This window comes from Callospermophilus lateralis, chromosome 7 (assembly GCF_048772815.1).
Source record: "Callospermophilus lateralis isolate mCalLat2 chromosome 7, mCalLat2.hap1, whole genome shotgun sequence".
Taxonomy (NCBI): Eukaryota; Metazoa; Chordata; class Mammalia; order Rodentia; family Sciuridae; genus Callospermophilus; species Callospermophilus lateralis.
Window position 1 is genome coordinate 45,104,589 of NC_135311.1, and position 144,179 is coordinate 45,248,767.

At 36.1% G+C, this 144,179-nt stretch overlaps 1 pseudogene; it reads left to right on the forward strand.

Annotated features, from left to right (window-relative positions):
* The first annotated feature begins 46,059 nt into the window (after positions 1–46,059).
* On the forward strand, positions 46,060–85,120 carry LOC143404235 (vomeronasal type-1 receptor 90-like; annotated as a pseudogene).
* Positions 85,121–144,179: the final 59,059 nt, after the last annotated feature.

Genomic DNA, 144,179 nt, shown 5'->3' on the forward strand with positions numbered 1-144,179 from the left:
TTTTTCCCACTTCTAAGAAGCAGACCTCTAAGGTAGTTGACTCACATAATCTCCCGTTTCGGGATGTCCCCTTCTATCCAGACAATCACCCAGAATTCACCTTGCAGATAACTTAGGGACTGGCTCACTCACTATCACTCCCTTGGCATTTCCATTTCCCTTACAGCCCCCAGGCTTCTGGAAAGGTTGAAAGGACCAATCAGTCCCTTAAAGAGACCCTCCCCAAGCTCACCATGGAATTAAGCCTGGACTGGGTAAAGGTGCTCCCTTTGGCTTTATTGCACATTAGAGCCTTGCCAAAGAAGCCTTCTAATCTCTCACCTTATGAAGTCTGGTATGGCCATCCCCTCATTCCTCCCAGACTGCCTAACCCCTACCCATCTCCAAAACCTATGCCCTGCCCCTCCTCTTCCATCTACGCTCTGAACTCTGGCTCTATCAAGCCTGGCTCCTTCCTGACCCCAGTCTCTCTCAAAACCCTACCTCCTTAACACCTGGTCAACTTGTTTACTATTGCCCACTGGGGAAAATCCCCCTCTAAATCCAAAATGGGAGAGTTCTGCTCAGGTGATTATGTGCACTCCCTTGGTGGCCAAACTCAAGCTATCTAATAACCAACTTACCCCATGGATTCATATTTCCAGGTTTAAGCCCAGTACTCCTACACCTTCATCAGAAGAGCCAACAGCCATCACCTGTCATTAAGTACTCTTGTCATCCCTCCCCACAAGATCCACTCAAGCTCCGCCTCTCTCGTGTCTCCATTCTTAGCCCAATGCCTAATGCTCCCCATCATTTCTGGCCCCTCTTGGTTCCTCCCTTCACCCTATGTCTAGAGATTCAAAGCAAGTGACCCTAAGGGTCCCCTCCAGCCAGACTCCCTTCTCCTCCTTACAGACCCCCTACTTGCTTGGATTTGGCCCGTAGTGGGATCGTTGTGTGTTGTCCTTCTGACAAACCACTTAGGTGTCCAGAGCATGGTGACCCTGAATAAGTGTGAACTCCTTTTATCATAAGAGAGCCCTTTACCAGTTGCCTTCTGGGCCTAAGGAGGAACATGTCTGTTTTTTTTACCCTCCCAGTTTACTAAGAATTTCAAGTATCAGTATTTAATGTTGAGGTGTTTCACATAAAACCTGGAGAGATCTGACTGCTCTCAAAGGGAAATATGGTAAAAATAGGCCACCATCCTTCCTTAGCTGCCTTTAAGAAAGGCAAAGAGAGAAGCAAGTTGGTACACCCAGGTAGGAGAAAGTTTTAAGAGCAGCCTTAATAGAGAGGAGAGGGAGCTAGATTGGACTAGGAATAAAGAGTGGAATTGAGGGTGTTATGTGCAGGACAGGCTGGTCTGCAGGGCATGGCAAACAAAGTTAGCTGCAGAATGACCTGGCTTCTCAAACCCTCATTCTGGTTCTTTATCACCTGTTTGCTTCAAGCCCAAATGCCCAAGTCCCCATTCAAGGCTGAGCACTCAATCCCCACTCAAGGTTGAACACTTAATCCCCTTTGTGCCAACAAAGCAGCTTGCAGACCCAGACATTAGATTTGGGCTATAAAAACTCCCTGTGCCTGTTCCTTCCCCCATCATAAAGTTCATTAAGATTCAGGTGGGTAAAATTTCTAATCAAGCTTTTAACCAGCTTCTCCTCAGGAATTACCAACTCCTGGCTACTGATGATACCTCCAGTTGAGACCTTAGCTGAATGGACTGACATCATCATGGATCTGTGGTGGCAAGGAACCTTCATTGATACTGCTCTTCTCTGCCCTTCTGTGGGGGCTCCTTACTTCCCTCCTCTCTTTCTCCCACACTGTGCCATCTCAGCAGGAAGCAGCCAGAATGAGTCAATGCCCACTCTTATTTAATAACAAAGAGGGGGCAATGTTGGGAGTCGCCCCAGCTCCAAAGACTAACCTCCCCATCCCCTGAGAAAAGTCATCCAATGGTGAGTCCTGCTGACTCACATGATTCTTACCCACCAATCAGAAAGCACCCCATGCCAGCTGCCATAACTGTTAAACTGTTAAACTGTTTCAACCTTCAGATCATCCCCAGCTCTATTAATATGCAGAGCTGCCTCAATAAACCCGAATTTTCTCCGACAACAAGCCTTGATCATTCTTTCATTTTGGCTCCATAGTTTTGTTATTGTGAATTGTGTTGCTATAAACATTAATGTGGCTGTGTCCCTGTAGTATGCTGTTTTTAAGTCTTTGGGTATACATCAAGGAGAGGATATATGCATCAAGTGGTGTTTCCATTCCCAGATTATCAAGGAATCTCCATACTGCTTTGCATATTGGCTGCACCAATTTGCAGTCCCACCAGCAATGTATGAGTGTACATTTTTCCCCACATCCTCAACAACATAAACATGGTAATTTATTATGGCATCAAATACTGAGTAACAGGTATTACAAACTCACAGAGAAGGGCATGATATGCACATTTCCATGAGGTGAATAGGAGATATTTAAAAAACCATGACTCAGACCCAAAAGTGATGCATGGGTTAAAATTTTTTAAAAAAGAAAACAAACAAAACTTAATGTCTTATCTCAGGGTTACCACTGGAATCCAGTGCTTCATGAAGGATAGGTAAGCACTCTACCACTGTGCTACACTCCCTGCTTTTAGATTGAAATTTAAATGGGGACTAAGAACCCCATTTAAACTATTTTGGTGAAACAATAATTCTAGAGATTGTAAAGGGTGACATAACTAGAAACATCTCAATAGAAATGCTACAGCTACAGTTTCCTTTCCAGAAACTTTATTTGCTTCAACATCAACATGAAGATGAATCAACATGTCAATGATATTGATGTAAAAAAAGACCTTTTTCCCCCAGGCTGGCATTGAGGTCTCAGCAAACACCTTTCTGTTTTTGCCTCCACACTGCTGCTGTCCTTGTGGGCACCAAGCCCAAGCTCACCGACCTCCCTGTCATCCACTTGGCTGTAACACACATCCTCATGCTTCTCCACAAAGGACTTCTAATATCATCAAATATTTAGGAAATGCAGGATATTCAAAGTGACTTCAAATGCATGGTACTTATCTTTCCGTAAAAGCTAATGAGGGGATCCTCCAACTGCACCACCTGCATCCTGAGTGTGCTTCAGGAAGTCACCATCAGCCCCAGTGGCTGTGGGAAGGTCAATTTTACATTTCAACACACAAATCCCATCCTAGGGTTATTCCTCATCATATGGATCCTCACCATGTCCACTTACAGCAACCAGTTTTTTGTGCTGTGGCCACAACAAATAAGACCCAGCCTGGCCATCTCTTCATCACTGAGCACTGTTCTTTCTGCCCACTAGTTACATCCATAGGGGAATCTTGTTCACCCTTATGGCATGTAGAGATATCTTCTTTGTGTGCCTCATGGTTCTTTCAAGTGGGTACATGGTGATTTTCTTGTATAGAAATAAACAGTGGTCCATGTCTCTTCATAGTTTAAGATTCTCCCCAAACAGCTCCCCAGAACAAAAGGCCACTCACATAATTCTGCAGCTGATCTGCTGCTTTGCTGTTCTTTACTTTGTAGACTTTATGCTTTTACTGGCCATAGACATGACTTGGAGAAATTACTCCATCCTGGTGTGTCTCCAGATGCTTTTGGTCAAGGGCTATGCCACAGTCAGTCTTTTTGTGATAATTAGCGATGACTCTAAAAAAATTATTTAAACAATATGGGGCAAGAAATATCAGTTTGTGAGAAAACTTACCTAAAGCATTTTTTCACTCTAATTAGGAACCATTCTACCTACTTTGAAAAGTTTGATCTTTGAAAAATATTGTTAGTTGGAGGGGTTCTGTGATTGGGATTAGGGTCTCTGATGGACTTCATTATTGTGCCAGGTTTGGTGGCTAGAAAGTTTCTGTGTAAAGGCACAGAGTGCCTGGTTGCTAGAAAGTTTCTGTTCAAAGATGCAGAATGCTTGGATGCTGGGAAACTTCTGTGTAAAGACATGAGGTGCCTGGCCACTGTAGCAATGTCCTTCATGAGGAAGCTCTGGGTGAGTCTTCTCAGCCTTGACCTTGATCTTAGATACATAACTCCTGGGAATAAATGAACTTGCTTGCTACATAACTACAATGGTTTACCAAGCTTCAGTGCTCCTGGATGTGCCTGCTGAAAAGTAACTTTAGTCAATGGACTTTCTGAAGAGCTTCACAAATTTCCTGATATTGCATATTGTAACTAAATGTAACTGCTGAATAGCAACCTTACTGATACTATAAACAGTAATGTAGTTTTAGTGCTAATGACTAATGGAACCTATTAGTATAAATAAACATGGCCACTTGGACCAGTAGACACTTTTTTTTCTGTCTCTGCATCTTGTCTCTATGTCTCCTTTATTTATTTTTCTTACAATTACTTTGAAAATATTCTGTCCTAACAAAGTAACTATTGGGCTCACAAGAACCTTCTGGATAATTTTGTCTTACATTTATGTCAAGGTCTTTATTTGCAAGTTTATGAATAATTCACTTTTTTGTGTTTTTTAATCTCACATTTTGATTCTAAGATGAGATTCTTCCTTTGTGCATTATACTTCTTGACAATAGTTTCACTGAAGTTCTATTACAGGTAGATTGTCCTTTTTGTCTAAAATTGTTATTATTGTACTCTTTGTTTTTAAAAAAAAATTATTATGGCAGTTATACATGGTGTGGATCACATGCAGTCCACAATGCTTGGGACTCTATGGTAAGTTTATGGCAACTTTGTGGCCAAACAAAGCAGTTTAGTGAGACCCTAAATAATAATAATAATAATAATAATAATAATAATAAAACAAACAACAAAAGCTAAACTGGGTTAGGGGATCAAGCTTAGTGGTAGATGCCTGAGTTCAACTCACTGTACCAAAAATAAACAAAAATGTAAACTCAAAACTCCATGTAATAGCCACTAGGGTGAAATAAACAGGGAAAATAATAATTATACAAGATATAAATTGAAATCCTCAGAAGTGTCTGGGAAGCTAGAAGTTTTTATTGACAGATGTGGGATTTCTTCTTTGAGACTTTGTAGCCAGTTTTACACAGAAGAGTGAGACCCAATTGTGTCCCTTTTATGGAGTCTTCAGTTTGCTCCAGCTAGCAGCAGATACCTACATGTTGGAGCAATGTGTATCAACATCAGAGGCCAGCATCCACATCATTTTGTAGAAAAGGCTCTTAAATCAAAAGCCAGCACAGTTCTGAAGATGGTTGGTGAGTTTTTGAAGCTCTGTGGCAGCCTGGTTCAGGTCAACTGGAGTTCAGTTGGGGCCATTCATACTTCCAGTGGTCCTCTTGTGGGTAGTAGGCATACTGACTTAGTCTCAGTCTTGTCCCTGGATAAGGTGTTTCTTCCATTTACATACATTCCTTTGGTTTTGCATCAGGCCCCAATTTTGATATTTGTTTTGATTTTGCCCTGGTGGGAACACCCTTTTGGTGGCTTACATGTTGGTGGCAAGGGGAGCTGCAAGAAGACCCATTCTCTTCTTCATTGTTTTGGTCTGCCTCTAACTGAGCCTCTTGGTTTCTGTTGATAAAAAAAAATGTGGTGGCCACTTCAATTAGCTAACTGGCATTCATTTCAGCAAAGTTCAGCAAAGTTTTTGTAGTTTTAGGTCAATGTCTCTCCTGGATTGTTTCACCCTCTGGTTTTCTGGTGCTTCAGGCTTAAAGGAAAGTGAAGAATTGGAAGATCTGACATAGTCATTCATAACTGGGGCTTTAGTGCAGCTTTTGATATATTCTTCATATTAAAAGCTCTCCTTCCCCTTTCTTTTAGGCCACATATGAGAGCCTCTTGATATCTGTCTTTAGAAGGTCTTCCTTTTCCTTGGGGGGTCCCACCTTGAGTCTGTGTTGGGGAACTGGGTCTGAGCATAGGCTTCAATGTTGCTTGGTGCATATGAAGCATGTTCTTCTAGTCATTTTCAAGCTGCATTGGTCATTTTTCTACATTCCTCCATCAAGCCAAGTGGGTTGGAGGGTCTGGATTATGTATGACATCAGATCAGTCCCAGCCTGGGTTTTCTCCATGTAGGAGGGAGTATGATTTTTTCCAGTTCAAGAGATCAGTGGTGGTTAAAGGCTGGTGAAAAAAAAAAACTATTGTTATGATGGGATGTTTCCACCTTGTTAATATAAGCAGGTTCTCTAGTCTCTTATAGGGGCACTGGAGAACTCTCCTCTGGGTAATGGCTCTCATCTTGGGACAAGTTCCTGCCTTGGTCTCAGGGGGATGGGTAGAAGGGTCTTTGGCTCTGTGGAAGACTCTGGCACTGATGACATCTAGGAAGAAGGAGAAACTAATGCAGAGGGGCCACCATTTGCTAGCTCTCAGTGGTCCTGGCCATGTTAGGTAGAGTGGCACAGAAGGTGGTGGGTTTTTTCCTGGCATACAGGGAAACAGTGGTTTGTGTTCTTTGACAGGATTTTCTCTCCTTAGTTCCTTTTGTTGGGTCTTAGAGGCCACTACAGTAGAAGCTAACATCACTTGAACTGTCCTTCTAGACAGGCTCTCAACAAAGGGGGCTCTTTCTGTACTATCTCTTATCAGCAATCAATGTAAATAAATTGGTCTGGGGAGCAGGGGTTCTCAAAACTATAAAAAGGACCTCACTAATGACACTTTTGTCTAAAGATCTTCCTGGTGGCCATCCCACATCAAGGCTTCACCATTGTAATTGGCAGAGAGGATATAACTTTTGTGAAGTTAGTTTCACCCCAGTTACAATTAACATCACTCTTAAGTTCTCTAACATACATTTTAAAGAATTCAGTTTACTCTGTGTGCCTTCCAAGGTCCACTGTGCATCAATGTCACATGCTTAGGATGAGACTATCTTCATCCATATTCATCTGTTCCCCTCTTTGTGACTTAGATCCTCTTAGCCTTGTGCATTGGTATAACCCACCCACCCCACAAGGAGTTCCACCTAGATCTTAGACTGTATTAGGTACCATGGAATCATGGACTGTCACTTCAAACTTGATTCAGTCCTTTTGTTGGGTTAGATCCCTTCCTTGGTCTGTCTCATTCATGCACTTTCACACAGACATGATCAAAACAAAATGTCTATATTTCCTCAATTCCAACAATTTCAAAACCAAGCAAGGAGTCATGGTTTTCCCTCTGCTCACTGACCTAGAACAGAGATGCTTTGGGTAACTCCCTGGATCCTTTTAAGCTCTAATTCATTTTGGAGATTACTCAGGGACACTTAGAGGTGGATCAAGCTTTTCTTCTACCTGCTTAGAAGTCTAAGGGGAAGTCAAGGAGGACAGCATTAATGGACCTGGTTTCTACCTGTTCAGTTGGGCAATGCTCCAAGTTGAATATTCCACATTCTTGCACCACGTGGTTTCTGTTGTGCTTCATAGAAGTCATTGTGGAGCGCTGGGTGAGTCACCACAGATACAAGCAAAGAGTTCAAGATCAGGCTGAATAATTTCAAAATTAATGAAAAAACAATTTAAGGATTTGGATATATAGTCCCATGGTTGAGCATTTGCTATCATGTGTGAAACCTTGGGTTCAACCCCAGTATGATACACCAAGAAGTGGCATACCAAGAAGAAATATCCTTCAATGTCCCAGAGAAGCCAGACTCTGAAGATAAGAAAGACAATAAACCATCTGAACCTCCACTGTCCCATCCAGGTTGCCAAATTATGTAAGAAGAGAAGAGGCTTGAAAGCTGAGAAGTTGGCCGGAAGCCAGTTTATTAGCTTCAGTGGTACAGATTGACTATTGCCTAAAAATTTCTGGACCATGAGTTTGGAAATTCTTCGAACTTTATACCCAGTGGGAGGGAGGAGAGGTTTGAAGGATTAAACTTCTGCTTTCTGTTTCTTACTTTTAGACTAGACAAAGGTTTTACAAGATTCTTGTTTTCTGCAAATTTGGCATTTATAATAAAAGAGGAAACTACAAACCACAATCCCCTCTGCATATGTTTTTATGATGACCTGTGTAAAAGCCTTTTGGACAAAAAGAGAAACAAAAATTATGGTGGATGGTTTGTCATCTCCTGAAGCTTATATGTTAGAAATATGGTAGGGGATCCCTTTGGTGGGGTACATGGTATGGTAAAATATGACCTACCAATTACACTCATAGCTATACATCCACATGAATTGAAAACAAACACTCAAACATTTGTACCCAAATGTTCATAGCAGCACCATTCATGTTAGCAAAATGGTGAAAACAACTCAAATATTCATCATCAGATAAATGGGTAAACAAAATATGGTTTTGTGTATAAATATAGCAGAATACATCTCTGCGCTCCCCCACACACAAAAGGGATAAAATGTTGATTGAATATATATATATATATATATATATATATATATATATATATATATATATTTAAAAATATTCAGCTAAGTAAACAAAATCAGATATACAAAAATCACATATGGTATGTTTATATATGGTCACGTCAAATATTCAGAATATATAATCCCATAGAAAGGAAATGGTGGTAGTCATGACTCGGGAGGGCATGAAAGGTAGGGGTTGCTTAAATTAAATATTAATTTTGTGTTGATTAAAAGGTCTAAAACAAGATAAAGGCATTTGTAACTTTGTAATTATTACTAGTGTGCACTTTTAAAATGGTCACTATTATGAGAATTTCACCTAAAACACAGACAATGAAAACTCTGAGGTCTACTCAATAGCAGGAGATACCAACTCTAGGTTATAAGAAAGCCATGTTGAACTTTAGAGCCACTTATGTTCCATAGATCATCAACTAAACCTGTGGTTGGTAATACTGGATTCCAGGAACTGAAAACATATATGTGTTATGGGCTTTTCTAGGGTCTTTATGTACTTTTATGTACAATACATAAAAAGCATTTGTTTCCTTTTCTTTGACTAGTCTTTTTTCTTTTGCTCATTTTTCCAATTTGGCTCTTTGTAGTTTTATTATTAGGATTCCGTTAAATATTCTATATATTAATCATTTGTTATTAGAGCTATAAACATCTTCTTCCAACATGAAACTTGTATTTTGTTCTCACGTATGTTATATTTTTCTAATTCTTAAACTCTTTGTTATCGAAGAATTTTAAATATAAACAAAAACAGAATGCCCAATATGATATCAGATACATACCCATAATTCTACTTTGGATAACATCAAGGTTTTTCTTCTATACTCACTCCTCCTCCTATCATATATTAAAAAAAATGTCATTAATATCACTTCATTAGTAAAAAGTCAGTATGTTTCTATCACACGTAGCGTCTTCCCTGGTAGTGAAGTTTGTGATCCCAGTTATGTGACCCCAGCAGGAGGACCAGAGTTAAAGAACAGGCTGAACAATTTCAAAATTAATGAAAAAACAATATAAGGCTTTGGATATATAGCCCCATCTAGAGCATTTGCTAAGCATGTGTGAAACCCTGGGTTCAACCCATAAATAAATAATACATATAATATAAATATATATATAATTTATCACACCTAAATATTTAATAATATTAGATATATCAAGTATCAAATGTTCATATCATCACTTCCCAATGACTATATGTATGTGCATGAAATGAATATATATATATATATATATATATATATATATATATATATATATATATATATATATATATATATTTCTAATTCAAATAAAAAACACACATTATAATTGATATACCCTTCAAAAGGGTGTCCATACATCCCAAGTTCCTGATGTCGGGACAGTTCTGATTTTATGTACCACTTTGTTTACAGAGTAATGTTTATTTTTATTTTTTTGTATCATTATGAACTTACAGGTTTAAACATATTTGATGTGTTTGATGTGTTTGATGTGTTTCAATAAATTCCAACATATTGTAATTATTCACAGCAAATTTCAAACTGTCCTATCTTTGGAAAATAGAAGTCTATTTGTTCTGACTCCTTGTAGTGTTTGACACAACCCTTGTAGTGTTTGACAACACAGTATCTATACTTCCTTGTATAAGAGAAAATTAATTAATTAATTAATCTCCTACATTTCCTACCACATGCTGGAAGTCAGTCCTGTCTCCAAGAAGGCTCAGGACCATTTTCACAATTTTTTTTTTTTTAGATCATAATGCTAGCAAAATTCATTACTGCTGGTCAATTGATCATGGGTGGAAATCTCAAAAACTATGAGCCAAAGTAAACCTTTTATCTTTATAAGTCAATGATCTCAGGCATTTGCAATAGTGACAGAGAGCTGAGAAACACCATTTATTTCTGGGCTTTCTCTATAGAAAAATTAACAAGTAATCTGAAGAGAAACATGAATTTAAATTATAATTGGAATTTAGACTGAGGGTTTTATTACATTTGGTTTATTATTCATCTTTCTTTATTTCACAAAATTCTGTTTCAAAACATGCTAATAGTCTCATTTGAATTATCCCATATAACACTATAACATTCTTCATTCTTTTTTTTTTTTTTTTGTACCAGGAATTGAACCTATTGTTATTGTTCTACCACTGAGCCACATCAACAGCTTTATTATTGTTGTTGTTTCTGTTGTTGTTCTGTTATTATTATTATTATTATTATTATTGTTATTATTATTATTATTATTTTGAGACAGGGTCTCAGTAAGTTGCTTAGGGTCTTGTTAAGTTTCAGTAGCTGACCTAAATTTGTGATTTTCCTGCCTCAGCCTCCCAAGTCGCTGTGATTTCAGGCATGTCCAACAATATTATCTGATAACAATATGACCATGTACTAGTTATTTCATGAGTTACAAGGTGGGGGAGAAATTCCCTAATTTTCTGAGTTCAGTATGACAATCTAAGCCAAAAGTTTAGCTGTAAGCTCCTCATTTGTGCCCAAGAACTTCTGAGCCACATCACTATGCTCTGGATTTGCTCTGGGTCTTGTGGTTTGATCTGTGTTTCTGAAGTTTGCAAAACTTGATAAGTCATCTATCCTTCTATACTTTTTCCTTATTCATTCTAGATACCCATCATTTTATTCTTTCATATTTTTATGTATATATTTATCTAAAGAAACATTCTTGAGTCATTAATGTGTGCTAACTCCTAGGTAAGGCTTTCAAGGATAAATTTGGGACTAAACTGACTCAAGTCACTGGCATCATAAAGTCTGCAGACTAAAAGGGTGCCAAACATTATTAAAGCATTTACACAAATAAATGTAAATTTTAATATGGTGGGTTAGGGAGGAAGATCAGTGGTAAAGCACTTGTCAAGCATGTGCAAGGACATGAGTTCCATCCATAGCATGTGTGCACGCACACACACACCCAGACACACACACACGAATTAAAATTGTAAATGTCATAAAGAAATGTGTAGGACTGAAGGGACATCATATATCGTGAGTGATAGGGAGATTTGGGGGGATGGCCTGAGAAGATTAGTAATGTATATGAAAGTTAAGATCACATCTTTGCACATAGAGGTTGTGTGAACCTCACATAGACACAGAGCCTAGAAAAAGTTGATCTCAACATTCACAGGCAATGCCATTTTTCAGAAATTAAAAACGAATTGGAGAGTAGATTCCACTAGGTAAAATGTCCCTCAGTTTCCCAATGAAAAGCCATACTAGGGCTGGGGTTGTGGCTCAGCGGTAGTGTGCTAGCCTAGCATGTTTGAGGCCCTGGGCTCAATTCTCAGCACCACATAAAAATAAGTAAACAAAATAGAGGTATTTTGTCATATATATATAAAAATATATATATATATATATATATATATAAAAATATATATATATATATATATTTATCTAAAGAAACATTCATATATATATATATATATATATATATATATATATATATATATATATTTAAAGCCATACTACCCCATGTCTTACTCCCATCCCCAACTGGCAACCTTAGTGATTACCTAGCAATGGATCAACACTACATGTTTTAAAATGGAATATACTGCCTCCAAAATTTCACAAGGTCCATCAAGACTGACAATGCCCCTGAACTATTATGGGATGTATGTCTTAGGATATTCCTAAAGCATTTAGAACAGTTCTGATATGCTGTGTTCACTAAACCCAATTAGCCTGGTGTCATGGGGGTATATTATATCAAGGGGGACATGAGTATTTTTGAAACTTTACTATTATGAAGAGGAAGAGTGGCCATATAGCACTTGGGCAAGATGATCAAAGCAATTACAGCCCCTGTCATATAATACAAACTAGTTTTCATCTGATTACCAAAGGGAACAGAAAAGTCTTTGAGATGTCAGTAAGTGACATGCCAGGTGCATGAAATTTTTGCTACAAATTGCATCACCACATGATTATAGTCACAATTATCTGACATTATCTATTAGTCCCTAAGCTGCAATATGGTGGCTGATAGGAAAACAAAGATCACAACTGCAGGTGCCTCACTTCCATGGAGCATACAACAAGCCCAAATGGATTCCCAAAGTTTATTATCAACATGAGCAGCAAGAGAAGCATGATGTCAGCACCCAAGACATCTAATCCCACCTAGTAGCCACAGGGATGGATTGCTCTGCCACCGAGAGGCAAGCTATACACCACAGCCAAGTAGTTTAATTAGCTTATACAAAAGGTGAAAAGATATTTGTGATAGAATTTTCTTTTTGTTGGAAAAAAATTCTTAAAATTTATATTTTTAATTTTCACTGTGGCTCTGTTATTGGCAACATTTCATATTATTTATGTATTTGTAAATAGTCTGTGCTTCCCTTCTCCCAGAGTTCTGTTACATATATAGTCTATTGGGAACTACCAAATGCATTCCTACAACTTGCAGGTATTACTCAATATGTGTGCTGTAACTCCTCAACATGTGGCAGAGCCCTCTTTGGCTCTCCCAAAGGAGTGGTCTGTATTTTGTTCCCTCTTTGGTGTCCTTGGCTAAAGCCATAAAGTGGTTGCTGATGGTTTGAATATCCATCGACCCCAAAGGTTTCTGTGGTCAAGGTCTGGTCTCCATGATGGAGCTATTGGGAGGTAGGGAAACATGTAAGAGGTGAGACCCAGGAGCTGAGGACATGGCTCAGTGGAAGGGCACTTGCCTCTCAAATGCAAAGGCCTGCGATTCATTATTAGAACTATAGAATGAAAAAATAGAGAGATATATAGAGATAGATAGAGATAGATAGATACATAGATAGATAGATAGATAGAGGACCAGTAGGTCATGTGGAACATACCCTAGTATAATTGTAAAAGCCCAGCCCCTTGCTCTCTATCACTCTCTGAAATTCTGTTCCACTACACACTCCCACCATGATGTGGTCCCTCTTCTCAACCCCAAAACAACATGATCAACCAATGATGAACTGAAACCTCCAAATCTGTGAACCAAAAGGAACCTTGAATCACCATAAGTTGATCATCTCCTTTATTTGTTAGAGTGACACAAAATTGACCAACAGGATGCATTTAGTTTTTAGTCACTTGCTAAATATACCTTTGGTTAGGCAGGCATAATGGCACACACCTGTAGTCCTAGATTCTCAGAAGGTTGAGGTGGGAGACTGAGTTGAGCCCAAGGAAACTGATAAAAACCCTATCTAAAACATGCACCTTAATTTGTTTTAAAATCTTGGTTTATATTTAATAAAAAAAATTAATTAACTTAAGCTGAAATGATTTCTGATCCTTGTGTGCTTTCATTCTTGGTGACATCACTTGCTGGGGATAATTTAAAATTCCCCCTTAATCGCTTTAGGTAAATAAATATAATAAAATAAAATAAAAGCAACTAAGTGGAATTATCAGAGTTCTTGCTGCCACAGGAAGAGACTGAAAGAAAACTTCTTGCAACCCTGTTTACCCTAGAGGAACCCAGAAAGTTACTACTGTCCCTGCTTTTAGGAGATCTCTATCTTTCTTGTAGAGCCCCAGGAGTTTGAAGTGGATTTCTCTCAGGTCTGAAGCTCTACTAATTTGCTTTGACCTTCCTGATCCCTTTGGTTTTGAGACACCATGGGATATTTTATGCTGTGAAGAGACACCTCTTCTCCAGGCTTATTAAGGTTGTCAAGTCACTAGCAAGAGAAGAAGTTTTTTAAAGTAACTCACAGAGGCTGGAGAGATAGAGGTCCGTTGATTAAAGAAATGCAAATAAATAGAGAGGGGGAGATGGAAATAGGAAATGGAACTTTCTCATGTTTTCCAGTGAAACTCCACATCATGTTCAACCACAAGAATGGGAAGTCATACTCCGTATATGTATGCCAAAATATGCTCTACTGTCATGTATTTCTAAAAAGATCAAATAAAAAAGAAAAGGAAAACTAATAGCAGTTACAAAAATGGTCATGACTGTAGGGGGCAAACTCTGATTTCTTATCCTGTTTCTTTTTCCAGTTTGTTAAGACAAATATCAGATGTCTACTCAGATCAAACAGGCAGTAAAAGGCAATATGTTGCCACAATGGCCAACAAAAGTTGGCTAGGTGGCTCAGGGGGATCCAGGGTGTGGTGTCTTGGTGACCTGGGTATTGGGAAGCTATTGGTGCTCACGTCACTGAGGACAGAGGTCTTATGGGGTTTAGGCAGATACAAGAGTAGACCGGTTAGCAATGTGTTGCCCATCCATCTGGAGTAGCCATAGATATCCTCACAATAAGGTGCACCAGGGAAATACTGGGTCACTCATTTGCATGGTATTTCCCTTTTGGGCTTTTGCCTCAGTTCTAGGGGAAGAGGGGCAGGATTAAGCACAGCAATAAAAAAAAGGAATGGACTGGGGCTGGGGTTGTGGCTCAGTGGTAGAGTGCTCACCTAGCATGCATGAGACACTGGGTTCAATCCTCAGCACCACGTAAATGTAAAATAAAGATATTTTGTCCACCTAACACCAAAAAATAAATATTAAAGAAAGTAACAGATTCATAAACATGTTGTACGTAAACATATAACTAATGGAAACAGCATTACTATGAGTCCAACTATATAACTCCAGGAAAAATACAAAACAGACCATGGAAATATTAAATGTTCCTAGAAATTCAGGGAAAATGGAAAGATTGGATATCTGAAGAAAGGAACTGTTGGGTTGGTGAACATAATCTGTAAGCAAGCAAGAAGGTGGATACTCAACACTATGATTGTGTGAATATTTATATAGCTATGCAACAAGGAGTTAAATTCACAATGATATATCAATATCAATATTATTATATTGATTCAATAATTGTAACAAATATCACAGTAATTCGGAAATAAATAATAACAAAACTACAGTGTGTTCAGAGCCACGGCCAAGTCAAGATGGTGCCTGGCATTTTGCCAGAGGAGCGGTTCCTGCTGCCTTGGTGCCGCTCTTTTTGAGCTCTAGCGGAGTTCCTAGAGAGTTCGCGTGGGTGGAGTTCGCAGGTTGAGTTCTGGTTGAGAGCTCAGGAAGTTCCCGAATGAGGATGGAGCTCTCCAGGAGTTCCTGGAGAGTTCACGTGGGCGGCGTGTGGCGTGAGTTCTAAAAATAAAGCTTGTTCCTGCTTGAATCTTCAAGCGGCTAGGTGATTTGTGCCCAGCCAGACTGCTGGCACCTGAAGGAGAAGTTTCTTTCCCTTCCCTTATTCTTGTTGTATGAAAACTCCTGGTTGCTTTGGGAACAGGTGTGCGCTGTGTTGCTGGTATACTGACTGTGGTGGGCTTCTGAGCTGTCGGTAAAGGCTTGGAACCCGAGGATTTTCCTTACCACTGAGCAGCACTTAACAGCACTTGAATGACCCTAAATCTGTCCTTTTGAAGTGCTAGCAATACATTTTTTTTTTTTAAGTTTAAAAGTCCCATGGAACAAATTAAGGTTGTTTGGAGTTTTGACTTTAAAAAAATATATATTTTTCCCACATGTAAGTTTTCATCATATTGGTCAATCAGTTGAGCTGGGCTGGCTGTGTAGTAGAGCCAGTACAGGGTCTGAGAGGGGCATGACTGGGTGGGCAACCAGTAAGGATAGACCCAGGATTGTGATTGGAATGGTGACCAGAATATTCAATAAATGAATCCTCCCCACTTTCCCCAGAACTGAGGCAAAAACCCCCAAAGAAAGACCAAGGAAATGAACTGCCCAGTGTTCCCATGATGCACCTCATTGCGGGGATATATATGGCCACCCCAGATTGCTGGAGAACTCATCACTAATCAGCCCACTCTGATACCTGCCTGTCCCCCATGAGATCTCTGTCCTCAGTGACTAGATCTCCTATACCATAGCCCCACATCCCAGATCACCCTGAACGACCTAGCCAACATTTTTTGGAAAAAATTGCTGTTTATTTTCTGTTTGATCTGAACAGACATCTGAAATTTTTTTTAACAAATCATGAAAATAAACCGGATAAAAAGTCCTAGTTTTCCCAAGAGGTAATGACTATTTATTGTAACTAAACTGCTGTTAGTTACTTTCCATTTTTATGTTTTTGCTTGTTTTTTTTCTAGAATTACATGGCAGTGGAATATATTTTGGCTTATTATATATTTATGGAGTATAACTTTGGATTACTGTGGAGTTTCACTGGTTGTGTGTTCATAGATGAACATAGGAAAATGATGTCCCATTCATTCCATTGTCTTTTCTATTCCCATACCACCTCTATTTCCATTATTTTTTCTTTCTCTAATCTAATAGACATCTATCTCCCCTCCCCTGTTAGTTACTTTAAAAATTCTTAGCTACTTTAAAAAATATAACTCTTGCTATACACTTGACAATGTCTGTTGAGAGCCACAGCCAAGTCGGGATGGTGCCTGGCATTTTGCCAGAAGGAGTGGTTGGGAGGTGACGCCAGCAAGCCATTGGGATGATGGTGATTAAGTTAAGCTGTGTATAATTATTGGGATGGTGACTGATTGCTGTAACTGGATGATGCTGCATTGGGGCAAGCTGTATATTCCGTTGTGTATGTGGACCTCTGCTGTCCGGCAGTGGGGTGGCTCCTGTTGCCTTGGGTGCCCGCTACTTTTGAGTTCTCTCAGAGTTCCCGTTGGCTCTCTCAGAGTTTCCATGGAGTTCTGGAGAGTACCCATTCGGTTCGGGCAATAAAGTAGTTCCTGTTTGAACCTACAAGTGGCTTGTGACCTCCAGGTTACTTTTGTGCCCAGCCAGACTGCGGTAAACTTCAACAAGCCTAGAGGTGAAATGTCTCTTCATAGCATAGAGTAAGCTATGGTGCTTCAAAATCCAAAGAGATCACAGAGTTCAAAGCAAAAGAGTAGAGCTTCAGACCTGAGAAGAACCACCCTGGACTCCCAGGGCTCTTCAAGGACGACAAAGGACCCCACCAGAAGATGGGGGAGTAGTGCCTTTTTGTGTACCTTCAGGTGTCCAGAATTGCTAAACGTTTTTTTTAGGTATCTTGCTGTGGCAGCCAGAACTCTGATAGTTTCTGTTAGTTACTTCTTATTTACAGATATCAAGGGCTTGAGAGAGAATTTTTGATTATCATCAGTAAGTGATGTCACCAAGAAAGGAAGTAGACAGGGATCAGGTATCATTATAGCATAACTTAAATTAATAAAATTTTCTATTAAATATAAAATTAATATTTTAAGTCAAAGTAGGGCATGGGTGCATGTGTGTGTGTGTGTGTGTGTGTATGTGTGTGTGTGTATGTGTGTGTGTATGTGTGTGTGTGTGTGTGTGTGTGTTTCAAATGTGGTTTTGGTAACTTTTCTTGGGCTCAGGTGAATCTTCCCCCTCATCCTCCTGAGAAAATGAGACTACAGGTATGTGCCATTGTGCCTACTTAACCAAAAGTATAATTAGCGAGTGATTGAAGACTAAATAAGTCCTATTATTCAGTTTCAGGTCACTATAACAAATAGATTTCTTTGGTTCACAGGTTTGGAAGTTTCAGTTATTGTTGGTTGATCATGTTGTCTTGAGTTTACAGAGAGGGAGCACATCATGGTGGGGGCTCTATTGGAACATTTCAGAGAGTGATAGAGAGGAGGGGACTGGAGTCCCATGATCTCACTAGGGCATGCTTCCAATGACCTACTGGGTCCCATTTCTCCCCCCCCCCTCTCTCTCTCTCCTTCCATTGTAATTGAGAGGAAACCCAAGCCTTTGCACATACTAGGCAAGTGCTCTACCACTGAGCCACGATCCACAGCTCCTAGATCTCACATCTTGCAATTTCCCCCACTGCCCAATTGCTCCATTTTGGAGATCAAGTCTTGACTATGTGGATCCTTAGGGCTCATGGATATTCAAACCACCAACAGAATCTTTATGGCTTTAGAGCAAGACACCAAAGAGGGAACACAAACACCCACAATCCAGAGCCCTCACAAAGGATAGCCAAAGAGGGATCTGCCATGTTTTCAGAAATTACAGGAAATGAACTGAATAATACTTGCAAACCCATAGGAGCATATTTGGTAGTTTCCAATAGAATGTCTATGCAACAGAACCATGGGAGAAATAAAGAACCGACAGTTTGTAAATATACAAATAATATAAAATTTTGACATTTGCAGAGCTGCTTTGAAAATTAAAAATATAAATTCCAAAGGAATTTTTTTCAACAATATCACAAACATCTTTTCAGTTCTCAGGTAAGTTAAAAAAAAAAACACTTGGATGCAGTGCAGAATTAGCTTGTCAGTGGTAGAGCAAACCACTAACTATGACCCTTAAGAGACATCATCCTGGGGGACTAGGTATCTGGCAAGCTGACATAATGCTTCTCTTTGCTGCTTATGATGGTAGTAGACTGGTAGAATACATTTGGACATTTTGTATTCTCCATGGAAGTGTGGCAGCTGCAGCTGTGATCTTTGTGTCCCTGTCACCTACCATACTCCAACTTCAGACTGCTTGACAGCAGCTAATAGGCAATGGCGGATAATTATGAATGTAATCATGTAGTGATGCAATTTAGAGTGACAATTTTATGCATCCAAATTTTGACTTACTCATATTGCAAATACTTTTTCATTCCCATTGACAATCAGATAAATACTAATTTGTATTCTATGACAGGGTCTGTAATTACTTTGACCATCTTGCCCTAATGCTATACCATTCTCTTCCTCTCTATAATGATAATGTCTCTCAGTAGACTGGTAATCTTGGTATTGCATCTGATGTCTGACAGTACCCATCCTGCAGTTGGCAGAGAGGGTGTCCCAAGTGGAAAAGAGGAAAAAAATCCATTCTCAGACAATAATAAAATAAAGTGTAATAAGAAAAACATTTAATGTTTATGAATCCATATACATTTAGAAGATATATGTCTGAACTCTGTTTACTGAAATTAGATCAAATTAATGCCAAACATTATCAATTTATGTAGCTCATAGTGAATTTTGATTTCTAAATTCCTTGGTTGTGAGAAGAAAATATGAACACTGAACTGAGAAATCTAGGCCTGGTATAAAAAAAAAAAAAGAAGAGAGTGCATAAGAATGGGAGAAAATACAGATGGAGGAAAGGAAAGTAAATAGGAAGGAAGAAATTTATGACTAATTCTGATATTGTAATTTGGCATAAACACTGATTAAAGAGTCTTCCTTCTTGAGAAAGCCAATGTTCTCTGCATTCAATGCAAACTTCCCCCAGTAACTATGGATCCTCAGTTAATCACCCATTTTAGTCTATTCCTTTTCTTTTCTCATTCAAGCCAAGCTTGAATTTGCAGATCTGTTCTAATTATGAACACTAATCCACCAAAGAAGGTACATGGGTCACTGCTCTTCTTGGAGGTAATTTCTGCAGCTTCGGTAGATTGTAGCTTAGCCAAAAGCAGGTGCTGTAAGAACCATGAATGTCAATTCCCAAATACTCTCTTCTTTCCCCTTCAGTACCTGCAAAAGAGAACATGTTTGCTGTGACCTTTGGCTAAGTAATGTAGGGTATGCTCATGACTAGCCCTGGTTGGGTCTTCCTATAGTGAGGGAACAGAGGAACTGAGCTGGCTAGAATGGACTCACAGGTCCTGATCCATGCTTCTGGTAGATAATGTCAGTCTCCACCAAAGTCCAGAAATAGATCACTCACTGGGGAAAGATTATGTTATTAGAAATATAGAGAAACAATGTAAGGATGCCTCAAAAGTCAAATCTGTTTTTTCTTTAATCAACAATTCTGTTGATTCTGTAATAACATCAGCCACAATTTATTTGTTTTTAATGTGCACCAGCACACCTCTTTACATCAATTTTCCTGATGAATTTTCATGCAAGCTCCTTCAGGTGTACAAAAGTATTGTATTTTTATTTTGCATGTTACATGGTGGTAGTGAGAAGGACTTTAAAAATATATTCCATATCATTTTCTCTTAAGCATTAATATAGTAAAGTGATGTTCAAACAAATCTTCCTCAGTAAGGAAGGACTATCAGAATTACAGGGAGCTAACTCACTACTCATGTTTGGGTAAAAGTTGAGTCAACTTCCTTGAATATGTATGTTACTGGTTTTCTCCATACAATTTTTTGTTCACTCTTCTATATAAAGTGAGTGAAAATTTTAAACATAGACTTGATATGACACCCTTCTGTTAGGAATGTATTACCAAAAATTCAAAGAGAAGGCAGTGTTGTTGTGCATCATTCATTTTCAGCACAAAGGCATATGTGCCCAGTGGGTAAGGTCTGCTCATTGCTTAGGCTAGCAAACCTCTGAGCATGTTTTGTCTATTCTAATTAACTCACTTATTTTATTAGGGCAGTTTTACACTTATAGAAAAATTGAGCAGATAGTCTAAGTTTTCATATGCATTTCCTCTGCCCCTTTTCCTTATTTTTTAAGTTGTAGTTTGACACAATACCTTATTTATTTATTTTTATGTAGTGCTTAGGATTGAACCCAGGTCCTCGCAGGTGCTAGGCATGCACTCTACTACTGAGTCACACCCCCAGCCCTCCCCTATTTTTTATGTTTTGCATTACTGTGGTACAGTTGTCACTCTTCCCGAACTAATATCATGTTACCAATATTGACATATCATTTTTAGTTGCGTGCTGAGCAATTGTATATGTATAAAGAAATACAGAGTTGTAAGTATCCACATTAGAGTAGCTGACAGAATAGGCTGGGAATCCTAAGGACCTCATAATTTAACTCTTCACGCTCTCCCATATTCCATGAATCACTGACAGGAATTAATCATTTTTGCTGTCTCTTGCTTTGGCTTTTCCAGAAGGTCATATTGTTGTCTCCGAAAGATGAGGAAATTCAGACCAGTTGTTACCCTAGTAACATAGGTTTATGTCTTTTCGTGTTCCCCTATTTCTTTTGTATTGCTGAGTGAGACTTTGAGGTTTGGATTTGTCACAAGCTTTTAAAATTAATAATAGATAATAGCTTCTGGAGGATATCTTGGTTACTTTTTGTTCTTAGCAATCATTAATAAAGTAGTTTAAACATTTTTCTGCAGGTTTTAAAACCTTCAATTCCATTGGTTATTAGCTGGGACTATGATTGCTGAATCATATGGAAGACTAATTTTCACTTTTAAGAAGCTGCCAGATTGTCTTCAGGGTTGCTGTGCAATTTTATGATCCCACCAGGAGTGTAGGAGACATCGAATTTCTCCTCATACTGCTCAGCAATTAGTGATTTCAGGTTTTTCAGATTTTGTCCATTGTTACAGTTTGGTTTCATTTACTATTCTGTAATGATGCATGAAGTTCAGCATCTTATGCTTATTTACCATCCAAATATCTTCTTAGGAGAAGTGTGTTCAGTCTTAACTCTCTTATAAAAAGAACTTTATTCAGGTAAAGCTAATCTGCAATAAACTACATATATTTTTAGTAAATCATTTGCTGTTTTGTTATACACACACACACACACACACACACACACACACACACACACACTGCACATACTGGTGAAACCATCACCACAATCAAGATAGCAAATATTGATATGACACCCAAAAGTTCTGATGTCCCTAATTCCTCATTCCAGTTCAAGCCATGAACCACCACTGACTGGATTTTTATCTTTGTAGACTAAACTGTATTTTGTACTTCAGAGAAATCTGTACTCGGAGCCCTAGGCTGTATGGTAGGTGATCTTGGGACATTATGTCACCCAGCCCTAGTTTTTTCAACTATACAATGAGCATTTCTCCAACCAGATCTGAAGACCATGGGGAAGATCACCAACAAAGTAAATAAAAATCTTGAATAGCTGCAGACACATAGTAGGCTCTCAGTTCCTGGAGTGTTACCAGCTACACTTTGGGTAGGTTTTCCAGGGGCTTTGGGGGAGTCTATAGCTACACAGTGCATTTTGATCACCCTTAGCTTCTATGCCTTCAGGGGAATACAATTCATTGTTTTCATTGTTTAATAGATATTTTATTTGAGGTTAAATTCTCACATAAGTGACCATTTCAAATGTGTAATTTAGGTACATTTACAATGTGGTGTTGGAATTACCACATTTTCTTGTTTCCAATCTCATTTTTTTATTTGTTCTACCTAGTTGTACATGAAAACAGAATGCTTTTCAATTTATTATATACAATATGGGGTGCAACTTAAATTCTCTGATTATACATGATATAGACACACACCATTTATGCAACCATACATTTACCTAGGGTAATGATGTCCATTTCATTCCACCATCTTTCCTACCCCAGTAAACCCTCCCCTTTGCCCAATCCAGAGTTTTTCTATTCTTCCCATGCTCCTCTATCACAGATCAGCATTCACCAATCAGAGAAAACATTTGGCCTTTAGGTTTTTGAGGTTGTCTTATTTTGCTTAAAATGATATTCTCTAATTCCATCAATTTACCTGCAAATGCCATGATTTTATTTTCTTTTAATGCTGAGTAGTATTTCATTATATATATCAAAGTTTCTTAACCATTTGTCTGTTGATGAACATGTAGGTTAGTTCCACAGTGTAGGTATTGTGAATTCAGCTGCTGTAAACATTGGTGTGGCTACTACTATTGTATGTTGATTTTTAAGTCCTTTAGGTGTCGAACAAGGAGTGAGATAGCCAGATCAAATGCTGGTTCCATTCCAAGTTTTCTTTTTGAGGAATCTCCACACTGCTTTCCAAAGTGGTTGCACCAATTTTCAATCTCACCAGAAACATAGGATGCATGTTTTCCACAAAATCTTCTCCAAAACTTGCTATTGCTTGTATTCTTGATAACTGCCATTCTGACTAGGGTGAGATGAAATCCTACAGTAGTTTTGATTTGCATTTTTCTAATTACTAAAGTTGTTGAAAACATTTTTATATTTTTGTTGGTCACTTGTATATCTTCTTCTGAAAAATGTTCAATTTATTAGTCCATTTGTTAATTGAGTTTGTTTTTTTGGTACTAAGTTTTTTGAGTTCTTTATATATATCATGGAGATTAACACACTTGATCTGATGTGCATATGATAGAAATTTGCTTGCATACAGTAGCCTCACTGTACACCTCAATGATTGTTTCCTTTTCTGAGAAGCTGTTTAGTTTGAATCCATCTCATTTATTGATTCTTGATTTTATTTCTTGCACTTTAGTAGTGGTGTTGAAAATATTGGGGCCTAATCTGACATTATAAAGATTTGGGCCTACCTTTTATTTAATTAAGTATAGGGTCTCTGGTCTAATTCTTAGGTCCTTGATCCATCTGAGTTGAGTTTTTTGCATGGTAAGAGATAGAGACTTAATTTCATTTTGGTACATATGGACATCCAGTTTTCCCAGTATCATTTGTTGAAAAGGTTATATTTTCTCCAATGTATGTGTTTGGCACCTTTGTCTAGTATAACATAAGTGCATTAATATGTCTTTGTCTTTGTGTTTTCTCTTCTATACAATTGATCTACATGTCTATTTTTGTGCCAGTACCATGATATTTTTGTTACTATTCCTTATAGTTTAAGTTCTGGTATTGTGATGCCTCCTGCTTCACTTTACTTACTAAGGAATGCTTTGGGTACTCTAGGTCTCTTATTTTTCAAAATAAGTTTTGTGAAAAATTTTGTTGAGATTTTAATAAGAATTGCATTAATCTGTATGACAGTTTTGGTAGTATGGCCATTTTGGCAATATTAACTCTGCCTATCCAAGAGCAGGGGAGAACTTCCCATCTTCTAAGGTTTTAAATTTTATTCTTTAGTATTCTATACTTTTCATTGTAGAGAATTTTCACCTCTTTTGTTATATTGACTCCCAAGTATTTTTTTTATTGTTTCTTGAGGCTATTTTGAATGAAATAGTTTTTGATTTCTCTTGCAGTGGGTTCCTAACTGATGTAGAGAAATGAATTTGATTTATGGGTATTAATTTTATGTCCTGCTACTTTTCTGGTGATTAGTTTATTAGTTCTAGAAGTTTTCTTGTGGAATTCTTTGAGTAATGTAAGTGTAGAATCATGTCATCAAAAAATTATAGGTTGAGTTTTTATTTTCCTATGCATACCCATTTACTAGTACTTTCCTTGTTTGTATAGAGTGATATATATATATATATATATATATATATATATATATATATTTGTCCTTATAATTTGGTGCAGGGAAAAAGCCAATAAAAGGTCTACCATGAGCTGCATCCACAGACTTGATTTTTTTTCTTTTTGTTGTTGTTTTTGAGTCCATTTCTCTATGTTGCCAAGTGTGGCCTCACAGTAAAAAATTCTCCTGCTTCAATCTACTAAATAGCTTGAATTACATTATGTGCCATCATGCCTGATTGCTAGAATATTTTTAAAAGAGTGCAACATAGCTATTTTTGGAGGAAAAATGTTCACAACTTCTAATAGAATTTTAGTAAAATATTTTTTAAGAAATTAAAAAAACTGAATAAATATTTGAGATAAAAAAGAAAAAGAAACTAAAAATTTGCTCAGTAATATATAGGGTAAAATTATACATAAAGTTCTTGCTTAGCCATATGTATGATGTTTTTCTGAGAAAAAAAATGATCTATTACATTACTCAATTTATTTTGAAGAACATTTTTCATATCATAAAGAAATGTTTTTAACAAGAGTAATAAAGTTAATTTAGATCAGTTTTCCTTCAGCTGACCTGTCTCCCCCCATATGATTTGAATAACTTTAATTATGAGCATTGGCACTGATCAGTGCCAAAGAACTCACTGTAACATAGCCATTGGCCACAAGCATGTGAACACATACCAGGATGGGATCCATGGTCTGTTTTATGCCTATGGAAAAGGAAATGATGGAGTCTGCACAGCATGGGATTGTAGAGCAACTGATGATCACCAGAAAGGTCTGAGTGGCTCCTTTTTCTGGGGTGTTGCTTAGAGATAATTGGGAATTGTTAAGATGCTGGGACCACTGTGTGTTTCTGTAGAAGTACCCTTTATTCACTGGAAAGAACCATAAGCCCCACAAAGAAGACATCACTGTATGCCATCTGACTTATAAAGAAGACCCTGTGGATGTAGATCATTGGCAGAAAGAAACAGTGGCCTGTGACTAATAGAAACCCAGGTTGTGTATTACTGGGCATGGCCACAAGACCAATAAGTTGTTAACTAGAGATGAACATAGATAAGGCCCATAAAAAGAGAAATAGTCACAGAATGGGATTCATGGATTTAAATTTGAAGTTGGCCAGTCAGGAGCCATGAGGGCTGATGGGGATGGCCTGAAGCACACTCAGGACACAGGTGGTGCAGATGGAGAGTCCCCTCATAACGTTGTGCAGGAAGACAAACACTTTGCACTTGAACTCACCTGGAATGTACTGAGTTTCCCAAATGTCTGCAGATACCAAAAGGCACATGGTGAGTAGCATGAGGATGTATATTAGAGCCCAGTGGGTCATGGGGATGTTGGTGAGTCTGTACTTGGGGCCCACAAGGACAGCAAGAATGTGGAGGCAAAGTGGAACTGTATTTTCTGAGATCCCAATGCCAGCCTGAATATAGAAAACATTTCTTATGGCAATATAACTGAAATTTTGGTTCATCTTCATGTAATATTGAACAAATAATGTGTTTCTGGAAAGAAAAACAGAAGTGTTTGAAAGCAGCTGCATTTTAATTCAAGTCATTCAATTGCTGTTTTTTTTAATAGTCCTTATAATCTTTGGAATCATTGTGTCATTAAACTAATTCTTTGTAAGTATAACAGTATCTTATGCTATTTGTAAATTTTAAGTCATGGGTGTATGTGTGTCTCAGTGGCAGAACATTGGCATGGAGCTCTTATCCATCTCAGTACTCATAAAAAGATTCCAGCAGCTCAGGAGGCTGAAGCAGGAGGATTGGAAATTCAAAACCAGCCTCAGCAAAAGCAAGGCACTAAGAAACACAGTGAGGATTTATCTCTAAATAAAATACAAAATAGGGCTGTGGATGTGGCTCCATGACCAAGAGCCCTTGCGTTCCATCCCCAGTACACACACACACATGCATACATAAAAATTTCAATTGAAGAATCTCTCATTCTTCCAAGAAATAATTTTGTATGTCTTCTGTTTAACTCATGGTGATTCTCATGGCTTACCCTTGTTTGTGAACCTGTAGTGCATAAGTTATTTCTCTGTATAGAATAAACTATATTATGTTGTGATCATTTGCTTGTTATTCTTTTCTCCAGATTTCTTAGGGGGTAACAATCTAGTTTTAATTGGCTTTGGAACAATAGTATTCAAAATATTGCTATGTACATAGAAATCTCTCTCTCTCTCTCTCTCTCTCTCTCTCTCTCTCTCTCTCTCTCCCATCATGTCCATTCTAACAGGTGCTTTATAGATGTGAAAAATTATGAATGACATAGTAATATAGTAATATATGTCTTGCATGCACATAGATTTATTTAACTCAGGTCTCATCACCTACTATCTTGTTGAGCAATGTTATCTCATGTAACTACATGTGTCTCAGTTTACATGATGACTAAAAGAGGGACATGGATAGCATTCTTCTAGTATTGTTAGAGTATCAAGTAAATATATGCTTAACATATATGATGCACTATGGAAGTATTATCATTGATTATTCATCTCAATCTAACATTCTCAATCTAACATTCTTTGGAGAATCAATGCAGTAGATTAAGGATTTTCTGGTTTAGAGAAGGAAAGACTACCATAAGATTGATATTCTTTGGCAAACTTCTATCCTTAGATGTTGATACTAGTATAGCTCATTTTCTTTTTTCTCTTATTTTATTATTTCTCTGGGAAAATATTCAGATTTTTCCACACTAACAACACTTTCAAAGGGAACATAAAGACAATTGGTAGGAATCCTTCTCCATTTTTATCTGTAATAAGGAATACCACAATTTATGCTTTCATTCTGTGTCAAACGTGTATTGGAGAAAATACTGCCGCCATTTCCATGGTCCTGGAGGCATTCCTTACATATAATGTCCCATGCTAGTTTTAAGTCAAGTCCTGAAAGATGTTTAGTTGTTCAGCAGTACAAAATGACACCAAGTGTCCTTCAATTAGTCTTTCATATAGGATCAAGAGTTCTGCATGTTACATGATAATTATCCCATGGAATATGTGGTCCATGGCTCCAGTTCAGGACCTTTACTTCATGTTTTAAACCCAGTTCTTAAAGTTTTTTTGTTCAATGCAACACTATGAAGTGATTTTAAGTTATTTCTGAGACTTTTATAGATAACGTGGAAGAGGCATATAATATTTAATTGTTTTTCATACTCTTCACTCTTATCAAACTCCCTTTCTAATGGAAGGTAGCATTATTGAGAGTCTATGCCCTTGATATAATGCTTATGAAATAAAGACAAAAAGCATAGAAATTGGTACATAGAATCACAGGGGGCTCAGTGAAGCCACAGAGGCCCTGTGGGGAATGTATAAGTCCCACATGAGCAGAAGGACACCCAGGAGGTACTTTTCATTAAAAAGCTGAATCACTAGGCCCCAACTTCCTTAATAAGACTTCTAGAGCACAAGAATTAAAAACAAGAATGAATAAATGGGATGGAATCAAACTAAAAAAGTTTTTTTCTCAGCAAAAGAAACAATCTGTGAGGTGAACAGAGAGCCTATGTTCTAGGAGCAAAATTTTACCCTTCACACATCACATAAACCACTAATCTCTAGGGTATATAAAGAGCTCAAAAAGCTAAACACCAAAAATAATCAAACAACCCAATCAATAAATGAGCCAAGGACATAAAATGACACTTCTCAGAAGAGAATATACAATCAGTCAACAAATATACAAAAAAAATGTTCATCATCTCTAGCAATTAGAAAAGTGCAAATCAAAATTACTCTAAGATATCATCTCACTCCAGTCAGAATGGCAGCTATTATGAAGCCAAACAACAATAAGTGTTGGTGAGGCTGTGCGGAAAAAGGCACATTCATACATTGCTGGTGGGACCGCAAATTGGTACAGCCAATATGGAAAGCAGTATGGAGATTCCTTGGAAATCTGGGAATGGAACCACAATTTGGCCCAGCTATTCTTCTCCTCAGCCTATACCCCAAAGACTTAAAAACAGCATACTACAGGGACACAGCCACATCAATATTTGTAGCAGCACCATTCACAATAACTAAACTGTGGAGCCAACCTAGATGCCCTTCAGTGGATGAATGGATACAAAAAAAATGTGGCATATATACACAATGGAATTTTACTCAGCAATAAAAGACAATAAAATCATGGCATTTGCAGGTAAATGGATGGTGTTGGAGAAGATAATGCTAAGTGAAGTTACCCAATCCCCAAAATAAAAATGTCAAATATTTTCTCTGATATAAGGAGGCTGACTCATATTGGGCTGGGAGGGGAGCATGGGAGGATTAGATGAATTCTTGATAGGGCAGTGGGATGGGAGGTAAAGGGAGGAGGCAGGGGTTTAGCAATGATGGTGGAATGTGATGGATATCATCATCCAAAGTATATGTATGAAGACAAGAATTGGTGTCAACATACTTTGTGTACAACCAGAGATAAAAAATTGTGCTGTTTATGTGTAATAAGAATTGTAATTCACTTCACTGTCATTTATTTTTTTAAAAAAAACAATTAAAAAATCTGAATCACATGAAAGGAAAGGTGCTGTTATCAGAATTTTTCATTGTTATAGGATGATACTAACACAATGCATTTTTATATTTTGTGAAGTAGAAGAGTATCCAAATCTGCAGGATTAGGAGATGGTAAAACAATATGAGCACTGTAATAAAAGCCATGCTAAAATTTGTTGAAAACTCAAATATGAAGCTGAGGAATGTTTTGTATAAAGCAAAAATAAATGTTTTGTATAAAGCTACATAATTGGGCCTATAGTTTTCTATAATAGCACTCTGTTAATTTATGGGAAATAGTATTTGATAAGAAATAATGTTTATTTCATAATTTTTATGTTTTCTTGCTTTTCTTGTATTTTTTTAAATCACAAAATTCTGTAAATCTACTTCACAAAAATGATTAATTATGAAAATTCTGGTGTTATGTTCTATTATTTTTATTAATAATTATGCCTTAGTAAAGAGACTTTTGTTGTGTGTGTTACTGGATGTTGAACCCTGGAGCTGTATCACCATCTATCTACACATCTATCTCATCTATCTATCTATGTGTGTGTGTGTGTGTGTGTGTGTGTGCGTGTATTTATATTTATATATAAATTTTGAGACATTAGTTTTTCTGAAAACCTTGCTAATTGTCTGAGGCTGGCCTTGAACTTCAGACCCTACTTTCTCACCCTCCTGAGTTTCTAGAATCATGGTCTGAGTATTCTGGAAAAAGTTGGACTTCAATTGACCAGGCTATCAGTCCTCTTTCTTAGGAGATATCAAAATGGAAGACTTTACATATACTCTGAATAAGTGCAATGAAACCTTCTTTGGAAATCAAGTATTTAAAACCAAATACCTAGCCATTGGTATCAGGACCAGTTCAATCCAACCTGTCACATTGTAGTTGACATATCTATAACAAAAGAAAAAAAAAGAACTGTCCCCCATGAATAAGTTTAAGTAGAACTATTAGTCTTCTGAATAAGTATCTACTCTTTCAAAGATTCTTGAACATTCCTTAGTTAAGAAATCTCTATCAGTATACTCATTCAGATCCTGAAAGACACCTGAGTGCTGAGAAATAGATGCCTCAAACCCTGAGTCTTCTTCAGGATATCTTCTCATGTTTTTAAGCTTCTGTCATCTTGTTTACAATGCCCATGTGTAGATATCTGGGAACCAGATGGAAAACATCTCCACTATTTTGGTCTAGTTATTGAAAGAATGACCGGCTCAGGCTCAAGGATCATCAAGGCTCATCTTTGGAGACGTGCTCCTTTATTGAGGAATAGCTCTGCATATTTATAGAGCCCAGGGGGTGGTTTGACAGTTATGACAGTTTAATGGTTGAAGGGTTTGACAGTTGGCATGGGGTGCCTTCTGATTGGTGGGTAAGGATCATGTGAGTCAGCAGAGTTAGTCTGATTGGTGGGCAAGGATCATGTGAGCCAGCAGGGCTCACCATTGGATGGCTCTTCTTGGGGGATGGGGAAGTTAGTCTTTGGAGCCAGGGTGATTCCCAACAGTTACTATTTATTTTCCTTTAAAATCATCTAATTTCTGGGGATTATACTTATGTTGCCTTAATGAACATACAAATGTAAAATCTGTCATCAATGACTATATTGAGATTGCAGTTGAATAACATTTAATGTAAAGGACGTTTTTAATTCATAATACCATCAATGTTTGGGTAGAAAAATTGGCCCAAAGTACTTTAGAAGATAAAATACTTCTTATAAAAAGAAAAAAATTACATTATTTCTAAATTATTGCCAACTGCTTTTCTTTACCACAGAAAATACTGTGAAATTACAACAAAAAAAGAAATTTATCATTTTAGTTCTAGAGGCATTTATATATTTAATATAAGAAAATATATTTTTATACTTCTGCAAATTTCTTGCTTTAATATTCTATTTGTTTTTCCAATGATTGTGAATTGATAAAAAAATAACTGTAAAGTGAACAGATCATCTATGAAAAAATGACAATTCTAGAAAATTTCAGGTATAATGCCCAGGGGAGTGGAACACCACTAGGAGCCCAAATCTAGACCTGACCTAGAGGCACAGTCTCGCAGGCTTTTGCTCCCTGTGCCCGGAAGCAGTTTGAGTCTGGGACTCTCCCCAGGGCCATCTGGGGCTGCCCGGGATGCTACAGCTGGCAGAAGACACTACTGGTGTCCCTGAAGTTTGATCATTTCCAAGGCCAGTAACTACAATGGGTCTCCCACACCTGGAGGCTGATGAGTAATGAGTACTATTAAGGCTTATTTCAAATGGAAAAACCTTGAGATAATGTACTAAATTGTTCAGAAGGTTGTTTTATTAGTGGAATGCTACAGGATTTTCTTTCGCCATCCGGAGTTCCTGCCTTCGTCCCAGTGCCAATGAAAACAAAAGTGAAAGAATTTACAATGTTGCTGAGAACCGGAGGAAACTTCAGCTGAGAACCCAACGAGATAGTGGGCTAAGATCTGTTTCCTATGAAACATCCCCCAATCCAGGTTCACATGCTTTAAAAAATAAGAGCGATACACACAAAAAAATTCATCCACATGAGGCTTATTTACCATTGTCTGAGCATGAAAGTACTATTCTTTTCCTTTGAGGACACCTTCTATAACAGATGCAAGACAAGTACTGTCAGACTTCAGATACAACACCATGATTACCAGTTACTGAGAGATGAGCTAGAGCAGTCTGTCCTATACAACTTTATCTTGGAAGCCTCAACCCAAACTCCCAGATAAGAGGTGCTAGAGGAAGATCCTAGGTAGGCCCTGGAGGAAGAAATTTTGAAGTCTTTTACTCCATCATATCCAAGATACAGTTATTTATTCCTAATGTGCTACAGGGCTTTTAAATTTTAATAGAATAGGTATTTGCATGAAACATAAATGATTTTTATTTTATTATCAAAATTTATAACATTACAAGTGTTATTATCTTATCTAAGTGATTTGAAAGTATAAAGACTTATGAGGAATAATAATTCAAACTTGTAATTTCTTTCTCTACATAAATTTGTGGAACTGAAAGTGTTTCACATTCTCATTTGGCAATTCATTATCTCAATAATGTGTGGTTCCCAAATATCTAAATCCAGACTTTAGTGGCAGAATGACTTAAGCTTGGGAAACAGGAACAGTTTCCCTGAAGGAGACTCAATGACTGTGTGGCTATTCCTGAACACTCATGTGTCTTTCAGCAACTACTACGTCTTAAAAGGTGTCTGAGGTAGTGAATATTGTAACATTATCCAAAGAGTAGCCACAAGTCTGAGATGACTTCCAGTTGTTCTAAATCTTAATCGAGGTGGACAGCCCCTTTTCATCCTTGGTCATGGATGTGCCAACTGCAGTGTTACAGGTTTAAACATGACAGGTCCATCTACCAAAGCCTGAATTATAATTTTTTCTTTAAATCAAATGCTTCATTGCATTTACAGAATGTGTGCAGAAACTATTTCTTCAGTTATCTACTCAGAGGCAGATGAACCAGTGAGTTGTTTGGTTAAAGTCCCACTTTGTTGTTTTGTATAAAAACATCCCCAGATTCCACACTTGGGTTCTTAGCTTGTTCCACCTAGTATTTATATCAGTGATCCTTGTGATTTTTCATTTCCTAAACCTGTGATTCTCTGTTATTTCCTACTATACAAAACACACAAATGCCCTGCAATGATAATTAGCTCAGCACCCTCTATCCCCCCAAAAGTTATCTCACTTCTCATAGGATTCTGCTTCTTATCCAACACTGAAATGTTGTATCAAAACACTGAGCTGACACTCAACTGAAAGATCAATGTCTCATGCTCTTCATTCTGCTAATAGAGTCTTTGAAACTTCTACACAGGTGCTCTGGGTATTCCCTGGCCTGAGATAACTGTGTGTCTCTGAATATCTTTCTAAGGTTTTTTTCCTGCTTTCCTGAGCATTTTTTTTCAAGGAAATAGACTCTTAATAACTCTTCTTTCCATTAGAAATATGTTTGGGCAAAATCAAAGATTTAAATCATAAAAATCATTTATTCTTCAGTCCTTATTTTTCATGTAGACACTTTTCAAGGAGTTAAAACTAATTTTACAGTATTATAAATATAAAAAATTTAGGGCACATGTTATGGAGATTAAAAAAATGCCAGAGTTGTAGTTATTTCCCTGTTATTTTCACCACATAGATGCAGAACTGTGAGTTCATATAAAATATTAACTAAAGGAGACCCTGAACATATAAGTTCTGACCTCTGAGCAGCAGTGTGAGAAAAACTAAAAACATAAAGTAATTGATTTTAAAGTACTAATAATGGAGAAGAAGGCCATACCATCTGTCTGTCTGTTTCCCTGGAATGTGTTGAAAACATTTGAGGCTATGTTCCGAGGCCAATAGAGTATTAGATTAAAAAAAGGAAAAAGAAAATCTATAATAGTACTAGCATGTGAGGATCCAGTTTGCCAAAGTACCTCAATATTAGCCTAGGCATTTTTTATCTAAGTTATAACATCTTTAATATACTATATTATTTGTCCCAAGACAAATGTAGGTACTAATAAATAATAAACAAATAATTAACATTTCTATAGTGTTTCATACATGTCAAGCATTTTTCTCAATGGTTTTAGGTTTATTATCAATTCCAAAATGCTATGAGAAACGTATTAATCATATTCCCTTTAACACATCAACGTTAAGTGACATGAACATTAGTTAAATGAATTGACAATGCTCACCTAGGTAGTAATGGGTAGGACCTTGTAAAACAAAAGCAACCATGGAGGAGGATACATACTACAAAATCTCCATGACTCTGTACTTCCACAAATAAATTATGAAAACTGGGTCTTTTTGGATGATTGACGTAGAAGATAATATTTCCAGATGCCAAAATAGACACCAGCTATCTTGCTGACCAACATTTATTTAAGCAGCAATGTTTGGCAAGCTGTAGATCCAAAAAATAAAATAGCACAGTATCTCCATCCTTAAGAAGTCTAGAGGAAAGACAGAAAAAGGAAAGAAATAAATATAAAACCTCCATTAAATAAGGTAATTTATGATATAAAATAAAGTAGAGACAGTACTGCAGGCTTATTAAGAAATGTGTGATATGGATCCCTCAGGGAAGATATGCAAAATCATTTCATTTGGTGGATGTAGGCAATTGGCAGAGTGCTTGCCTAGAATGTGCAAAGGTTCAATCTTCCACACTTGCAAAACATAAAATAAGATTTAAAAAATTATAAATTCATGATTTGAAATAATGAATGATGCTGAGTGAAATTTTTTAAAATCATCTATTTAATTACACACTTACTAGAGCACTGGCATGGCACCCAGGGCTTCATGCATGATGTCCAGCGTTCAAACACAGAGTTTCACTCCCAGCCCTCAACTGACATTGAAATGAGGAATCAAGAGTCAATCTTATTACACAGAATTATTTTGATAAAAGGATTATGATAAAGGTTGAAAATTGTGAGACAAAGATTAGATGCATGTCAATTAGGGCACATGTTATGGAGATTCTGCTGTCAAACATTGGTGGTTCTCTTTCCAGAATCATTACTTACTTCAACTCTCCAGGATGATGAACGAACATTCCAGAAATATTGCCTTATTTTTTTTATCCCCAGGCTGGCATAGGGATCTCAGAAAACACCTTTCTGCTTTGTTTCCACATTACTGCTATCCTTGTGGGTCCTAATCCCAGGTTTACTAACCTCGCTCAGTAATATCCTGGCAAACTGTATACAAAACCATATTACAAATAGAATGCACATGATCAAGTGGGGTTTATCTCAGGGATGCAAGGTTGGTTCAATATATTAAAATCAATAAATAAGGTACATCATATAAACAGACACAAAGACAAGAATCATTATCTCAATAGATGCAGGAAAATCAGGTGACAAAATACAGCACCTCTTTATGTTCAAAATACTAGAAAAGCTAGGAATACTAGAAACATACCTCAACATTTTAAAAGCTATCTATGTTAAGCCAAAGGCCAACATCATTCTAAATGTAGAAAAATAGAAAGCATTCCCTCCCTCAACTGGAACAAGACAGGAAAGCCCTCTTTCACCATTTTTATTCAACAAACCCTTGAAACTCTAGTCAAAACAATCACATAGACAAAAGAAATTAAAGCATACAAATAGTAAAAGAAGAACTCAAGATATGACTATTTGCCAGCTACAAAATTATACATTTAGAAGATGCAAATTTACCATAAAACTTCTAGAACTAATAAATGAATTCAGCAATGTAGCAATACAAATTTAACACCCTTAAATCAAGTGTTTTTCTTTTTTTATTGGTTGCTCAAAACATTACAATGATCTTGACATATCATAATTCATAGATTTGATTCAAGTGGATTATGAACTCCCATTTTTACCACGTGTACAGATTGCAGGATCGCTTTGGTTACACATCCACGTTTATACATACTGCCATACTAGTGCCTGTTGTATTCTGCTGCCTTTCCTATCCCCTTCCCATACCTCCTCTCCTCCCCTCCCATCATCTCTCTCTACCCCATCTACTGTAATTCATTTCTTTTTTCCCCTTTCCCCTCATATCCTCTTCTATGTAATTTTGTATAACAATGAGGGTCTTCTTCCATCTTCCATGCAATTCCCCTTCTCTCTCCCATTTTCTCCCACCTCTTATCCCTGCTTAATGATAATCTTCTTCTCATGCTCTTCCTCCCTGCTCTGGTTTGAGTCACCCTCCTTATATCAAAGAAGACATTTGGCCTTTGTTTTTAGAGATTGGCTAACTTCACTTAGCATAATCTTCTCTAATGCCATCCATTTCCCTGCAAATGCCATGATTTTGTTATTTTGTAGTGCTGAGTAATATTCCATTGTGTACAAATGCCACATTTTTTTTTATCCATTCGTCTATTGATGGGCATCTAGGTTGGTTCCACATTCTAGCTATTGTAAATTGTACTTCTATGAACATTGATGTAGCTGTATCCCTATAGTATGCTCTTTTTAGGTCTTTGGGGAATAGTCCAAGAAGGGGAATAGCTGGGTCAAATGGTGGTTCCATTCCCAGCTTTCCAAGGAATCTCCATACTGCTTTCCAAATTGGCCACCCCAATTTGCAGTCCCACCAGCAATGTACAAGTGTACCCTTTTCCCCACATCCTCACCAGCAAGTGTTTTTCTATATATAAGCTATGAATCCATTGCAAGATAAATTTAAAAAATTACACTAATCATGTTAGCCTCAAAAATATTTGAGAAATCAGTTTAGCAAAATCGGTGAAAGGCCTCAACAATGAAAACTAAAGGAAGAAATCGAAGAAGACCTTAGAATATAGAAAGGTCTATCATGCTCTTGGATAGGTAGAATTAATATAGTAAAAACTGCCATGTTACCAAAACTGTTATACATATTTAATGCAATGCATATTAAAATCCCAATGAAATTTTTTATAAAACAAGGAAAAAAATCATGAAATTTATTTGGAAAAATAAGAGAGCCAGAATAGCCAAAGCAATCCTTATCAAGAAGAATGAAGCAGAATGCATAGCAACATCAAAAATTAAAGTATACTAAAGAGCAATAGTAACAAAAATGTCATGATATTGTCACCAAAAAGACTTGTATTTGAAGGGTATAAAGTACATGACCCAGAGAAAAACCCACATAAATATGGCTATCTCATTCTAGACAAAGGTGCCAAAAATATACATTGGAGAAAAGAGAGCCTTTTCAAAAACTAGTGCTAGGAAGACTGGAAAATTAAGTTATACCTTTATCTCACTCTGTATAAAAATAAACTCAAAGTGGACCTGAGACTTAGGCATTAGAAAAGAGACCATGTAGTTAATAGAGGTAAACATAGGACCAAATCCTCATCATGTTGGCTTAGGACCTGCTTTCCTTAAGAAGGCTCCTTAAGCACACAAAGTAAAATTTTTTAAAAAAGGTAATAAAATAAAACTAAAAACTTCATGTCAGCAAAGAAAAAAAAATCAATAATATGAACAGACAGCCTACAGAATGGGCAATAATCTTTACCTCATGCACCTCAGACAGAGCACAAATTTTCAGGATATATAAAGGACTAAAAAAATGCAAACATCAAATAAATGATTAATAAATGGACTAAGGAAATGAACATATATTTTACAGACGTGTCTTCACAAATATTTTTTAAAAATGTCCATCATCTCTAGCAATTAGAGAAATGAAAATAAACCTACTCTTAAGATTTCATCTCATTCCAGTCAGAATGGCAATTTTCAAGAATACAAGCAACAATAACTTTTGGCAAGGATGTAGAGAAAATGCACATGCATACATTGCTGTTGGGACTGCAAAATGGAGCAACCATTCAGGAAAGCAGTATAAAGATTCCTTAAAAAAAAAAAAACAAAACAAAACATCTTGGAATGGAACTCCTATTTGAGCCAGCTATCCAATTCTTTTATTTGTACACAAAGAACCTAAAATCAGAATATTATGGTGATGAAGCCATATCAATATCTATAGCAACTCAATTCACAATAGCTAAACTATGGAACAAATCTAGAAGCCCTTACCAGATGACTTGATAAAGAAAATAGGGTTTATATACATAAGGGAATATTAACAAAGAATGAAATTATGGCATTTGCTGGTAAATAAATGAAATTGGAGGATGAAACTAAATAAAATAAGCCATTCCCAAAACACCAAAGGCCAGATGTTTGCTCTGATAAATGGATGATGATTCATGATGGGAGGACTAGGGAAGAATGAAGAACTTTGAATTGTGCAGACACAAGTTAGAGGAAAGGTGGGGCTGAGGAGATGGGAAGCTCAGTAGAATGTGACAGACCTTATTATCCTTTGTACATATGCATTTACACTACTGGTGTAACTCTGCAACATGAGCAGCCAGAGGAAAGAGAAGTTGTGTTTCATTTGTGTACAATTTGTCAGAATGCATTCTACTGTCATCTATAACTAAATACAACAAATTTTAAATAAATTAAATGGTTAAAAATAAAATAAAAATATATAAAAAATTAAATTTCCCTCTCATGTGGCTCTGGATAACTTACGCTTTGGCATTTTTTGTAACTGTCTTCTGCAATTTTCAAACCTCCCTAGGCCTATTCATGGGGAAATTTAGCCTATAGCAATGCAGTGGTCATTGTATATATTTGCAATTGGTTCATTTTAATTTTCTAGTAATCTAGAAATAACTATTTTTTCATTTGTTATCACACCTGTATTGCCCCTTCATGTATTCATAAAGAATATTTTCTGATTGCAACATCTAGAACATAACTAGGTCTGCCAATAATGATTGTACATTCTTTTCACTTCAGGTCACAGGGCTTTATTTGGTCTCTAATTCTTTATATAACTTCATATAAAGTACACAGGAGACTGTTTCTAACTTTGCATCTTTATCTCAGAGAAAATACAGGGCTCCCCTCTACCTCCATTAGTGAGGAAGGGGACTGATCATTGAGATTCTTTGAGCAAACTCCCAGGTTGTGCTCTGTCTCAGCTCTGCTATGTCCAATCTGCCTGTTATCTCCTCAACCTGTGACCTCAGCTCTATCTCTGCATTTTTATTATCCATTTTTAGATTGATTTTATATTTTACTCACAGCTTGAAACAAAGGAATACAAGTTTTGAAATGATGGTGCACAGAGCTGACTCTACTTAGAAACAAGGTTCTCTGCATAAGAACAAACTGGAGAAGTGGGGTCCATGAGACACTGTATCAAGGTGACTCTCAGAGCCACTGGAGAACCATAGATGGTGCCAGGAATTCCTCACGAAAATAGAGAGATCATAAACTGTGGAAGGGATTAGGACTAATTTAATCTTAGGATCCAAATTAAAGTAACTGGAATTTTCAACCTGATTAGGACATGATCTCTGTCAAGATCCCTCTCCAGATGCATCCAGGGAACTTAGAAAACACTTTGGAGCTCAGCTCTCCCAGGACTGCTGTTATTCACCAGAGAAGAAAGTAAAATTTGATGTGATTCTGCAATTTGTATACGGGGTAAAAATGGGAGTTCATAACCCACTTGAATCAAAATGTGAAATATGATATATCAAGAACTATGTAATGTTTTGAACAAACAACAATAAAAAAATTAAAAAAAATTAAAAAAAAGACCCTAAACATATGAAAACCTAATTTTATACTTAAAAACCCTGAATTTAAGGACACTAAATATATGAAAACACATTGTAAAATTCAGCCAATAAAATATCATAGTTTTTGTTCAAGAATCAAAAGTGGCAGACTCATATAATGAATTAGTAGATCTAAGGTAGATCATGGTATATACAGGAGTTGAATTATGAAAAATAATCTTGAGAAATGTAGGGGATTATTTAATAATGTCTGTAGGATATAACTTCAAGTGAAGTAATAGAATGCATTAAAATTCCAATCGCATTAGGTGTGTGTGTGTGTGTGTGTAATATGGTATAAAATAAAGGACAAACAACATTCATGATCCCTGAACATCATAGGACTTTCTAAATTTGAAAAAGTTATCACAAGTGTGATTTAGAGATTTGAATTTATAATCCTGAAAGTTAAAGTATTTTTATATTATAAAACCATAGAAACAAAACAAGCAAGGAAACATTATTTAAATTTGATGGATAAGAGGCATATAACTTTAGTGTATTGAGTGCAGATGAATTATATAGTAAAACCTAACTGTTCAGTATAAAAGTATTACAAAGACCCTCATGGAAAACTGAAAGAAGAGTGCAAATATCAGTTAAACCCATGAAAATGTACTGAAGCTTCCTATTTGTTATGATAATTAAAATTATTACAATAATTAAAAAAAAAAGAAACAGGGGACACGTTCCACTGGGGACACCACAGTTCTGTGTTCTCCAGTGGGATCTATGCATTTTTCTACAGTTATTAAAATGACAGGCCTGCAGAGGCAGGATTTAAAGACATCTTCTCCTTAACACTTACAACTCTTTGGCTCTTCTCAGCTATATGGAGTCCTCCCCTGCCTCAGCCATCTGAGTAAGTGCCTCTGTTTTTTTTTTTTTAAATGTTGATGGACCTTTATTTTTTATTCATTTATTTATATGCAGTGCTGAGAATCGAATCCAGTGCCTCACACATGCTGGGCAAGTACCCTACCACTGAACCACAATCCTAGTGACAGTACCTCTGTTTTCTCAGATGCCAAATTAGTGTTTCAATGGTCATAGAAAGACTGTGTAAGAAAGGAAGTTGAGCCTGTTAGTGAGGTTTCCAGAAGCTGCAGAGGAGATATCAGCACCAACACTCTAACACAGCCAGGAGGAATGTGTTCTGTTTGGTGTGATGAGGATATTTTCTTCTAAGAAAGTTTGTTTGTTTAATTTAGATCCTCCTGAAGTTAGTCTATTTTTCAGAGGGACTATCAATTAATTTTAGTTTTTTTTATTTATTTTTAATTTAATGACTTCCAGTGAAAAAAACTTACATATGGTATCAATTTTAGAAACTTTATACTAATCACTTATATGTGTATATATATTATCAAAGATCCATGTTTTAATTGAACATTCTTATTACTTATAATTTTGCTTCTATCATCTTGATAAATCAAATAGATCTCTCATTGATATAAGTGACTTTCATAGTTTGAAGAACTAAGTTTTGAAGCCTTTAGAAGAAAATGAGGGAGTATGTTTAGGTTCTAATTTCATTGAGGGAAAACCCACACTAGTATAAAATATCTACTTGAATTTTCTCATGAAGCCTAGGCATTCAATGCAATTTAACAAATTAAAATTGTCCTAATTCTGTATTCTATCAGTTAGGAAATGTCACATGAGAGAACTATGATAACAAGATTTTGAAGTTCATTAAACATTTAAAAAAATCAAATGAATATGCTGGTAGTTTCCCTTTCCTGGCTCCAAAACACCCAGGAATATAATTCACAATAGTTTGGAGAAAATATATGTATGTGTGTGTGTCTCTGTGTGTGTATATGTGTGTGTGTGTGTGTGTGTGTGTGTGTGTATTTCAATTTCTGCACTATTGAAAATGTTTCAATTTGATTTTGTTTAGAGAAACTTTTAGGTCACTTAAATCCCATCCTACCCTGGTAGCAGTACCTAACTTTCAGATTTTTTTCCTAAATTCAATTTTTATGTTTTTTGCATGAATAGGAAAATGTGAATCTATCTCATTTTCCTGTCACTAAGGCACAAAGAACAAGAAGAGAAAGGAAAGCCAAAACTTTTGATCTGGAAAGCAGGACTGAAAACTCCCATCACTACATCAATCAGGGAGAAGGACTCTTCTGCAGGACTTCTGATTTTTTTTTCCACTAATGTTACCTTAGGATCTGTGAAGAAGCACCTCTGGGGCTTCCTGTTTATTTACTTTAAAAATACACTTTGTCTTATAGTGGCTTTTATCTGCAGAAAATTTAAATATTGGAAATATAAATATCATAGCTGTAAGTGTGAACCCTGAATTTTACAACCCCGACAATTTACAAAAGCAACTGATAATTCTCACCTCTATTTTTCACAAATAGCTGCAAATCATTTGCCAACATATTGCACAGGCTTTTTCTAATCATATTGCTGGTGTTTGTGAACTTTACATCAGATGTGCCCATAGGACTAACATCTGCTGGGTGATGGTTTTTGCATTCCCTGAGATGCCTATCATCTCGCCCTAGTGCTTTTCATAGATTTCCTGCACAAGTAGTGCCACAATATAGAAAGTTCTGCATACATTTACCTCAGTCCCAAACCCACTTGCTTGAAGTAGCACTAATCTCACCTGCCTCATCCCTTTTGCCCAATTTTACCTTAAGTGAATAGTAGATGGAGATGGGGAAGGATTGGCAACAGTGGTGAAGCTGTGCTCTGTGGTAATGATGATCCAAAACATGTGGGTCTGCACATGCATAGCTAAGTGCTGAGTAAGTAATAGGATTCTTTTGTCATCTCATCCCTAAGAGAGAGGCAGGGAGATGCTCACACTGCAGATGAGAGAACAGATGTGGGCTCCCTTCACTCTTTCACCCTGGAATCTGCACACCCAGAAGGTTCCAAGAGCCCCAAAGTTGCAGTGGAATCTGCAGAGGGTCATCCTCCTCCTTTAATTCTCTCTACTTCTGTCTTGATCTTTAGATCATGTCCATTGGCTGAGGAGTTCTCACTAGTTTGGGGGTAGATGTATGATGATGCATGTATCATAAGCCACCCATGATTTGGTGATTGCACGTTTGCACACTCTCTAACATGACAGCTTTCTTGATCTAGATATTAAAGGAAATCTTAACCATGAGGGACCCCCAGTCTTCAATATCACCTCAAACAAATGAAAGTTCTGAAGGTTTTAGACATTTTTTTTTCCATGTGTGATCTCTTTTTCTCATCTACTCATTTAGCCTTTCCTTTCTCTTACCAGATGTGGATGTTTCAAATGTGACCTATTTCAGAAATTCATGTTAGATTCACTGTGATTTACACATGCTTACATACAGGATGTCAAGACAGGGCATCTTGATTTCTCCAGTGCATAAAGCACAATATTAACACCTGTTAAAAGAGGGCATCTAGTTACCAAGCTGTCAGCATCACTCCTAAAACCATTATTGAGGACTATTTTTCAGATCACCCCACTGATGTCAGAAAGATTGTGCTCTGCCCTGCAATCTCCTAGTCTGTGCTGTTCCAGGCATGAGTGTGGTGAATCACAGAAGGAAAGTTGTGCTGAAGGATTTCTGTTAACTTCTCCCTAAGAATGGTCCCTGTTCCTCAGGATGCTTTCTAACAACAATGGTACGTCAGCATGGGCATCACTATAGAACTTTTGTTACAATACCACTATGATTTATTTATATAATTTTAATCATACATATATTTTATATGCAGCATTTACTGATGTGATTTTGGTTCAAAACTGGAGATATCAGGATAATTAGAAAAGTATTTTTCTGGGGTTTCTCTGGGCATTACATGGAGATAGCATAGTTGTGCTTAGGATCACATCAAATTGAGTCCCTTTCTTTCATGCATATATTAGGAAACAGTCTAAATTTTTCCTGTTACTAATACAGAAATTCACTTTCAGAAAACAATTTTTCACTGTTTTCAAGACAATGAACTAAAAAAAAAATCCATACATTCTGGAGTGTTATTGTAAATTCATGGCTCTGTTCACACCTGGTTTTCATTACTGCTGTTCGCAGGCCTGCAGATTCCTCAGTCACACTGAACTTAATGTCATCCAATGACTTGAGACACAGGTGATTCAAAAGTTTTAATCAATCAGTATTTTAATGCTTGTTTTTATAAGGCTCAAATGTTTAAAATGAGGTAAAGCAGATCCTGTATGTCACAGAAATGATATGAGAGAAAGGAATTTTGTTTTTATAATACAATTTTTTTCCTATTGAGGGAAGAAATTTCAAGACTTTTTTTTGTTACTAGAGATTGTACCCAGGATTAGGGTTAATAACTCAGCAACATACCCAATTCTTTCTACTTTTTATTTTGAGTCAGGCTCTCACTAAGTGACTTGGGGCCCTGGTAATTTATTGAGGATGATTTTTAATTTGGTATCCTCCTGTCTCAGACTCCTGTGAGTGGCCTAAAACAATTTTTAAAAGTTATTTAAATGTGAATCTCTTTGTACTTACAGTGTAAAATACCCATAAATATTTGATTTGTGTAAAATAATTGATAAGAATAGGCATATGGCATTTACATGTATGCTGATGTTAAAAAAATAAGAGAACCCAGTACTAGTGATCAAATGTAATCCATAAAAGCTTGGATACATATGGACATATGATGTATATCTTTCTAATTTTTTTTCCTGGAATTATAATGGAAAACAACTGCAAAACACTAAATGAGTGAATGGATCAAATTTTGTAAATTTTCCTGATAATTGCTTGGGGAAAAATTGTCCTTTGCTCATGGTGGTAGACAGTTTTCATTTTCCACAAATATTGCACATTGGTACTCATACATTGAACCTGAAAATTTCATCATACAGAAACTGAGAAGAGAAAAGTGTCCTATATCTCTTATTAGAAATAGAATGAGATAGATGGTGGACAAGGAATGCCAAAAAAAGTTAAGAGTGAAAAGTAACTCAGGATTTAAAGTACAATAGGGTGGTTGCCATCAATGATAATTGCTTATAAAATTCAAAATAACCAGAAAAGCGTTTACAGGTTTCCAACATAAAAATGAGAACTTTAAAAAAAATGGAAATTGACCTAATTTGATCACAACACAATATTTACACATGTTGTGATTATAATTCTGGATCCCAGATCCAAGTAAATTACTAGATTCCAAATAAAATAAACAAAAATCAACATTTCAATGTTTTAACCAAATATCTACATAAACTCAAATTTTTCATGGTATTCCATATTCATGAGTATTTAGCTTTTCTTAGTTTCTCTTGGTATCTTTTTAAAAATTAATTAATTTATTTATTTATTTATTTTGGTACTGGGTATTGAACTCAGGGGAACTCAAATACTGAATGAACCACATCTCCAGCCTTATTTTGTATTTTATTTAGAGACAGGATCACACTCAGTTACTTAGCACCTCATTTTTTTTCTAAGGCTGGCTTTGAACTTGCAATTCTCCTCTTTCAGCCTCCAGAGTCACTGGGATTAGAGTCTTGCACCACTGCACCCAGCCTTAGTATCTTGACTGATAGATTTACATGTTGTAAAGAGCCATGAAACGATTTAGCCTTACATGCAGGATTTTATGATGTCATTTATTTTTTTAATATATGGCTGGAAATGATTTAGAAGACATACTTACTATTTCAGGCACTTGAATTAAAGCACAACATGTTTATATAGGAAATATCTCATTGGTAGTTTAACATCAAATTTTCTATATCAAATTCATTTTTGGGCCTCTGAACTGAAAAGTTGCTTGTTTCCTGGAAGAGGTAATGAGACTCTTTTGAAGACTCATCTTTCAGGCTTGGGTAAAATTATTTTTTAATAAAATTCTTACAATTGAACTGAGTATGTATTTTTATCCATGACATTAATTATGACCCTGATTTCAGATGACTGAGTAGAAAAGATTAGAATATGTTCTTACTAGTATTTGAAACTGGACTTGGATCACTTAGGATACTAGTATTTGAAACTGGACTTGGATCACTTAGGATAGCTATTCTGGTGATGATACTAACATGCATATAAGATAGATGGCTACACTGTGGATTCAAACACAGTCCTAAAATATGACCGAAAATCTTAGTTCAGATAGTGATAACATGCTCCAAAATTATAAAACATTTTCAGGCAGCAAGAGAAGTAGTTATTAAAATAACTGAATTAAGTTTTCCATGTAACATGCATGAGAAACTGCAGAATTAAAAAATACTGGCCAATATTTTTCAAGGTCATTATATGTTACAAACACTTCATATTTGGAACTTCATCTTCTGCACAAATAACAGCTCTAGAATTAAAGTAATATTACTGCCCAAATTTTGTAGATGAGATGATCAGTGTTCAGTATCAAAGACTGCTTAAGATTACACTTGAAAGTAATGGAAGATCTCAGGTGAAATTTCAAACAATGTGTTAGAGTATGTAATTCTTAATATTGGCTCAGTTGATATATTGAAGATATTAGGTCTGGTAATAAACCAAAATAAAGATGGCACTGAAATAATATACCCATGTATAAAACCCAAAATTTGTAGAACTTTCAAGGTGTACTTAAAGCTTAACTAAGAAGAGAAAGATAAAAAAACAAGTCAAGATCTATACCAGAAAACCTCAAGATAGGATTATAATCTAAAATTATTTTCAATAGCACATGGTAATTCTGAATGGATAAAAAAGTTAATACACAGTTGGAGCCACAGTATTATTGCATAATTCAGGAAAATGATACCTGAAGAGCATCAGAGAGACTTGAGTGCTGAAGTGAGAAAGGTGTGTTGGGGTGAATCCACACATTTTCTGATGGTAATAGAACAGGGTGAGATTCAAGGGGTGACAGCATTTGGAATTAAGTCTTTTTTTTCATTTTCTCCTTAGAAATATACTACATGATTCTTTCCCCAAAAGATGGAAAAGAACTACCAACTATATAATTATATTGGTATAAAAAGTGCATTTTTCTCTGAAGTTGGCCTTGGGATCTCAGGCAACACCATTCTTCTTCTCTTCCACATCTTCACATTTCTTGTCCAGCACAGGCTTAAGCCTATTGACCTGATCATTGGTCTCTTGGCCCTAATCCACCTGGGGATGATGATAATTGTGGTGTACACAGCTACAAATATTTTTGTGTCTCAGGACTTTTGGGATGACATCAGATGTAAATCCATAATCTACTGGCATAGGTTTTTCAGGGGCTTCTCTATTAGTGCCACCTGCCTGATTAGTGTCCTACAGACCATCACCCTCAGCCCCAGAAGCTCCTGCTTGGCAAAATTTAAACATAAATCCCCACAGCAGACCCTTTGTTTTCTTGTTTTCTTGTGGGCCTTCTACATGTCCTTGAATACCCACTTCTCATTGTCTTCTACTGCCATTCCAAATGTGACCTCAAATGTCATTGTGTTTATTACTGAACCCTGCAAAATTGTACAAATGAGTTATTTCCTCAGGTATTTATTTTCTGTATTTGGTATATTCCGGATGTATTTCTTATAGGACTTATGGCTCTCTCGAGTGGATATATGGTAGTTCTCTTGTGCAGGCATAAGAGGCACTTTCAGCACCTTCACAACACCAGCCTTTCTCTAAAAGCATCCCCTGTACAGAGGGCCACCTGGACCATCCTATTGCTTATGAGCTTCTTTGGGCTCATGTACTGTTTGGACAGCATCTTCTCCTCCTCAAGAACTATGTGGAGCAATGATCCTGTCTGTTATTATATCCATTTGATGGTGGGCAATGGCTATGCCACAACATGCCCTTGGCTGCTAATCTGTACTGAAAACGCATTATTAACCTCTGGAAATCTTTCTTGGTGAAGATAGAACATATTTAACTACTGATGATAGATAAGTTTCCCTAGCCTGCCAATACACTGGCTTTTGAAAAATAAATCACAGCATAGAATATATGCTCTCTGGATTAAGAGACTATGAACATATGCATGTTGGGTTAAATCTATTACTTTGAGACATGTGAGTAACAAATATATTATAGAAATGTCAATGTTTTACCTTTTTGAGTTTAACATAAGGACCCAACTTATTTGCTTGGTGTAAGCAAGAAATTCTTATGAGTCTCACCTTCATGATCTGAGTTATCTATTATAAACACATTAAGAGTTTATATCACTTTTTAATAAGTGCTTAAAGGAGCTATATTGTTCCTAACAAAAATGTCAATAATTTGTGCCAAGAATTAATGCCTTTTCTGTTAACTTTTATTTTATTGTCTGTTAAAAATAATTGAATGTACATTATCATATGTACACCAGAGCTCAGAGTAGACTTATTAATGACAAATCCTGGTGGAAACATCAATGCCCCAAATCATAGGAATGTATAAGTAAAACATGGCCTGGACATACTATGGAATATAATTTAGCCTGGAACAAAAAAAAGCCCGAAGTAGTAATTAGTGAACTTTGAAGACATTATTGCAAGTGACCTATCAGTCACAAATTATCCAATGCTGTCTTATTTTAATGTAGAAAGTGGAACTGAGAGTAGAAACCTATATAGACAGAAAATAGAATGATAGTTACCAGGGTCTGAGAAAGTGAGTCAGTGGGGTGCTCTAATTGGACAGCAACACAATAGTTTGAGAAGAAAAAGTGCTAGAGATGGATTATGAATATTTTCACAACAGTATGAATGTGCTTGCTGAGTCTGACCTGCACTTTTAGAGAGCAATACAAAGTTCAATCACAAGAATGGGTCCCAAATTTAAATGGGTGGCACCTCATATATGTATAATATAATATATACTTATTGCCATGCATATCTAAAACAACAAATAAAACAAAGCTTTTGGAATAAAAAAAGGATCAAAATGGTAAATTTTCTGTCATGTGCACTTTACCATAAAAAAAGTTGCCCAAAGACCTTCTTTATATTAAGTGAAATATACCCATTACAGAAGGACAGACACCACATGTTCTCATTCATTTGTAGGAAACAATAAGTAGTTCTAGTAGAGCAGAATGGAATGGTGGTCACCAGAAAATTGGAGAGCAAGTAGAGGACAAGTGGAAAGAGTTCATGGAGGGGTATAAAAACAGAATGGAGAAATCACTTTGTGTCAATAACTTTGGCACAGTAGGGGGACTATTGGTTAAAACAACTTAAAATTAAATTGAAAAACGTAAAATTAAATTAAAATTCCAAAAACAAAAAAAGAATAACAGCTGAAGAGATTAAAATACTTATTCCTATTGTCTGATTTTACAGCTTATATACATGTACTGAGTTATCATAATGTACCCTCAAAAAATTCAAATATAAAAATATACCCTTAAAGAGAGTTTCTATTCCACATAGTTCTTGAAATTCTAGACAGAGAAATTAGATAGACAAAGGAAATTAAAGAACTACAAATAGGAAAAGAAGAACTCAAACTACCATTATTTACCAATAACAAGATTCTATACTAAGAGGATCCAAACAAATCCACCAGAAAATTTCTAGACTTAATAAATAAATTCAGCAAAGTAGCAGAATATAAAATAAATACCCATTAACCAAATGCATATGTACACATCAATGATAAATCCTCTGAAAGAGAAATTAGGAAAATGTATCCCATTCACAAGAGCCTCAAAAAAAAAAAGTATCCCATGCTCTTCGATAAGCTAAGTCAAAATTGTCAAAATGCCCATACAACCCAAAGTTCTATACAGATTCAATGTAATTCCAATTACAATCCAAATATTATTTCTTATAGAAATACAAAAAGCAGTCATGAAATTCATTTGGAAAATTAAGAGACCCAGGAGAGCCAAAGCAATTCTTAGGAAGAAGAGTGAAACAAGGGGTATCACAATACATAACTTAATCTATACTGCAAAGATATAGTAACAAAAAAGCATGGTATTTTCACCAAAAATATACATGTGGATCAATGGCACAGAATAGAAGACAGAAAGACAAACTTAGATAAATACAGGTATTTCATATTTGACAAAGTGACAAAGAACATACATTGGCAAAAAGACAGCCTCTTCAACAAATGGTGTTGGGAAAACTGGAAATCCATAGGAGCAAAATAAAATTAAACCCCTATCTCTAACCATGTACAATAAATAACAAAGTTTATCAAGGACCTAGTAAATAGACCAGTGACTCCACACCTAATAGGAAAAAAGTAGTCCCAAATCATTTTCATGTCAAATTAGGCTTGACTTTCTTAACAAGACTCCTAAAGAGCAAGAAATAAAATTAAGAATCAATAAATGGGATGGATTCAAAGTACAAATGTTCCTTTCAGTAAAAGAAAAAAAATAAATAAGGTGAAGAGACAGCTTACATTTTGGGAGCAAATTTTTGCCACAGGCATGTCAGATAGAGCACCAAGAGATAAAGAACATAAAATTCTTAAAACCAAATAACAAACAACTCAATCAATAAATGTGATAAGGGGCTGAACAGACACTTCTCAGAAGAAGATACACAATTTATCAACAAATATATGAAAAATATTCAACATCCCTAGCAATTAGAAAAATGCTAAGCAAAAGTACTTCAGTCAGAATGGCAGCTATTAAGAATAAAAATAAGGACTGGGGTTGTGGTTCAGTGGTAGAGAGCTTGTTTAGCATGTACAAGGCACTGGGTTGGTTCTCATCAGCACATATAAATAAGTAAATAAAATAAAGGTCTATGAACAACTAATAAAAATATTTAAAAAGAATAAAAACAACAATAAGTGTTGACAAGAATGTGTGGAAAACTGAATATTCAAACATTGCTGTTGGGACTGCAAATTGGTGCAGCTAATATGGAAAGCAGTAGGGAGATTCCATGGAAAACTGGGAATGAAATTACCATTTGACCCAGCTATCTCATTCTTTGGTCTATACCTAATGGGCTTAAAAACATTATACTATAGGAACACAGCCACACCAATATTTATAAAAGCACAATTTACAATAGATAAATTGTGAGACGAACTCAGATGTCCTTTAGGACATGAATGGATATACACAATGGAATATTACTTAGCATTAAAAGAGAATAAAATTATGGCATTTGCAGGTAAATGAATGGAGAATATAATGCTAAGTGAATTAAGCCAATCACAAATAAGCAAATGCTGGATGTTTTCTATGATATAAGGATGCTGATTTATAACGGGGATGGTGGGGAACATGGGAGAAATAGACAAACTTTAGATAGAGCAAAGGAGAGGAATGGTAAGGTAGGGGGGATTGTGGCAGGAAAAGTGGTAAAATGATATGGACATCATTACCCTAAGTACAAGTATGAAGACATGAATGGTGTTATGCTACATTGTGTATAGCCAGAGACATGAAAAATCGTGCTCTATATGTGTAATATGAATTGAATTGCATTCTGCTATTATGTATAACCAATTCAAATAAATAAAAATAGATGAATAGATAAAGAAAATGTGGCTCATATACACAAAGAAACATTACTTAGCATTAAAGGAAAATAAAATTATGGCACTTGCAGGTAAATGGATGGAGATGGATAATACCATGGTAAGCAAAATTACACAATCTTAAAAAAAGGGGGGACTGAAAGTTTTCTCTGATAAGTGTATGCTAATCCACAATGGGGTGGGGAGTCATGAGATGAGTGAAGAAATTTGGAGGGAATAGAAAAAATGGTGAAATGAGATGGACATCATTACCCTAGGTACGTGTAGGATTGCAAGAATGATGTGAATCTATTTCATGTACAACCAGGGAAGTAAAAAATACTGCTTTATTTGTGTACAATGAATTGAAGATCTATCTACTCTCATGTACAACTGATTAAAACTAATAAAAATGCATTTTAAAAAAGAATGAGAATTGCACTGGGGATGTGGCTCAGTGGTAAAGTGCTTGCCTGGCATGCATGAGGCCCTGGGTTCAAATACCCAAGCACCAAAAAAAAAAAGAGAGAGAATTATATATATATAAAAAATGTTTTCAGTAACCTTATAAGCATCTGTGAAAAAACTCTTAAATAAAAATTATTTTACATGTCATGATCCAAAGTATTCCAAAAAAATAATTTTTAGAATCTCCTAACAGTTTTAAGGCTTTTTAATGAATTGGGTTCAAGTAACATTTTTGGTTTTTTGATTGGCCAGGGATTGAACCTAGCAGTGATTGAACCCAGCTCCGATTAACCACTGAGCCACATCCCAGGCCCTTTGCATTTTTTTATTTTGATACAGGGTCTCAATAAGATGCTTAGGGCCTTGCTACATTATTTGTGACTCTCTTTAAACTTCAATCATCTTGCCTGAATGTCTCAAGTAGCTGGGATTACAGGTGTGTGCCACCTTGTAATTTATCTGGAGAAGGAGGAGGGCTTTTTTTTAAGCAGATGTCTGTGCTTCTCAGTCTTATAAGGGTACACTGCCTCATGTATTGACAGGTTCTTCATTTTCTTGGTAACATATTTTACGTGAGGTCAAAATGTCAAATTAAAATTGTAGAGGACTAGATGGAAAATTATTGGCCTTAATAATTCATTCTATGAAAATTATGTATTTGTAGTATTGTTTTAATCAGAAAAAGTAAAAAAGACAACAGAGTTACTTTTCTAAATAGAAGTCAATATTTTATGGCATTGAATATTTCAAATGATAACTCTGTGAAATGCTGTAATGTCATAATCTACTGCCTCCTAATATCATTGCTCCTCTCTGGTAATTATTGCCTTTAAAGTTTTGACCTAAGAAACAACTAAAACTTAAGGACTGGTTCGGGTAACTTGTAAAAAGTTTGCACATATATACCTTCTAAATAACAAAATCATCAAAATACACAATAGCACTGCTTTAATTAATGATCATGTCCAACTACTGGAAATGATGGGATGCTGAGCCACAGGAGTTGCAGAGAAGGAGAAGTGGAGGAGAAGAGAAGAATATGTGGAAAGGATATCCTTCATCAAATAAGCTCTAGACACAGCATCAAGATGTCTGAAAAGATGCTCAACAGCACATGTCACTGAGGGAAGAAATTCAAAAGTACTAGAAGATGCCAATAATCACACATAAATAACATACACTCACACAAAGCTCAATAGCAAAGAATACTGGTTGGTTGCAGAGCTCAGGATGGACCCTTGATTGTTACTGAGATGCCATGTACAGTCTTCTGGGGAAAGAGCACTGCAGATTTTATTCTTAATAAAGCTACCATATGATCTAGCAATCACACTTTCAGATTTTACACACATTATTTGTAAACTAAAGCCCACAGAAATGGTTACTGAAGGTTTAATTCTTATCCCTAAGACCAATTTAATAATGAAGACATGGATCTTAAAATAAGGAAAAGCAGGTATACTATTGCTTCGCTAACAAAGGAGAGCACAGGGAACTCCAGTCATAGAGGCTGTGATTCTACTCATCACAGAAAACAAGGTTTTGTTTTGATTTGGGGTACTGGAGAGTGAACTCAGGGGCACACAACCACTTAGCCACATCTCCAGCCCTATTATGTATTTTTATTTACAGACAGGGTCTCACTGAGCTGCTTAGCACTTCCCTAGGTTTGAACTCATGATCCTCCTGCATCAGTCTCCTGAACTTCTGGGATTAGAGGCATACCCACCACCTGAATGGCAGAATAAACATTATTTTTAAAAAAAGTATTTAAAGGCTGCCTGCTAGATACTTCTTCTATGAGAATTATGATTCATTTCTTAATTTGGGAAATGCCATTTCTTAGATATTCTGGTGGCATCCCTAAAGCATGAATTCCTTGGTTCCTGTAGTGGATGTGTGCTCAAAGTTGTCTGGCTCCAGTATGGGAAAACTTAATCTTGTTCGCTACACTCAGGAAAAGAAGTGGGAGTGGGGGAAAGACAAAAGGAAGCCATGTCTATCTCAAAAGAAGTCTCAGTGGCACTGTGGTATGGGTTATAATCAAAGCATGAGGTGGACCACTGCTACATATGCAAGTGATGACAGCAGCTTCATTATTGAACACTGTAAACTGGAAGAAATACAAACACTATTTTTCAAATTAATGGAGAAGTAAATGTACTTCCAAAAAAAATTCCATTGAAAACCCCAAAAATATAGCCTGTTTATTTGTTCAAAAATGAAACTTAAAAGCATTTCACTAAGTGACAGAAGCCAGGATTAAAAGGATACTTCTTTTATTTCACTTATACAACATTATTGAGGAGACAATATTAAGTAGACATAAGACTACTGTTTTTCTGAATTAAACAAAATAGCAACCCTTGGATTAAAATTGGATGTGGCCTGGAATCCTGTGCCTGCAGTCCCAGATGTTCAAGAAGCTGAGCATAAACTCACCAGTGTGAGACCAGACTGGGCATCACAGCAAGACTCTGTCTCAAAAACAAACAAATAAAAAACCCCAGAAACAACAATAACAACAACAACAACAACAAAATACCAAGTTCACTTTTAAAGTGAAGGATATTTTTTGTACTGTGCTGGGATGACACATAAATGAATACCTTCCATGTTTCAAAACAATGAAATTCATTTTACAAAGCCTGAACTCTAATGTAAGTAAATGAAAATAAGAACTTAAAAAGAAAGTGAGGTAAGGAACTTTTACCACTGTTTGAAATGGAAATTATGAGACTCTAGATAAGATCTGAGTTAATGTGTATCAACACTGTACTCTAATAGGTAAGGAAGTACTTTATATACAACCAGAGATATGGAAAATTGTGTTGTATATATGTGTAATAAGAATTGTAATGCATTCTTCTGTCATTTTTAAAAAATCAATAAAAAGAAGCATTGAAGAGAATTTATGAACTGCTACTAAAATGAAACAAATATGCATATGGTGGCTAGTTGGAACTAGGCTGTGTGCTGTTGGACAGCAAATTAAGGTGAAAGGAGACCCTCATCATTATACAAAATACATGTATGAAGGTGTGAATTTGGTGTCAACATACCTTATTTATAATCAGAGATATGATAAAATATGGTATAATGGTGTATTAAGAATTGTAATGCAAAAATAAAGAAATAAAATCTATGAGATCAAAAAAATCAAAGAAACAAAAAGAGTCAAAATGGAAATCTAGACTGAGCCTGCTACAGTTCATCATGGTCAGAGACAATGATGTGAACTTGCATAGCTTGATAATGGTACACATGGAGAAATCTAGAAAGAAAGAAGCAAGTGTCTAACTACCACAGTTAGTATATATACAAATATAGCAACCAGTTCTGTGAAGATGGTCCAGAGCAGCGACACCTAGTGCTTGTGTGTTCCTGTATTATATTTCTTTAGAGTTCTTTTAGTGAAATTATATTTCATATAAATTTTCCCTTTTATTTTCAAAAAAATTGCTACATAATGCTTTGTTTTTCACAAATAGTTTAGCAGCCAGAAACACACCCATAACCCCATCTTCTTGAGAGGCCAGGACAAGAAAATTTCAAGTTGGAAGCCAAACTTCTCAATTTTGACAGACTGCCTTAAGTTAAAAGAAAGAAAGAAAGAAAGAAAGAAAGAAAGAAAGAAAGAAAGAAAGAAAGAAAGATAGGAAGGAAGGAGAAAGAAAGAAAGAAAGAGAGAGAGAGAGAGAAAGAAAGAAAGAAAGAAAGAAAGAAAGAAAGAAAGAAAGAAAGAAAGAAAGAAAGAAAGAAAGAAAGAAAAGATATGGATTAACTCAGTAAGAGAGTGCCCCTGGGTTCACATCCCTGTGATTTATTTTTTGTGTGTGTAGTATTGGGACTCAAAGGACCAGGAGCAGACTAAGCTAGTGTTTTGCCACAGAGTTACATCTTCAACTCCCCATGTAGCCAAGACTTTTTTAAAAAGATAAAAAAAAAATGAGATACCAGTTTAAACCCAGCAGGCCAGCTCAATTTAATAAAGAACTGAAAATGCAGGAAACATAACAGCAGTTGGTGACAAAGTCAAGAAATTGCCATTCCCATAAATTTCTGCTATAATTGTGAAATGACATACACTATGGACAGAAAGCAGTTTGATGATTCATACATAAAATTGTCACATAACTCACCAACTCTACTCCCAGCTCTATACTCAAATGACCTGGAAAACAGACACTCAAACACTTGTATATGAATGTTTCTAAAAGCATCATTCTCACCAACTCTAATAGGTAAGTAAGTTTCTTACAAATTATGGATGAAGAATTCATAAACTCACAAAAAGGTGAAAACAATCCAAATGTCTATCAACAAATAAGTGGATAATGAAAATGTGCACTGTGCATGTGCCCATGACTATATAAACCAAAGCAATGCTGATATATGCTACTACATATATGAATCTCAGAAATATTAAACTAAGTAAATAAAACCAAAATAAAAATATATAGAGAGAGTATAATTTCATTCATGTGAAATACCTAGGATGTGTACCTTTGCAGACTGAAAATGCAGTTGTCTGGGCCTGGGAGGGCAGATGGGAGAGTTTTTGCTTAATGGAAACATGGTTTTCTTTTGTAGTGACTAAAAGGCTAGAAAGAAGTTGAATATGGTGATTACACAGCAATATTGTCAATGTCACTAGATTGCATATTTAAAATGTTCACTGTTATCAGGACTTAATTTCAAAAAAAATCAAACATATAACCCCAAACAACACTAGAATTCTACTGAATTGCAGCAAATACAAGTTTCTCACAAATGACAGGCACTGGGGAGCCATAGAGTCTCCCATGTACTCTGATCCAAAACCCAAAGCTTGATGGTAAATCTAGCTTCCAGGGGTTTCTATCCTACTATGTATCAAGCCCTATTCCCACTTCTTTATATACATTAGTCCTTACATTTCCCCCAAAATTTACAGCCTGTGTGGAGGAATAATGATGTTTTAAAATCTTATTTTGGTTCTAGGAGTTGACTGAAGGGAGCTTAAACATGGAGCCACATCCCAAGCCATTTTAATTTTTTTATTTTGAGACAGGCCTTGCTAAGTTGCTTAGCACCTCACTATGTTGAGGAGACTGGCCTCAAACTTACTTTCTCCTGCCTCAGACTCCTGCACCACTAGGATGACAGACCTGTGCCAATGTACCTGATGGAACCTGATTTTACAAATGACTGAATTAAGGCTCAGAGACAAGCTGATTGTTTCAGGTTCACCCACATGTAGACCAGTTATCAATACTCTCCTGAATTCCAAATTACTCTTTTATCTAGAGGACAAAAAAAACCTGTTAATGATTATTTCTAAATGGAGGAGAAGGCATGAAGCAAGTATTTCAAAGGGGCACCAGGAACCTGTTGGGTGTGCCTTGATTGTTGTGATGGTTTTATGGAGATATGAATATATCAAAACACAATAAATTGTTGATTGAATGTGTGCAATTTATTTTAACTGAATAAAATTGATTTTATTAAAGTTAATAAATGATCAACCAAGGGGATTAATAAATGGCAATAAAAGACAGAAAAAGACATTCAACATCATAGACCATAGTGAATTGTGATTAATGTATCCATTAGCATGGCTAAAATCCAAAAATCTGCCAGTGTCAACTGCTGGTACAGGAAGAGAAACAACAGCAACTGTCATTCATGGTTAGTGGGATCACAAAATTATGCAGCCCACTTGGGAAGAGAGTTTGGCATTATTAAGCTGTATTCTTACCATATTTCCACCAAACATCGTAGGTGTTTATCTTATGGAGTTTAGAACTGATCTACACATAAAATCCTCATGCAAATGTTGATAACCCCTTGGACTGGGGATGTATCTCGGTGGTAGACCACCTGCCTAGCAAACATGAGGCTTCATGTTCAATTCCCAGAATCACACACACACAAAAATCTTTCTAGATTCTTTATTCACAATTACCAAGAACAGAAAACAACCAAGATATCCTACAATAAGTGTTTGCATTTTATTAAAAAAAACATGGACACATCCATAAAACAGAGAGTCCTTCAGCCATAAAGGAGTTATGGGCTAACAAATATAAAAAATAAGAAGGCATCTTAAATGCATCTTGCTTAGGGAAACAGCTAGCATAAAAGGTCACATCTGTGTAATTCCAAGTATAGGACACTCTGGATAAGGCTAAACAACAAAACAAGATTAAGGAGTTCCAGGGATTCAGAGGAAATAGAAAAAGATGAAGAGGTAAAGATTTGGGATCTTTGGGTGCTGAACATATTCTTTTAGATATCATAATGGTAGCTTTTCATGACTGTGTTTTCCCAGTACTTAAAAGCCCAGCAGAGCCAAACATTGTGGTGCACACACATATTCCTAGAGGCTCAGGAGGCAGAGGCAAGAGGTTTACAAGTTCAATGCTGGTCTCAACAATTCATTGAGGCCCTAAGTAACCAAGTGATACCCTGTTTTATAAAATTAAAAGGCTGAGGATGTGGATCAGTGGTTTTTCATCACTGGGTTCAATCCCTGGGACCAAAAAACAAAACAAAACAAAACAAACACACTAAAAAAGAACCAAAGAAGAAACACCTACACAACAAGTAGGCTAATAAATACTGATGCATCTATATTGGTATAATTATATTGCTTTGATAATTACATCAAATGCACTATATAAATGCAAGATATAAACACTAGGAGTAGAGCTGTGGTTGTGGCTCAGTGGTAGAGTGCTTGCCTCCCACACGTAGGCACTGGGTTCAATCCTCAACACCACATAAAAAAAGTAAAGATATTGTGCTTGTGTGTGTGTGTGTGTGTGTGTGTGTGTGTGTGTGTGTATGAAATAAAAAGACAAACTAGGAGTAACTCTGTGGGAAGCAGGCATTCATTCACATGCTACAGTCAGCTTCATTACTCTGAAAACCTAAGACTGTTGTGAAAAATCAAGTCCATTAATTATGACAAACATTACAGGCTTATTGTTTTCCTATCTCAACCAAACCATACTCTAGAACTGGCCCCCGACAATCAATGAATTTTTTTGTACTGAGAATTAATGGTCAACAAAAATCTTTTCTTCATTTTATTTTATTTCCCAATTAGATTTGGCTGGTTCTTTCCTATCAGTTGTTCGGCCAAATCCATTTTTACAACTTCTATTTTCTTTCTTTCTTTTGAGAGAGAAGAGAGAGAGAGAGAGAGAGAGAGAGAGAGAGAGAGAGAGAGAGAGAGAGAAATTTTTTTTAGTGTTGTGACTTCTTTTTTTTATTAGTTGCTCAAGACAATACAATGATCTTGACATATCATACATTTGATTCAAATGGGGTATGTATGAATTCTCATTTTTCCACGTGTACAGGTTGCAGAATCACATTGGTTATACAGCCATGTATATACATATAGCAATACTAGTGTCTGTCGTATTCTGCTGCACTTCCTATACCCCCCTCTCCTTCCCTCCCCTCCCGTCTTCTCTCTCTACCCAATCTACTCTGACACATTTCTCTCTCTTTTTTTATTCCCCCTCACACCATCATATATGTATTTTGTATAACAATGAGGGTCTCCTTCCATCTTCCATGAAATTCCCCTTCTCCCTCTCATTGCCTCCCACCTCTCTTCCCTGTTTAGTGGTAATCTTCTTCTCATGCTCTTCCTCCCTACTCTGTTTTGAGTCCCCCACCCCCTTATATCAAAGAACACATTTGGCATTTGTTTTCTAGGGATTGGCTAGTTTCACTTAGCATAATCTGCTCTAATGCCATCCATTTACATGCAAATGCCATGATCTTGTTATTTTTTAGTGTTGAGTAATATTCCATTGTGTATAAATGCCACTTTTTTATCCATTCATTTTTTGAAGGGCATCTAGGTTGGTTCCACAGTCTAGCTATTGTGAATTGTGCTGCTATGAACATTGATGTAGCTGTGTCCCTGTAGTATGCTCTTTTTAGGTCTTTTGGGTAGAATCTGAGAAGGGGAATAGCTGGATCAAATGGTGGTTCCATTCCAACCTTTCCAAGGAATCTCCATACTGCTTTCCAAGTTGGTTGCACCAATTTGCAATCCCACCAACAATGTACAAGTGTACCTTTTTCCCCATATCCTCGCCAGCACTTGTTATTGTTTGATTTCATAATGGCTGCCATTCTGACTGGAGTGACATGGTATCTTAGAGTGGTTTTAATTTAATTTCTCTGACTGCTAGAGATGGTGAGCATTTTTTCATGTAATTGTTGATTGATTGTGTATATCCTCTTCTGAGAAGTGTCTGTTCAAATCCTTGGCCCATTTGTTGATTGGGTTATTTGTTGTTTTTTTTTTTGTTGTTGTTGTTGTTGTTTAATTTTTTGAGTTCTTTGTATACTCTGGAGATTAGAGCTCTATCTGAAGTGTGAGGGGTAAAAATTTATTCCCAAGTTATAGGCTCCATATTTACCTCACTTATTATTTGTCTTGCTGAGAAAAAACTTTTTAGTTTGAATACACTCCATTTGTTGATTCTTGGTTTCAACTCTTGTGCTATAGGTGTCCTATTAAGGAATTTGGAGCCCTACCCCATGAGATGGATATTAGCACCAACTCTTTCTTCTGTTAGACACAGAGTCTCTGGTTTGATTTCTAGCTCCTTGATCCATTCACTCATTTAAATATTCATATGAATATACAGGTTATGTGAAAAGTCACATTGCTATTTATACCTATTCATCCTTATATTCATATTTATATCTATATGCATACTCATATTAATATATTCATACTTATATACACATTTATGGCATGATTATATATATTCATATACATATATACTCATGTGTATATTCATATATATATTTGTTTTGCACAGCGTTTTCACTGCTATGACTAAAAGACCTAACAGGAACAATTTTAGGAGACAAAAGGTTTATTTGGATCTGCACAGTTTTAGAGGTCTCAATCCATAGAGAGCTGGCGCTATTTCTTGGAGTTCAAGATGAGGAAGAAAGTCATGTCAGATAGAAGTGGCTCATGTGATGATCATGAGGCAGAGAGAATCTCCACTCACCAGGTACAAAATAAAACCCCAAAGTATCTCTGGTAGAATGTATAAATAAATCTATAGATGAACCTAGAGATGATGAAATGGAACCCAGTGCCTTCTGCTCAACCTGGGTAATGGATCACCATGCCCTCTCCTAAGTGCTGGAAGTGGATCTCCACATCTTCCAGCAAGTGAGGGGAGTGTTTCCCTTGTGGGGAGTAGGTGCCTCTGCTCATCACATCTGAGGTCCCAGATTTACAGACCCTCTCCTTGGTAAGGTGTGGTGAACCATGCATGCTCCACCTGATCATAGGAGTTAATCTCTGTTTCCACCATCTAATGGTTTCTAGTTCCAGAAAATTCCAGATCTACTCGCATAAATATGTATATGAATATGTATATGATCATAAATGAGTCTATAAATATGGTATGTAAATAAATGTATGTAAATATATATATACATATGAGTATATATATAAATATAAATATTTATATATGAGTATGTATATAAATATAAATGTTTAGATTAATATGAATATATGTATAAGTCTATGCATATGAGTATGAACATTTGGATGCATATGAATATGAACATGTGTATGAATATGAATATTTGTATACATAATTATGAATATGTACAGGAATATAAATGTGAAGACTAATATTTATGAGTATAAATATGAATATGTGTTCTGATATAAATATGAAAGTTAATATATATGTCAACATGTACATGAATGTGTATATGCATATGAATAAGATATATATGTACATGGGTATGTATACGAATGTGTTTCCATGAATATAAATATAAATATCTACATAAAATATATGATATGAATATGACTATGTAAATGATATGAATATTAATAAAAACATGAATAATACATAAATGTATATATAGATATGTTTAAAATAGGAACATATGAATGAACATACATATACATATATGAATAGGTATGTAATATATATATGAATATGTATATGAGATATATATGAATAGATCCCAGTACCTCTGCATAGTGTGCAAAATGGATCACCATTTTTTTCAGATGAATTGAATAGATATTTACACCCTCCAGACCATGAAGGTTGTTGATCCTTATGGAAATAATGGGTCCCCTGTGTCCTTCAACCTGCAAGGAGAGTAGATTCCAATGCCCTCTACCTGATGAGTGAATTAAAATTACACATCCTTGACCTGAACAGGAAGTTAATCCCTGTAGTCTCTATCTGATGAGTTCTTTTTCTAGAATATGCCACTTCAATCATGATTACTGTGCTCTGTGCTAGATGAGAAGAGGAGATCTGTAGGTCATTGCCCCTTGAGAGGAGTACTTGGTTAGGATCACTAAATGAATATGAATGTGTACATGTATGTGAATATGGATATCAATGTGTGTTTAAATATCAGTGTGTATATGTACATAAAGTTGAATGTTTACATGTACACAAACATAAATATGAGGATGTTTATGAGTTTGCATATATATGTACATGTTTTCAACTATAAATCTGTATGAATATGAATATGTACATGTATTTGAATATGAAATACATGTGTACATGTGTAGAAATGTAGATATCAGTGTGTATAAATATGGGTATGTATGTGTGCATGAAAAGTAGAGAAATATAAATATATACATAAGCACACATATGAATATGACCATGTACCTGAATATTCATATTTTCATAAATATGTACATCAAATTGTATATATACAAAAATATTATATGTGTATCAATATGAATATGTGTGAATACATAAATATTTTCATTAATATGAATATGATGATTTTGATATGTTTATAAATATACATATGAATATGTATGTAAAATGGTACACCAATGTGCATATAAATATACAAATGAGTATGCATATGTATATGGAGGCATATATATATGAATTAGAACCTATTTCCTTTTGCTCCTATGGGGAATGGATCACCATGCTCTGTGCTACATGACATGACTACATCTCCACACCCTGCACACCATGCTGGCTCTTGGTTCCCAGCAAAAATGGATCCCAGTGTTCTTTACCTGGTGAAAGGCGAATATTCTTATGCCCTACACCTGGTGAGTGCCTTTGAATCATTTAACTTTTATCTGATCAGGGGAGTTGATCAATAAATACTCCATCTGATGAGATCCCACTCCAGAATGTTCTAGTCAAACCCTAAAAGTATGAAACTGGGCCAGATGCTACAGATGCCAGATGCTATTGATGGGTGGATGAATATATATAAAAGAATCTATAGGTAATAGGTGAAATACACCCCAATGCCACCCACTCAGTATGGGAAATGGAACACCTTTTTCTCCTCTAGACAGGGGAGTACATCTCTTGCCCTTCCACAAGATAGTAGTTCTTTGTAGGGAGACTTAGGACCTGGATCTTTCACACCTTGAGGAGCCCAGTTTCCCATGGCTTTCATTGAGAGAGGGTTGTAGAAACATATATAATGCACTGGATCAGAGGAGTCAATCTCTGTAAAGTCCTTTTTATGATTTTTTAACCCAGATCATTCCAGCTGTTGCCTCAAAGTATGAACTGGAGAAGTCATGAATATGTATATGCATATAAGGGAATATGGTCATTCACATAAAATATGAATTTGCATATGCATGTGATATGCATGAAAATGGATATAAATACACATGTTAATACATACATTAATATGAACATGAATATTTACATGAATATAATAAGGATTTATATAAATATGAGCATATGTATATGTGAATATGTAATAAGATAAAAATATGTATTAATGTGAATATAAATAAAATACAAATGTGTATTAATGTGAATATAAATATGGATACAATATGTGTATGAATATGAAGTTGTATTTGTACATGTACATGGAGTTCATGTATATGAGTATAACTATAAGGATGCATATGAGAATGAATATGTACACCTACATTATTATACATGCATGTAAATGTATGTGTGAATAAGAATATGGACATACATAAATATGACTATGAATATGGGCACTTGTACATTTATATCAATAAAATACCAATGATTATTAATATATGCACATGTGCATGAACATGTACAGGTATCAAATGTGTACATATATGTACATGAATATGAATATGTAGAAGAATATGTATATGAGTATTAATATAAATATGTGTGAATATTTAATATGTGCATGAATATAAATGTGAGTGTGATATGTGTATAAATATGTATGTGAATATGTAAGTGAAGGTGTACGTGGATGTGCATATGAATATACAAGTGAGTATGTATATGTATATGGAAGCACAAGCATATGAATTAGAACTATGGGTCTTCTGCTCATATGGGGCTGGATTACCATGTTCTATGCTTGATGAGGTGAGAAGATTTCTATGCCCTCCACACCATGGGGACTGTTCATTTCCAAGGAGAATAAAACCATGTGTTCTTTACTCCATGAGAGTAAAAGATCCTTATGCCACACACCTGGTGAGGGCATTAGAGTTATTTATGTTTGAATTCATCAGGAGATGAATCTTTAATCAGAGAGAGAGAGAGAGAGAGCATCAAGTCTTCTGATTAGATTTCTCCTGTTTCAAAGATACTGAAAATCTTCTTACCTCCATGTCCCTAACAGTATCCCAGTATCCTGACTTGGGAAGTGCAAGACTCCTCAGTGCTGCTGCCCACATTCCCTGAGCTTCTGTCTTCTGCTTCCGGTGCCTAAATTCAGACATTTGGGAATAAGGATGGCAAACATTTCCATTATTATGATATAGTTACCATAAGTTTTCCTTCAAGATCACATGAATTTTTGGAAATGTTTTTTTATTCACCTTAACCTACCAATGTAATGTCTCTGATCATTCAGTGACTGAATTGAATCTGTAGTTACAAAATCGTTTTGGGAAGAAATTTTTCAATGAGACCATCATCAGTCTAGATTCACATTGAAGGACTGGCAAAAAATGTTAGAAAAGAAAATACTTCTTATGAAAATAGGAAATATTTTTCTCTATATTATTGTGAATTACTCTTCTTTACAACAGAAAATTTAGTGAAACTAAAAGAAATTTTTTGTTTTACTTCTAAAGATGTTAATTTACTCAATATAGGCAAATTTTTATTTACAGATTAAGAAATTCATGCTAAATCATGTTTTAAATTCCATGTGCTTTCCCAATGATTGTGCAGAAGTGAAGAATAAAGCTCATACATAGATCATCTTGGAGAAGATGACAATTTTAGAAATTTTCAAGTATTGAAGAACAAGTTTTTGTTTGTTGTTTGTTTGTTAACATGGTGGGATTTAAGACCTAGTTAGATAAATGGGCCTCTCATTGTCTACAACAAGCCATGAGAAAGAAGTATTTTTTATTTGATCATGAATTTAAATTTATTCTACTCTTTTAGTGTGTTCTTTCATGTCGGGAATTTTTTTTTTTAATCAGAAAATTTAGTGATCTACATCAAAAATGACTAAATATGGAAAATTCTGGTGTTAAGTTTCTGGTATTTCTCAATGGTTTATCTTAGTAAAGAAGAACTTTAAAGCTTATAGAACACCTGGGAACAGATGGAAATTGAAGAAATACATCAGGCCTTAAATAACAATGTTTTGTGACCAACAAGATGTCAACTGTCATCAGATAAATGGACCTTTGGTTATGTATATGAATATCATTTTTCCAAGCTATGAAAATACAATATGTTGTCTTTTATTACAAATTTAAGTTTGTTCCATATTCCTATCTTCCTTCATCTCTTGAATAGTTTTAAATCCACAATGGTGCCTCAATTTAAAAGGATTATCTATGCTGTAGTGAAAAGGAAGACAAAGTCATTCAGATGTAATGAATCTAGGAAGATTTTTTAAAAGATAATGTCTTTAGTTGGATGTAAATATGCACCATACATTTTATTTGAAGTCACATTTTAAAGCATTCTTATATAGAAATTTTAAGTAGGTCTCTCTTGGAGCTTATGGATTGGTAGAATTGGATATGAAATATTTTGAGTTCTAGAAAGTAATGTGAAGCGAAATACTGCCAAACTTTTGACTACAGGCTGGAAAATCACTCATTTAAGATAATAACAATTGTGATATTATAAATTATAATAAATACTATCCAACAAAAAAGTATAGTATGAAAATTAATGCAAATAATAATACTATGAAAGTTCAAAGAAGTCCTGTCACACATTAGGAAAAAATACCTGTATCCTGGTTTTGATGTAATAAGAGTCAGACTTGAAAACGCCTTCCTCCAGAACCTCCCTTGGAGCCTCCTCTGCCTCCTCTTCCATTCAGATTTTTAGCTAAAGCTTCTAAGATGAGGTTTTATGGGACAAACAGCTTTAGCTCATCTTTCAGTAAACCCATAATCTTGGTGTTTTTCATCTAAAGTCTAAAATGCTTGTCTTGCAGTAGGCAGGGAAATAGTCCCCAAAGGAAAGACAAAGCTTTTTCCATACTCAGACAATGGCAGACAAGAAGCATCTGGATAAAAATCTTTGTGTGTATTTCTTTCATTTTCCATATTGAATGACACTCAGATATTTTGTGTGGGGTTCTGAATTTAACAAACAAATCTAAGGCCCCTCATGAGGATCTAAAATGGATAGGATTTTCATAAAAAATGAAAGAAAATATAAAAACTCTCCAAGGTTATTTGTGCATAAAATACATTTAAAATATATTTCTCAGGTCTGTCTATTGAAAAATGGTTCAGAGTAAAATCACTCCTTTTTCAATGAAATGCCTCCATATGAGATTTGATGTCTAACATTCTTGATGGTAAAAAGGAAAATACAGAAAAGTGAACCAGGACCTCCTGTACTGGAAAGAAAGTGGGTGACAGTGGGAGATAAGAAAAATGGATGAGGTGCTGGGGTTGTGGCTCTGCAGTAGAGTGCTCGCCTAGTATGTGTGAGGTGCTGGTTTCAATCCTCAGCACTGCATAAAAATAAAATAAGTAAAACAAAATGTATTTGTGTCCAACTACAACTTTAAAACAATAATTAATTAAAAAAGAAAGATGGAGAAAATAAAATGATAAAAGAAGCAAGAAATTTTAAGACAAATGGAACTTCTACCAGTGGGCTGGATGAGAGATAAAGGGCCTCCTTCCTGAGTGTGCCACTTATTTCTTCATTGTAGTGTTTATTACTTCTGTCCATCAGTCTGGTGGAGAACATTAACATGTTCTCCACCACCAGTCACTCAAGTCCTTTTTGAATGTGGAGGGGATCTGTTCTCATTATTGACTGCTGCTCCAAATCAGTAAATTGTCCTGACCCTGTTAATATCTCTTCCGTAATGTCAGTCCCATGTCTCCAGTTACTTTCTGCCTGCTCAGTGTAGAGATCCATGCAATTAGATCTCCACAGCAAGTAATCCCCTCTAGAAAGACATCCTTTAGCTAGTGTGACCCAGTCAGGGGGAGGCAGAGCCTCACTACAGACCAATTCAATAAGACTTTGAACCAAAGGCAAGTTGGGGCCCTATGTGGAACAGGCAAATTTTAATTCCTTTAACGTTTTAAAAGGAACAGCAGCATGAATTAAAACTCGTTGGCTTTGATCATTTATCTGTTCAAAAATTGGAAAGAGTTTGGGCGGGGGCTGGGACTGAGTTCTGGCCACTTACCTGGCATAGGTGAGACTCTGGGTTCGATTCTTAGCACCACAATACAAATAAAAAAATAAAGGTCTATCAACAACTTAAAAAATGTTTTTAAAAATTGGAAAGAGTTTAAATCCTGCAATAGCTTCTCCTACCTGTATGGCGGTCCTGAGACCAGCTTAGAGTGGAGTAAGGTTTGTGATTGTCAATGCAGAGAAATCAAGCCTCAGTCTCCCTTAAAGGAGAGGAGGAACCCCCAATAGATGGGGAAGGACTATTTAAATGTAAATTGCTGAGGTTCACTTTCAACCCAGACTCCTCCTCTGACTTAGCCTCCTCCTCTGAAACTCCTGGTGCAGAATTTCCCCCTTCATCTCATTGAAATTTGATCTTGGCTATTTCCCTGCATAGTAGGCATCCTGATCAATGATTTTTCCTTGTGCATTTTAAACTCTCTTCCTTGACTCTGGTCTGCTAACAATGGGACAGGTTTAGATTTTGCCCTGAGGCTTTCTCTCTGAGGTTTACCAGTTACAAAGTGGACATGACTTTATTCTGCCCTTAGTCTTTCTTCCTGCCTTTGGTACACTACATTAGCTACAGATAGAGAAATCCTTCTTGGAGCTGGGAAAGGATGCTTGCCATGTCCTATACTTCTGGCTGCATCTATAAGTCCAATGTGTAAGTCTTCTGATGATGCCTGGCCAAAATCTTGGTCTGAATGTAAACACATTTCTGTTGCTGTCCACAACATTTTTATGTTCTCAATCCTACTTCTAGGCTAGTATCTGAAATACAACCTTCAAATAGTTCCTACTGAGACTCTCCAAAGTATGCAAATTAACTGATTCCTCCTCACAGAACCATGGACAAGTGTTCCTAATTATTTCTAGAAACTGAATGAGCTGAACTCTTTGGATCTCCTTTTCTTTTTGCACAATAATTGTCTTCAGAATCATGAAATAGATTGCTCTCTTTGACCAAAGAATTCTACATTTTTATTTTTTTAAACATCTTACTCACTTTCCTCTCTCTTGGTACTTTCAAGAACCAATCCACAATGCTCTGAATATATAAGCACTCTTTTTGTCTTGGAGAGAAAGCCACACCCATTAGGTACCTTGAGTCCAGTAGGCCAGTGGTCCCTGTTCCATGTGCTACCTATTGCCCACATCCCCCGGGGACAATGGAATTGAGATCACTCTGTGTGGCTTAGGCTGGCAATGAAAAGACCACAGAAACACAGATGTACTATTTTCACAAAGTGGGGATTGGGGACAAATCTACAACCTCAGGGGTCCTCCTTCATGCCAGAAGGCAAGAGAGCTAGAGAGAGAGTGCACCCGGAACCCCTCTATTTATGAGGGAAAAGACATGCAATAGAATATTCCACCCAAATAAGGCAGAGGATAGTGTTTCAAAAGAGGTCTTGCTCAATCCCATTGGTTAACACTCAAGCCCAGACCTGAGGCACTTCCTTGCCAAGCGGAGGTAAAGGACCCTAGCTTTGCACAGTGTGTGGCATGGGATGCCCATCCAGTACCCCCATTACCAAAGGCTGAGGAGGGTGCTTAGCTCATGCTCATGGCAGCGCCCAGCAACTGACTTTTTTTGTGTGACATTTACATAGTAAACTGGAATCCACACAATGCAATCATCAGAGCCTTAGACTGCATGGCAGGTGATCTTGGAACAATTATTTATCTCTCAGACTTTGTTTATGCATCTTTAAGATCAGAATTCTTCCAACCAGGACTGGAAATCCTGTAAAAGTAAGAACAAAGTAAATACTGAACCAAGAGTAGTGCCTGACACAGTTGAGGCTCTCAATTTCTTGAATTCAGTGCTACAATCTATGTTTTGGTTGGTGATGCAAAGTACATCTGAGAGTCTGTAACTCTATAGTTCCGTTCTTTTTTATTTTATTGTTATTTTTAGATATACATGACAGTAGAATATATTTTGGCAAATTATACATGCTTGGAGTATAATTTATTCTAATGAGGATCCTATTCTTGTGGTTGCACATGTGTGAAGTTACCCTGGTCATGTATTCAAATACAGGGCTAAGAAAGTCATGTCTGATTTTATTGGTTCCTTTTTGTCACCTTGAGCTATAGTTGAATAGACTTTAGTATTTTCAGGATAATTTTTCATTTTTATTTTATAGAAGTTGAATTCTCACAAAGAGAGCCCAGTATATAATCTGTGATGTAGTTACATTTACAATGTTGTGGTATAATTACCCCCATTCACCTTGTTTCAAACATTTAATTCCTGCCTGGAAGAAAACCAAGTATATGACAAGCAGATACTGACTCTCATGCCCTCCAAGGTCCTGGCAATCACCTTTCTCCTTTCTTATTCTAAGATTTCCAATTGTTGGACATATCATATGAATTTAGTTAAAGCACATGAGAATTTTCATGTTTGATTTTATTTACTTTCCTTATCATTTTGGAGGTTCATTCATGTTGCAGTCTATATCAATACTTCATTTTTTATGGCAGAGTAATATTCAAACATACATCTGGATGGTATATATAGTTGTATATTTGCTTACATGAATGTATCTATATGTACCTGTGCTTACTCAGGCAAGTAAACATACAAATACATACACATTTGTTTATGCATTCTTCTCTTAACGGACATTTGGGTTTTCATCTCTGTTCTTGTGTGAATAGTGATGCCATTAACATTCATCTACATGTATTTAAGTATCTATTTTAAATTCTTGAGGGACTACAGCTAGGAATGGAATTAGTAGACTATAGGGTAATTCTATGTTTAATAATTAGCAAACATCAAATTATTTTCTATACTTTCTAAATCATTTTATATTCTTACCATAACTATGTGGGAGTTCTAATTTCCTCACATAATTACCAACATTTATTATCCCCCCCCTTTTTTAAATGAAGCCATTCTATTGGTGATGAAGTGCTATTATATGGTATTTGGTGGGTTTTGTGTTGTTATTGTTGTAATGGTTTTGGTTCAGGAAAACAAACTCCACGGTGGTTCACCACTGATCTTCTGCCATTTTTTTTATATAGGGACAGAGTCTCACTAAATTTCCCAGGGTGCCCTCAAACTTGCAATCCTTTGCCTTAGTCTCCTGAGTCACTTGAATATAAGCATGTATCTATTTTTAGACAGAAAGAGAGAGAGAGAGAGAGAGAGAGAGAGAGAGAGAGAGAGAGAGGAAGACATCAATTTGCCTCTAATAGAATTTCACTGAAAGAAATTTTAAGAATTGTAAAGCTGGAAGAAATAAAACTGACCCAGTATTAAGGTCTGAGATGTCAACTAATACTTTATATTACACAAATGAAGCCAGATATACTGAAAATTACTAAAACTATTGAACAAAACCCAGATGCCTATACAGAAAAAAAATCCACAAAGTATTTAGAACTATTTAATTTGTTTTAAGATATTATTTTAATCCTATCTTAATAATTTTTGTCAGAGGAGAAATGTTATGAATTAGAGAAAAAAATTAAGGAGTGTGTCAACGTTGCTTTAGATTAATTTAGGCAGAAACTGATCTTTGTTTCTCCACTTAGTTTTTAAACTTTTAATTATTTTGTCACGTCACCACTGATTAGCACCAAAGGACTGATTGTGCAATAGCCATTGGCTAAGAGCATTTGGAGACCAAGCAGGATGGGGTCACTGGTACACACTGCACCTGTGAAGAGGGAGATGATGCAGTCCACACAGTACAGGATCTCAAAGCAGCTGATGAGAAACAGGATGGTGTGCGTGTCCCTTTGTTCTGGGGAACTTCTTGGAGAAAAATGAGGGCTATGGAGAGACTTGGATCGTTGTTTATGTCTATGCAAGAGAATTATCATGTATGCGGTGGAAAGAAACATAAGACCCAGAAATAGGAGATCTCTGAATGCCATGAAAGCAAGAAAGAAGGTCCTGCTCCTGTTGCTCATGAGCACAAAGGAACAGTGCTCAGTGAGAAACAGAGGACCAGGCTGGGTCTTATTGGGAGTGGCAACAATGTAGAGGAGCAGGTTGCTGGAGAGGCACATGGTGAGGAACCATAAGAAGACAAATAGCCCCACAATGAGATTTGTGGATTTCATCTTGAAGTTGGCCCACCAGGAGCCACGGGGCTGATGGTGATGGCCTGAAGCACACTCAGGACAAAGGTGGTGCAGATGGAGAGTCCCCTCATGACCCTGTTTAGGAAGGCAAGCACTTTGCATTTGAAGTCACCAAAATGTCCTTGTTTCCCAAATGTTTGTGGACACCAAAAGACCCGGGGTGAGGAGCATGAGGATGTGTGTTAGATCCAAGTGGGTGACAGGGAGGTCAGTGAGCCTGGACTTTTTGCCCACAAGCACAGCAGAAGTGTGGAGACCAAGTAGAATGGTGTTTTCTGAGATCCCAATGCCAGCCTTGGGGTAGAAGGCATTTCTTATGGCAACATAACTGAATCATTGGTCCATCTTCATCAGGATCCTGGGAAGAAAAACAGGAGCATTTGATAGAAACAGCTTTTCATTGACATGCTTCTAGTCCAACCACCACCTTTACAACGTCTAGAATCATGATTAACAACAAATGTCTTTGTAAAGAGGACAGGGTCTTATTCTTCACCTTAATTTTAAGTTAAGGGCTGGTTTGTGGTTCCAAGGTAGAGCACTGGCCTACCATGAATGGAGACCTGGCTTTATCCCAAAGTCTAAAACGGGAAAAAGTAAATAAAATATTAATTAAAAATAAATTTTATCTCAAGCATCTGTAATTGATATCAAATCAGAGACATGGCGTCTGATAGAAGAAAAAGTTGGCCATGCACAAAAGTTAACTCAAAGTGGATCAAGGAATTTGATATCAAAGTTGGCTATGATCTACATACTGTGGGGTCGGGCTCCAAATTCCTCAATAGGACACCCATAGCACAACAGTTAATAACTAGAATCAACAAATGAGACTTACTCAAACTAAAAAGTTCTTTCTCAGCAAAAGAAACAATAAGAGAGGTAAATAGGGAGCCTACGTCCTGGGAACAAATCTTTACTCCTCACACTTCAGACAGAGCCCTAATATCCAGAATATACAAAGAACTAAAAAAATTAGACAATGAGATAACAAATAACCCAATCAACAAATGGGCCAAGGACCTGAACAGAAATTTCTCAGAGGACATACAATCAATCAACAAGTATATGAAAAAAATGCTCACCATCTCTAGCAGTCAGAGAAATGCAAATCAAAACCACCCTAAGATACCATCTCACTCCAGTAAGATTGGCAGCCATTAGGAAGTCAAACAACAACAAGCACTGGCTAGGATGTGGGGAAAAGGGTACTCTTGTACATTGCTGGTGGGACTGCAAATTGGTGCGGCCAATTTGGAAAGCAGTATGGAGATTTCTTGGAAAGCTCGGAATGGAACCACCATTTGATCCAGCTATTCCCCTACTCGGTCTATTCCCTAAAGACCTAAAAAGAGCACACTATAGGGACACTGCTACATCCATGTTCATAGCAGCACAATTCACAATAGCAAGACTGTGGAACCAACCTAGATGCCCTTCAATAGACGAATGGAAAAAAAAATGTGGCATTTATACACAATGGAGTATTACTCTGCATAAAGAAATGACAAAATCATAGAATTTGGAGGGAAATGGATGGCATTAGAGCAGATTATGCTAAGTGAAGCTAGCCAATCCCTTAAAAACAAATGCCAAATGTCTTCTTTGATATAAGGAGAGTAACTAAGAACAGAGTAGGGACGAAGAGCATGAGAAGAAGATTAACATTAAACAGGGATGAGAGGTGGGAGGGAAAGGGAGAGAGAAGGGAAATTGCATGTAAATGGAAGGAGACCCTCAGGGGTATACAAAATTACATACAAGAGGAAGTGAGGGGAAAGGAGGAAAAATATAAGGGGGAGAAATGAATTACAGTAGAGGGGGTAGAGAGAGAAGAGGGGAGGGGAGGGGGGAGGGGGGATAGTAGAGGATAGGAAAGGCAGCAGAATACAACAGTCACCAGAATGGCAATATGTAAATCAATGGTTGTGCAACTGATGTGATTCTGCAATCTGTATATGGGATAAAAATGGGAGCTCATAACCCACTTGAATCAAAGTGTGAAATATGATATATCAAGAACTATGTAATGTTTTGAACAACCTACAATAAAAATTAATTTAAAAAAAAGAAATATTAAGGGATATAAATAGGAAAATAAAAACACAAACTATCACCATTTACAGATGACATGTTGCTATAATCAGAAGATCCAAAAATTCCACCAGAAAACTTATTGAACACATATCCTGCACAGTGGCAGAATATGAAATTAACACCCACAAATTAATTGTGTTCTTATACATCAGGAATGAATCAACTGAAAGAGAAATTAGGAAAACTATTTCAGTCACAATAGCCTCAAAGAAAGTAAAATATTTGTGAATGAATTGAACAAAAGAGGAGAATGTTCTCCACCATGAAATCTACATCACACTAAAGAGATAAATTGAAAAAGACCTTAGAAGATGGAAATGTCTCCAATGTTGTTGGATAGGCAGAATTAATATGGTCAACATGGCCATATGACCAAAAGCACTGCACATATTCAGTGTAATTCCCATTAAGGTTCTAATGTTGTGCTTACAGAAACAGAAAAAGCAGTCATGAAATTCACTTGGAATAATAAGAGACCCAGAATAGACAAAGCAATCCTCAGCAAGAAATGGAAAACAGGAGGCATCACCATACCAGACCTTAACTTATATTACAGAACTATAATAACAGAACAACATGATATTGGCACCAAACAGGCTTAAAGACAAATGGTACAGAATAGAAGATAAAGAGAAGAAAACCACATGAATGCAGTGATCTCATATGAGACAAAGTCACCATAAACATACATTGAAGAAAAGATACTCTTTTCAAAAAAAAAAGGTGCTGGAAAAACTGGAAATCAATGTGTAAAAAAGTAAAATTAGACTCCTATCTCCTGTGCTGATCAAATTTTAATTCAATATGGATCAAGAATTTGGAGAAATTGCACCTACTACATGAAAATTTAGGCTCAAATCTCCAACTGATTTCTTTAACAATTCTTTTAAAACAAAAGAATTATAACCCTCTCTCAAATTAAATACAAAATGGTGCTGTGGATGTGAATAAGTGGTTGTGTGTTCCTGAGTTTAATCCACACTAACCCCTACCCCTCCCACCAAAAAAAAAGAGTAAATTCATGGGATGGTATCAAATTAGAAAGTTTCTTTACAGAAAAGAAAACAAGCAAGATGTGAAGAGAGAGCCTAGAGAATTGGAGAAAATATTTTCAACCTACACCTCAGAGAGAGAGCACTAATCATCAGGACATATAAAGAAATAAAAATATTTTAAAAAACCAGATATTCCAATTGATAAATAGGCAAAGGAAGTGAACAGGTACTTCACATAAGAAGAAATACGAATTGTCAACAAATATATGAAGATTTGAAACATTTTAAGTTCTATAAATTTACGTAAAGATAGAAATTGTTGAACTTTGAATTATTATTTCTCATGAGTTCTTCTACTTTAAAATCACTCATGTAAGATAACACATATAATATTATAAATTTGTATAAAACAAAATAAAATCCTATCTATTACATGAAAATTACTACCTGACTTAAATTTAAAGAGGTCCTGTAGCACATGAGGAAAAGTACCTCTGTCCTGGTTATGATGTGACAAGAATCAGATGTAACAATGCATTCTTCCAGTTCCTACCTAGGAGCTTCCCCTTCATTCTCTTCCACTTAGATTTTGAGCTGTGGCTTCCAAGATGAGGTTATATGGAGCAGATATCTTAAGCTCATCTCTCAATAGACTACTAATCTTGTTGCATCTGAAGTCTGATAGCATCTGTCTTGCAGAATTAGACAAGGCATCCTTAAAGGAAAAGAAAACTACTATTTCCATTCTCAGACAATGATAAACAAGCCCCATCTGGATGAAAACGTTTTTCATGTGTATCTCTAATCTTCCAAAGTGACCTTGGGTTTTGATGGGTACCAATCATAGAAAACACATCTTAGCTCACTAACATGGATCCAAATGGGGTACATCCTGCCAGAAGAGAACAAATTATGAAAAATAGAGTGTTAGATATGAAGAAATACAAATTAGGAAGATAGATTTCTCAGGTTTGTGTGCTGGAAAAAAAACTCATAGCCATGACATTCATATGTCAATAAATTTGCCTCTCAAATTTGATTTCTACATACATAAGCCAGTAAACCCAGTGAGTTGGGAAAATGAGTGAGGAATATCACAAGTTTTGAGCCACCCACAGCAACTTAGCAGGACCTTAAGCAACTAAGAGAGAACTTCTTTCAAAATAAAAAATAATAATAATAATAATTAAAAATTTTTAAAAGGCTTGGGAATGTGTCTCTGTGGTTAAGCACCCCAGGGTTCAATCCCTGGTACCAAAACAAATAAATCCATTTGTTGAGAGAAGGAAATATATACCTATCACCTGAGTCTTGCTTGGATATGGACTGGACTTATTCTCAGGTTTAAAAACACAGTCCTCATGGAACATTTCTGGTCCCACCTGAGCTGGAAGGTCATTACTCCAACCAGTGCAAATTTGAGCTTAGTCATGAGCAGGTTGTTGTGAGAAATTTGGATTAGGACTTGCTCCTTCCCAGTTTCAGAAATTAAAAAAGAGAATGATTTTCCTGTTACATGGAGCAAGCCAAATGTCTACTGCTGTGTTCACTGAGAACTCTGTCTCACAACCATATGAGCTTTGTGTATTTATCCTACAATGTGCACCCTTCTCCTCTTTGCATGAGTTCACTTGCTGAATTCCCACCAAAGCTTGACAGGTAAAGTGTTCTCATTTAATGGGTAACATGAGAGAAGTGAGATGGACAATGAAAAACCCATTTTAGATCACTATTTCCTGAAGCACAGGTGGAGTAAAATACCACTTGATCAATTTTTGTTTTAATATGAAGGAGTCACTTGTTAGAAAACAGAGAGACAGATTCTTGGTGTAGGGAAGTAAGGGTGTGTGAGCTTCCTTGGGCATTCAAGGTACTCATTTTCTGTCTAAGGTCTTTTTTCCACTGGTCATCAGAAAGAAGGTGAGTATTGTAAGAGTGGATTTGGTTGACCTGATGTTAGGAAAAGACCATGAAAATTTCAAATGAATCATGGCAAACAGAAGAAAGGGCTTTAGTGCTGTGATATTAATTCTCAGTACAGAGGCATCTGTATCACTCATGAGGACTGATGATCTCTCAAGGTAAAAGGATAGAAAATGAGAAAGAAAGGAAAGAAATTCATGCTTGACATAAGAGTAAGTGTCTCCTACTATTTACATCCTTCTTCACTGTGGTGCATTTGATAGAATCACCAAACCAATATGATGTTCCCAAGGTGGGTACAGCATTGTGAATGGCTGCACAGCTGGAGAAGCATTGAGAAAAGCAGTCTTGGATATACACGATTATGCACACCTCCCATCCTGGGACCCTGCCTACTTCCTTTCTTCCTTCTTCCTATTGTTCATTTGGATTTAAGTCTTCAGTTGGCACAGCCCCACTTCATACATGGGAACAAGGCTTGCTCAGAGTCACTTTCCACGTGGTCAATCAGGGCAGGAATTGAGATTTGGACCAGTGTCTGCCTGTTGTGGAGACAGTGCTCAGGAGTGTCATTGGGGCCTTGAGATTTGGGACTTGAGTGTTGACATCAAGAGTAAAGAGAATTCCCCTCTGTGAACCTTCTGGGAAGGGTGAAGTATTCTGGACAGGACTCAGGGCTCAGGCTGCCCAAGGGCTCAGACTAGGGACTGCACAAGTTTCCTGTACAGCTTCATTCCAAGAGACCGGAGAAAGGAATTGGTGACACAGTTTTCTGGTTCTCTTGGCCTAGATTGTTCCTGAACCTAAGGACTCTGAATAAGAGAGTCAACAATAAGGAAATCCAATGCATCTCTTTTCTCTCTACTAGAAAAGAACAACAAAAACAAACAAATAAACAATAAAAAAAACACCTGCCAAATACTGAAATTTCTTTCTTTCACTTGAAAAGAAAAAAGCTCTGAACTGAGTAGTCTGGGCTTCTATGGTTATCCAAGCATGCCAACAGGCCCCAGACCCTCCGTATTTTGCATTCCTATTTTGTCTTCTCAAGACAGCCAACAGGGGAAGGGGAAGAAAGAAAATACTAAGAGCTAGAGGCCCAGTGGCTTTCACTGACATCTCATTGACCAGTGCATAATCATAGCTACTCATTCCTGATTGCAAAGGATACTGGAGAATGTAGTTTGTTTGGGGGGCTTTTTTATTAGTTTTGATCTATTTTTGGTTCCAGGGACTGAACCCAGGAGTGCTTAACAATGAAGTAACATCTCTAGACCTTTTAATTTTTTAGAGAGAGGGACTCACTATGTTGCTTAGGACCTACGTTGCTGTTGCTGGCCTCTAACATGGGGTCTTCCTGCTTCAGCCTCAGCAGCAGCTGGGATTACAGGGATGTGCCATCGCACCTGGCTACTTAGTGTTTTATTTATTTAGGTGCTGGGGATGGAATCTGGAGCCACACACATGTTAAGTCCATGCTCTGTCACTGAACTGCACCTCCAGCCTTAACACTGTCATTTTGAAAGGCTGGCAACACATTTTTTTTTTAATGTGGGGCTGCAAGTCACCAGTAGCTAACAAACCTCACCCTTGGTCACTGGCAGTTCCCCAAAGGGCCTGAGCACACACCCATGGAAGACCAAGGAAGATTCTGAATGACTACCAGGGATAGTCCAGGCCTCAAGGAACAAAAGAGGGTTGTGTGGGCTGAGCCCAAGTAACCAGCTGTGATGGGATGGCTGTATAGAAGAGCCAGTGCAAGATCTTGAGGGCTGACAGTGTGGGCTGCTAGTAAGGATGGACCCTGGATCTGAATGACTCCTGACGGGATGTTGAAGGGATGGGCAGGGACAGTCAAGTTGAGCTATTGTTCTTTCATATGTGTTGGGGTGGGGGGATGCAGGTACCAGGTTAGGAGGGGAAAAGGGTGAGAGCATTTGAGAGCAGAGGGATAGCCCAGAGGTCTGTGGCTGGGATACAAGATTTGGCCATACTAAATTCTCTGAGCATGTGAGTACTGAGGTGTTATTGGTACATGTGTGTCTTTGAGGGTCTATGAATGCCTCCTATGAGACTCAGTGCACATCCCAGACTGGTGAGAGGCACTGCATCCCAAGATGTTGGCAACCCCATCTTGGACTCCCCAACCTTTTGGCCTCAAGGAGATGTTGTCTGTTCCATCAGTACTGCTATGTGACTCATGTCCAGCCTACCCATGTGCATGCCATCAGTCACAAAACCCCAGCTCCACTAGGTTTCAGCATCCGTGAAAATTGACTGCCTCCCCTTCCAAGAAGGAGAAATTCACTCATAATTAGATCCAGGAATTTATATCATGCCTACCAGAAATCTCTCTTTATATATCTGTCTTTCTCGGTGTAGATTTCACTCTTGTGTGCTGTCCATTTTTGCTCCCTTCATGGTGACAAGGTGGCCTGACTCCTGACTGGGGTTGCAAGTCACCAGTAGCTGACAAACCTCATTCTTGGTCACTGGCAGTTGGTTCCATACACCCATGAGAGCTCAAGAAAGATTCTGAATGACTCCCTAAAGGCTGTGTGACCTTAGACTCCTCACTTGATTGACTTCTCTGGGCCTCTGTCAACTGGAAAACAGGGTGAGTCTTCCCAATTTCCAGTGTGTGTTGAAGGTGATGTTTGGTAGGGAAGGTGTTTCAGGCAGGGATGCAACATGAGCAAAGGAAAGATCTAGAATACTGGGAATCTCCTTCAGTGTGGATCTGGCAAGGGCTGGTGATAGGCATCCATGGCTGGAGAAGGTCCAGTGCTCACCTGTGGTTATGAACTGCAGAGGACCCAGTGGGCCCTTCCCAGAATCAGCAGCCTCAGTGTCTACACCCAAGATATTGTCACCCCCAGTTTGGCCTCCCCCACCTTCTGGCCCCAAGGAAATACTTGTCTGTTCCATCAGTATTGCCATGTGACTCAGACCACCATCACTTGTTATGAATATCCCACCTGCTAGCTGTCCATTAGGACAGATCTACCACTGGGGCCTCTGGGCAAGTCCTTTGGGATACACAGTGCCAGAAGAAGGTGAGGTCCCCCTCAGGGAAGGTGGCTTAGAAGAAGCTTAGTGTAGGGTCTCCAGGGCGGGGTGGTTCATTTCCCCCCCACCTCAGTGAATACCAAGACCCTAAGGTGTGTAAGACTAGGTGCCACATCTGATTAAGAAGCAGATTCTTTCATCCCCTACCACAACTACATGCAGCAGATCTGGCTGTGGCCAGCCTCACCCACCTGCCACCCAGAAACACTTTCCCACTTGTGCAGGGAGGATGCCTTAGGCTAGGTCTCAGGTACCCTCTTCATGCACCATGTCCTTGCACCCATGTCTCTATTGGAGTCTCAAACAACATTCCAATGGACCCAAGTTCCCTTGTGAGCCCTGTACCCAGCTTCCTGATTTCTTTGATATTCCCTAAACCTTGTTTGTGGTGCCCTTTTTACTTCTTCCCAAGGTCATGTGCATTCTCTAGCCTTTGTGTATCTTTGTGTCAATGAACACCACCTAAGACACAGAGGCTTTAGAGTTTTGAATCCAAAAACTTGCACAAGCAGTCTGGCTGGTGTCACATGCATATAACATGTCAGACATAGCACTCTCAGACAGAAGGATTACAAACTCAAGGTCAACCTTAGCAACTTAGCAAGCACCTAAGCAACTTAGTGAAACCCTGTCTCAAAATAAAAAATAAAAATGGGGGCTGGGGTTGTGGCTCTGCAATAGGGTGTTTGCCTAAGCATGTGCGAGGTCCTGGGTTGGATCCTCAACACCACATAAAAATAAATAAATGAAATAAAAGGCATTGTGTGCAACTAAAAATAAATATTAAAAAATAAATAAAATAAAATAAAAATGGGTTGAGTTTTGTGTATGGGGAGAGATAGGGGTTTAATTCCATTTTGTTGCATATGCTCTGTTCTATAATGTGTGATTCCTAAGGAACATTTGCTCCCAAGTGACCTTCTTACACTAATTATTGAAAAGAAAATTATACAAGAAACTTTTTTTTTAAATGTCTGCCTCATTTCCACCAGGTAACTATTAAACTGTAAGTACTGTCCATTTTACTAATGATCAAGGTTTGACAGAAATTCAAGGTAATGGAGGGAAAGAGTTGTGCTGATACACATGAAAGGACAAATAAACAGTGGCTCCTGTATTAGAGCTGCTAGAAGCAGGGATCAGGGCCTGTGAATCAGTTCTGACCAGCTCAAGGTCCTCACTGTCCTCGCAACTGTGTTTAGTAGAGGTGGACACAATCAGGGACAGTCAGGAGCTTCCCTGACATTTCTTAGCAAGGGTTAGCAGGAAAATGTTCATTTTGAGTGCTAGAATGACAAGGAAAGAGTTACAAGTGACTGACCTTCAAGTTCCTCATGCTGTGACTAATCTGAAATCTGCCAAAGCTGAAAAAATTACCTCCAGACACAAGTGTGGCTCATGGGCCTCTCGGACGGGTTTTGTCTTTAATGAAGGAAACATACTGCTGTATATTTTGTATGGCTCAAGTGAGAGAGGTGGAGACATGGACTACAATAGGGGACAATTTGAGGACCTAAAGATATTAATGGCAGTAGAAATCACCAAAATGAAGAGAAAACTTTCTTCTTCATGGAGGAGGCCTTTAACCTATCTTCATGCCCAACCAGAGAAACTCCTCAGTCATGAATTCTCCCTTCCCTCATTTCCCTTCCTTCTTCCTACTTACCTCTCACCATTGCTCCCTTCCTGGATTTCTTGCTAGGAGAAGATGTCCCACATCACTCTCCATATTTTCTTCTCAAGTGTAAGGCATTTAGAAATCAAAACTGCCTCTGAGGCATATTCATTGATATAGGGGTGTCATTACATGGAACTGACATATCTGAGAATGTAAATATGACATTAGTTATTTTTGTTTGGTCACTTTATTGTATTCCAGGCCAGGACTCTTTGGCATCAGTAGAAGAGCCCCTCAACTTGTTTGCTATGAATTCTATGCAAATAATTCCCAAGTGTACTCTGACCTTGGAAAGCGAGAGCTACATGTAAAAAGTTTTCATCCAGATGATGCTTATTTACCATTGTCTGAAAATGGAAGAATGTATTTTTTTTCCTCTGAGGACTCCCTCCCTGCCTACAGCAAGACAGGTGCTGTCAGACTACAGATGCAACACCAAGATTATCAGTCCATCGAGAGATGAGCTAAAGCTGTCTGTCCCATAAAACCTCATCTTGGAAGCCTCAGCTCTATGGATAGAGGAGGCAGAGGAGACTGCATTGTTAGCACTGGAGGGATGCACTTTGAAGTCTGCCTCTTACTACTTCAAATCCAGGCACAGGTATTTATTTCTAATGTGCTACAGCACTTCTTTGAATTTGTATATGATTTATCTGAATTTTCATTCTATCATTTTAAAATTCATAATATTGTTATTATTTATAATATTACAAATATTTTTATCTTACATGAGTAATTTTTTTCACCATAAAGACTCACAATTTATAATAATTTAAAAGGCCAGCAATTTCTAGTGTTATATTATTTTCCAGAACTTAAAATATCACTAAACCTCACTAAACTAAAGCTCACAGACTCATCTGCTAAAAAATATTTATAATATATCTTATTTTGAGTAGAAACTTCCAACAAAATGTGTAGTGTATATTTATATGAAAAAAAAGACACTGCATTCTTTCAAGTAGTCCTTGGTACACTACATAAGAATTACTTTATCTTCCACTTTTTTGCACATAGATATTCAGTGGAGGTGCATTTATGCATTTTAAATTGTCCTAAAGATGCAGGGAGACAGGAAAATAATACAATAAACAAGTTTGTAATAAAATAAAACATACTATACTATATACTACATATAGTAATACTATACTATGGGTTGGCATATTGAAAAATTTCTAGAATTTTTCTCTTCTCCCAGCTGTTCTATGAGCTGTAGTTATTCTTTACTAATGATAATCATTAATAAAGTGAATAGAATTTGAGAAGATTTTCAATTAGCAGAATGAATTGTGCATAACTTTCCTATGCATATAAACAAAAACAAACCAGTGAATCTTAAATCAAGTAAATCCACAAGAATAGGTTTCTAATAGAATAAGCTATATTCCATGCTTTTATAATTATATCAAAATGGATTCTACTCTCATGTATATAACTAAAATGAACCAATAGTAACATTTTTACTTATATTAAATATATTAATGCTTCTAGAATTAAAATGACAAATTCCTTTGTTATAATTGCACTGAATTTCTAGTAGTAAAGAGAGCAGATTATAATAATATACAGAAAATGTCTTTTATCTTTTTAAGACAATTTTTTCTCTTCTAAAATATTTTCCACCACTCCTTCCACCCAAATTTTGACTAATCATATTCTGAATTGAAAAATTCCTTCACAAAACACTTTCCAATTAGTTTTGTTCCAGTCACTGAATTACCACAGACTTCACGTTTACATGTTCATTAAAGTAAATTAAGCAAAATCTTCAGCAATTTGTGATTTAGTAGAAGGAAATGGTGACTGGATTATAATACTGAAGACCGTTTACATCCTAGTTTCCACATATCTAAACATGGCCATTGATAGGAGCATGACTTAAATTTGGAAACTTGTTTTAAATTTTTTAAAAAGATTTTTTACATTGTAGTTGGATACAATGCTTTATTTTACTTATTTATTTTTACATGGTGCTGAGAATCAAACCCAGTGTCTTGCACATGGTTGGCAAGTGCTCTACTGCTGATCACAACTCCAGCCTTGGATTCAGCTTTTTGATTAAAAGTATCTGAAGAGCCTCATCCTGATGCTATTTTATTGGTACACCCCAAGATAGTCTCTTTGCCTTGCCATGACTGAAACTCTTGTGTTTCTGCATTAATGTTTATGTGTTTTGCCTATATTTCATAAGTATTATGTCAAGGATATGGAATCTCAATAACTCTGCCTTTGATTAGAAAGTTATTTGGATAAAATTTGAGAGTATAATAGAAATTGCATTATGTATTCCATCATTCTCACTGCTCATATGGAGACTCTGGAAGGAGTTATAACTACTTTCACAATGTCACACAGATCAAAAACTGTAAGTCCTGAGATTAAAGATTAATGAGACTGAGTGAGATGCCAGAATTAGAGTCATGGTCCTGCTATTCAATGTGCTGTTTACCATGTATTAAGGTCTGTAAACAAGTCAGATTGGCACCGTTATTTTGCCAGCTGGCAACCATGTACATCTGAAAAATCAAGTGAAAGACAATTGATGTCAGTTCCCACTTCTGAGCAACTAAATTACTCTTAGTACCTGACTGAATAATTTGTACAGGACATTCCTAGTAAGGCATCCCCCATTACTATTGAGATAGCAGGGCTATTTTCTCTAACACAAAAGACTTATGAGAATGAAGACATACTGTGGTATTACTTACAGGGATAAGAACTGTGAAGGAGATTCTACCAACTGTGTCCCTTTATTTCTGGAATAGATATGGAATGTGAAAACATCTATATTTATTGCAGGTAGTAATTTGAAAGTTTGAAGAAATAACTGTACAATACTAACAGATTCCAAGGATAAAATTTTGCCAAAGAAATCCAATCATGCATAGGCATTTCTTAAATATGGTAGGAAATCCTTAATATACCATATTTACACTCCACACTAAGATTAGAGACAAAAAGTTATGAACAGTATTACAGTGCTTCATATGTGTCAGACACCTATCTAATTACTCACTCCAAAAATGCTACAAGGAAAGTGTAAGCTGATTGCCATTTGCCAATGAAATCAATTGAAACCTAGATGAAGTGAAAGTGTTCCCCCAGCTAATAAATGATGGGCTTGAGATAAATAAAAGTCATAGGAGAAGAGCACAGAAATTACTAAATCCCTTAAAATTCTGCACTTGAATGATCCATGGGAACAGGCTTGTTGGTATGATTTCCCTGAAGGATTCTGATTTCTGCTTATCCAAACTTTACATCCAGAGCTTATGGTAAATAAATTTTATGTAAGCCACAGTGTTTCAGATATGGCACATGCAAGCCAGAGAAGGCAGTATCTTCACATAGAGAAAGCTGCAGGGAAGATGGAAAAGCAAACAAAATCTCACCATTAAATAACATGATTTATGCTACATCAGAAAACATGGTGTGTACAGGTTCAAAGAGAGGGGTGAAATCTCAGCACTTCCAAGTGATGAATGGGAGGTATGCAAAATCATTATTCAGAAGAATGCACTATGCTTAAGGTGAAATTTATTCTTTACGCATTTTTTACTTACTTTTTCTTTTCTCTTTCAGTGATGTGCATGGAATCAGGGCTTTATTTCTGCTAAGCCAGCACTCTACCATGGAGCCACCACCAACCATTGATTTGAAATTAATATTAAGACTAAGAGCCTACCCTACTCACAAAGATTTTTGTTGTTTTGTTAAATGATAATTCTAGAGATTGTAAGGGGTTGTAGAACTGGAAGCATGGCAATGAAAAAGGTGTTGCTCTCCACTGCCCCTGTTTTCTCCCCAGATTCCCCATGAAGATGGGCCAACATTTCAGTTATGTTGCCCTAAGAAAAGCTTTCTATCCCCAGGCTGGCATTGGGATCACAGCTAAGACCATTCTGCTTTGCCTTCACATTGCCACGGTCTTTATGGGCCACAAGCCCAGGCTCACCGACCTCCCTGTCACCCACTTGGCCCTAACACACATCCTCATGCTCCCCACCATGGGCCTTTTGGTGTGTACAGACATTTGGGAAACACAAGACATTCCAGGTGACTTCAAATGCAAAGTACTTGTCTTCCTGCACAAGGTCATGAGGGGGCTGTCCATCTGCACCACCTGTGTCCTGAGTGTGCTTCAGGCCATCACCATTAGTCCCAATGGCTCCTGGTTGGCCAACTTCAAACTGACATCCACAAATCCCATTGTGGGGCTATTTGTCTTCTTATGGGCTCTCACCATGACCCTCTCCAGCAACCTGCTCCTTTGCACTGTGGCCACACCCAATAAGACCCAGCCTGGTCTTCTGTTTCTTACTGACCACTGTTCCCTTCTGCTCATGAGGTACAGACACAGGAGCCTCTTTCTTGCCTTGGTGGCATTGAGAGATCTCTTATTTCTGGGTCTGATGGTTCTTTCAAGTGCATACATGATAAATCTTTTGCATAGACATAAAAAACAAGTCATGTCTCTTCATACCTGCAGGTTTTCTCCACAAAGATCCCCAGAAGAAAGGGCCGCTTACACTATTCTGTTGCTCATCAACTGCTTTGAGGTCTTGTACTGTGTGGACTCCATCTTTTCACTGACTGTAGTCATGACATAGACTGGTGACACCATCCTGTTGTGTCTTCAAATTCTTGTGGCCAATGGCTATGGCACCATCAGTCTTTTGGTGCTGGTAAGTGCTGACACACACATAATAAAAGCTGTGCAAACCAAATGGAGAGAGAAAGTTCAGCTTCTGGCTAAACTGATGTAAAGCTACTTTGCCACTTTCATTAAAACTGTTTTCTTTAGTTTATAAAATTTTCCTTCTGGAAAATAAATTATTAAGATAGGAATAAATTTTTTTGTTAGAACAAAGTAATCTAAATACTTAGCAAATACCTTGGGAATAATATTCTGTTGTATGTACATCTTGTTTTAAGTTATTTACATTAATTGTCACTATACTTGGCCTCCTTAGCATATTATAAACTATTATAGTTTCCTTTTACTTTGGATCTCAGACGTTTACACTGGGTCTATTTCCTTTCTTCCTGCATTGCTGTTCTTTAAAGTTTCTTTCAGTGAAATTCTATTAGAGGCTCATTGATGCTTTTCTCTTTCCTTTTGTCTAATAATATGTGCATGTTTATATTCAAGCTACTCAGGAGACTAAAGCAGGAGAAATGGAATTTCAAGGGCACCCAATGTGATTTAGTGAAATTCTGTCTCTAAGTAAAAATTAAAAGGGCAGGAGATGGAGCTCAGAGGCAGACCACCAAGGTGTTCAAAACCACAACAACAACAAAAACACAAACACCATGAGACTGCACTTCTTGACCAATAGAAAGTCTCCACTAAAAAAAAAAAAAGAAATAGAAATAATTGTTGGAAACCATGTGAAGAATTTGAAAGCCGTATACACCTTCAGTAAGGATATAAGGTAATTCATTGAGTATTGAAAAAAATATGATGATTGCTAAAAATGTGAAAATAAAATTATCATATGACCTACCAGTTCCATTCTTAGCTATATTCCCCGAAGAATTAAAAACAGATATTCAAACACTTGTGCATATATGTTAATAGCAGCACCATTTACACTAGGAAATAGATGAAAATCCAAATGTTCATCAAGAATGGATAAATACATTTGTGTGTGTGTGTGTGTGTCTGTGTGTGTGTGTATATATATATATATATATATATATATATATATATATATATATATATATATAACAAAAGTTGTGCAAACCAAATGGAGAGAGAAAGTTCAGCTTCTGGCTAAACTGATGTAAAGCTACATTGCCACTCTCATAAACACATTAACCACATACGTATAAGCACATGTTCATAGATATATTTATGAACAAATATAAAATGATATATAACATCCATATACGTGTTTGAATATTACTGTCATAACAAAAGAAATACTGATACAGAGTACAATGTGAATATATATCTCAATAATATTAAGCAAAGTAACCAAAATCGGATATGAAAAGTCACATAGGCTATAACTACATTGACATAAATATTAAAAGACTGGAAGTCACATAATCAGAAAAGAGAAAGGTGGTTGCCAGTGGCTGGGAGGGCATCAGAGGGTGAGTATTTGCTAACAGATATATGGTTTTCCTCCTGTGATTGAAATGTTTAGAACAAGGTAAATCTGGTAATTCTACCACAGCATCCTATGAGAATTTAACCTCAATAAAACATAAGAGAAATCCCTGAAGACATAAAAGTGATAGAAAAATCTCAAGGTGATAGAGAGGAACTATGGAGTTACTGGCTCCCACAGGAACTCTGCATCTCCAACCTGAAGCATAGAGGGTAACACTGGGTTCCAGAAATCAAGACCCAACTATGTGTCAGGCACTCTCTTTGCTCATTAGTTACTTTGTCCTTATCTTTCCAGTATCTTGAGTTCTGTTTGGAAGAATCCTGATCTTACAGATGAGTGAACTGAGTCTGAGAGGTGAGTGATTGTTCCAAGGTCTCCTGCCATGTGGACCAAGGCTCTGATGATTAATATGTGTGACTTCCCATCTACTATATATCACAATATAAAGACAGTCAGTGGTTGTTTTTGGAAGAAAGAGGAAAAAAGAGGAAGAAATTACACAGGGCTGCCAGAAACCTTCTGGCTGTATATAAATGTTAACTATCTTGAATGTGGTGATTGTTACATTGGTAAGTAGTTATGTCAAAACTTAACAAAATATGCATTAAATATGTGTAGTTCATTGTATTTTAGTATTCCCTAAATAAGGTTGTTAAAAAAATTGAATTAAAAAATAAATAAGCTCCTTAACAAATAAAAAAATAGGGGTTATACATTTGGTGAGTAAGCATAGGAAAAGATGCTCAATATTATATGTCATTAAGGGAATGCAAATTAAACACAATTCTAAGAATTTACAATATTTAAAGCCTGACAATATCAAGAGCTCTCAAGGTTGAAGAACAAGAGGAACTCTCATACATTGCTGGTGGAGTCACAGAAATGGACCATCACTCTGGTAGACAGTTTTATGGCTTCTTAAAAATCAAAACATAGAGTTAATATGGCCCAAGAGTCATATTCCTAGCTGTTAAACGAGTTAAAAGATTGTATCCACACAAGAACCTACATGTAGATACCCACGGCTTCTCCATTCATGATTGCCAAGAACTGGAAGTAAATAAGATCACCTACAGTAGCTACTTCCTAATATTAATGAAAACATTGACACATCCATACATTGGAGTGTCATTCAGAAATTCAAAATAGAGGGCTGGGGTTGTGGCTCAGCAGTAGAGCACTCACGTAGCATGTGTGAAGCCCTGGGTTTGATCCTCAGCACCACATAAAACTAAATAAATAAATTAAAGGTATAAAAAAGAAGCAAAATAGAAGAAAGAAAGAAATGCACTACTAAACATGAAAAGATGTGGAATCACCAGGGGAAACATTCTACCTAAAATCCTACATCTGTCTGCTTCCAACTCTTATGATATTCTAGAAAAGTCAAAACAATAGACAATAAAAACATTAAAGGTTGCCAGGAATACAGAGGGAGTAGAAGAGGATGAAGGGGGAAGTACAGGGATGTTTTGGGTGGCAAATCTATTCTGTATGATGCCATCGTGGTGAAAACTAACATTATACTTTATAGTGTTCACAGAACAGCAACATGAGTATTTTAATACATAATTAAATATTACCATCAGATGGTAATATTTAATTATGTATTAAAATATGTAATAACGGGGTGGTGGGGCAACAAAATGAGAACAGAGTACTATATGTTTTCTTTTTCTGTAAATCTGTAACTCTTCCTAAAAATAAATGCTATTGATTAAAATAATCAGAACAGCTATGGGGTTTTCCTAAAGCCTTCTACCCTCTGCCCAAGGATTGGTCTTCAACAATGAACAAAGGGGCCTTTGTACTGAGAATTAACGAGTTACAACATTCTTGCCTTTTTAGTATATTTCCCTGTGAGGTTTTACCTGTCCTTTTTTGTCACTAAGTCAAGAAAATATATTTTTTGCAATTTTTATCCTCTTTATTATATAACAGTGAACCAGTACCTTACATCTATAAGATACTCATCCATCAATCAATAAGGGTTATGCATCCCTCTGCTCCATAAGAGATTCTTCCACTACTAAGGTAAAGATGCTCTAAAGGAATTTTGCCACACTAATGCCTGAAAAAAAATGATTTAAGATAGTTTTGTTTAAAAAGTTAACCTCACTTCTAATATGCTCCATATAAAATGACAATACTTTACTTATGCACCAAAACTCTGGTTGGAATAAGTAAAGATAATTCGTGTAAAGAGATTCTAAAGGGTGTGTAGGTTGGTTCCATGGTTTAGCTATTGTGAATTGTGCTGCCATAAACCTTGATGCAGCTTTCCTACACTGTGGCCACACCCAACAAAACCAATCTGGTCTCCTCTTTGTCACTGATCATTGTTCCTTTCTGCCCATGAGCTACATACACAGAAGTTTCTTTAGTTGTCTTGTGGCATGCAAATATATCTTCTATGTGGGGCTTATGGGTCTTTCAGGTAGATACATGGTAATTCTGTTGTACAAATGCACAGTGGGTCCAAAATCTTCACAGTCCGACATTCTCTTTCAAACGCTCCCCAGAACAAGGCCCACACATACCACTCTTCTGCTTTTCAGCTGACTTGTCATTCTGTACTGAGCAGACACCATCATTTTATTGTTCACAAGCTTGACATGGACTAGCAACTCCATCCTGATATGTATCCAGGTGCTTGTGGTCAATGGCTATGGCATGGTCAGTCCTCTGGTGCTGATCAGTGCTGATACAAAAATTATAACAATTATTAAAAACCACATGGATTTGAGCTGGGGTTGCTTGTAGCTCAGAGACAGAGCACTTTCCTAACACATGTGAGGAGCTGTATTTGATTCTCAGTACCATATAAAAATAAATAAACACATTTTTTCTATCTGTAATTACAAATATTGTTTTTAAAAAAACCATATGGTAGAAGAAAGGGTCAGCTTCTGACAAAACTTATCTAAAGCATTTTCCATTCTTATTAGAACAAGCTTAAATATTTTGCAGAATTTTTTTCTATGAAAAATATTGTTAGGATTACAAATGATGGTCATTCCAAAGTACTCTATCTGGCTAGCAAGATATTTCTTTGTCTTAAATCCATTTCAGTGTCCTCATTAACATGCATATGAATTTTCAGGTTTTTTTTTTATTTTGCATGTCACATCTTTATTCTGAGATTATTTACTTTCTCGTGCACTATATTTTTTGATAATGCTTTCAGTGAATATTCATTAGAAATATGTTTTGCTTTAGGTCTAGCATATCAAAATTGTACACTTTGTTAAAATATATAATAGCAGTCAGGCCTGGGCATGCTCACCTATACTTCCAGCTACTTGGGAATCTGAGACGAGAAGATCACAACTTTGAGGTCCAGGTGGACAACTCAGTGAGAACCTGTCGCAATACAAAAATGAAGAAGGTCAAGGGAAAAAAGCTCACTTCTAAACCACCCTGAGTAAAATCCTCTGTACCCAAAGTAAATAAATAAATGAACAAGACAGCACCTTACATTGAATAAGATGGTCATGACGTGGAAAAAAAGGAAAAATAACAGCTCTAGCAAAGAATGTAGAGAAACTGCAATCCACATACATATTAGTGAAGTTCTTAAACTCAGTGAGACTTTGTCTTTAAATAAAATATGGAAAGTGCTTGGGATGTGGCTCAGTGGTTGTGTGCCCATGGCTTCAATCCTCAGTATCAAAAATAAATAAACAAACAATAACACAATGTTCATCAACACATGAATGGGTAAATAAAATATGATATTTTGTACACAGATACAGTAAAATATTACTGTGCCATAAAGATGAATGAAATTCTGATACAGGCTACAGCATGGAAATATTGTTAAAATATTAAACTAAACAAAATCAGATGCCCTCAATTACATATGACTCTATTCATGTGAATTATGCAGAATATATAATATAAGCATGCAGAAAGATAGCAGGATAGTTGACAGGATCTGGGAGGACACAAAGTAAATGATCACTTAATGAATACTTGATTTTTTGAGGCAATTAAAAGATGGGAGCAAAATACAATGGGGATTACAACACAACACTGTATGCATTCCTAAATATGTATTGTTAAATGGTCAAAAATATGAAAATTTAAACTAAATAAAAATACACACAGAAAACAGTGGGATCACAAAGCTGTACAAGCATTCTGAAACACAATTTGATATCTTCTTAGAAAACTAAACACAGTCTTACACAAGATACAGAAAGCACATTCCTAGCTGTTTCTCCAATGGTTGGAAAGCTGATATTTTTTGCCAGCCCTTTTATTCATAATTGCCAAGAACAGGAAGCAACCATGAAAGCCTTTGGTAAATATGTTCTTCTTATGATCTATAAACTTGTTACCTATCCACACCATGGAATATCAGACAGCAATAAAAACAAATGGGCTAATCAACATGTAACCACATAAACATATCCCCAAGGGAAACAGCTGGTCTAAAATGCAGCATTACTGTGACTCCAACTATGACTCCAACCAAAAGGTAAAAAATAAACCATAAAAAACTAAAGTTTGCTACAGATTCAGGGAAATGTGGAAAGTGAACATCTGAAGGAGGAGATCCTCAGGGTGGTGAACCTTTTCTGTAAGCTCCAATGACGGTGGATACTCTACACTATGCTTTTGTCAGTACTCACAGAACTACAAAACAAGTAGCTTCATGATGACATATCAATATTGCTATCATTATATTGGTCCAATAATTATGACAAACTTACCACAGCAAAGCAAGATGTAAATAATAGAGAAAACTTTTAGTGGCTAGGCTTGGGGGAACTCTACACTACGTACTCATTTTTTGTGAATGTATCTCTGATCTTAATTAAAAAATAAATAAAGTCAATCAACAGGGACAAAATTAACAGAATACACTCACTAGTTTTCATAGCTTCAGTCATACTCTGCAGAATGGGTCTTTCCTCAGTGAACTCAGATGTCTTCGCACTGAGAATTAATGTGGCACAAGCACCCAGCCTAATTTTTACTGCATTTCCTTTTGAGTTTTTGGTGGTTCTTTTGTACAAGTAGGTCAAAATATTTATTTTCAAAATGTTCACTCTGGGGATCCAAGATGACAAACGAGAGGGAAGCTGCATTCCCTATCACTCCATGACTCCAAATTCAAGAAGAGGAAATATTGTCTCTCTATGAGGCTGCCCTTGGTCCTCATAAACATCACATCCTAGTGTTTGCCCATCTATCCCCTGATGTTTGCCCCCAATTTATCCACCATGACTACCTGCCATTTGTCTGTTTACTCGCCTTCTGCCCACCCATTGCCCACCTTGCACCTACCTGTCACCTGCTGCCTGATATACACCTGCTGTCCACCATTGGCCCACAGACTGCTCACAGAATGCCCATGGATTGCCAGCTGCCCACTGCCTGGTGCTGCCTGGATCTCCATTGTCAGGAAACACACAGGTTGGTTACATGCAGCCACCACCATCTTGAGACACAAATTAGGGCCTGAGAGTTCAGGGTTAAGGGGCCTGCAGGTTTGCCACCACCACAGCCACCATCTTGGAGCATTCCCACAACAGTCTGGGACACAGGCCAGGGCCTGGAGATATATTATTGGGATACTTACAGTTCTGGTTGCAACTGAGGTCTTCCTGTGGGGTGTGCTAGCTGCTGCCATCTGACTGCCTCTTTACAGGTGGCTCTATTGGGTGAGTGCTTCCCTGGTCATCTCTCTGTAAGTAGAAATGCCACTGAGGTTTTGGAATTGCAGCAAGGCAGAGCCTGGGGGATCTGGAGCCCACATCTATCACATTGCAGCTGGGTCTGTGTGAGCCAGTCAGGACCTAGCCAGCCTGTAGAAAGCCAGAGACTGGGGGCAGTTTTCAGGAGGAACACAGGCTCTCTCCAGCTCAGTGAGTCCTGAGGTATCAAGAGATGAAAGGTGCCAGCTAAAATGGTGGAAGAGATGGAAAGAAGTTGTAAGAGCCTCTAGCTATCTGCTCACCCAGCCAACAGGTCAATCGCCACCAGACTGGAGCTACCATCAAACTTCAGACAACCCATGTATTAATGGAGGAGGGAAACTGAGAAAGGTTTTGAAGGCCAAAATAAACAATTATTTAATTTCCCATTGAAATTTTTCTTTTCTTTTTGCCCTGTCTCTCATATGTCTACTGTCTTTGAATCCAAATATTTTTCATGAATCAATTTATTGAGGAATGGGATGTCAGAATAGTATATTACAATTTCATTATGTGTTATTATATTTTTTACTTTTAAAAAACTCTGCAGATTTTTTCTCTCTCACTTATCTCTCTCCCTGTATTCTCTTTCTCACTCCTCTCATGCTAATACTCACCCTCTATTAATTTCTCCTTATTTCTTTGAATAAATTTTTACCTCTTTCTTCACTCCTTCTCCCTCATGAGCATCACATCCTATGCTACTTCTGTTCCCTCTTTGTCCATCATTTAAAATGGTAAATCCTTTTAGCAAACTTACTGTGTATATTGTAGACAGTGATTGAACACATAATTTCTGTTTATTGCAACAAACTGTGGATGCCTTAGTAGGAGCTATTTGGTTTAAAGTTGTATACTGTTTGCATTGGGTACTGTAAACATTTTTCTCCCCCTTAAAGTGAGGTAAAGGAAGCTTCACGGACACTATAGACAACAAGGTAAAAACTGTACTGCATAAGATCCATACTGCTAGATGGGAGGACACACAATCACATGAAACAAACAAGGGAACAAAAAAACTCAAAGAACCAAGATGTCCCAACAGTAGAACCCATTGACAACACAGTAGAAGATATGACAGAGAAGGAGTTTAGACGGTATATAGTTAGACAGATCTTTAAATAAATTAGGGTATCACAGAGAAAATATAAGAAGTGAAAGATTACTTCAATAAAAAGGCAAAGATTATAAAAAGTAATCAAGCAGAAATTCTCTAATAAAGGAAAGAATACATCAAATTAAAAATTCAATGGAAAGTGTCACCAACAAACTAGACCACTCAGAAGCAGAACCTCAGGCAATAAAGACAAAATATGCACTCTTGAAAATAAAATTGGCCACACAGAGAAGATGATAAGAAACCATGAAAAGAACTCCCATAAAATACATAAAAACATAAAAGGCCAAATTTAAGATTGATCAGAATAGACAAAAGTGAGGAGGAATGCACAATCTTTTCAATGAAATAATATCAAAAAATTCCCAAATCTAAAGAATGAAATGAAAAATCACAGCACACTAAATGGATAAAATCACAGCAGAACTACACCAAAGCACAAGATAATGATGAACATATGGAATAAGGATAGAATTCTAAAGGCTGTCAGTGGAAAAATAAAATTATATATAGTGAGAAAACTCTTTGGATCTTAGCTGATTTCTCAACACAGGCCCTCAAACCAGGAGGTTATGGATAACATGTATCAAGCCCTGGGAAAAAAATGGGTACCAGCCAAGAATTTTATATCCACCAAAACTAAGCTTCAGTTATGAAGATGAAATGAAAACCTTCCATGATAATGAAAAAAAAATTAAAAATCACACTACTAGAAAACCTGCACTACAAAACATTCTCAGAAAACTATTCATAGAGAGGAAATAAAAAAGTGAAAAACAGCCAAAGGAGGAAATATACTAAAGGAAAAGTTAATCAAGGAAGAAAGTAAGTCACGTTTAAAAAAATAAGCCAAAATGACCAGAAATACAAATTGTATCTCAAAAATGACCCTGGATGTTAATGGGCCTAAACTCTTCAATTGAAAGACATACAATGGAGACTGGATTTTTTAAAAATAGTAACAATATGTTGTCTTCAAGAGACTCACCTTCTAGGAAAAAACACTCACAGACTGAAGGTGAAGAATTAGGAAAAAAACATTCTTCACATGGAGTACATAAACAAGCAGGAAACTCCATTCTCATATCGCATAAAGTGGACTGAAAGCCACAGTTAGTCAGAAGGGATTAATAAGAAAATTACATACTGCTTAAGGGAATCATACATCAATAATCCTAAATATATATATATGCCTCAAACAATAGAGCATCTATGTACATCAAACAAATTCTTCTTAATTTCAAGAATAAACTAGAGCATAACACATTAATATTTGGTGGATTTAACACACCTCTCTCACCACTAGGTGGGTCTTCCAACAAAAGCTAAACAAAAAAATTATAGAACTAAATAATAAAATCAATAACTTATCCTTAACAGATACAGAGTATTTTATCCATCATTGAGTGAATACACTTTTTTCTCAGCAGCACATCAATATTTCTGTAAAATAGATTATGTGTTATGCCACAAAAAATCTCATAACAAATACAAAAAAAGAGACATACTGCCCAGCATTCTCTCAAATCATAATGGAATAAAACTAGAAATCAACATTAAGTTAAAATATAGAGACTACTCCAATACGTGGAGACTAAATAATATGCTATCAAATGAGTGATGGATAGCAGAACAAATTATGAATAACATTAAAAAACATTCATTGTTATTATTGAGAAATGATTTTTATTCACTTTCATTTTGATTCACTTCTGTTTTTAATTTGAATTAATTTCCTCATTGATTAACTCTTCTTTTAGGGTAGTTCCTCCATTTGCTGGCTTTCACTTCTATTTTTTCCTTCATCTTCAGGTACTATTTATTTGAGGCCACATATTCGGCGAAATTGGCAAAACTCAGAAGGTCAAGGGTCAAGTTTTTCTCTCATTTGTGAAAACCAGAGAAGGAAAATGGCAACGAAAGACAAAGATAGAATCTCATGAATATCTTAAGGGAGATCAGTCGTGAAAAGGAAAGGGACCAGGGAGGAAGCAAGATGGAAGTGGAAATACTGGAGAATGACATTGGCCAAATTATATTGGTATGCTGTGCACATGTATGAACATGTAACAATAAATCCCACCATATATACAACTATAGTACTCCAATTAAATGTGGAAAAATAACTGTGGCTAACATTATTATCAAAGGTAGACATTTTTGTTGTTGCTGTTGTTGTTATTGTTGTTTTTATCAAGGTAATAGTAGCTACTTGGCAGGCCAAATTTGACAGAAGAGGGTTCTCTTTGCTGTTACTGAGGTGGGAAGGAGAGAGTCCTGGTTGACTGACATCCAATACTCTCACACCACCTGCTCATGCCTGAGCTACACTCTACAGAAGCTACATTGTTACTTCCAAGCTCAGCCAGTGGCTCATGCAGGTTCTGTGATAAAATTGTCTTTAACAGTGAAACAGACCAGTCACAAATTCACATAAGACTTGGGTGAGGGAGATGTTGGAGTGTCCTAACAAGGTGGGCTAGTTAAGAACCCACAGATATTGAAGGGAGTAATGAATGACATAATGAAGAGGAGACATGTGATTTTCTCTCTGCCCATTTGAGGCAATCCCATTAGTCTCTGAACTCCCCCTTCCTTCCTGAGGTCATTGGATCTTTAGTTCTAATCTCCCACACTCCTTCCCTTCCTCCCTTCTTTCCTTTGCAGCAGGAGGTCTCTGTTCGGTGTCCATAATTTCTGCTCATAACCACTTAAAAATCAAAGCTTAACCTAAGAAATGGTCATTTATATCTGGGTGTCAGGATTCTGAGATGTTTTCAGTAGGTATACCCAAGAAATATGTGTATTATTTATATGTGTTATAAATATGTTATTTATAAATAAATGTTAATCAATGTGTTTCCATTCACATATAACATTGGTTTTTGTACTTAATTTTATTTCATGCCAGGGCATACCTGTTTTGGGCCAATATGAGGGGAATTTGATTTGTTCATTATGATTGGAACCCAGGGGGGGAAAAAAAAACAGGCTCCTCTGACCTTGGAAATTGAGAGCTACACAGAAAAAGTTTTCATCCAGATGGGGCTTGTTTACCACTGTCTGAGGATGAAAGAAGTATTTGTCTTTGCTTTGAGGATCCCTCTCTGCGTAATGGAAGACAGGTGCTGTCAGTCTTCAGATGCAACACCAAGATTAGCAGTCCACTGAGAGATGAGCTAAGGCTGTCTGTGCCATATAACATCACCTTGGAGGCCTCAGCTCCAAATCTGAGTGGAAGACAAAGCTGAAGAGGCATCTGGAGAGGTGCTGAAGGAAGGCATTTTGAAGTCTGATTTCTACTTCTTCTTATCCAGGACACAGGTATTTGTTCCTAATATGCTGCAGCACATCTTTTCAGCCTTTGTAGCATTATTATTTGCTTAAAATTTCACAATTGTAATTCATGTTATTATAATTCATAGTATTACAGGTTTTACTATCTTAAGAGTAATTTTTACACTATAAATACTCACAAGTGATAATAATTCCAAAGCCTTGTAATTTTTAATTTCACCATAATTTCAAAAGAATAAAATGTTTCAAGTGCTGCTTTGGTAATTCATAAGATCAAAGATAAACCTACTAAAAATTGAACACAATGTTTTATTTTTAGTAGTCACTTCAAACATGTGTACCATGTGTTAACATGAAAAAATTTGATACTGCTTTGTTTCAAAATGTTGCTGGCTTTACTACATCTAAATGTTCTTATCTTCATATTTACCATATATAGACTTTCTTCTATATTTATGCATGTATTAAGCATGCATTATGAAAGATCCCAGGGATGCAAAAGGACAGAAAAACATACTAACCTTAAATTTTTAATGTAATAAAATATTGTTTTCAGAACTTGACATAGAGATGATGATGTACACAACCAAAGGCCTATTTATCTGACAAGAGTTTATTTCTCCTTGTGTGAGAAGTTGTTGTTCCTTGATATCTGACATATATCTGGAATGTACACCTTTTCCCAGCTTTTAACTTATTCTTTACTAATGCACAATCATTAATGGAGGATATAGAGTTTAACACCAGAATTCGCCATATCTAGTCATCCAGTTGTTCTAATATTCACTGAATTATTATAAAAAATAAGATGAATTTATAACAATCTAAAAAAAGTATTTGATCTTTTCATCAAGAATATATTATCTTCTGAGACATCATGTATAATTACATAAAAAATTTAAACAAATTTAAAATTAAAAAAAGAATATATCATCTTCTAAAGAAATTTTTGCTACTCCTACCTTCCAAATTTCAAATGGTGATGCTTGCAATTGAAAATTTTCTTCACAAAAATATTTTCTGAGCTCAATATGATTATCATCACTGAATAATCACAACTTCACATTTCGTGTAGGGAAGTTAACCATATCCTAAAGAAATTAGTGACTTGTAAAGAGGAAAATAGTAACTGGATCATCATAAAAAAGATGATTCCCATCCTGGGTCCAAAATATGTGAATCCACCTATTGGTGAAAGAATCATACAGCTTGGGAAGTGGATAGATTTTCTGAAAAATACTCAAAGGTTTAGAAGCCTATTTCTGAGAGCATAGGTGTCTCATGGGGCCTTTGTAAATGTGCTGGTAGAGGCATCTTAGGTAAAAGAATATTCTGGCATCATAAAAACATCAATTAGTATGGAAGACTTCCAGTATCCTTAAATTTATTCATTGGGACTATTCTTTTTCCTCCTTAGTGACGGAAGTGCAAGTTGCAGTGTAATAGGTCAAATTTGAAAGGTCCCAATACCAATGCCAAGAGTCCAGTTTGAAATACTTGATTTCCTTTGAAATCAAAGCTGCACTACATTGATTATGTAAGTGTGTGACCTGTACTCTTCTGATGACAGACAGGAGGACTGATCACTTGGTGTAATAAAGTCTCCAAAACAATGTTTTTTTTCTACAAAATACATCTAGTCCTAACATTTGGGTTTCCAGCTAACTTCAGTCTTCTGTTTATGACAGAACTCCTCCTATTTTACCATTTCCTAAACCTACAATATAGTCTTCAGTTTTACTTCATAAATCACACAAACACCCTAGGGTAGGAGATATTACAACAGCAAAAAAAATGTTTTCTCTACTTTTCACAGGATCCAGGTTTTAAATCAAAAGTATCTAGTGATTTTCATGCAGCACATGATATTCATACATTCCCTCTGTCAAAGTGGATTCCCTTGATTGAGTCCCTTGCATTTCTCTGTATGTCTTTCTAAGATTGTTGCCTTGATTTCAGGAGCTTTGTGTCAAGATTCTGGATTCTCAATAATGCTACCATCCATTAGAAATTTATTTTGACACAATTGGGAAATTTTTGATTATTAAAATCATTATTCCATTATTCTTATTAACTATATGGAAACTGAGTAGTTATTACTACTTTCACAGTATTATCAAAAACTCTTAATGAATTACTGATATTAAAAAAAATTGCATAAAATGCTAGAATTGAAATCATGACCTTATCATTCTGTGTGACTTTTTATCCATGTTCCTACAGAATTCCAGATACACATGAAAAATTAGCTAAGAAGACTTGAGAAACTCAGTTTCTTTTTGGAGCAGCTGAACGTCTTTCAGGGTATGACTGAATACCTTGTAAAAGACATTTTAAGTAAAGGATACTCCAGCTCACCCTGACAGAGGATCTCTTTTATCTCCTAATACACAGGTCTGAGGAAAAAAATGAAATCATAAAAATGGCATTTTGTTACTGATAAGTGAGAAAAAGGTCTACTAGCTCTCCCCATGCAATGGATTGTGGTTGCAGAAATCTCTGGTGTTATTTCCTGGGGAAAATGGCAAAAAAATTAAAGCCCAGAATGCCTCCAGTAACCAAGGATCCAAGTTTGCCAGAGGAAGCCAATGGAATGGTAGGCTTAGATTCTCTCAGCTATGAAATATTTAATGTGCTACATGAGCCCTCCCAAGCCAAAATTAGGTGGTGATAAATATTGAACTGATAATTAACACTATTATAGTGCTTCATGCACATCAAGGATTTTCTAAATGCTTTTCATATATTAATTTGCTTACTCAAATAATGTTATGAAAAAAATACTGTCCTTATCCACTTTAATTCATGAGGTTAACTGATTGACAATGCTCACCCAGCTGGTAAGGGGTGGATCTTGGTTAATCACAGGCTGCTGGGTCCGGGATATGTGCTACTAAATTCCTCAGGGTTCTGCAGTTCCATAAATAAACCATGAGCCTCTTCAGACACTTTTTCTAGAAGATTCCTATTTCCACTTCTCCAGGACTTACATCAACAGTCTTTGTTGAACAATGTCCAACTAGGCAGCAAGATTTTGGATCTTTGAGATCTAAGGGTAAATAAAGAGGCATCTCCACCCTTCAGAAATATGCAGGGAAAACAGGATTGTAAACAAAATTTACCCATTAAATAATGTAATTAATGACATAAACCACAGCACAGTTAAAATGAGGTATCAGAGCCAGTCCTCTTTACATAGAATTATTTGGATAAATAATGACTCTGGAGAAAGCAAAGTATGATTGATGATTGGAAGCATGTCAATGAAAATGCTGTTTGTGTCACATGTAGTCCTGTATTTTCTTTCAGAAACACTTGCTTCAACATGCCCATGGATCAACTTTTCAATTATGTTGCCATAAGAAATGCCTTTTATCCCCAAGCTGGCATTAGGATCTCAGCAAACACCTTTCTGCTTTGCCTCCACACTGCTGCTGTGCTTGTGGGCCACAAGCCCAGGCTCACCGACCTAACCGTCGCCCACCTGGCTCTAACACACATCCTCATGCTCCTCACCATGGGCCTTTTGGTGTCTACAGACATTTGGGAAACACAGGACATTTCAGGTGACTTCAAATGCAAAGTACTTGTCTTCCTAAACAGGGTCATGAGGGGGTTGTCCATCTGCACCACTGTGCCCTGACTGTGCTTCAGGCCATCATCATCAGCCCCAGTGGCTCCTGGTTGGCCCACTTCAAACTGAAATCCACAAATCCCATTGTGGGTCTATTTGTCTTCTTATGGGTCCTCACCATGTCCCTCTCCAGCAACCTGCTCCTCTGCACTGTGGCCACTCCCAATAAGACCCAGCCTGGACTTCTGTTTGTCACTGACCGCTGCTACTTTCTGCCTGTGAGCCACATCCACAAGCCATTCTTTCTCACCTTGATGGCATGCAGGGATGTCTTCTTCGTGGGACTCATGGTTCTCTCCAGTGGGTACATGGTCCTTCTCTTGTACAGACACACACAGAGGTCCCAGCATCTTTGTAATTCCAGGTTCTCTTCAAAATCCTCTCCAGAACAAAGGGCCACTCTGAGCATCCTGCTGCTGATCTGCCTCTTTACAGTCCTGTACTGCGCAGACTCCCTCATTTCAATGGCCATAGGCTTGACATACACTAATAATTCCATCATAGTGTGTGTTCAGATGCTTGTGGCCAATGGCTATGGCACAGTCAGTCCTTTGGTGCTGATCACAGCTGACACTCAAATAATGAAAATTATTCAATTTACACGTGGGAAGAAATGTTAGCTTCTGGAAAAAAAAACTTATCTAGAGCACTTTATACTCTAATTAGAACAATTTTCTTTATTTTATAAAATTTTCTCTCTGAAATACTGATTAAGGTAAAATTCCAAACTGTCTTTCATCCCAAAATGAACTGGGATGAAGAAGAAACTCTGTGAACAATTTTGCCCTATATTGGCATCGGGGTCTTCATGAATCTCTACCACTTATTCCATTTATTTTTCATCTCAGACCTTCATTCTGGAAATATATTCTTTCTTCCTGCCTTACATTTATTAAAAATTCACTAAGTAGAGATATCTTAGAGGTACCTGCTTCCTTTATTTGCTTAAAATTGCACTCATTAAATTGCACTTACTCCAAAGAATAATTTCTTAAAATATATTTATATTTTAGTGGTAGTGAACACAATATCTTTATTTTATTTGTTTATTTTTATGTCATGCTGTGAATCACACCCAGGGCCTTGCACATGTGAGGTGAGCACTCTACCACTGAGCCACAACCCCAGCCCCCTGAAAAATAATTCTGAGCTAGGTTATGTGGCAGATACCTGTAATCCCACACCTGTAACCTCACAAATTTGGGACATTGAGGCAGGAAGATCATCCAGTAGAGCCCAGCCTCAGCAATTTAGCAAGATCCTGTCTTGCAATAAAAAGAGGGGCTGGGGTTGTGGCTCAGTGGTAGAACACTTGTCTAGCATGTGTGAGGCACTGGGTTCAAGTCTCAGTACTCATATAAATAAATAAAGTCTACTGATAACTAAAAAAAAATTAAAAATTTAAAAAATAAAAAGAATTGCGGAAAACACCCTGGGTTTAATACCCAATACCAAATGAAAAATAAATTTAGCTCTGCAGTCAGTGGTGCATTGATCATTTTTTTTATACCAGGGATTGAACCCAGGGCCATTTAACCAGTGAGTCACATCTCCAGCACTTTTTATTTTTTTATTTAGAGACAGGGTCTCACTGAGTTGCTGAAGGCCTCACTAAGTTACTGAGGTTGGCTTGAAACTTGCAATCCTCCTGCCTCAGCCTCATAAGCCACTGGTATTATAGGCATGTGCCCTGCATCCAGCTATTGCATGTTCTTTATGTACTTCATTCCTATCTTACCCTTGGTCTTGTGGCTTGGCTGGAGGTACACTGTCTCTTCTCTTGTCTAAAAACATCTGTGTTCTACAGTTTCATTAAAAAAAAAAAATTATCCGCCAGGCATTGTGGTACACATCTCTAAACCCTAGGAGGCTGAGGAAGGAGGATCACAAGTTCAAGGCCAGCCTGGGCAATTTACCAAGATCCTGTCTCAAAATAAAAACTTAAAAGGGGTTGGAATATAGCATAGTAAAATGTCGCTTGCCACAGCCCCTAGGAAGAAAGGTGGGCCCAGAAGGAAGGGGGGGGGTTGAAGGCAAACATTATCTTTCCTAGTAACAATGGGTCCTGAATGGAGGAGTGAACACTGGGCCCTGGACTTTCACCCTTTCTCATTGTCAGTGAGTCTTGGATGGAGAAAAGCAAACAGTGAAGCTCCAGGTAACAATGAATTCTGGAGGAAGAATACAATCATTGAGTGTCAGGATTGGCACTTTTTTTTATAAAGTATTTCTTTCTTTTTAGTTATAGGTGACACAATGTCTTTATTTTACTTTATGTAGTGCTGAGGATCAAACCCAGTGCCTCACACATGCTAGGCGGTGCTCCACCACTGAGCCACAACCCCAGCTCAGAATCTGGGCTTTTATCCATTCCCAGTAACAAAGTGTTCCAACATTTTACAAATTCTCTCCTGACTCCACAATCTGACACGTTCTGCTTAAAAACTATAAAACACAGACCCCTTTTCTAATGAACAGACAATTTCTGTCCTAAAAATGAGGCCTTCTGATGTGCAATTGATAGATTCTATGGCTTCATAAATTACATTGTTTAATCCAATGAGGTCTGCTCCTGTCTCAGTTATTTGTTTTCACATTTTGATTCCTTGACAGGGAAACAGGTGTAAGGTGACACTTATCCTTCCCTCCACAAGACAACAATAGAGGTGGGAAAAAGTAAAGGCATATTTCTTGAAATAATGCAATAGAGATGGTAAAACCTAGGCAATGTTCAAGAAGACTGTGTACCCCATAAAACTCACCCATAAGGAACCAGTGGAAGACACTTGTGTACTACTGAATAAAGGCTGATTATAACTGCTGTGTGTGTGCCTGCTCACCTTGGCACCAAATTTTACAACATCATCTGTGAACACCTCACTTTTATGTGATGTTTTCATGCCATTGTCCACCATTGGGATTGAACACTTGAGCTTCTTTTTCACATTTTCCTTCAAGTAGGTCCAATAAATCCATTTTTATGATTTTCAATCTATTTATAGATATCAGTCAACAAAAAAACTTTATGTAGTCATAAAATAAAATAATTTTTTAAAAATATGTTTATGTATATAAACATAAAAAATTTTAAAAATATGTTTATGTATATAAACATAAAAAATGTTTATGTAGTCACACCAGTACCTTACATACCCAAGGAAATTGGCTCAATCTCAACTCACACATGAGTAACAATTTATCTCCCTGAACTACAGCCAGTATTTCCTTAAATACTGAGGAATATTCACTCCAATGTCAACTACACTCAGGCTGAGCAGAAAAAGATCTGATATGGCTTTTTAAAAAGTTCATCTCAGAGCCAGGTGCTGAAATAGGAGCTTTGAGAGTTCAAAGCCAGCCTCAGTAAGTCCCTAAAAAACTTTTCCAAAATCTTTGTCTAAATAAAACATAAATACTGCCTGGGAACAAAAAATAAATACTAGCTGGAAATTAACTCAGTGATTAAGCATCACTGAGTTAATTCCTGGTGCCAAAAAATATGTCCATCTCAATTTTACCAAATAAAAAATAAAATGGGAATTCTATTCTTCTAGATACCTGACAAGTTTTGACATGAATTCAGCAAGATAATTCACGTAATTGAGGTTGCTGGAACATTAAAAACAAGTAATTGGGCAGTACTAAATTTATTGCATTGAGCTCATTTATTGAAATAATTTAAAAAATAAACCACCTGACATGATATCTCAAAGCCCTAGGAGAAAAACATCAACACCAAAGTAGTAAAAATCAGGAAATAATTAAAATCAGGGCTGAAATCAATGAAATTGAAACAAAAGACACAATTGAAAAAATTGACAAAATGAAAAGCTGGTTCTTTGAAAAAATAATTAAAATTGATAAATGCTTCACCACCCTAATGAAAAGAAGAAGAAAGAAAACTCAAGTTACTAAAATTTATAATGAAAAAGAAAATATCATGGCAGATACTATTGAAATAGAGAAGATAATTAGAAAGCATATATATATATATATATATATATATATATATATATATATATACATATATTCTAATAAAATAGAAAACCTTGATGACACTAACAAATTTTTAGAGACAAATGAGCTGCCTAAACAAAATTAGGAGGACATACACACCTTAAACCTATCAATTTTTAGCAATTAAATAGAAGACACCATCAAAAAGCCTTCCAAGAAAAACCAGACGAATTCTCAGCAGAGTTCTACAAAACATTCAGAGAAAAATCAATATTAATACTTCTCAAATAACTTCATGAAATGGAAAACGAGGAAACCCTTCCAAACTCATTCTGTAAAACTAGTATCACCCTGATATCAAAACCAGACAAAGACACATTAAGGAAACAAAACATCACACCAATATCCCTGATAAACATAGACACAAAAGTTCTCAATAAATTCTGGCAAATTGCATAGAAAAAGGTAGTACATCACAATCAAGTGCAGTTCATCTTAGGAATCCAAGGTTCACTGAATGTATGAAAATCAATAAATGTAGCACATCACATCAATAGAGTTAAAAACAAGAATCACATTTTCATCTCTATAGATGCAGAGAAAGCATTTGACAAAATAGAGCACCTCTTCATGTTCAAAACACTAGAAAAACTAGTAAAGTAAGAACAAACCTCAACATCGTAAAAGCTATCTATGCTAAGCCAAAGGCCAACATAATCTAAACATAGAAACATTGAAATCATTGCCTCTAGAAACTGAAACAAGACAGGGATGCCAGTTCTTACCACTTCTAGTCAACATAGTCCTTGAAACTCTAGCCAAAGTAATCAGAGAGTTGGAAGAAATTAAAGGGATACAAACAGGCAAAGAAGAACTCAAACTGCCACTGTTTACAAATGGAATAATTCTATACTTAGGAAGTCCAAGAAATTTCACCAGAATGCTTTGAGAACTCGTAAATGAATTCAACAAAGTATCAAGATATAAAATCAATACCCATAAATCAAATGCACTTCAATACATAAGCCATGAATCCACTGCAAGAGAAATTAGGAAAATTGCCCCATGCTCAGTAGCAAAAATAATAAGAACAGTAAGATATTTAGGAATCAATCTAAGAAAAGAGGTGAAAGACCTCTACAATAAAATCTACAGAAAGATAAAGAAAGAATTTGAAGATCTTAGAAGATGAAAATATCTCCCACTCTTAGATAGGCAGAATTATTATCATCAAAATGGCCATACTACCAAACCTGTTATGCACATTTCATGCAATTCCGATTAAAATCCCAATGACCTTCCTCACAGAACTAGAAAAAGTAATCATGAACTTTATTTCTAAAAATAAGAGACCCATAACAGACAAAGCAATCATCTCAAATAAATGTGAAGCAGGAGGCATGACAATACCAGACCTTAAACTATGCTACAGAGACACAGTAACAACAATGGCATGGTATTGGTACCAACTAGACATGTACACAAATGACACAAAGACAAAGTCCCATGAATATGGTTGTCACATACTAGACTATGGTACCAAAAACATACAGTTAAGAAAAGATAGCCTATGCAACAAATGGTGCTGGGTAAACTGGAAATTCATATGTAGCAAAATGAATTAAACCTCTGTTTCTCATCATGCATAAAACTCAACTCAATGTGGATCAAAGACACTAGAACAGAGACCCAGCACTTCATAGAAGAAAAAGTAGGCCCAAATCTTCATCATGTTGGCTTAGGACCTGATTCCCTTAACAAGACTTCTAAAGCACAAGAAGTAAAATCAAGAATCAATAAATGGGATAGATTTAAACTAAAAAGCTTCTTTTCAGCAAAGAAAACAATCAATAACATGATGGGAGAGTGTACAGAATGGGAACAAATCTTTACCACATACATCTCAGATACAGCACTAATCTCCAGAATACATAAAGAACTCAAAAAACTTAACACTAAAAACAACAAATAACCCAATGAATAAAAGGAATGGAACAGATACTCCACAGAAGAAGAAATACAATCAATCAAAAAATATTGAAAAAATTCTCATCATCTGTAGCAATTAGAGAAATGCAAATTAAAAGTACTTTAAGAATTTCTTTCAGTCAGTCAGAATGGTAATTATCAAGAATACAAACAACCGTAAGTGTTGGTGAGGATATGGGGAAAAAGGTACACTCATCAATTGCTGGTGGGACTGCAAATTGGTGCAATCACTATGGAAAGCAGTATAGTGATACCTCAGAAAACTTGGAACAGAACCACCATTTGACCCAGCTATCCCACTCCTCAGTTTATACCCAAAAGACTTACTACATCATCTCCAGGATATTTACTGCCAATATGTTAAAGAACCTATTTGAATTCTAACAGCATTTTAAGTTATGCAAATTTTATAGTATTATTTGTATTACTACTATGATTTATGATATGAACATAATGTTACGTTACATAATTAAATTACCTTATCGAATTTTTTTATCCTAATGACTCACAAGTTATAATATTTTGAAAGGCCAGTAATATCTAGGCTACATAAATATCTAGAATTAAAATGTTCAAAATCATCTTTTGGCAATTTACAAATTCAACCATAGACCTGCTAAAAATTCTGGTGAATAATAATTCTCTTGTTAATCATAACTTCAAATTACAAACACAGTGTATATGCACTTGAAGTTAATGACACTGAATCTCAAAATGACCACACTGTCAAAAACACTAAATGGATTCAGTGCAATTCCAATCAAAATCCCAGTAACATTTCTCATAGAAATAGAAAAGCAGTCATGAAATTTATCTGGAAAAATAAGAGACCCATAATAACTAAAGAAATTTTTAGCAAGAAGAGTGAAGCATGTGGCCTCACTATACAAGACCTTAAACTATACTACAGAGAAACAGTAACAAAAATGGCATGGTATTGGCACCAAAACAGACTGTAGACTAATGGTACAGAACAGAAGACACAGAGACTAACCCACATAATTACAGTCATCTTATATTAGACAAATGTGCTAAAAACATACATTGAAAAAATAAAGATAGCATCTTCAACAAATAGTCAAATAGTGCTGGGAAAATTGGAAATCCCACTATAGTGATATGTGCATACTGATGTATGTAGCAGAACAATTTACAACAAGCAAAGTATGGAATTCAAGTATAGGTGTCCATCAATGGATGGATTAAAAAATGTGGTAAATATACCAAATGGAGTTTTATTCTGTCATAAAGAAAAATGAAATTGTCATTTGCAACAAAAATGGATGGTACATGAGGCCATATATTAAGTGAAATTAGCAAAACTCAGAAGGTAAATGGTCACGTGTTTTTCTCAGATATGGAAATCAGAAAATGAAAATGGGGAAAAAAAGATGGAGAAAAAATATTATGAGTATCTTAAGGGAGATCAGTAGTGTTAAGGAAAGGGACAAAGGGAGGAAGCAGAATGGAGGGGGCAATACTGGGGAATGGTATTGCCCAATGTATGCTGTGCACAAGTATGAACATGTAACAGTAAATTTCACCACTATATACAATTATAGTACACCAATGGAGGTGTGGAAAATAACTGTGTCTGATATTATTATCAAAGATAGAGGTTTTTCATCAAGGTGGGAAGGAGTGAGTCCTGGGTGCTTGACATGTGACATTCTCACACCACCTGCTCATGCCTGAGTCACACCCTACAGAAGCTGGAGTGTTACCTCCAAGCTCAGCTATGGCTCATCCAGGTTCTGTGATGGAATGGTCCTTAATAGTGAGACGAATGCACACAAGACTTGGGTGACACCGGTGGTGGAGTGGACTCACAAGGTGGCCGAGTTAAGGACCCACAGACATTGATGAGAGTAAAAATGATGATAATGAAGAGAACACTCAATCTTGTCTACATCTGCCCATTTGAAGCAATCCCATTAATCTCTGAGCTCTTCCATCTTTACTCAGGTCATTTGCTCCTCTGTTTTTATCTCTCACACTCTTTCCCTCCCTTTCATCATACCTTTCTAGCACAGGATGCCCCAGTTCAGTCTCCATAACTTCTTGTAACAACCATATAGAAATCAAAGCTCAATGGAGACATATTTATTTATATTGGAGTGTCAAAATGCTGAGTTGTTTTCAGTAGACAGACCCAAGAAATACATTTTCTAAATGTGTTTCCATTCATATATAACATCGGTTTTTATACTGCATTTTATTTTATGCCACAGTGTACCATTTTGGGGGTAATTTGAGAAGACTTTGATTTGTTTGATATGATTGAAATGCAGAAAACAACCCAGCCTTCAATGACCTTGGAAATTGAGAGCTACCCAGAAAAAGTTTTCATCCAGATGGGGCTTGTTTACCATTGTCTGAGGATGAAAGAAGTATTTGTCTTTGCTTTGGGGACTTTTCTCTGCCTACAGAAATACAGGTGCTGTCAGACTTCGGATGCAACACCAAGATTAGCAGTCCACTGAGAGAAGAGCTTAGGCTGTCTGTGCCATATCACCTCATCTGGAAGTTCAGCTCCAAATCGGAGTGGAAGATGAAGCTGAGGAGTGCCTGAGTAGGCCCTGGAGGAAGGAGTTGTAAAATCTGCCTTTTACTATATCATATTCGTGACAGAGGTATTTATTCTTAATGTGCTGCAGCATTTTATGAGCTTTTGTAGCGTTATTATTTACCTAAAATTTCATAGTATTACTTTAAATTCATATTATCATTTTCCATAATATCATAAGAATTAAGATCTATGAATAATTTTTTTAAAGAGAGAGAGAGAGAGGGAATTTTATTATTTATTTTTTAGTTTTCGGCAGACACAACATCTTTGTTTGTATGTGGTGCTGAGGATCGAACCCGGGCCGCACAAATGCCAGGCGAGCGCGCTACCACTTGAGCCACATCCCCAGCCCCTATATTCTTCTAAATTTATGCTTGTATTAAGCTTTTATAAAATGTCTCAGAAAGGCAAGACGTCAGAAAAATAGAATAAACTTAAATTTGTAATGAAATAAAACATTGTTTGCATGGCTTGAAAAAGTGATCATTATATGCCACAGGCCTGTATATGTGGCAACAGTTTACATGTCCTTCTGTTAGAAATTATTGTTCCCTGACACCTGATATTTATCTGGAAATTCCTTCTTCTCACAGCTGGTCTATTAGTGTTAGACTAATGGTCTATTAGCTTTAGACTAATTTTTACTAATGCATAGTCATTCAGAAAAGATATAGAATTTAACACCAGAATGTTTAGCTTTTTGTTGTAGATTCACTGCATTATTTATAACAAATAAGATAAATCTATAACAATCTAGGGAAAACTATCTTACCTTTTCATCAAAAAATTTCATTTTGTAAAGAACTTTTTGCCACTCATACCTGTCAAATCTCAAATGGTGATCTTCACAATTAAAAACTTTCTTTACAAAAATATTTTATGAGCTCCTTTTCATTCCCATCACTGAATGATCACAACTCCACACTTTGTGAGAGAAAGTTAGCCATCTCTCCAGGGGACCAGTGACTTGGAAAGAGAGTAAGTGATAACTGGATCATCAAATAGGAGATGTTTCTCACCCTTGTTCTGAAACATGTCAATCCAGCCAACAATACAGGATGACAAAAGTTTGGGAAACATGGATATATTTCCTGAAGGAGACTCAAAGGCCTGGAAGCCTATTTTTGAGAGATCAGGTGTCTCCCAGGGCCTCAGTAAATGTTCTGCTAGAGGCATCTTAGGTAAGGAATATTCTGGCATCATCCAAACATAAATTCACATGGGAGATTTCTAGTGTTCTTAAACTTATTCATTGACACTGTCCTTTTTACTCTTTGGTGATGGGTGTGCCAGTTACAATTTGATAGGTTGGATTGGACAGATCAAGATACCAAGGCCTAGATTCTAGTTTGAAATACTTGATTTCCCTTGAAATTGGTTGCTACATTGCATTTATTCAGTATGTGTGCAACCTCTACTCTTATAAGGAGAGAAAAAAGAACTAATCATTTGTTTCCTTGAAGTCTCCAAACCTTTGTTCTTTTCTACAAATCATATCTAGGCTTAATGTTTGGTTCTCCAGCTTCTTTTTGTTTTCTATTTATGACAGAGCTTCTTTTTTTTTACCTTCCCTAAATTTTTAATACTGTCTACAGTTCTACTTCACAAATCACACCAACAACCTAGAGCAGGAGACATTATTACAACAGCATAAAAAATTATGGCTCCTCCTTTCACTGAATCCAGTTATTGAATCAAAAATATCTCAGGAGCTTCATGCATATTATGGTATATGTACATGCCACTCTGGGCCCATGTGGATTCCCTTGATTGAGTCCCTTGCATTTCTCTGTATGTCTTTCTAAAAATTTTGCCTTTAGTTCAGGAGCATCATATCAACAATCTGTACTCTCAATAACTCTGCCTTTCATTAGAAATGTATCTTGATAAAACTGGGAAAATTGTGATAGATTATTAAAAATTATTATTATTCTGTCATTCTTACTAACAATATGGACACTTAGGAGTTATTGGTACTTCCACAGTATTATACAGATCAAAACTCTTAATTAATTACTTATGTTAAAGCAATTGAGTAAAATGCCTGGATTTAAATCATGGCCCTATAATTCAGTGTAATTTTTACCCATGTTCCTGCAGAATAAACTAAGGAGACGTGAAGAACTCAGTTCTTACACAGGATCTGCTGAACATATTTCAGGATATGGCTGAATACTTTGTGTAAGTCATTTTCCTTAAAGGATGCACCAAATCATTCTGACAAAGGATCTATTTTCTCTTCTAATACACAGGTATGAGAAAAAAATGAAAGCATAGGATATGGCATTTATTTACTGATAATTGAGAAAGAGGCCTTAACAACTGTCTCCACATAATGGATTTTGAATGTGGAAATATCTGAAGTTCTTCCCTGAGAAAATAACATTTTTTTTTAACTTAGAATTCCTCCAGTATCCAAGGATCAAAATATGCCAGAGGAAGCCAATGTTATGGTAGGCTTTTCTTCTCTCAGATAGGAAATATTTATTGTGCTACATGAACTCTCTCAAGCCAAAGTTAGGTGGTGATAAAAATGAATAAATAATTAACACTATTATACTACTCCATACATATCAAGCATTTTCTAAATGATTTTCATATATTTACTTATTTATTCCAAAAATACAATGAAAAATGATTTGTCCTTATTCAATTTTATTCAAGATGTTAATTGACTGACAATGTTCACCTAGCTAATAAGTGGAGGGCCTCGGTTAAACAAAGGCTGCTAGATTCAGGATAGGTACTACTAAATCCCTCAGGGTCCTGAACTTCCATAAATAAACCATGAGAATGGGTCCCTTGAGACATTGCTCCTGGAAGACTCCTATCTCCCCTTGTATAGGATATACATCAATAGTCTTTGGTGAACAATGTCTATATGGGCAGCACTGATTTGGATCTTCCAGATAGAAAGTTAACTAAGGAGGTATCTGCCCTCTTATCATAAATGGGAAATTTGCAGGGAAAATAGGAAAGTAACTAAATCTGTCCATCAACTAATGAAATTAATGACATCCACAAAAGCACAGAAGGTATTACAAGATTTCAGATAAATATATTATATGGATATATGATGAGGTGACAAGTAGATTTTTTTAAAAGTCACTTTTTAGAGAAACAAGTGATGCTGATAAACATATTGACTGTAGTGTAGTGGACAGAACCCAGTGCTTCATGAATGTGGGCCAGCCTGCCACCCAGAGCCACACCCCAGGCCTTGACTTGACATTAAAATTAGCAATCAGAAATAGTCATATTTATATAGAACTATTTTGATAAATTATAATTCTAGAAAATGAAAAGTATGAGTTGATAATTGAAAGCCTGTCAATAAAAATGCAGCTGCTTCCACACACACACTACTGTACTACTGTATTTCCTTTTCTTGTGGGTAGTCACCATGTCCACCTACAGCAACCTGCTTCTCTACACTGTGGCCACACCCAATAAGACCCAGTCTGGGCTTCTATTTGTGATTGAATGCTGTTCCTATCTGCCCATAAGCCACATCCACAAGCCATTCTTTCTCACCTTGATGGCATGCAGGGATGTCTTCTTTGTGGGACTCATGGTTCTCTCCAGTGGGTACATGGTCCTTCTCTTGTACAGACACACCCAGCGGTCCCAGCATCTTCACAATTCCAGGTTCTCTCCAAAATCCTCTCCAGAACAAAGGGCCACTCAGAGCATCCTGCTGCTGATATGCTGCTTTGCCATCATGTACTGCACAGACTCCCTCATTTCAATGGCCATTGGCTTGACATGAACTAATAATGCCATGCTGGTGTGTGTCCAGATACTTGTGGCCAATGGCTATGGCACAGTCAGTCCTTTGGTGCTGATCGCTGCTGATACTCAACTAACAAAAATACTCAACTTACATGTGGGAAGAAGAGTCACCTTTTGAAAAAACTTATCTAGAGTATTTTTCCACTCTTATTAGAACAATTTTCTTTATTTTATAAAATTTTCTCTCTGACAAATATTGATTAAGCTAGGATTCCACACTTTCTGTTGTGTCAAAATAATATATCTGGCCTGTGAATAATGTTTTACTATATTGGCATCAGGGTCTTCATTTGCAGGTTAATAAACTTCTGCTATTTATTCTATTTACTTCTTGTCTCAGACCTTCATTCTGGGCATATTTTCTTTCTTCCTGCATTACACTTCTTAAAAATTCTTTAAGATAACGTCTATTAGAGGTTCATGCTTTCTTCCTTTGCTTAAAATTGCACACATTAAATTGCACTCGCTCTTAAGAATTATTTTGAGCTAAGAATGGTGGCACAACCCCATAATCCCACAAACCTGGGCCATTGATGCAGTAGGATCATGGGTTAGGACACAGCCTCAGACAATTTAGCAAGACCCTGTATTAAAATACAAATAAAAATAATTGGGAAATACACGCCTGGGTTTAATCCCCAATACCATATAAAAAATAACCTTAGCTGGGCAGAGCAGTGGTGCACAGGTATAATCCCAGCTACTCTTGAGGCTAAGGCAGGAGGAATGTGAGCTTATGTTCACACTGGGCTACTAGAGACAGGGTTTCAAAAAGTAGCTGTGCATGTAGCTCAGTGGTAGGGTAATCCTAGGTTCAATACCTCTACCAAAATCTAAAACTAAAACCACAATGAAATATCACTTGTCACTTAGTAAAGTGGCTACTGTAAAAAGGTGAGAAAAATAATTATTGGTAAGAATATGGAGAAATATGAATCCATAACCAATTCTGATAGAAATTAAAAAGTATGCAGTAGGCATAGAATATAGTTTGATCTTTCATTAAAAATATATATATAAATAATTTTTCATTAAATATCTATATACACCATTTCCACGTTGAGGTATTTACCAAATAAACTGAAAACAGAAACTCAAGCACTTGTACATGAATGTTAACAGGAGCACCATAAAACCTAGCAAAAAGATTAAAAGTATCAAAATGTCCACCAACAGATGGATAAATAAACAATGTGTGTTAGAACACATACATGTAAGGTAGATTATTATTGACTCATAACAATGAGATGCTGATACATGCTACAACATGGATGAACCTCAAAAATATTAAGTAAACCAATCAGATACAAAAATCACGTATTTTATGACTCCATATATTTGAAATATACAGAATGTGGAAATTCAACAGACAGAACCAGAAAAGATGGTCTGAGAAACAGAGAGTATGTGAGAGTAATCACTTAATGGATATATGGTTTGCATTTTTAAATTGTGGTAATTTAAAAATCTGGAACAAGATAGAGGTGGTGAGTCCACCACAACACATTAGAGGTCAGTAAATTGCACATGTTATTTATCAAGCTACTGACCTACTTATTTATTTATTTACTTACTTATTTATTTTGCAGTGCAAGAATAGAACCCATTGCCTCATTGTGTGATAGACAACCGATCTACTTCTGACCAACATCATCTCCACTAAACAGAACGTTTTAAATGATCTTGGAATCATATTGGTTCTCTAATGAAAAAAATCTAACACAGATATGAAGATATAAATAATAGGGAGAATGTGTGGGGAGTAGGCATTTGGGAACTCCCTTCTATATATTAAATTACTCTATAATAGTAACCCTGTTTCAGAAAAACCATGCCTATCTCTAAAACAAAAAGAACACACTTGGAGGGAAATCTCAGACTTAGCTGTAAGTTATGCCTGGATGGCCCTCAACCGGTAACAAAGATGCCTTTGTCCTAGGAATTCATAACTCACAACAATCCTGTCTTCTTTTTTCTTTATTTTCCTGTGATGCTTTCTTGGTCTTTTTATGATAAATAGAAAGTCCTGGGATCCATTTTCAAAATATAGTGTTTCAGCTTTAGTTCCAAAATCATTGAGGAAATGACAAGATCAGCCAAAGAGGAAATAGAACCAATGGTTAACAGCAGGTTACATCTGAGTGTGACCGATTTACAGCCCCATGACAAACAGGAGGTAAGGGAAATGCTTGACCCACACAGATCTACTGTGAAGGTCTTCCCTCCATAAGACAATAAGGGAGGGGGGACCACCAAAAAATATTTCTTAAAATACTCTAATAGAGACAGTAAAACCTAAGCAATGTTCAAGAAGACTGTATGCCCCCAGTACTCACCACGGAGGAACCCAGGGAAGGACCTTGTGCACTACTGACAAAGACTGATTGTAACTGCTCTAGGTGCGCCCCTCCCAGGTCCTACAACACCATATGTGAAAGCCTCACTTTTATGCTATAGTTTTGTGTTTTTCTGTCCATCCTTTGGGATGAGCACTTGAGCTTCTTTCTCATACTTACCTACCAACTAGGTCAACAAATCTATTTTTACAATTTTCAATCTCTTTAGAGAGGACAGTAAACAAAGGCCTTATGTAGGAAACCAGTACCTTACATACCCAAGGACATTGACTTAGTCTCACTCAAACATGAGTAACAATTATCTCCCTGAACTATAGCCAGTATTTCCTTATATACCAAGAAAAGTTTGTTCCAATGTCACTTCATTATATTCAGGTTGAAGAGAAAAAGATCTGGAATAGCATTTCAAAAAGTCCATCTGAGAGCCAAGTGCAGTGTAGCACAGCTGATATCCCAGTGGCATGGGACATTGAGATAGGAGGATTGAGATTTCAAAGCCAGACAGCAATTTAGCAAGATACAAAAAAACTTTCCCAAACCCTGTCTCTAAATAAAACATAAATACTGCCTTGAGATGTGACTCACAGATTAAGCACCTCTTGCTTAAGTCCCAGGTAACAAAAAAATTCATCTCAAATCTACTATATAACAAATAAAATGACAATAATGTTCTTCTAGATACCTGACAAACTTTGAGACAAATTCAGTAAGATAATTTATGTAAACTAGGGTGTGGAACACATTAAAAACAAGTAATTGTGCAGAGCTAAGAGGAAAGTTCATTGCATTAAGCTCATTCATTAACAGAATAAAAAGTCAACAAATAATGACCTCATATTACATCTGAAAGCCCTATAAAAAGAGAAAACAACACCAGAAATAGTAGAAGATAGGAAATCATTAAAACCAGAGCTAAAATCAATTAAATTGAAACAAATAAAATGATTGAAACTATTGATAAAACATAAAGCTTGTTCTTTGAAAAAATAAATAAAATTTATAAATCCTTAGCCACCCTAACGAAAAGAAAAAGAGCAAGAACACAAATTACAAACATTCCTGATGAAAAATGAAATATCACAACAGAACTATTGAAATATTGAGGATATTTGAAACTATATACTCCAATAAAATAGAAAATCTCAAGGGCACTGAAATATATCTAGAGTTGAGACATATGATCTACTCAAACTGAATAGGGAGAACATACACAATTTAAACAGATCAATTTCAAGCAATGAAACAGAAGATGACGTCAAAAGCCTACCAACTAAGAAAAGTCCAGGACAAGAAGGATTCTCAGCCAAGTTATTCAAGATTTTTAGAGAAGAATTAATACCAATACTCCTCAAATTATTCCATAAAATAGAAAAGAAGAGAATACTTCCAAACTCATTCTGTGAAGTAAGTATCACCTGATTCCAAAACCAAAACAGGCATGTCAAGGAAAGAAAGTTCTGGTATAGTGATGTCTCCTCCTTCACTCTTCTTGCTAAGGATTTCTTTGGCCATTCTGGGGCTCTTATTTTTTCAAATATATCTCATGATTGCTTTTTGTAGTTCTGTAAGTTATTCGCATTTTAATAGGATTTAAATGGGTCTTTTTTTGAGTAGATATCCTTCAGATCAATATGCCTGGTGAACGTAGATTCAAAAGTTCTCCATAAAATTGTAACAAATTACGTGCAAAAACGTTTTTTAAAAGATAGTGCACCATGAACAAGTGTGGTTCATCCCAGGGATGCAAGGTTTGTTCAACATAGGGAAATCAATAAACACATCACATCAATAGATTAAAGAGAAGAATCATATGATTATCTCAATAGATATTGGGAAATCATTTGACAAAATGCAGCACCTCTTTATTTTCAAAATACTAGAAAAAATATGGGATAGTAGGAACATAACTCAAAATTGTAAAAGCCATCTGTGCTAATCCCAAAGCTAACAGCATTCTAAATAAAGAAAAATATAAACCATTCCCTCTAAAAAAATGGAAAAAAAACAGGGATGATATATTCACTACTTCTATACAACATACTCATTGAAACTCTAACTAGAGCAGTCAGACAGATGAAAGAAATTAAAGGGATATGTTTAGGAAAAGAAGAACTCATACTATCACTATTTGCCAATGACATGGTTCTATATTTAGAATATCCCAAAAAAATCCACCAGAAAACTTCTAAATGAATTCAGCTAAGTAGCAGAATATAAAATCAATACCCATAAGTCAAATGCATTTATATATATGAGCAATGAATCAACTGCAAGAAAAATTAGGAAAACCATCCCATTCACAGTTTCCTCAATAAAAAATACTTGGGAATGACTCTAACAAAAGAGATGAAATACTTCTACAATAAAAATTACAGAACACTACAGAAAGAAATTGAAGAATATTTCATAAGTTGGAAAGACTTCTCATGATCATGGATAGGCAGAGTTAATATAGACAGAATGGACATATGACCCAAACTGTTATTCATATTTAATGAAATTCCTACTATAATCCCAATAACATTATTTAAAGAACTAGAAAAAGCATCATGAAATACATTTGAAAAAATAAGAGACCTAGGATGACTAAAAAATCCTTAGCAAGAAGAGTGAAGTAAAAGGCATCACAATATCAGAACTAAAACTATACTACAGAGCCATAGTGAACACACACACACATGCACACACACACACACACACACACACACACACACACACAAAGAGAAATATTGGTATCAATACAGACATGTAAACTAGTGGTACAAACTAAAAGACACAAAGATAAACCTACATGAATATGGTCATCTTTCATACTAGACAAGGCATCAAAAACATAACATTGGAGAAAAGATAGCCTATTCAACAAATGGTGCTGGGAAAACTGGAAATTCATATGTAGCAAAATGAAACTAAACATCTCACACCCTGCACAAAAGTAACTCAAAGTGGGACTTAGACACTGAAACAGAAAGGCAGTTAGAACTCAAACCTCATTATGAGCTACATAAATTGGTAATGGGTGTTCTTACTCTGAACTGTTTTCAGTAGACACACTTCAGAAATATATATTACAAAATTATTTACATTACATTTTATTTACATGCTTCATTTTTTGATAGGTCCTACCCATTTGGAATGTATGTGAGGCTATCAAGTGGTTTGTTATGATTGGTACCCAATAAAAAACCCAGGGTTGTTTCCCTGGAAAATTATAAACAAAAAGTTTTCATCCAGATGGTGCTTGTTCATCACTGATAATGGAAAAGGTTTTCTCTTTTCCACTGGGCGCTCCTTCTCTACCTACTGTAAAACAGGTACTGCCAGACTTCATTTGTAACACCAGGATCATCAGTCCACTGAGACAAGCTAAAGCTGTCTGTCCATATAACCTCACATTGGAAGCCTCAGCTCCAAATCTGAGTAGATGAGGAAGCAGAGGAGGATCCTGAGTCTGTGCTGGAGGAAGGCATTTTCAAGTCTGATTCTTACTACATCACATCCAGGACACAGGTGTTTATTTCCAACATGTTAAATAGCTTGCTTGAACATTAATAGCATTTTAACTTACACAAATTTTGTATTATTATCATTTGCAATATTACTACAATTTATACTATGAACATAATATTATCTTACATAATTAAATTATCTACATATTTTTTCATCATAAAAACTCACAAGTAATAATATTTCCCCAAAGCCCAGTAATATCTAGGCTTACATAAATATCTAGAAATGAAAATGTTTAAAATCCTCCTTTGGCAATTTACAAACTCAAACACATATCTGCAAGAATGCTGCCTAGTAATAATCTTCTTTTTAATCATAATTTCAAATTACAAACACAGTTTTTACTTACTTGAGGTATATGACACTTAATCTATAAAAAGTGTCCTGGTTTCATAAATATGACTGACTTTATCTTCCTCTTCACTGCAACATAGATTTTATTTTAAATTTATACACCTTCTAAGCTTAAAACTATTCTACAAATTCAAAAAGATGTATTATAGTAAAATAAACATGTGATAAAAGTATGTTTTCATGGCTCGACATAGTGATATTGATATAGAAAACCACAGTCTAACTTATCTTGTTATATTTTACACCTACTGATGACAGAAAATATTTTTTTCTTGATACATAATGCATTTCTGAAATTTCCATCTTCTCACAGACGATCTATAGGCTTTTCCATTCTTCTGTACCAATATATAACCATTGAGGAAAGACACAGAAATTAACATTATCTTATTGAATATCTCAGGATTCCTTAAATACTGAGGAACATTTGGCTCATATGAAAGTAACTAATGCCTCCGGAACAAATTTATTTTCTCTATTTTCACCGAATTTTTGTTATAGAAGTAGTTTATCATATTCTACAGAAAGAGAATTTTCTCTTTTCATCAGAAATATTTTATGTTATAAAGGATTCTTTGCTATTCCTTTCTCCCAAATTTCAAATGGTGATGTTCTCAATTTAAAAGTTTCCTCAAAAAAATATTTTACAACTTAATTTTGAATCCACTTACTGAATGATCATAAGCTTTATCTGTCAGCATTCATGGAAGGTAAGTTAAGCACATGACCAGGGAATTAATGATTTTGAAGGAGAACAATACGGCAACTAAAACTAGATAATGGAAATGTTTCTTGACCTGGTTCCCAAATATCTGCCTCAAGGCATTGGTAGCAGGATGACACAAGCTTAGGAAACATGGATAGATGACCTGAAGGAGACTCAAAGGCCTGGTTACCTACTTCAAAGTCATGAAAATCTAAGGCTTATTGAATGTGTTGCCACAACTAAAGTATATTCTGACCCCATCCAAAGAGTGTCCAGTTATGTGAGAGGACTTCCAAGTATTCTTAACCTTATTCTTGGAGGAAAGTATTTTTACATTCCTGGAAATGGACAAGGCAGTTGCAGTGTGACAGGTTGAATCTGACAGGTCTTATACCAACACCTGGACCACAGGTTTATATTATATCATTTTCATTAGAAAAAAAAGTTTTTATTGCATTTTTTGAGTATATATGTAACCTATTTCCTTCTGCTGAGAATCAATAGAATTTATGAATTGCTTCATTAATAAATTGCTTCATTGCTTTGTTCTATTCTCCAAAAACATATCTTGGATTCACGTTTGTCTTTCTACCCAATTTCCATATTGTGTTTGTTACAGATCTCCTCCTATTTTTTCTTCTCCTAACCCTACAGCACTGTGTTCTGTTCTCCTATTTCACAAAGCACCTATGTGTAGTAATATCCAAACAGCAATGAGGACTGCTAGCTCCATCACTCATTGGTTTCAGCTTTATAATCCACAATTCTCTCTTGCTCTTCATTCTGCTCACATGGATATGCACAGCTCACATTGGAGCTATCTGGCTGGCCTGGACTGGGCCACTTACATTTCTTCATCATTTGTTATATGGTTTTTGCACTGGTTTATATGCATTATGTCAAGAATATAGACTCTTCATAACTCTGGGTTACTTTCAAATGTATTTTGATATGATTGGAAAAATCAGAATAGATCATTAAAAGCACTTATTCCATCATTCTTATTAGTAATATGGACACCCAGAAAGTGGGCTATTGTGCATACATCAAATCTCTGAATGCACTGTTTGTATGTAAGAAACTAATTTAAAAAACCTTTTCATCCAATGTGATTTTGAATCATGTCTCATCAGATACCCAGAAACATATAAAAGAGGAACTAAAGAAAACCTCAGTTCCTACTCCTCAGCAGCTGCACACCATGAAAAAAACATTTTATGTAAAGAATGTCTCAGATCATTCTGACAAAGGTGATATATTTTTTCTAGTATACTGGTTTGAGAGAAAAGTGAAAAAAACAAACATGGCATTTCTTATAATTGATAACTGAGAAGATCTTTCACCTTCTACATGTTCCCAGGAATCACTTTCTCTCTCTTCTCTTGCTACTCACCATCTGCTTTGGATTCTTTTTCATACTTCCTAAGATCTAATAACTCAATCTCCTCAATTCCTTCCACATCAACATCTCAACCTACACCTCAATTATTTGCAAACCTATTGTTTATATTTTAGATAACAATTGAATTCAACATCTCTGTATGTTGTGACCAAAGAGTAAACATCTTAATAGCAAATATTTGATTTAAGTTTGTATATTGTTTGTATTGGGGTCTGTTAATATTGTTTCTCCCCTGAAAAGAGGGACCCTGCAAGGGCACTATATGCATATAATGTAAAAATGGTAACATCATGGATCCACAGAGCTAGAAGGGAAGACACACAGACAACATAAAAACACAAGGAAAGAAAGTGCCCCAAACAAATCAAGATACTACATTATTAGAAGCCATGGCCAACACAGCAGAAAACATGACAAATAAGGATTCAGAATGCACATAATTAGAAGGTTCTGTGAGTTAAAGGATCATATAAGACAGCATATACAGGCAGCAAATGCTCATTTCAAGAAAAAGCTACATAAGCAAATACAGCAAGTTAAAGATTACATCAATAAGGAGATAGAGGTTCTGAAGAAAAATCTTTTAAATGAAAGAAATAATAAACCAAATTAAAAGCTCAATAAAAACCATTGCCAACAGAATAGACCACATGAAACATAGGACCTCAAGCAATAAAGTCAAAATGTATAACCTTGAGAAGAATGTAGACTACATAGTGAATATGGTAAGAAATCATGAGCAGACCATTCAAGAAATGTGAGGAAGCATAAAAAGGCCAATTTTAATAGTTATTGGGATACAGAAAGGAATAGAGTTACAAACCAAAGGAATGAAAAATCTATTCAATTAAATAATATCAGAAAGATTCCCAAACACAAAGAATGAATTGGAAAATCAAATACAAGAGTCTTACAGTACACCAAATGTACAAATTCACAACAGGTCCACAGTAATACATGTTATAAGGAAAATACCTAACATACAGAATAATAAGAGAACATTAAAAGACACAAGAGAAAAGAATCAGATTGCATATGAAGGAAACCAATTAGGTTATGTGAAGATTTTTCAACCCAGAACCTGAAAGCTAGAAGATTCTAGGACATCTTATATCAAGTTTTGAAGAAAATGGATGCCAACCTGGAATCTATATCTGGAAAAATTAAGCTTTAGAATTTATGATGAAATAAAAACCTTCCATGATAAACAAGTCAAAAGAATTTACACCTAGAAAACCTGCACTACAGAATATTCTTGGAAAAATGTTCTATGAAGAGAAAATTAAAAACAACAATAAAAATCAGCAGAGGGAGGTATTACACTAAAGGAAAAGCTAATCAAAGTTAAGTCAAGTTAAGTACCAAAAAATTTTTTTAAAAAAATGCCTGGGTATACAAATAATGTCTCAATAATAACCCTAAATGTTAATGGCCTAAACTCACCAATCAAAAGACATAGACTGACAGATGGGATTTGAAAAAAAAATACCCAACAATATTCTGCCTCCAAAAAACTCATTTCATAGAAAAAGACATCCACAAACTGAAAATGAAAGATTGGAAAAAATCATACCACTCACATGAACTCCAGAAAGAAGCAAGTGTTTCCATCCTCATATCAAATAAAGTAGACTTTCAAGGGAACCATTCACCAACAAGACAAACGAATTATAAATATATATGCCCCAAACAAGGAGCATCTATGCTCATCAAACAAACTCTCTCAAGTTCAAGAGTCAATTAGACTTCAACATAATAATTCTGAGTGACTTTAACATACCTCTTTCACCACTGCATAGATCCTCCAAACAAAAGCTGAACAAAAATATTATAAAACTCAATAATCCAATCAATAACTTAGATTTGCTAATATCTGTAGAATATTTTATTCATCAATAAGCAAAGACACTTTTTTTTCAGCAGCACATGGATCCTTCTCTAAAATAGACCATATATTATGCCTTAAAACAATTCTTAGCAAATACAAAAAAAGTAGAGATACTTCCCTGCATTCTATCAGATCATAATGAAATGAAATTAAAAAAGCAATGATAAAGTATAAAATAAAAGCTACTCCAAAACCTGGACACTAAATAATATGCTCTTGAATGCACAATGGGTTGCAAAAGATATCAAAGAGGCTTAAAAATTCTTAGAGTTAATTAAGAACACTGATACAATCTATTGAAATCTCCAGAACACTATGAAGGCAGTACTAAGAGGAAAGTTCATTGCATGGAGTTCATTCCTTAAAACAAGAAAAAGTCAACAAATACATGACCTAACATAACATCACAAAGCTCAAGAAAAAGAATAAATCAGCATCAAAAGCAGTAGAAGACAGAAAATAATTAAAATCAGAACTGAAATTAAAGAAACAATTGAAAAAAAATGACAAAATGAAAAGTTGGTCCTTTGAAAAAATAAATAAAATCCAAAAGCCCTTAGCAATGCTAATGAAGAGCAGAAGAGAGAAACCTTGAGACTACTAACATCTATGATGAAAAATGAAATATTACAACAAACACTGCAGATATACATAAGATATCTGTGAATTATTTTGAAAATTGTACTCCAATATAAGAGACAACATAAAAGGCATTTACAATTTTCTAGAGTCATATGATGTTCCCAAAAAAAATCAGGATGATATACACAATTTAAACAGCTCAATTTCAAGCAATGGAATAGAAGACACCATCAAAAGCCTACCAAACAAGAAAAGCCCAGGACCAGATCAGTACCTAGCTGAGTTCTACGAGACTTTCAAAAAAAAAAAAAAAAGAAAGAAAGAAAGAAAGAAAAGAAAAGAAACTAATGCCAATACATTTCAAATATTTCATGAAATAGAAAAAGAGGGAGCAATTCCAAACTCATTCTATGAGCCCAATATCACACTGATTCCAAGACTAAGCCAAGACACATCAAAGAAAGAAAACTTCAGATCAATATCTCTAATGAGCATAGATGCAAAAATTATCAATAAAATTCTGGCAAATCAAATACAAAAATATATCAAAAAAGATAGTGCACCATGATCAAGTGGGATTCATTCAAGGGATGCATGATTGGTTCAACATATAGAAATCAATAAATGCAATTCATCATATCAATAGACTTAAAGATAAGTATCATATAATCATCTCAATAGATGCAGAAAAAGTATTTCATAAAATACAGCACCCCTTAATATTCAAAACACTAGAAAAACTAGGGATATCAGGAACATATCTCAACATTGTAAAATCTATCTATGCTAACCTCAGGCCAACATAATTCTAAATGGAGAAAAGTTGAAAGCATTTCCTCTACAAATGGGAACAAGACAGGGATGCCTTCCTTTACCACTTCTATTTAATATAGTTCATGAAACACTATACAAAGCAATTAGACAGATAAAAGAAATTAAAGGGATACAGATAGGAAAAGAAGAATTCAAATTAGTACTACTTGCCAATAATATGATTCTATACCTAGAAGACTAAAAAAAATCCACCAGAAAAATTCTAGAACTAATAGATGAATTCAGCACAGTAGCAAAATACAATATCAACACCATAAATCAAAGTCATTTCTGCCCCATTAACAATAGCCTAAAAAATATTTGGTAATCAACTTAATGAAAGAGGTGAAACACATCTACAATGAAAAATACAGACTGTTAAAGAAAGAAAAGATGGAAAGATCTCCCTTGTTCTTATATAGGCACAAAATATATTGTCAAAATGACCATACTACCAAAGCACTATACAGATTTAATGCAATTCCAATCAAAATCCCAATGAAATTCCTCATAGAAATAGAAAAAGCAGCCATGAATTATAAGGAGAGAATTTTAAAAGCTACAAGAGAAAGGAAGCAGATTACATTTAGGGGTAAACCAATCAGGATAACAGCTGATCTTTCAACACAGACTCTCAAAGCTAGAAGATCCTGGAATAACATATTTCAAACACTGAAAGAAAATGGGTTCCAACCAAGAATCGTGTATCCCGCGAAATTAAGCTTCAGGATGGAAGATGAAATTAAAACCTTCCATGATAAACAAAAGTTAAAAGAATTTGCAGCTAGAAAACCATCTCTTCAAAACATCCTCCGCAAAATATTACAGGAAGAGGAAATGGAAAATATCAATGAAAACCAACAGCGGGAGGTAGTACAGTAAAGGGGGGGAATAATCAAAGAGGAAAACAAACCATGTTTAGTAACATAAATAAACAAATATGGCTGGAAGAACAACCCATATCTCAGTAATAACCCTAAATGTTAATGGCTTAAACTCACCAATTAAGAGACACAGGCTAGTAGAATGGATCACAAAACAAGACCCAACAATATGCTGCCTTCAGGAGACGCATTTGATAGGAAAAGACATACATAGACTGAAGGTGAAAGGTTGGGAAAAATCATATCACTCATATGGACTTCGGAAACAAGCAGGAGTGTCCATACTCATATCAAATAAAATATATTTCAAGCCAAAGTTAATCAAAAGGGATGAAGAGGGACACTACATACTTCTCAAGGGAACCATACACCAACAAGACATAACAATCATAAATATATATGCCCCAAACAATGGTGCAGCTATGTTCATCAAACAAACTCTTCTCAAGTTCAAGAGTCTAATAGACCACCATACAATAATCATGGGAGACTTCAACACACCTCTCTCACCACTGGACAGATCTTCCAAACAAAAGTTGAATAAGGAAACTATAGAGCTCAATAACACAATTAATAACCTAGAGTTAATTGACATATATAGAATATACCACCCAACATCAAGCAGTTACACTTTTTTCTCAGCAGCACATGGATCCTTCTCAAAAATAGATCATATATTATGTCACAGGGCAACTCTTAGACAATATAAAGGAGTAGAGATAATACCATGCATCTTATCTGACCATAATGGAATGAAATTGAAAATTAACGATAAAAGAAGTAAGGAAAAATCATGCATCACTTGGAGAATGAACAATAGGTTACTGAATGATCAATGGGTTATAGAAGACATCAAGGAGGAAATTAAAAAATTCTTAGAGATAAATGAAAACACAGACACAACATATCGGAATCTATGGGACACATTGAAAGCAGTTCTAAGAGGAAAATTTATTGCTTGGAGTTCATTCCTTAGAAAAAGAAAAAACCAACAAATAAATGATCTAATACTTCAACTCAAAATCCTAGAAAAAGAAGAGCAAAACAACAGCAAAAGAAATAGAAGACAAGAAATAATTAAAATCAGAGCTGAAATTAATGAAATCGAAACGAAAGAAACAATTGAAAAAATTGACAAAACTAAAAGTTGGTTCTTTGAAAAAATAAATAAAATAGACAGACCCTTAGCCACGCTAACGAAGAGAAGAAGAGAGAGAACTCAAATTACCAGCATACGGGATGAAAAAGGCAATATCACAACAGACACTTCAGAAATACAGAAGATTATCAGAAACTATTTTGAATCCTTATACTCCAATAAAATAGAAGATAGTGAAGGCATCGATAAATTTCTTAAGTCATATGATTTGCCCAGATTGAGTCAGGAGGATATTGACAACCTAAACAGACCAATATCAATTGAGGAAATAGAAGATACCATCAAAAGACTACCAACTAAGAAAAGCCCAGGACTGGATGGGTATACAGCAGAGTTTTACAAAACCTTTAAAGAGGAACTAATACCAATACTTTTCAAGCTATTTCAGGAAATAGAAAAAGAGGGAGAACTTCCAAATTCATTTTATGAGGCCAACATCACCCTGATTCCTAAACCAGACAAAGACACTTCAAAGAAAGAAAACTACAGACCAATATCTCTAATGAACCTAGATGCAAAAATCCTCAATAAACTTCTGGCGAACCGGATACAAAAACATATCAAAAAAATTGTGCACTATGATCAGGTAGGATTTATCCCTGGGATGCAAGGCTGGTTCAATATACGGAAATCAATAAATGTAATTCACCACATCAATAGGCTTAAAAATAAGAACCATATGATCATCTCGATAGATGCGGAAAAAGCATTCGACAAAGTACAGCATCCCTTTATGTTCAAAACTCTAGAAAAAATAGGGATAACAGGAACATACCTCAATATTGTAAAAGCAATCTATGCCAAGCCTCAGGCTAGCATCATTCTGAATGGAGAAAAACTGAAGGCATTCCCTCTAAAATCTGGAACAAGACAGGGATGCCCTCTCTCACCACTTCTGTTCAACATAGTTCTCGAATCACTGGCCAGAGCAATTAGACAGATGAAAGAAATTAAAGGCATAAAAATAGGAAAAGAAGAACTCAAATTATCACTATTTGCAGATGACATGATTCTATACCTAGCAGACCCAAAAGGGTCTACAAAGAAACTATTAGAGCTAATAAATGAATTCAGCAAAGTGGCAGGCTATAAAATCAACACGCATAAATCAAAGGCATTCCTGTATATCAGCGACAAATCCTCTGAAATGGAAATGAGGACAACCACCCCATTCACAATATCCTCCAAAAAAATAAAATACTTGGGAATCAACCTAACAAAAGAGGTGAAAGACTTATACAATGAAAACTACAGAACCCTAAAGAGAGAAATAGAAGAAGATCTTAGAAGATGGAAAAATATACCCTGTTCATGGATAGGTAGAAGTAACATCATCAAAATGGCGATATTACCAAAAGTTCTCTATAGGTTTAATGCAATGCCAATCAAAATCCCAACAGCATTTCTTGTAGAAATAGAGAAAGCAATCATGAAATTCATATGGAAAAATAAAAGACCCAGAATAGCAAAAACAATGCTAAGCAGGAAGTGTGAATCAGGCGGTATAGCTATACCAGACTTCAAACTATACTACAGAGCAATAGTAACAAAAACAGCATGGTACTGGTACCAAAACAGGCGGGTGGACCAATGGTACAGAATAGAGGACACAGAAACCAATCCACAAAACTACAACTATCTTATATTCGATAAAGGGGCTAAAAGCATGCAATGGAAGAAGGATAGCATCTTCAACAAATGGTGTTGGGAAAACTGGAAATCCATTTGCAACAAAATGAAACTGAATCCCTTTCTCTTGCCATGCACAAAAGTTAACTCAAAGTGGATCAAGGAACTTGATATCAAATCAGAGACATGGCGTCTGATAGAAGAAAAAGTTGGCTATGATCTACATACTGTGGGGTCGGGCTCCAAATTCCTCAATAGGACACCCATAGCACAACAGTTAATAACTAGAATCAACAAATGGGACTTACTCAAACTAAAAAGTTTTTTCTCAGCAAAAGAAACAATAAGATAGGTAAATAGGGAGCCTATGTCCTGGGAACAAATCTTTACTCCTCACACTTCAGACAGAGCCCTAATATCCAGAATATACAAAGAACTAAAAAAATTAGACAATGAGATAACGAATAACCCAATCAACAAATGGGCCAAGGACCTGAACAGAAATTTCTCAGAGGAGGACATACAATCAATCAACAAGTATATGAAAAAATGCTCACCATCTCTAGCAGTCAGAGAAATGCAAATCAAAACCATCCTAAGATACCATCTCACTCTAGTAAGATTGGCAGCCATTAGGAAGTCAAACAGCAACAAGTGCTGGCGAGGATGTGGGGAAAAGGGTACTCTTGTACATTGCTGGTGGGACTGCAAATTGGTGCGGCCAATTTGGAAAGCAGTATGGAGATTTCTTGGAAAGCTCGGAATGGAACCACCATTTGATCCAGCTATTCCCCTACTCGGTCTATTCCCTAAAGACCTAAAAAGAGCACACTATAGGGACACTGCTACATCCATGTTCATAGCAGCACAATTCACAATAGCAAGAATGTGGAACCAACCTAGATGCCCTTCAATAGACGAATGGATAAAAAAAATGTGGCATTTATACACAATGGAGTATTACTCTGCATTAAGAAATGACAAAATCATAGAATTTGGAGGGAAATGGATGGCATTAGAGCAGATTATGCTAAGTGAAGCTAGCCAATCCCTTAAAAACAAATGCCAAATGTCTTCTTTGATATAAGGAGAGTAGCTAAGAACAGAGTAGGGACAAAGAGCATGAGAAGAAGATTAACATTAAACAGGGATGAGAGGTGGGAGGGAAAGGGAGAGAGAAGGGAAATTGCATGTAAATGGAAGGAGACCCTCAGGGGTATACAAAATTACATACAAGAGGAAGTGAGGGGAAAGGAGGAAAAATATAAGGGGGAGAAATGAATTACAGTAGAGGGGGTAGAGAGAGAAGAGGGGAGCGGAGGGGGGAGGGGGGATAGTAGAGGATAGGAAAGGCAGCAGAATACAACAGACACCAGAATGGCAATATGTAAATCAATGGTTGTGCAACTGATATGATTCTGCAATCTGTATATGGGGTAAAAATGGGAGCGCATATCCCACTTGAATCAAAGTGTGAAATATGATATATCAAGAACTATGTAATGTTTTGAACAACCTACAATAAAAATTAATTAAAAAAAAAAGATAGCACAAGTGCCATAATATTAACAGTAATCGACTGTGAGTATTTGAAACACTGAATTTTATTACATTAATTTCTGTTCTTTTATTTATTTGTTGCCAGAAATGAATAATAAAATTTAAAGAAATAAAAAAAAAATAAGAGATCCATAATAGCCAAAGCAATTCTTAGCAAGAAGAGTGAAGCAGGTGTTATCACTATCCCAGACCTTAAATTATATACTAGAGAGCAATAGTAACAAAAACAGCATGGTATTGGCACTAAAATTGACTTTCAGACCAATGGTACAGAATAGAGGACACAGAGAAACTCATATACTTACAGTTATCTTGTATTAGATAAAAGTTTTAAAATACACATGGGAGAAAAGATAGCCTCTTTAACAAATGGTGCTGGGAAAAGTGGAAATCCATATGCAACAAAATGAAATTAAACCCCTACCTCTGACCAGGCACAAATCTCAACTCAAAGTAGATCAAGGACCTAGGAATTTTTAAACTATGATCCCGTGTCTAATAGAAGAAAAGTAGGCCCTAATCTTCATCATTTCAATTTAGGCCCCAAGTTCCTTAAAAAGAATCTTAAAGCACAAGAATTCAAACCTAGAATAAATTTTTTAAAGGAAAATTATTGAGAAAAGACTGAGAAACATGAGCAACAATTTTCCAGAAGTAGTGATTTTTTTGATTGTGGTTTCTTAAAGGGTAAAAAATATTTGACTTATACTTAGTTTACTAATGCCTCTGGAAAGAAAATAACATATTCTTTCATTTTAACTTTACTCAATTTCTGGAGTAAAAAAGAGCAGATTATAATTTGAGAAAAAAGAATTTCATTTTTTCATGAGAAAAAAATTCTAAAAAAATTCTAAAAATTAGCCACTTCTTCTCCCCAAAATCTAGACAGATGTTTTTCTAAATTGTAGACTTTCTTTACAAAAATATTTCCAAATACAGTTTCAATACAGTCAGTGAATGATCACATAATTTATATTTTCATGTGTTTTTAAGGAAATTGTGTACAACCTCCACACATATGAATGATTTTGAAGAAAAAGAAATGGTAACTAGACCCTAATCAAACTTTCCTGTCCTGTTTCCCAACATCTGAATCCAGGCATTGGAGGCAGGATGACAGAAGTTTGGGAAACAAACAGATTTCATGAAGCAGACTTGGAGTCCTGGGTGCCTAATTCTGAGCACTCTGGAGGCTCTTAGGGCCCCATGAATATGATGTTAGAGAAAGCTCAGCTAAGGAATATTCCAGAATCATCCAAAGAGAGAGCTCCAGCTTGTACTTAACCTTGTTCATAAGGGACTGTCCTTTTTTCTCCTTGGGCAATGCTGCGGCAAGAGCATGAAGTAAATTTTATGAGAAACAGAACAGAAAGAGAGACTTCTTCATAGAGGAAAGGATCTAGAGCTGATGGCCAAGGGAGTGGGAGGGGGCGGATCTTAGCTCTTTTATAGATTTCAGATTCACTTCTTCTCATGCCCCCTCCTCCTATCCCGCCTACATGAACCAAAACATGACCAAAACACAAGGAGAGAGAGCCACAAGAACAACTACTTGTGTTGGAAAGTGAGATACTTCCCATCCCCTGGAGGCTGTTAGCAATTGGGTGATGGAGACTACTGTATACCCATTTAATTTGCAGTGATAATCAGTCACCTGTTATTTGCCTCTTCTCATTCTTCATGATTATGCCATCTACACAGTGACAATTTACATTCAAGAGGTTCTCCTACCAATGCCTGGATTATAGATTTGAAGTACTTGATGTCTCTTGAAATTGCATGTTTTGTTACATGTATTTAGAGTGTATGTGTAAATGATTCCTTTCTGCTATCTTCTGAGAAGCAATAGAAAAGATAAATTGCTTAATGAAAGTTGCACAATGGCTGGACACAGTCACATCTAAAATCCCAGGAACTGGGAGGGCAGAGGTAAGAGAATTTCAGTTCAAATCCAGTCTCAGAAACATAGCCAGGCTCTATACAACTTCTGTTCTCCTACTTCACAAAGCACATAACCGCCTTGGGGTAGCAATTATCTTGATATCAAAACAAGAATGTTGGCACCACCTTTCATGGGACTGAGCTTTCTAATCCAAAAATGTTATCATGATCTTCATGCTGCTTACCTGGGATTGGTGAATTCCATACAGGGTCTCTGTGGAGTGCATTGACTGAGGTTACTGTGCTTCTCTTTATTTATTTCTGGTTATGCCTTGATTTCATAAGTCTTGTGTCAATATTATGGACTTGCATGACATCTTCTTTCTATAGCAAAATATTTTGATAAAATTGGATTAAAACAGACCATTTGATAATTATTCCATCATTCTTACTATTGACATTGAAACTCAGATAGGAATTTTAGCCACTTTCACATGGTAATATAGATCCAAACCTTTTAGGTGTGAGATGAGGAGATGAATAAAATTTCTGAATTGGAGACAGGGCATCCCGTTATTCAATGTGATGTCACCATGTGCCCACAGAACTCTGGATACATAACAAAGATTAGTTGAAGGATACTTGATGTCATCTTCCACTGCCCAGCAGCTAAACTTCTCTCAGTTCTTGACTGAATAACTTGTATGGGACATTTTATGTGAAAAACTGTCTGAGGCTGTTGAAATGGTGGAACCGTTTTTTCTAATACACATATCTAGGAACAAATGAAAACAAAATGTGAGAATTTTTTAACTATAGATAATTGACAAGGAGGCCCTATCAGTCTTCCAGCTGTGTGTAAAGTGGCTAGTGAAGAATGCATATAATATTTGGTATTTCTTGGGAGTATATGCTGCTGAATTGTTGGGTGGAATTCAAGCTTACAAGGTATCATCTGCAGTCTAAGTCATCTCTGTACTTTTCTGAAAGTGGTTGTGCATGTGAAAACTTCTCCATATATTATATATTGCTGGCAGAATTAGAGAAGGCAAAAAACAAAATTATACAATGCTACCAGTATCCAAGGATCATAGATTGACAAAAGAGGTCAATCTTCTGATAGGATTTTTTTTTCTCTAAGCTATGAAATCTTTAATATGCTAGAATAATTTTCCCAAGCCAAGGTTAGATAATGACAAATAATATAAAATAATATTACTATAATTCTTCATATAGGTCATGAAGATATTGGCAATCAGACTACAATAATGGTAGTAGAAAATCACTGTCCAATGCCCTTTTACTCATGGTGTACACTGAGGCAGAAGTAGTTACATGAGATGACATGTTCACTCAGCTAGTAAGTGGTGGACTTCAGTTGAACAAAGGCCAAGGGGGTGCAGGATCTATACAAGAAAATCTCTCACAAATCTGCACTTTCATAAAGAAACCAGAAAAATTATCATGTTTAGATTATTTCCTTAGAAAATTTCTATTTTAATTGTCAGAGCTTCACATTAAGAGTTTTTGATAAACAATTTCTATATAAGTTGGAATATATCTGAAACTGCAGTTTAAATGACAACTCCACCCATAAGAAATCTGGAGAGAAATGTCAAAACTAAATAACTATATCATAATGTGATTTATACTAAAAAAGGAAAACAGCCCATCCTACACAGTTCAAGACTAGGGTGACACATAAGAAACACCATGACATGACTGGCAGATCTATAATGTCATTCCACTGAGAAATGAGAGAGACTTGAGCTGTAAATATATATTTTTAATGAACTTTTTCTTTTCCCACGTTTAACACAAACAAGGTGCTTATGAATGCTATGTCAGCAATTTACCACTGAACCCACAGCAGGACATGATGGGAAACAGACATGACAAAAAGACATTGTCCTGAATTTTTTTGGCATATTTTGATTTTGTTGTCATTGTTAAATGACTGGAAAAATGTCAACAAAAATATTCATACTAACATATGCTACTGTTTTTATTTCAGAATCATATTATTTGATTCAACACCCCAGTAAAGATGAACCAACATTCAAGTAAAGTACCATAAAAAAGTCTGGTGGCATTGGCATCTCAGCAAACCCCTTTCTGCTTTTCCTCTACAGTGCTGCTGTCCTCGTGGGCCTCCAGCCCAGTGCTACTGACCTCCTCGTCACCCACTTGGCTCTAACACATATCCTCATACCCCTCCACGGGACTACTGGTATCTACAGATATTTGGGAAGTGCAGGACATTCCAGGTGATTTGAAATGAAAGATGCTTGTCTTGCTCCACAAGGAGTGGAGAGGGGGGAGGCACTCCATCTGTACCACCTGTGTCCTCGGTGCTTCAGACATCATCCAGTGTCTCTGGGCTGGCCAACTTCAAATTTAAATCCATTAATCCCTTCCTGTGACTATTTCTCTTCTTATGGGTCCTCACTTTGTCCACCTCACTTGGTCAGCTCCTCTGCACTGTGACCACAACCAATAAGACTTGCTCTCTCTTTGTCAATGACCACTGTTCTTTTCTGCAAAGTTACAGGGACCTCATTCTCACTGATTGCATTCAGAGATGTCTTCATTGTAGGCCTTTTGATTCTTTTCAGTGGATACATGATAATTCTCTGGTACAGACATACACAACAATTTATTTCTCTTTTAGCTTCAGGTTTCCCAAAAAAACCTCCCCAGAACAAAGGACCACTCACACTACCCAGCTGCTCACTAGCTGCTTTGTATTCCTGTACCGTGCAGACTTCATCACTTCGGTGGTCACAGGCATAACGTGGACAAAAGACACATCCTGGCACGTATCCACATGCTTGTGGCCATTGGCTATGGCACGATCACTCCTTTGGTGCTGATCAGTGCTGACTCACAAATAATAAAGATTATGCAATCCAAATTGAGAAACCAAGGTCAGTTTCTGACAAAACAGATTGAAAGGACATTCTTACTCTCATTAAAACAATGTTCTCTATTTCACAAAATTTTCTGTCTAAAATAAATTAATTCATGTAGACTATCACATTTCTGTCAGAAAATTTAATCCACATTTCTAGCAAATACCTGTGTGTTACTTGACCATATATCAGCATTGTGTCTTCATTCAATTTATAAATTTTTATATTTTTATTTCATTCTATATCTGAGACATTTATTCTAAGGACAGTTACTTTTTCCATCATTAAAAATTATTTTAGTGAATTTCTGTTATATGTGCACTGCCCCTTTTCTGTTGAAAATACCTATGTTGTAGTATTCTTTAAAAGTATTCCATCCAGGTGTGGTGATGCAGGCCTATAACCCCAGTAGGCTGAGGAAGGAGGATGGCAAGTTCAAAGCCAGATTCAGTAACTTGGAAACTAAGTAGCTTAGCAAGACACTGGCTCTAAATTAAAAGGAGGGGGGAGGGCTTGGCATGTAGCTCAGTGTTTATGGATCCCTGAGTTCTATACCTGGTGCTCCTCCCACACCAAAAAAAAAAAAAAATCTATCAGCCAGGAATCATGGTGCATACCTATGTTCCAAACTACTCCTTAGGCTGAGACAAGATGTCACACTTTTAAGATCATCCTGGGTAAGTTAATAAGACCATGTCCCCTGTGCACAAAAAAAAAGCCTGGGATGTATCTCAGAGACTGGGCTCATTCTGCTGTACCAAAAAGAAAATAAAAAGAAGAAAAATAATTTTACACACAAGGATGGTTACATTTTTTAAATAGAAAGATAAATCGGTGGTAATTATGTGGACAAATTGGGCACTCTTACATTTCTGATAAAAATGTAAATGGTACAATAAGCATACAAAACAATTGGATGGTTTCCAAAAGGTTAATCTTGAAATTATATGATCTACAATTTCCACTCAACTATAAATACATATTAATGGAAAACAGATACTCAAACATTTATTTGCACATGAATGTTCATAGCAAAACCATTCACATTAGAAAGAATAAGAAATCCCAAACATCCATCAACAGAAGAATGGATACATGTGGTGTGTGTGGACATGTGGGTATGTGTTTATATGGATGAATGTATGAATCAGCAGATGTATATATCCATAAGGAGAAATATAGAACTATGTATTAAGTAATATATATATATATATATATATATATATATATATATATATATATATATATATATATAATAGAACATGGATCTGCCATAAAAAATGAATAAAATACTGATACATGCTACAATATGGACAAATATTTAAAATATTAAGCTAAGTAAAAAAACATGAAAAAATCACAGATTGTATAACTGCATTCATGTGTAATATCCAGAACATGGAAGCTTCAGGGAGGGCACGAGTTGGTGATTTCATACACCATTTTCTTTGAGGTGATTAAAACTTTAGAACAAGAAAATATGGTTATTCCATCACAATATTTTTATGTAATTAAATCAGATATTTAAATGATCATTAACATTAGAATTTAATCTCAATTTTTAAAACTTAAAAAAACTGAAAATGCTGAATGTGCTCTCAGTAGCAGGAGATAACAGCTCTTGGGTATATACAGGCCCTGTGGAACTGTAGACCCCCTAATGGACACTGGATTATCAATCCAAAGTGTGGCTGGTAATGCTGATTTCCAGAAGTTGAGCATTCACTGCGTGTTAGGCGCTGCTCTAGATTCCTTAGGTGTTTGATTCTAACCTTCCTGGTATTCTTGTGACATAGTTAGAGGAATGTTGCTTTTACAGATGAGTGAACTAGGGCTAAGACAAAATTTGAGTGTGCCAGTGTACCCACCATGCAGACTAGGGCTCTGACTACTAATTTGTCTGGATTCTAAAAAATTAATCTGTCTGAAATGACAAAAATCCAGTTAGTGGTTGTTTCTGGATGGAGGGAGAAAAAGAGGAAGGAATTACAAAGGGGCATCTGGAATCTTCTGTGTGGTGGTTTCAATAATCCCTACCTTGATTGTGGTGGTGGTTTCACAAATGCGTGCATAAGACAGAATTGACAAATGGTTCATGAAACATGTGCAGTTTAAAACATATCCTTTTTAGTATAATAAATTTGTTTTTTAAAATGAATAAAAAATCTGAAGAGACATCTAAAAATATTTTTTTTAAAGATTTTTAAAGGTAACTAGGAAAAGCTGCTGAACATCCCATGTCATTAGGGAGCTGGAAATAAAACAAACAAACAAACAAAAATGTTAGAATGAACAAACTCCAAAACATGAGAATATCAAGTGCTGATGAGGGGAAGAAATAAGAGGAACTCTCATAACACTGCTGTTAAGATCACAAAATTGTACCGCCACTCTGGAAGACACTTCAGTGTTTTCTTGAAACACTGTAAATAGTCTTAACTATGACCTATCAGTAACACTCCTAGCTGTTTACCCAACTATTTAATAGTCTATGTCCACAAAACACCTACAGGCAAAGGCCCATAGCTTCCTCATTCGTGATTGCCAAGAAAAGAAAGCAACCAAGACATCTTTCAGTTGCCATTGGCCTACTATTAATCAAATCACTTTGACAGGTCCATCCAATAAAAAGCCACTCAGCCATAAAAAGAAATGGAAAACCAATCACTAATCATGAAAAGATATGAAGGCACCTAAAAGCATATTGCCTATAGAAACACCTAATTCAAAAGGCCACTTCTTGCGATACAAAATATATGATATTTTGGGAGAATTCAAGATGGCAAACTAGAGAGGGAGGCTGCATTCTGTCTTGCTCTGTGACCTGAAATTCAATAGTGGGAATACTGTCTCTTTGCAAACTATTAGAGGACCCACAAGAGCTGCTCTTACACAGCAGTCCTGGGTGCCATGCCTGCACAGGGTGCCAGGACTCAGCATCAGACCTGGACTCCTGGCAGCTCACCCGTGCAGGACCTCCAGCCACTGTGCCTAAGCAAGACCACCAGAATCGGCACCTGCACAGGACCCCTGGACACCCACCCAAGCAGAAATCTCACTCCCACACAGAACACCTGGCCACTGCCCACACCACAGGACCTTCAGGTAAAACTGTGTGGACCCCATTTACCAACATGGGGCTCCGCTGGTTGCCTCTATCTTGGGACACTTCAACCACTACCATGGTCCCCTACATATGGGAGTCTGCACCTGGGGACACCAGAAGAGTCAGGTGACAGCTGCCAGCCACAACATTGAAGCCACAGAGCTGAATCTCTGTACACACTCTCTGAGGTCACCACCCAGCCCAACCCAACCTGACACCCCATCTTTGAAAGCAGCCCCTCCATCTTGGGACACTTTTGTTGCCATCTTTAGTTGGGGCAACTCACAGCTGGGACAGGGATGGGTCCTAAAAGCAACATCAAGGTACCTATAGTTCCCAACTCCCATTGTCCCTCATAGACATTAACTCAGCACCATGCTTGCAACTACACAGCTGGTCTGTAGCTTCAAAGCCTGGTCCTGAATGGCCCAACACTAAACAGCTCTACAAAACAGGTGTGCAGCCCTTAGAGTGCAGCCCATAAGACATCTGGAGAGAGAGGTTCCTGATTGGGAAGTAGAAAGGCAGAGGGTGAGTTAAATACATCTTAGAGACTGCATTGGAGACCAGGAATTGTGAGGTCTACACGTGATATAAGGAGGTAATACCAGGTGCCCACATCACACAAGCAGGTCCCAAAGGAGATCCTGGGAGTGCTCATCTCCCAACAGGACTGGCAATTGCTATACCCCACCTCCAGGAGCTCCACCCCCAAGATGAATCCTCCAGGCCTAATAACATTCACCTCCTGAGGGCAGAGATACTTGCAAACAACAGACAACCCCACCTACTGGATGAGAAAGAAAACAGGAAAGAGACTGAACACCAACAAAATCAATTCGTGTATCTTCCTTCGAGATTTTAGTTTCTTTTATCTTTCTCTCTCTCTCTCTCCCCAATACTTTTCATAAATTAAGCTTCACAGGACTGGGATGTCTGAACAGTATATTAAAATTGTGTTGTAAATTTTTTTTATCTACAATTTCTACATTTTTTATTTTTCTTATATTTTTATAGTTGTATATTTTTATATTGCTACCTGCTAACTTCTTTAGAATTCACATTCACACTTCTTGAGATCTAATGCTTTGATAGCCTCACCTCTTACCTACTTAACATTTCATCTTGCACCCTACATCCAGGTCTTGCTTTGTCCAGCATCAAAAACTATAGACACTTTTGAAAACCTACTGTTGATATTGTAGATAACAATTGAACTTACCATTTCTGTATATTGTGACAAAATGATAAATTTCTTAATAGCAATTATTTGGTTTAAAGTTGAATATTGTTTGCATTGGGATCTGTTAATATAGTTTTCCCCCTTAAAGCAGAGGTATTGGAACCCTGCAGGGATTCTGGAAACCTATACGGTAAAAACCATAACACCTAAAATCCGCAGTGCAAGAAGGGAAGACACAAGAACAATATGAAAACACAATGAAAGAAAGTGTCCCCAACAAACAAAGATACTACATTATTAGAATCCTTGGCCAGCACAGCAGAAGAAATTACAGTGAAGGAGTTCAGGATGTATATATGTAAAATGTTCTGTGATTTAAGAATGATATAAGAGAGTATACACAGGCAATGAAAAATCATTTCCAAAAGAGCTACATAAGCACAATACAGCAAGCAAATAATTACTTCAATAAGGAGATAGAGGCTATGGAAAAATTAAACAGAAATTCTTGAAGTGAAGGAAACAATAAACTAAATTAAAAACTCCAGAGATTAGATCACTTGGAAGACAGAACCTCAGACAATGAAGACAAAATATATAATCTTCAAAATAAAGTAGTCCACATATTAAAGATGGTAAGAAACTATGAGCAGAATATTCTAGAGAATATAGATGCAAAAATTCTCAATAAAATTTTGGCAAATCAAATACAAAAACATATCAAAAAGATAGTGCATCATGAACAAGTAGGTTTCATCCCAGGAATGCAAGGTTGGTTCAACATATGGAAATCAGTAAATGTAATTCATCACATGAATAGACTCAAAGATAAAAATCATATGATCATCTCAATAAATGCTGAGAAGGCATTTCATAAAATATAACATCCCTTCATGTTCAAAACATTAGGAAAACTAGGGATAAATGGAATATACCTCAACATTCTAAAGGCTATCTATGCTAAGCCCCAGATCAACATCTTTCTAAATGGAGAAAAAATGAAAGCATTCCCTCTAAAAGTTGGACCAAGACATGGATGCACTTTGTCACCACTTGTATTTAACATAGTTCTTGAAACTGAAGCCAGAGCAATTAGACAGATGAAAGAAATTAAATGAATATGAATAGAAAATGAAGAACTCAAATTATCACTATTTGCATATGATAAGATTCTATACATAGAGATCCAAAATATTCCACCAGAAACCTCCTAGAAATAATAAATAAATTCAGAAAAGTAACTGAATATAAAATCAAAACCCCTAAATCAAAGGCATTTCTTTATATCAGTGACAAATTCACTGAAAGTGAAACTAAGAAAGACACCCCATTTACATCAGCCCCCAAATCAATATAATACTTGGGAATATATTTAATGAAAATGATGAAAGACCTTTACAATCAAAACTACAACACCTTAAACAAAGAAATTAAAGAGACTTTAGAAGATGGAAAGATTTCTACCTTGTTCTTGGATAGTCAGAATTAATATTGTCAAAATAACCATACTACCAAAAGCACTATACAGATTCAATGCAATCCCAATCGAAATCCCATTGGCATTCCTTAGAGAAATAGAAAAAGCAATCATGAAATTCATCTGGAAAATTTAAAAATCCAGATTATCCAAAGAAATACTTATCAAGGAGAATAAACCTGGTAGTGTTACAATTCTAGACCTAAAATTATACTACGGAGCAATAGTAACAAAAACACCATAGTATTGGTACCAAAATAGAACTGAAGACCAATGGTAGAGAATAGAGGACACGGAGTCTAACCCACATAACTTCAGTTATCTTATATTAGACAAAGGTGCCAAAAACATACATTGGAGAAATGATAGCCTCTTCAACCAAAGGTGCTGGGAAAACCGGAAAGTCACATGTAACAAAATGAAGTTAAACCCCTATCTCTCACCATGCACAAGACTCAACTCAAATTGGATCAAGGACCTAGGAATTAAACCAGAGACCTGGCACCTATTGGAAGAAAAAGTAAGCCCAAATCTCCATCGTGTCAGATTAGGCCACAATTTTCTTAATAAGACTTCTATGTCACAAAAATTAAAACCAAGAATCAATAAATGGGATGTATTCAAACTATAAAGCTACTTCTCATCAAATGAAACAATCAGTGAGGTGAATAGAGAGCTTACAGAATGGAAGAAAATCTTTACTACAAGTACATCAGATACAGCATTAATCTCTAGGATCTATAAAGAACCCAAAAAGCTTAACACCAAAAAAAAATAATAATAACCAATCAATAAGTGGGCCAAGGACTATTTGTGTCTCCAGCAGAGACACAAAATTAATTGTTCCCTCTTGCTTATATCAGTCATTGTTTTTTTAAATTCTAATTTGTTATATATGACAGCAGAATGCATTATAGTTCATATTATGCAAAACAAGTGCTGAATGTTTTTACTGATATAAGGAGGCTGATTTGTAGTGAGTTTGAGAGGGGGAGCAGTGGAAGATCAGAAGAACTCTAGTTAGGGCAATGTGGTGGGAGAGGAAGAGAGGGGGTATGAGGATAAGAAAAATGGTGGAATGACATGGACATCATTACCCTAAATACATGTATGAAGACATGAATGATATGAATATATTTTTGTATACAACCAGAAATTTTTTTTGGCTTTTTACAGAAAAAAAAATCTCATTAATGATTCTCTAAGAAAGATAGACCCTCTTAAAGTCTCTGAGAAATCTAAGTATTAATGCAAACATATCTAATGATTAAACACATATTCCCTATATTGGAAAATAATTTTGACACTTATTTAAACTTTTATGATATTTTACCTTGAGTGTGTTATGTATGCATGTATAGAAATGCATGGTTAACAGTGTACAGTTTATTCCAGAATGTAGATTCAGCCATTCTCCAAAAGTCCTTTGGAGATTCTTTCCTGACTTTTTTAACAATTTTTTTCAGCAACACACTGTTTTGATATTTCTTCGGACACCAGGATATAAAATATTTTACAATTGAGAATTTCTATTAATATTCAGGAAGCAGACTCATTTTGCAGCAGATTTTCCAAAGGACTGCATTTTCTGTATTTACCTGGATCCTTGTGCTATTTATCACACATGACTGGCCTAGGAATGACATGTATCATAAACCATTCAGTACAATCTTATTTCATTTCTTTTCAGTAAACTGTTGATGTATACCAACACTTTGAATTTCTCTCCAGACTAAAATGTCTTTACACAAATGTCCTTGTGTCTTTAATGATGTTATATGTCAGTAGAACAAAGATTTCCACAATTTACTTCCTATTAGCTATGTTACTTTTAGGGTCAATTTCTGAGTAGATAAAATTCCTGCATTGTATGATTGAGGTGAATATATCCATGTATTTTATTCAGTAATAAACAACTTGACAACAAATTAGAAGTAAAAAAATAAATAAATAAGCCAATGAAATGAACAGACACTTCTTGGAAGAGGATATACAATCAATCAACACATACATAAAAAAATCAACATCTCTAGCAATTAGAGAAGTGCAAATAAAAACTACTCTAAGATTTTATCTCACTATAGTCAGAATGACATCTGTCAAGAATATAAACAAAAATAAGTGTTGGCAAGGATATGGGGGAAAGGGACCACTCACACATTGCCAGTGGCACTGCAAATTGATGCAGCCAAACTGGAAAGCAGTATGGAGATTCCTTGGAAAACTGGGAACGGGACCAAAATTTGACCCAGCTATGCCACTCCTGGGTTCAGAACAAAGGACTTAAAAACAGCATACTACAGAGACACAGCCACATCAATGTTTATAGCAGCACAATTCCCTCTGATTACTGACAGTGAAATATTTGCTATAACATTATTTTTGACTGTAACTATTAGAGCTCCAAAAACCATTTAGCTGATTTCATATAAAAATATAAAACCTGACATTTCTTAGTTATGAGTTATGACATGTCTACAAACCAAAATATCTCTTTTGGTCACATACATCTATGAAGCCTGAATATTACTTAAAATATAAATATTGAAAAACTGAAAGGACAGTGAATATGATTTAAAATGTTTTTCCTACAAGATTTTTCTGATGGTGAAAGTAAACTAGATTCTTCTCAGCCTGGATCTAAGGTTAATTTGATTTTATTCTTTCTTCTTTAGAAGAGGGAATCTGGGGTGATGCCAGGGGTGAAGTTAAGTGGTCTTGAGTTTTGCTATTTTGACTTACTGTCTGAGACCTGAATGTGGGTACCTAGCCTTTCAGAAATGCTGTTGGGCCCACTGAGCATAGGCTAGCACACTAAGCAAGGCTGGAATACAGTGCTCATTCCTTTTTCCCAGTTGGTCTTCCAGGCATGCCTTGAGACAGCATTCCTATTTAGTTTATTTCAACCATTGTAAGTGTTTGAACTTCAAATTCAAATAAAACATGTTCAATTAAATGATCTGTGTAACTTCAAGTCTACGTAACTTCCTTTATGAAACATAGTGATAGATTCCTCTGTTGACCAAGCATCAGGAGTAATGGTTTGGTTATAATAATATGTGTAAAATATCTTTCTGTTTTGCTACAATAATATCTCCACTGAGTGTAAATGGTAGTATATATACCATGGGATATACACATTGTGGCACAGGGCATCCCCAACAGTATTTAGCAGGAGAAAAAGGGGATAATCAGTAGTGTTTTGTGTGTACAAATATGTTAAACCAATTTATTCATATTTCTTTACTTCATCATTTCTCCAAATCCTCATTAAATTGATATGTATTGTAAACCACCAAAACAGGAATAATCATTCTCCCAACTTAAAGAAGACATCAACCCAATAGAGAAGACATCCACCCAATCCACTCTTTTTGTTCTTCTTGGACACTAACATTTCTCAGAATTTCTAGATTCCTGGGGAAATATCAATGTGAAGTAAAGATGCGGCCCCTAGTCCAACCATATCCAGCTCACTCAACTAACTGGCTCTAGAAAGCAGAGCTGATTGTTTTGTTGAGCTCTCACAGAATTTAAAGCCAGGGTTGGAACACACCACTGCTTTATGGATTTTATTTTGTGTATTCATGAATCTCATTATTGTCCATCTTTTTTTTTTCAATTTTCTCTTCTCCAAATACTTTTACCCTGCTTAAAAATATGTATTTTAAAGCCCTAATTCTAAGATAATCTAATTATAAAACTATAGAAACTTTGGAGAAAACTTGTAAATTTAAAATAGGAAAACAAAAATTTATCTGTATTAATACCACTAGTTAAATATTGGTGAATGCCACTCTATTTTCTTCCTATAAAATACTTATTTCCATACATATATGCTTTAAAAAGTTTGCATCATTGACTATTTGATTTATTTTGTGTTTTTATATATTTTGGATAATCATGTTGAATGTTTTCTGGAAGAGGGTAATGTCTGTATAAATACATACATAAGGACAGAAAGAATTAAAGACAGTATAAAATATGAAGTAGTAGCTTATATTTCTGGACAAATTTCTTAACTCTCAAATAATATTTACCATATATGTTTCTGAATGCTTGTAGTCAAGTTATGAAAAAGTTA